This window comes from Arvicanthis niloticus, chromosome 18, assembly GCF_011762505.2.
Source record: "Arvicanthis niloticus isolate mArvNil1 chromosome 18, mArvNil1.pat.X, whole genome shotgun sequence".
Taxonomy (NCBI): domain Eukaryota; kingdom Metazoa; phylum Chordata; class Mammalia; order Rodentia; family Muridae; genus Arvicanthis; species Arvicanthis niloticus.
In genome coordinates, this window is record NC_047675.1 from 8595192 (window position 1) to 8739370 (window position 144179).

Consider the following 144179-nt stretch of genomic DNA (forward strand, 5'->3'; position numbering starts at 1 on the left):
ATTTATATATATTTTATAAATTTATATTTATATTTATATTTATATATATTTATATTTATTTAATTTATATTTTAATTATATATTTTAATTATATTTATTTAATTTATTTATTTATATAATTTATATAAATATAATTTATATAAATATAATTTATATAAATTATATAATTATATAATTATATAAATTAATATATATTAAATTAAATTATATAATTAATAAATTAAATTATATAATTATATAAATTATATAATTATATAATTTATATAAATATAATTTATATAATTATATTTATTTAATTTATATTTATTATTTAATTTATATTTATATTTATATATATATTTTATAAATTTATATTTATATATATATTTTATAAATATATATATTTATATTTATATTTATATATATATTATATATATATATATATATATATATATATATATATATATAAAAATTATCTGGTTTGGAGCCCTCAATTCACTGTTTCTACCTGAAAACTACCTCGCAGGCAGTTGTGTTCTAGGATCACCAGTCCCTCCTTACAATTCGTTACTATAACCTTTCTATTTATCTGTTTGGCTCTCTTGACTCAGAGCAACCTGTAATTTACTCCTCGCAACCTTAAAACCTTTTAAATTTATTTATCTGTGTCTATTCACCTTTTTTAATTTAATTTTTTAATTTAAATGACCTACTGGTCTGGCTACAATAACTTTTGTCTCACTGTTGAATTTTCAGAAGACCCTTCTTTCAGTTTTCACAGGGCAGTGAGCAAGCCCAGCTGTAAGCTGAGTGCTGCTCCTGACCTTGGCCGTTGTGGAAGTTTTTGTACTTTGTAACCTTTCTTTTGTTCTTTCGTCTCAAGTTAGTTGAGTTCTAAATAATACGTTGGGCACCAATTTGTTGCGGTAAATCTTTTGCCCATGGGGAGTCCATAGAATAAAGACACAAGTCAATAAATATCAAATGAATGCTGCATGCCTAGATTGGGCAGATTTACCATTAAACTACACTATTTCCCCGGCTATGAGAGCTCTTAACAACTTGCGGTTTCCTAGGTCAAGGCCTTCTTCGTCTTCTCTCCCTCCACCAACTGCCCTCTGCTTCGACCAACTGCCAACTCTGTGGCTTCTCCCTCCTCTCCTCACGGCTCTCTGGTCTTCCTCTTATCTCCTCTGGCTCCTCCCACTCCTCTTCTACTGCCCAATCACTGGCTGTAGCCTTTATTTAACAAATTTGATTGGACAGAAGGTTTACAAGATTCACTCCTCCTTCGCAGCCCCTCCCAGGAGTGGAATTACCATGACAACAAGAGGCTAGGGCTATCCACCACAGGGGGCAACCTAGAAACTGGTGCAAGGTACTGGCCTGTTAGTTAACTTGAGGTCAACCTTAGGCCATGTTCTCTAAGATGGAGTCTGAACCCAGAAGATCTAGTCTCTCAGCCTTGGGTCACTCACTCAGAAAGTTTCTACTCCCAGGTGTGGAATAGCTCTGTAGAAGTTGGTCAGGGAGGTCCTGGAGGACCCTCCTGCTCACAGACAATGCAGGCTTTGTCAGCCCTCTTGGTTGTTTACCATAACCATAACGTGACACTCTGTTGCCACTTGTCTCTGTTGCAACAGACATCAAGCTGGAACTGAGCTGGACACTTCCTCTGGGCTGGGTAGCTTTCAAAGTGCTAGAATTTTCCATGCAGGATGATGGGGGATGGCCAGAAGGAATCCAGGAATCACCAAAGCAACTCCCCAGGAAAGATGTTGTAGTGGGTAACCAGCCTCCTTCTGATTGGATTAAGGGCACATTCCATGGGTGGGAACCTACAATCCTGGTTAACAACAACTGCTGAGGCAGGTCCAAGGAGGGGGGTGGAGATTATTATTGCTCTTTAAATCAACATAGTATCAAGCTGCCTTTAAAATATGTACATTTAGGCTCCCAAAGAAAAGCTACTCTTGACGTCAGTCAGACAGGCCTCCCTGTAGCAAATGGCTCTGGATGCAGAGACTGGGTGCCCAAGATGGAGAGAATAAGCCAGGGTTGAGGGCTCCACTCAGGGAGCGCTGGAAGAGGGAGTAGGAAGTTTGTGAGAGCCTGAAGACGGGGGTGAAGGCTGTGGAACGGCATCCAGCTGCTCAGTAAAACCTACGCAGATACAAAGTCACAACTTCGATTACACAAGACTGGGTCTGTCAACGATCGGTGTTGGAAAGAGGAGAGGCTTTCTCTTAGCAGCTGTCAGTGCTAAACTGTTGGGTTCTGAAAGATTCTGGGAGAGGACAAAGTCATTGTCTTCAGTGTGTACCCACTTCTGAGCCCACCAGGCCCCACTGGATACCCTCGGAAGGACAGACATCCCTGGGTAAACTAAAGGGACTAGGAGTAGATGATGGGTAGACGGGGGTAGTAGAGAAATGGGGGAGGGGGAGGAGAGAATGGTCAGTATGCATTATGTGCACAGGTGAAGTTGTCAAAGAGCAAATTTAATTAATAAAGAACATGTTGAACGAGAAACTCTCAAAATGTTGTACCTTAGTGTACAAATGGGCATAGTAAATGAGTGTATTCCAATTGTCAGAAGGTCCTGAAGATTCAGTTTTGTCCACAAGAGGGCGCAGTCAACCAGCTAACAATCAATCACAGTGGCAGACCAGCTGCCTTGTAATCCTGTAGCAGAGGCGTGAGCTCCTTCAGGTCAACCTAACTGAAGTCGCATCATCAATACTTGTGAATTTGTTCATGATAGCACAGACTCTCTTGGAAGGATCCATAACTTGGATATGGGGAGAACAAACTGTGTTCACGTTTGGAGCTTGTGACTATAATATTTATTCAAAACATCTTGTAAAAATACCTTATAGAGAACAACATTTTGTGACTGTCTTTAGACTTACGTATGCATTTTAAGAAAGGGCTGTGAGGAACACAACATAAAACAGTCATGACATTCTCAGGAAGCCTGCCACTTCATATTAGTAACTTTTTTGTTGCTCTGTTTTACATTGTTGTGTTTTGGATTGGCAGAGTTTGGGTTGTTTAGTTTGTTTTTGTATCGTTTGCATGCAGTATTGGGTTGTATTATAACCTTTTCAAACAAACGTTACTTCTGTTGATCTTCCCTCTGCCTCCTCTCTAACCCCTTTCTCCAACGTCCCTCCATGCCCAGCAGCCTCCTCTCAGCCTTCACTACACGTGCACCTTTGTCCTCCATCTCTTAGTATCTGTCCCCTTTATAGTTTCATAGCCTATACCCAGGCTCACACACACATATGTACATATATATACATGTACATACATACCTATGTACATATATAAGTGCATACATATGTTCATATATGCATATATACATACATGTAAACATACAAGTGCACATGAGTACTTACATACATGCATTCATATGTATGTGTATAAGTACATATGCAGTACATACATACATACATACATACATACATATGTGTATGCATGTGTGTACACCTGAGTTTAGGCTCCTTCTCTTATACAATACTTTCCAGATCCATTTTCCTGTGAATTTCATTTTTCCTTACAGCTGAGTAGAAATTCCATTGTGTGTCCATACCACATTTTTATTATCCATTCGTCAGTTGAGGGCATTTCGGTAGCTTCCATTCCCTTGCTAATTGTGCCTAGAGCAGCAATAAGCATAGATGAGCAGGTATCTCTGAGGTACAAGAATGAGTCCTTTGGGTATCTGCAGGTCACACAGGAGTTTTGTTTTCTAGATTTCAAGACACTTCCATATTGATTTCCATAACTGATTTCCCTCGAGTCCTCTGTTGTCAGCTGCTTTTCTCTCTCTCTCTCTCTCTCTCTCTCTCTCTCTCTCTCTCTCTCTCTCTCTCTCTCTCTTTCCTAAGAAAGAAGCTTGCTACATAGTTGTGTCTGTCTTGGAACTCACTACATAAACCAGATTGGCCTCAGTCTCACAGAGATCCACCTTCCTCCACCTCCTGGGTGCTGGCGTTAAAGGTGCGCACTATCCCGATCAGCTTCAATTGATTTCTTGATCATACACATTCATATAAAACATTATTGAGAAAACAGTGTGAAAGAAGTCTTTACAAGATTTCTAATTTGCAGGGAGGCACTGCGACCGAGATAGTGCAACGTCCTCCTAACAGAACTCCAGCTGTGTGGGTTCTTAACTAAGGCAGTGTAGCTTCTGTCAATAAATGCTGGTGGACAGAAATGAAAGAAGAAATGTATCAGTGTTCAGTCGGCTATAGGTGCACTTGTGAAGGGCAAGACCATAATGATGTCACCAGGTGTGGAAATGTACACTTTTAATCCCAGCACTCAGGAGGCAGAGGCAAGCAGATCTTCCTGAGTTCATGAATAGTCTGGTCTATGTAATAAGTTGCAGGCCAATAAGGGCCACACAGTAAGACCACATTTCAAAACAACAACAACACCCATCACCACCATCAACAACAAAAGCCCAGCAACAATGCGTTATAGGAAAACTCAGGGGTTTGGAATAAAAGGACAAAAATGACTACCCCGAAATGAAACCTTGATCAACTGGAGTCTCTCAAGAATTAAGCTTATCAATATATACCATTAAAAAAAAAAAATCTAAGGGAAACACACTACAGGGCATGTTCGTAAGCTATTTAGTTGTCAGAACAGTCATAACCTGAATGTTATGCATGGGGACAATTAGGTATCTGGGTTGGGGAACCATTGCACCATTGGTTGGTCTCTCATTAAGATGCAGGGAGCCACCAAAGCAGCTGTTGGCTGCAGCTGTGCACACTATCTTCCCTCCAAAGCAGCTGTTGGCTGCAGCTGTGCACACTATCTTCCCTCCAAAGCAGCTGTTGGCTGCAGCTGTGCACCAGCTTATCTCCAGAGCAGCTGTTGGCTGCAGCTGTGCACCAGCTTATCTCCAGAGCAGCTGTTGGCTGCATCACCTTACGTTGGTTGGCAGTGATTGCTCTATCTATGGAACAGACTGTTGGAAACAAATCTAACTTGTGGAAAGACAGCGCATGACCTTGTTGCAAAGAAAGCTAGCTAGAAACGCGGTTTGTCTAATCTTTTCATATTTGGGGTGTGTGTGTGTGTGTGTGTGTGTGTGTGTGTTTATTGCTTAAATGCCACAGCACACCTGTGGTGGTCAGAGGACAGCTTTGTTGGGGTTAGGTCCCGGATCAAACTTGGGTAGTCAGGCACACATTTATCCACCTGGCCATTTTGTTGTTGTTGTTGTTGTTGTTGTTGGGTTTTTTGTTGTTGTTGTTGGGTTTTGTTTTTTTAATCTATGCAGTTTCTGAAGTCTACAAGAAAATATTCAAGAAAGAGGCTAGATTAGCAGTTAAGCAAAGAGATATCAAGTCTCCTTATTTTCTTCATGGTGGTTGATAGATGTTTGTTAGTTACAGGTTTGTTATAGTGATGAGGATGTTGACTGTTAAGGCTTTTGTTTTTCCTGCCTGATCTATCCTCCCTCTTGGTCTCTTCAAATGTCCCAAAGGGGACTACTGGAATATTTTTATTGGAGGTTTTCTGCCCCACTCTTTCCCATTTAGCTCCCAAGTCAACAACACAGAAACACCAGGCTTTATTAATAAGCTAAAAGCCGAGACGGCACAGGTTCTGAGACTTTTATAACCGGGCCAAGCTATTAATGACCAGATAAATGCCCCACGACTTGCCAGCTGAGTCTGGCTCTGCTGCATGTGTGTCCTCAGTGTGGGCTTCTTTTGACCTCATGGTCCATTCTGTCTCATGGCGACCTTCTCCTCTCTCCTCTTGATCTTTATGAGACTCCTCACTTGATCACAAGTCCCTCCTTCCTAGCCTCTCTGTTCAGTCATAGGCTTCAGTTTTTTTTATTAACCAATCAGGGATTGTTGGGGAGCATTTTTACAGCACACTGCTTAATACAGTGCCCCCAAATCAGCACTGCAACCTGATTTGGTAAGTGGTAAGAAACCATTATCACTTTTTAAACCAAGGGGCTAGTCAGAAGAGCTGACACTGAAACTCAGCAGGGCAAGAAGAAGAGCCACCAACAAGCCCTTTAGTCTTAGGTAGGTAGCATAACCACATCCACTCAGACCTCTCACTCAAACTCAGGTAGGGTTTAGTCAATGGAAACTCACCAGTGAGATACACTGGTTTAGAGTCCCTCAAAACTGAGAACCATTCAGGTGGAGCATGTGTTAGTGGCTAGCCTGGGTGACATAGTGTAGCCTGCTTCAAGAAGTTCCTCAAAACAAAAAAACAACAAAGAAAAGCAAACACTTGCTGGACATGGTGGCAGGCACCTTTAATCTCAGCACGAGAGGCAGAGACAGGTGGATCTCTGTGAGTTTGAGGCCAATCTGGCCTGTATAGAGTGAGCCCAGATCAGCCAGGGCTTCATAGAAAGACACTGCCTCAAAAAATAAAAATTCGGACTTCAATGTGCAATTATAGCAGTATTTCTGTATCAAATTACTCCGTGGTCGAATACAATGCTATACACACATATTTATGAATATATGTGTATATATATGTGCACATACTTGTATACATGTGTATATGTAACAGAGACCCACTCATAATAATCTTTATAGAGAATTCTATTAACATTCTTATAGTAGATATGTATAGAATGCAGATAAAAATGGTTTTGGCAACTTATTGACTGATGCCTTCTGTGGATTAAACAGCTTCATATCTGCTTGTTCAGTTTTGAAAGCAGAACGATGCTTTGACATTCAAACCTTTGTAAGATCTTACAGCTTTGTAAAATAAGGGATAAAAGCAAGACAGCATTAAATGAGAGAAAAACAATTCTCTTATTGTAGCTTATCTTTGACTAGGCTTTGCTACGTAATCTTAGCTACCTCTAAAAAGTCTCAGGAAATTTTTAGGGGATATATATGTGTGTGTATGTGTGTGTATATGTGTGTACTATATGTGTGTATGAATATGTATATATGTGTATGTATATATGTATATATGTGTATATATATTGTGTATATATATATTGTGTATATATGTATATATATGTATACACAAACACACATATATACATATATACATACACACAATATATATACATATAGACATATATATATATATATACATACATACATATATATATACATATTCATACACACAGTCACACACATTTAGTTCTTTGGTTTTTAAAAAGATTTATTTATGCATGTATTTGTTTTGCCTACATGTATGTGCATATGCCACCTGCATGCCTGGTGCCTGCGGTCAGGCCTCAGGTTCCCTGGAACCAGAGCTATGGATGGTTATGAGACACCATGTGGGTGCTGGGATCCCAACCCAGTGCCTCTCTCTACAAGATCAAGTGCTTAACCACTGAAATAGCCATGAACTACTGAGTCTCCTGCATCTATCTTCTAGTGCTGAGACTGCAGACGAGTGCCACCCGGTCTATCTCAAGATACTCATGTTTTAACTTATATTTGCAATTATATTTGTAGAAACAAAACATTCCTTAATGGTACAAAAAAAAAAAAAAAAGCCCTAAGCTTGGAAATAAACTAGTTCTTGAGTTTTTGTCAAAACTTAAACATTCTTGTTCTCCAGAAATAATTTAGATGATACTCTAGTGAAAAAAGATGAATTTTTTCTGGCTCTAAGTATTTGAGTAACATAAATATTTTAAAGAGTCTGGTGTTGAAGAGGCTTGGGAAAGTCTGCTCTACAGGTAGCTGTCTCATAAGTTAAATTATTAATACAATGTTTAATATGTCTTATCTGTGTACAGCAAGTGGCCTTCCTAATACAATTTTTTTTTTCATGTTTTAAAGCTGCGGATTGGACCCAGCTTGCTAAATTTATGGTCTGCCACTAAGCCCTTCAAGTCTTAGATAATTCAGCGTAATAATATTTCTGCAAATTAGAGCTCTATCTATCTACAAAAGCAGTCGTTTATGAAAGGTTATGGAGAAATACAAAAATATTCTTAACTGCTTTGAGGCCTGACAGGAAGATTTAAACCCCATCTTTATATATGTGGGTGTTTTGTTTGCATGTCTGTCTGTGCTACCATGCAGTGCCTTTGGAAGGTCACAAGCTCTTGGATTCCCCCAGGACTGAAGTTACAGATGGCTGTGTGTCGATATGTAGGTGCTGGGACTTGAATCCCAATCTTCTGGATTCAAGCCATCTCTGTCTGCAGCCCCGGGAAAAACGGTTTTGAGACAGGGTTTCCATGTAGTGTGAGCTGGCCTTGAATGATGCTCCTGCCTCCACCTCGGGTGCTGAGCTAACATTTGTACTACTAAAGCCCATTTGCCCTATTTATGCAGAGCTGGTGAGCAAACCCAAGGGTTGCACATGCTCAGCAAGCACTCTACTGGGTATGGCGGTTTGAACATGCTTGGCCCAGGGAGTGGCACTATTAGGAGGTGTGGCCTTGTTGGAAGAAGTGAGTCACAGTGGTGGCTGGCCTTGATGTCCTATGCTTAAGCTCCACCTAGGGCAGAAGAGTCTTCTTCTGAGGCTGCCTTCTGATCAAGAGGCAGAACTCTCAGCTCTCCCAGCACCATGTCTGCCTGGATGCTGCCACACCTCCGGCCATGATGATAATAGACTGAACCTCTGAACTGTAAGCTAACCCCAACTAAATGTTGTTCCTTATAAGAGTTGCTATGGAAATGGTGTTTCTTTGCAGCAATGAAACTGTCTCATAAGTTACATTGTAAAGACACCCTAAGAAGCAGCTTTAAAGAAAGATTTTATGCTTCTGGACTAATCATGTGCCACTGTGTCTGAAATCTAAAATGACATTCATTTCTCACCTAAGACCCTCTATATTTTACGTGTCACATGTTTTGAGAGTTCAGGTACATGTCAAGGATTTTGGCTTTCATTTGGTAGTTTTGTTGCAAAACATGCAAAAATTTAAAGTTGTGAGCATCTCTGGGCTACCAGTAATGTGTGTGATTATATTCAGATACTCAGGGATAGAGCCTCATGTCTCCTTATTTATTTATTTATTATTTATTTTGTATCACCATGCATGCCTAGTGCCAAAGGAAGTCAAAAGAGGGCATTTGGGTCCCTTAGAATTTGAGATATGGACAGCTATAATCTACCACGTAGTTTCTTGGTATTAGAACCTGGTCTCTAACCACTGGGCAATCTCCCTTGCTCTCTACATGTCATGTTCAAAAAGAATACATATGTAATGACATTTTTTAAAACTTACTTTTTGAAATGTATATGGGTGTTTCAATAGCATGTATGTTTGTATATTGAATGCAGGCATGCATTGTCACCTGCATGCATGTCTGTGCATGTGTGTGCAGTGAGTTTATGGAGGCTGGAAGAGGGGTCAGATTCCTGGAACTAGAATTATGGATGGTCGAAGCTGCTATGTTGATGCTCAAATTGAAACTCTGTCTTTTTTACAAGCAGCGGTGTTTTTAATCACTGACCCATTTCTCCAGCCCCAGTACGTATTTTCTTGACACTTGTTGCTTGCTTAAAAAAGTAAGTACATTAAAAGAAAAAAAAAGTAACAAAGCCCACACACCAAACTCAAACAGTTTTTTTTTATTTAAAAATCCACCTCAAAATTCAGTTCTGGGTTTTAGTTTTTGTTTAAAAAGAAGCAAACATTTAAAAGCATCTAATGTTACTATTCTACATTTCATCGAGTTATGAGCACAGCTTGTGGACTGACTGGAAAAGCAAGCAGAGAACATGGATTAGGCACAGTACAGTGGCCAGTGGGCCAGAAAGCAGGGTGCATTGTGTACTCAGGCAACAGGTGAGAGGTCTGAACGGAGAGAGACAAGCCTCAGCTGAAGATACTCTGTTCTGGTTGTCCCCTCCTCAAGCCACCAGTGAGTCTCAGATCAATGCAGAGACACTGTCCTTACTTGGGTGAACAATGGAAAGTGCTAGCTGCTTCTCAAGTGACGTGGCAAAGCTAGACGGACACGTGTAATTGCAGTGACACTGATTCAAAGCCTGAATGTCCACACCAGATGATGTCACGCTTCAGGTAAGAGACGGACACGTGTAATTGCAGTGACACTGATTCAAAGCCTGAATGTCCACACCAGATGATGTCACGCTGCAGGTAAGAGACTCCATTCCTCTGTGACTCAGAGATCTGGCTGGAATGGTGGTCACCACTACAATGGTTCACAGCATGGCAAGGCTCTAACAGTCGGGGAATTGGGGCAGTGAGTACAAATCACAGTACAAAATTCTTAATTCATTTACTCACAAAAGCAATAGGTACTCGCTACATACAAGAATCACTTAAAATGACATTTCTTTTTTAAAATGCAGATATAAAACATTAATTGCATAGGGATTTAAATATAAGGCCAAGAAGAATATTAAGAAAGAAAACCATAGGAAGGGCACTACGGTGTCAGGAGTCATTTCTAAGAATAGTAATCTTGAACTCCTGTCTAATTCATTCATAATCACAGTATATTGCTGCAACTGACAGTGAATGCCAACTGTCTCATTAATTCTAAACCAAATTAGGATTAACAAACACCTAACTGAATCGCTTTGTCTGATCCAACCACTGTATTAGCACATCAGTGCCCTGAACGTACCTGATTAGTCAGTCATATAATCTGCCTTTTGCAAATAATGTTTAATACACATGAACAGGAATAAGAACAGATCATCAATCCCTGGTGTGGATGATATGTGGGCTTAATTAGTGTAACTAAGAGGCAGTCTTCTAAAGGTGCAAGATCCTACCCAGCAGAACCTTCACACAATGAACCCAAAACACTGTAATTAACAAAAAATAACAAAGTCCTACTATTAAAACCTAGGTGTACATGAGTCAGAGAACTGGGCCTGACCCAGTATATACATTATCCCCAGAATTTATGGAAAACAAAGAAGGACAAGTCCAACTACATTCTACAGCTTAAGCTAATGGCTGCCACCTTCAAGGGAAAAGAGAATTTGTCAACCTACTTCTCGTTTTAATGGTGTTAGCCCTGTAGCTTTGACTGAAGTTTCCAGAATTAAAAGTAGCTCATTTTACTTAGTATTGTTATATAGAGTAGTGTGACGAGACAAAAAGACCTCCCAAGGAAAATCTGTTAAGGTAGATCGGGAAGACCCAAACCAAGGTTTTAAATGAAAAGTGCATCAGTATAGTAATACTACAGGTGTGTTAACTAGGGACAGACGATTCTCTGGGAGCTAAAACACTATTTCCCCAGGTTATTTACACGTTACCAATCCAATACCACACAGCACCATTCACAACCTAATTTGCTTGAACATGTGTGAGAGGTCCTTTTCTCTGCTCCACTGGCTTGAGGTTCAACTGAGAGAGCAGAAGCATCTTCACTTGATGTCTGTCTTTCCACCCAGGTCTCGTCTGTTGGCAGTGGCGACGCTGTGTCTTCACTTCACACTCTTGGTGGGCGTCTCTGACTCTGTGGACTGCCTTCCATCCGTCCAAGCTTCCCTGGTACTCTTCAGGGCCAGAGTCTTCTGTTGGTCCACCACGACGTAATCCACCCTCTCATCTGCCATGCTGCTGCCAGAACCACTGTTCTTTTGCTAAAAACACAAGGAAATACCCCAAGGGGGCCATCTGTGAGGGTGGTTTGAGTGAAACCCAAGATTTGAAATAGATACATATGTAGGTGTGGTGGTGCACATCTTTAATGTCAGCACTTGGGAGGCACAAGTAGGTAGGTAGATCTCTAAGTTAGAGTTCAAGGCCAGCCTGCTCTATGTAGAGGGTTCTCGACCAGCCAGGTTACATAATGAATCCCTGTCTCAAAAACAAACAAGCAACAGTAGATGAACAGACATGTAATCCTGGAATTACACATACACACAAATGGCATTACCTCAGATTAATGGTATTGTCTGTCCACTCCCTAACTTGACACTGATTTCTTTTACTTTTAAAACTATATAGAATCATTCAAACTAATCCTGCCATCACAGATGAATCCATAGGAAATCTAGTTCATCTAACACACTGAGCCCCACACTCTCTTTAGCTTATGCTTGATTTTTTTTTTTTTTTTTTTCCTGGCCTGGATCAGCACCAAACAGCTCTTTACTCTTTGTGCAAGGAAAAGTACTTTTGGGGTCTGGAGAGATGGTTCAGAGGTTAAGAGCATTGATTAATTGCTCTTCCAGATGTCCTGAGTTCAGTTCCCAGCAACCACATGGTCTCTCACAACTATCTATAATGGGATCTGATGCCCTCTTCTGGTGTGTCTGAAGAAAGTGACAATGTATGCACATATATAAAATAAAATCTTAAAAAAACAAAAACAAAAACATGCTTTTGGCAAAGTTATATTTGAGTGGAAAAAAAAAACAAAAAAACAAAAAAACAACTACAAAGCTTTCCCCTCTTTTTCGTAACCTGCAACTTGATACACAGTAACCAAAGCAGCATGGTGGGCAATGCTCTGTAGGACTCCTAGACAGCAAGGACGTTCCTAAGATGTGTGGGGGATGGGCCACGCTCTATATAGCAAAGGGCACCATAAATGTGGAGAGACGGTGCGGTGCGGTGCGGTGCGGTGCGGTGCGGTGGTGGGGGAGGAAGGGAAGGTAGGATGTGGAAACAAGGCTCCTGATAGGCTTGAAGGAAGCCAGTGTGAGCCTAGAGTAGTAATCTCAACAGGTCTTAAATTCAAGTCCTCCAAGTTCAACCATGAGTTTGTAATAAAAATGTATAAACACATAAGGGGACAAGCCATAAAGAGTATGGGCTAACAGAAACAGTACACACAAATTCTGAAATTACTGTGTCAGCATTATGAAGTGTGTGAACAGTGTTAAAGGGTAAGCCAGAAAAGGCTTTAAACACACAAGGAACACAAAGAGAGTAATGCCAGTTAAAGGAGTCAAACAGCATGTCATCCTAGAGATAAATATAAAATAACAACAACAAAACCAAAACAAACTTCAACAAAAAGAAAGGAGAATTAGTAAATTTGGTAAAAGAGCTGAAAACTATCCAAAATTAAACAGATACATAGAACATAGATACATAGCTCATAGAAAGAAAAACACAAAGATGTAGAAACAGTAGGAGTACTGTATGTGTAACTGGCGGGTAATTAAAAAGAAGCAGAGAAGGAATATGTATGCAGAGTGATAGCATGTGTGTTAATGTGTGCACATGTGCATGTGTGTGTATATGTGGCATGTGTGTTTAAGTCTGTGTGTATGTGTGTGAAAGCATGTATGTGTATATATCTGTGTGATGTGTCTGTGTGTGAGTATGCATACATGTGTGTGTATGTGTGTGCATGTGTGTGTAAGTCTGTGGTGGTCTCTGTGGGTGAGTATGTATGCATGTGTATGTAAATACGTGTATGTTTGTGAAAGCATGTATATGTATGTATCTGTGTGGTGTGTGAGTATGTATGTATGTGTGAATGTGTGTATGTGAATAGCACAACTTCCATTCAAATTAGTGAAAAGACATCTATGTCTACACACACTCTCATAAAAGTGTAAATTCAGCAGGAAACAGCAGAAAAGCAGCCAGAAAGCAGATAGGAAGTGTTCAAAGGGTACATGTGACAGAACAAGAGACTGGACAGTGACAGAGGGTCCCTATGTGGTAAAAAGGCTCAGTCAAGAACTGATCTCAGTTGCTCAACTACCCTGACAGTATGACTGCGGCCATTTTCAACCCGGGAAGAGCTTTTCTTATTCTGGTGGAGGACCATGTCACATTAACATGACTGCAGTGAACTTTTCTCTGTACAAATAATGACATCTTCTGTAAGCAAATCTTTCAATTTTTTTCAAACTTAATTTTCAAAATTCCTATTATATTGAAAATTATCTAATTATGTTATGAGGGGGGGGAAGAACTGTGATCTCAACAAAGCCTGTTTCTAAAATAAAGAGACTTCAGTTACACACAACCTGAAAAGAATTCACTACCAGGAGGCCTTCATTACAGGGACTCCAACATGATGTGCTGCAGAAAACCCGAGCTCCAAGAGGAAATGGTAAGTGAAGGATTAACACAGAAGAAAACATAAGAAAATAGGACTTAAATAATGTAAGTCTGGTGATCCAGAGCTGGGGGAGGCTCGGCGGTAAGGCTCAACACTGCTCTACAGAGGAACTGAATTGGTTCCTAGCACTCAAATTGCTCACAACCACCTGTCACACAAGGTCCTGGGAGCTAACACTCTCTTCTGGTCTCTGAGGGATGGTGAACTCATGAGCATATACCCACATATAGGTTAAACATTAAAAAATAAACACCAAAAACAAAGAATTATGATGAAACTGTATAACTGGTAGGTTTAATAGAAATTAAAATTCAAGACAAAACAGCCATGAATGGTATTTTCCTTTCCTTTATTTTTACAGAGAATTCCTCTGTAGCTCTGACTACTCTGGATTTCAATCTGTAGACCAGGCTGCCCTCAAACTCAGAGATCTGCCTCCCTCTGCCTCCCCAGTGCTGGGATTGAAGGTGGGGCTACTCCACGCAGCCAAGCCATATTTTCCTCATTCTAAAGACAGCAAAAGCACTGACCATGGTGAGTAGAAACTGTACAACCGACTCACCTCTACAGAGGGAGAAACAAATCTATCAGTCTTCACGATTCTGTTGCTTGTGACTTAGGAAACAACAGTCACTAAATTTAAATAATCAGGCCCCCAAAACTTCCCCAAAGAACACGGTCCCTCAAAGTGAGCTTGGCCTACCTACAGCCCATGGGCTCACTTACCTTCCGTGGCGGCGTGGACTTCCCAGAATCCAGGTCTAAATCCAGGTACTCCACTTGTTTATCTCCTTTGGGTTTGATCATAGGGCTGTTCCCTCCATCAAGGCTGCTGCCGCCAAAGAGATTCTGAAAACAGAACAGCAAACAGTGGGCAGACATTCAGGAGACACTCTCTTCTCCCACCCCCTCTTCTTTCCCCTGGGGGATGGGGAGGGCCACTATGTTGTCCAAAAATGGTCTTGAACTCCTGGGCTCTGACGTTGAATTCAGTTAAGCTAATCCTCAGCCTGAGGAGAGCCTGGCAGTTGACAGCTGCAGTGGGAGGCAGTCCTGCTTCTCAGTGGGGTAGTCAGCCACTGCTAAGTGTCCCTTGCTCAAGTAAATGACTCCTTACTCATGCTTATGCAGGCAACACTTCACAGACACAGACACAGACATAGACGGTGAAGGTCTGAAAAAAAAAAAATGGTCCCCATTGGCCCACATGGAGTAGCACCATTAGGAGGTGGCCTTGTTGGAATAGGTGTGCCACTCTGAGGTCTCTTTCACATCTCTGAAGCTCAAGTCTGCCTCTGGCTCAGACATTCACTTCTGCTGCCTGCCATTCAGAAGCAGAACGCTCATCTCCTTCTAGGCACCATGCCTGCCTGCCTGCATGCTGCCATGCTTCCCACCATGATGATAATGAACTAAATCTCTGAACTGTAAGCCAGCCCCAATTGAGTGTTTTCCTTTATAAGAGTTGCTATGCTCAGCCGGGCGGTGGTGGTGCACGCCTTTAATCCCAGCACTTGGGAGGCAGAGGCAGGTGAATTTCTGAGTTCGAGGCCAGCCTGGTCTACAGAGTGAGTTCCAGGACAGCCAGGACTACACAGAAAAACCCTGTCTTGAAAAAAAAAAAAAAAAAGAGTTGCTATGCTCATGGTGTCTCTTCACAGCAATGGAAACCCTAACCAAGACACACACACACACACACACACACACACACACACACAGAGAGAGAGAGAGAGAGAGAGAGAGAGAGAGAGAGAGAATTATGAAAAGAGTAATAATAAAAAGGCTTAGACATCGAGTCATGGACGGCTGTAAAAGCTCTGACATACATTCTTAAAACCACACAGGTCTGGGTGTGAAGGTACACTTGTAATTCTGGTACCCAGGAAGCTGATAAAGGAGAATTACAAGATCAAGACTGTCCTGGGCTACAACTGCAACATCCTATCTCAAAACAAAGCAAAACAAAAGAAAACCATGTATGTATGTACTCAGCTACATTTCTGTAGTGAGGGATCCTCATACTTCTTGCTTTCAAAGGGAAGTGGGAAGGGAAAGAATATGACCAAAATATATTGCATTAAAAATTTAATAAAGAATTAAAGATCCACATTTAATTTTTAGGTATTTAGAGAAGAATGAGTTCAGAGAACACTAACTAAAGGATGTGGACCATGACTCCGGTCTTTCCAGTAACTTCTCTGCTTTCTCTTAATCTGATCCCGTTCGTTCCCTCTACCAGGAAGACAGAGGGCAGCGCTAACAAGTAGGAACACACAAGCTTGACAAGGAGAAACAGAAACAGACTTTGGCAAGAACTTTCAGACCAATGGCAGAGCTCACAAGAATTCAGGAACATCTGGATGCCCAAGTAAAATGGCTGGCCCCCTTCCCCTTTCCTAGGTTATGAGAAAGGAACCCTGAAATATACAGTCACAATCTTTTTGTCCTTTGAAGGACACCATCTTTCACTCTCAGCTTGGGGTGAGGGTAACACTCTGTGTCTAAAGGTGACCAATGCAAACACACTCACAGCCTACCTTGCCCCTGCTGGGACAGTTTTTACAGTAGTATTAAGCCATAAAAGTGAGGCATAAATCCCTAGGACCTGCACAGTTAACTCCAGCCAGCTGTTCTTCTAGAGAATTTGTCTGCACTCCACACTGACCTCTGACTAAGTACCAGCAGAGCTGGGCTTCTTTTCCATCTTAACGTAGGGCTGAAACTCAGCTTCTAGAAGGAAGCCACCGGCTCTGGCTCCAGGTCAGCGAGGAGCAGCTTGTCTCTACGTCAGCCTTTCACCCAGTGTCCCCAGACAGTCTCTAGAGAAACTCTAGGATTCAGAGACTTGTTCTATATATTCTGTATATCAAGTAACAAAATAAAACAATAGTGCTGGGATGTCTAAATTCTTAAGAAATATAGAAAAGGGAGTGATGCCTTTGTTATTACCTAGGAACAGTATGGCAGTAGTACTGGATTCAAGGTGAGGCTACTGGTAAGAGTTTTCTTGATGACGTATGACTTGACCTTTATACACAAATCAGAAGTGGTATGAATCTGTCCTAACTTTCTAAGAGTATTGATTTTGATTACACTGATTTAATAAATCCAAAAGCATGTTAGGTCCTGTGAATTTCCATGGCATTCCATCCAAGAGTAAAGAGTTCTGATGAACCTTGTTTAACAATCACATCCTTTTCTAACGCAGGGCTGTGAGGGTCACTGAGTCTTGGCAGCTGGCAGCATGGGAAGCTGGAAAGGGGACAGCTGGCTTTTCAGTTGTGCCTGGCATACAGCTATTTTCCCCTTGGGTCATTAGAAACAATTAAGTATGTACGCATGTGTCTGTATGCGGATGTGCACGTGTGTGCAGGGACTTGCAGAAGTTACCAGATGCCCTGAGAGAAGAGGTGCTACCTCGAACCCTCTGAAGCAGGTGCTGGGAACCAGACTCCAGTGCTCTGTAAGAGTAGCAAGTACTCTCAACTCTGGGCCATCTCTCTAGCCCCAATATCAGCCAGTTTTGCTTATATGGAATTTTAAAAATTCATCACCTTATATTTCTTTGAGCATTATCAAGCAAGCCAAAGTACTTTCCTGCTTTAATGTCACAGGTATGTAAAATTCTTAATCTCATTTCCTCAGCTTGACCTCTGAATGTAATGTCTTTCTAGTCTTCCCTTTCGTTTAACTGGAAGATTATCAGAGTCCTGCATATGAAAATTCTTCCAGAAGCCTGTCAAAACCTGAGCCTGGAGGATTTTATTGTAACACACTGTCTGTGGATTTTCCTGACAGATACTATAATTAATGAAGCTTAGCTGGGAAATGACTGTGAACCCATGCATATGGGTGTGAAATGTCCTTCAGAGGTTATGATGGGAGGGCTTGATGGTCACAATGGCACACTGAGACACGATGAATTCTTCAAGAGGTGGGGTCTTCATTTATGTCACCAGAGTCCTGTCCTGAAGAGGGCGTGAGACTTGGGTTCCTTTTCTCATTTCACTACAGGTCACAAGGCCAGTAGCTTTGCAGTGCCACAGCCACAGCCATGTGTCACCACAGGCCCAGAGCGACACAACTGACAATCACAGACACTCCTAACACTCCAAGTCAAATAAACCTTCTCTCTTTATAAGTTGATTGTTTCAGGAATTTATTACAGCTATGGAAAGCTGTAATGAAAACCTTCATGTTTTTCCCTAGTTTACAACTGTACAGACAGAACAATTTGACCATAGCTGGTATTAGATTTTGACAGGATTTAAGAACGCATCCCTTTAAAACATGGTCTTTCATCATTTTTTCAAGTATAAGAAGAGAGATGTGAGGGTAAACATGCATAGACAATACGAACATGTTAAGCTAAACTGTTTTCTAAGGGCAGCTCAGGTACAGAAATGAACACGAGGCCTGCACGTACCGGATCTTCGTTGGACAGATTTGGGTTCATGGGAACGTAGTTCTCTTCGCTGTCATGAGAGTCACTGCTCGATGTTGTACTGTGCACAGAATCAGGCCGAGGAGACATGGGAAACCTAGAGGAGCTAGAGAAAGCGGCCATCGTGAACCTCTGGGAACAGGTGCCAAATCACCCCAGACCAAAAAAGTAAGTGAGAACACACTCTTTCTAGAATATTCATTAGTTTACAGTTACATATTGGACATTTTTATTATGACAAGTGAAGACACTCTTGACCCTGGGGCTTCTCTAGACTCTCTTTCAACCCATTTTCCTTGGAATCAACAACTTCCGTTGCCTCGTTACTCCACACTTACTCCCTGGCGAAGCTCCTGGTGATAGGAGATCTGACTGGGGCTTGCAGCTCTTCCCATTCTGACAGAGGTTTTATCTCTAAAGGTGCCGGCTTGGCTGAAAAGAAAGGGAAGGAAGGCGTGAGCACACAGATCTTTGCAAAATAAACAAGGCCCTCTCAATGTTGCAATTCACACTTGGTAGGCAGACATGGTCTTACCCGAGAACAAGGACTACAACAAGTGACAGAGTCCAACACTCAGCGACAAAAGGTGAGATAATGATGCTGCTTGACTCAGTTCAAGGTCTAACCTCTACTACTGCTCCTATCATACATGGCTTCAACACAGTGATGCTGACTGACTCAGCTCAAGGTCCAACCTCTACTTATAAACATAAATTAACTGAGAACGTAAAGGTATGGCTTCCTTTAAGACTCTGGGCACTGTTCTCATTAATGCATTGTTTCATGAACTTCATCTTCGGGGGAGATTTAAATTGTCTGTGTCAAACACAGTCCCTGCTACTGAAGCCTCAGCAACGTTTTTCACATGTAAAATGATGTGTAGAAAGCACTAGAAACTTTGCTACACCCCGAGCCAAAAGAATCATAAAAGAACAAACCAAACCAAACCCTCCCAAGTTTTCTTACTTTGGGTTCAAAAATATGTAATCTTAATCAACTATCTTATCAAAAGCACAAGAGTACAACGTGCTCGTTTCAAAGCTACAGATCACAGGCTCACAGCTCAAGCATCACGAAGACACAGCCGCTAACTCTGAGTTAAGAGCCTTCCCATCTATATCCTTAAAACAGACACATACAGCATCCTGGGCTGAATAAAGGTCATTTTCCTCATGTTCCTACTGTTTTTTCTTAAACTTAACAGACGTGAGCCAGAGTTCAGCTGTCATCTTCTAAGTCATGCCAGAGTGAAAACATTGACATTATTTTTTATTCTATTCACAACAGAAAACATATACATATACAAAGACAGGAGACAACCTGGGCTCACAGCAGCCCACAAGCAGAGGTGAAACAGTGGCTGCTGCCTAGGTAAGGGGAGATGCGGAGGAGACAAGCCTGCCTGCAGAGCTCATGCTCTCAGATGCTCCCTGCACTCGCAGTTACTGTGAGCACGCAGGCCCATAGTGCACCTCCAGACTCTCTTAGAATGACCACCTGGGGAGCAGCTGGCAACAGCAGCCCTACCTAAGCTCTCCTTTTCATTAAAAAAAAAAAAAAAAAAAAAAAACATAAAAATAAATAAAATCCCAGTGCCCCATACAGGTACATACCCTTTCTTCTTGTAGCAAAGTCACCTATGGTTTGTGAATCAGTTCGCTCTAAACCATGGGGTTTGGGTCTTAAAATTTTAGGACTCTGACCTAATTGGCAAAAAGAAGACTCTCTTATTAAAAATGTTATTTTTTAATTGGAAAATGGATTCTGTTATACAAACAAACAATAAAAGAAACAGAGCCATGTGCAGAAATGTGACATATTAAAAGCATAAACAAAAACTTGTTAGTGGAAAATACCTAGTCTCGTTAGACACGACTCATGCTCAGTGCAACAGAACAGAGGGAACGGCATGCTACGGCGGAACAGGCACAGGGACGAGAGAGGGGCGGCTAGCGGGACGAGCAGCTGCTTGGTTTTCCTTCCTTGAAGAAAGGCAGGAAGAACATGGGTCATGTTAGCTTTTCTTCTAACATGTCAGACAAAGAGACAAAGGAAGAGGCAGAATGGGCGGGGCTTCCAGCTCAGCTCTGCTTGGGGCTGCAGCCTTTACTTGGTTCTACAAGTAAAGGGGGCTCATCCTTTGGAACTCAGTCCCGAGTTCTCCAGGTCAGCCTTTGACTTTAGACCTCTGTGGTCACACACTGGGTCAGTCAACTCAGGTCAAGCACGCCTGTTCTTAGATGTGGCACTGCTGTTGCTGCTGCTGCCACCGCTGCGAGGCCATGGATGTGGCTTGAACACGGCCCATGTGAACACCACACCCCACAGGCACACGGAGTGTCCAGTATGTAACATCACAAATGGTTCCTGAGGTTATCTTCAGTTTGTTGTACTGAGTATCTGTCCTACACACTTTTTCAGAAGGGCCCACGATGACTTTACATTCCTCCTGACTTTTTCTCCTTAGTATTCTCCAAATCTTTGTTTGTTTGTTGAGACAGGGTCTCCGTACACAGGCTTCCCTGGAGCTCAAAGATCCGCCTGCCTCTGCCTTCCCAGTGCTAGGATTAAAGTCATGAGCCGCTATACCAGGCTATTGTCCTCAAATCTTTTCTGTGTTTGTGGTTAAGTAATGGCTGCTGCCTTGCTGTAGTTTCTCACATTTCTTTAGCTTCATACTCCAACTGCCTGAACTGCTGTCCAGTGCTTAATGTACCACATGTCTCCACCAGCTGCACTAGCAGTGCCGGCACAGGGGCCGAGGTTCAGTCCTCAGGGTAGCATGGGAAGAGCCTGGCACCTCTGAGCAGCTGCATCTAGAGTTAACATGTCAGGCATTAAGATAGAAGGAACAGGGCACGTAGGGGATGAGAACCTTTGTGAGCACAACCCCGAGAGCTCCTGTGCAGAATGACCTCATCTATGAAAAACAGTGAGGCTCACTGGGCAGTGGTGGCGCACGCCTTTGATCCCAGCACTTGGGAGGCAGGGGCAGGTGGGTCTCTGAGTTTAAAGCCAACCTGGTCTACAGATAGAGTATCCAGGACAGCCAGGGGCTACATCGAGGAACCTGGTCTCAAAGAACAAACAGAAAATAGTGAGGTTCTTAAAAACAGAAAGCTGTTTTAGAAACCCATGTTTTAAAGGGGCTGGGGTGTCCGCAGACAAATCGGAACCATCCAGGATCGGATAACAGAGTCACAATCCTGACTCCCTTGGGTCTCATTGTACTGGACTTGTTAAATGCTTAGCTATCTAGGAAATGATTTTGTTTTGCTGTATTGGTGGAGGGTGGGGGGAGGGGGGAGTTTCAAATCAGTAAAGTAGAAAGTTCCTATCTATGTTTCCTTAAGTTTCCTCTATTAAAATCTTGATGTGGTGAAACAACAATAAAATCTATGCTTAGAGGAAGAAAAATAAGAACGAATTTACTATTATTTGTGAAGGAAGCTTTCTCTCTCCGTGTGTGTGTGTGTGATGGGAGTGTGTTTGTTTGTGTAAAGGTGCAAGCGTGTGTAAGTGTGGGGGTCAGAAGAAAGCCTTTGGGTGTCAGTCCTTGCCTGAGGAAGTAATCTTGGGGAGACTGGTGGGAACTCAAGGGCCAATGCTGCTTTAGTTTTCTCTAACTAGAAGAAGAAACTTCAAACTGAAAGACAGAAGAACCCCAAGGGGTGTCAGTATCAGTGGCCCTGCCATGTAAGACACCACAACGGAGCATTCAGTTACTTTCAGTGACTTACACCAGACACGAGCTGGTTTTGGCAGACAACATGGGGGATGCTGGAGGAGCGGCTGGTGTTGTGAGAGGCGCTGCAGATGCCCTTCTCCTTATATTGGTGTCAGGACGTACACATGCTCTGCACTGGCCAGACGCTCCGTGCTCTTTCTCAGATACAAACACCTCAGTCCTCCCTACTCTGTCACCATTATCAACCCACCATGGCTTTCTGAATCTAAGTCCATTCTCTCTACACAAAGCTCGATAAGTTATGTTTTGTAAGACTGGCTTGATATACACCATGGCCCTTAAGCATGCAGAGGACTTCTGACGGTCAGGTACTGTCTGAACTTGTCCAACCCTCTAAGATCTTGAATGAAAGTACAACCAGAACAAATATTCAAGTGGTCACTGAGAAGTGAGTCTGCGAGAGTCCCAGGGACGGTGATGGTACTAACAGAATTGGAGCCCTTTGCATCCAGGTAGAGGTTTCACTTTCTTATATCCATGTGTTTACTCCTGCCTGGAATCCCTATCAAGGTCATGCTACCTGCATATCGAGTCTTCCTAAGTGCACTTAAAGTGTTCCATGGATATTGCCTTCACAACTGGGATAACTCTTGTTTGTCTTATTCTAATTCCTCATGTGTCCTGAAGAAAACCACCTCAACAATGATCTTTAGGCAAAAAAAAAAAAAAAAAAAAAAAGCCACCTCAGGACAGCTCCACTATCCCAACCAAGGACCAAGAAGACCTGGGTTTGGGAAACTGGGAAAAGTTTCCCACTAGGGGAGATGATAAACAAATATGATTTTTATACCATTTTATAGTAAAATATAATTATTTTATTTTAGATCAGAAATATCTAGTGCCAACTGATTGTCATTGTCTGCATAAAATTCTTCAGCCGAGTGCTCAGAATAGGTCCTAACCTCATTAGCCTGGATGAGGGTGTCCCCTTGGGATGTGAGACTCTTCCTTTCCTGTGTTCTCCTACTGTCTTGGCTGTGCCCACCCACCCATGATTCTGAGCAATCCCCTGCTGGAAAGGTCTGCCTGCCATTTACTGTAGCGAGCTCCCACCCCAGCTCTGCCCCTTCTTCCCTTGCCCCAGCCCTCACTGCCATCCCCTTTATCAGGCCCAGCTCAGGAGAGATGCCCTTGAAGTGCCCAAAGCTAACTGGCTGTATTCCCGGGTGCTCACGCATGTGTGTTTACCTTTCCACCTCCTCTGCCAAACCTAGACGGTGAGCTTCCCAGGGAAGCGACCTCGTCTTTCCTTGGGTTTATAGATTCCATGTCTAGCAAAGGGGATTTACTGAGGGTAAGCCTTTAGCTCTCTGATAAATAAACTTCATTTATACTGACGTAATTTCACAAGTGTTCAGCTTGAATACAGTCAAGGTCATCACACGAGAATCCTATTTCAAATACACAGGTGCAAGCCTTCTTGAAAAGCCTTGCATTGCATGCTAATGGTCTTCTGATAGGTCATGCCAACATAGACTCAGTGCTACACAGAACTTTCTGAACTGGCAGAATAATGCAGGTGTACTCTTCTAAAGTTACGGGACCATTTCCAACGGGCACCCCAAAACCAAGGTAAAAGAAAAGTTAGCTCACAAGGTTACTACCTTGGCTAATTTCAGCAGGTGACTTGAGGCAGGGTTGTGAAAGAAAAACATCTGTACTTGTTTTAATCATGTTACTACAATACTGTAGTAACAGTAAGTACTACACAGGGGAAACTGTCCCTGGCCCGAAACATATCATATACTTCCTTCCTGTAAGTGTTATCCACTTAGGAATTAAAGATTAGCTCCTGTTTATGAAAACTAAGTGAAGGGAGGTAGAGCGATGGGTCAGTGGGTCAGTGGGTCAGTAGGTCAAATCACAGGCTGCTCTTGTGGAGGATTGGGGGTGATTCCCAGCACTGACATGGTGGCTTACAACTCTCTGTTAACTGCAGTTTCAGTGGATCCGATACCCTCTTTGGGTTCCCTCAGTCACTAGGCATTTACTTGGTAAATATAAAATTAAAAAAAAAAAAGTCTTAAAAATTAGTTAAGGTACTAGTATCTGATAATAAGAATTTATTATCTTATGAGCATAATTTTAAAGAAAGCATGGTTATTTTTAATGATATACAAGAGCTTCAAGGACTTGCTTTTTAAAAAATTAGAATGATAAAATATCTATACAAATAGACTCAGCAGAGCAAAACACCATCTTTGGTGGCTGTTGCCTCTAGAATGACCCAGAAAATGGAAACAGCAGAATCCAGATAAGCCCAGTGGTTAAAGCCCTTTGTGTCATGGCATACTTTTACTGAAACCCAATAGATATTTTATAAAAAAGTTTCCAAACTTCACAAAATTTCTTTTCCATTAGAAATACAAAGGTGTCACAGCTACTCCAACTGTTCTGCTCTGTCACTAGAGTGTGAATCTCTCCTCTTCTGGTATCTCTTATGATATGCTTAAATTAAAGCTTTCCTTATTAAGTGCATACACAATCTGGTTCAAAACAAACACTATAGCATCGTGACCTCTCGGCTAGCAAGCAAGCTGTGACAGCAGGCAGCCGGGTCACACACCAGACGTCCGCACGCACAGACCCTCTGCACTTCTGCAGCTTCAGTTTGTAGGAAGCATTTGAAAACTGGCTAGCACTATGTGGACACTGTGGCAGGGCAAATAAAACTGAGGCAGAAACAAGAGGAGGCTGCCGATTGTCTGTCATGAACTCTTCCAAAGAGAACAATTCAAACAATCACCCAGCTGACTGAGGCGCTGAGAGGAATCAGGCACACCTGATGCAATCATTTTCTTATGAATTAGTTAATAAGACACTGAAATGACGGCTCAAGTAATTTATCTGGACATACTAATTTGCAGCTAAAATACCCATCTCTTGCTATGCACAGTGAAAAGACTCTCGTGGTCCAAATGGGACACATGCTCCCTGCTCACACATACTCAAGGATAAGTTTAGTTGTGAGATTATACTTTCAGCTTTTCCTTTGTTCTGAGATGAGGTCTCACTGCAAAGCCCTAGCTGGCTCAGAAGTCACAGAGATCTGCCTGACTCTGCCTCTGGAGTGCTGGCCCCATCTAGCCGGAACCTGGGTTTTAAACTATGCTTTTTGAATACTTTCCGGGTTGACCAGGCAAAGTACTCCAGATGCAGCAAACACCTTCACAAGCTACCTCCTAGGAATCCTACTGATTGAAATTAAAGGTATGAAATAAAAGTAAAACCTCTTTTACTTAATTTCAATAGCCTCTTTAACCTTTGGCTAAAACTGTCCCTGGATGCAGTACCCTGGGTGCTCTTTATCAGCTCATCATGTATCTAAGCAGATGTCCAAATAAATTATCTGGCCAATGAAATCACAGTGTGGTGCTGGGAATGGGGCTTGTAGCCTTGGACAGACTAGCTGTACACCTGGCTCCTGCCCTTTTCAAGTTTGCCTAGTTTTTAGAAGAATAACTATCTCCAAAGGTGATCCAAGCTTACTTTGTTCTGTTCTATGAAAATAAGGTGCTGGTTTAACTTTTAAAAAAGGGATCTCAAAGCCAGGCAGTGGTCCCAGCACTTGGGAGGTAGAGGCAGGTGGATCTCTGAGATCAAGGCCAGCCTGGTCTGCCTGACAAGTTCCAGAACAGCCAGAGATACACAGAGAAATAAATAAAATTTTTCAATACTTTGTGTCTACAAGGTGTGTATTGACTTTCCAGGGACCTGTGGACCAACTGCAGATCTCTTCATGTTCACTTACATTTTATGCCAAGAAGTAAACTTAGTGAGATTTCTAAGTGGGTTAGAGACAAAGGGACAAAAAGCCTATGGCACTCACACCCTTTCGAAGACGACTCCAGATGGTGGCTATGAAGCATGGATGTCTGGGAGTTTACAGCCACCACCCGGGACCGTCCTTAAATGTGTGAGACTCACAGTGGGCATCCGCCTCAACAGCAGCCAGGCAGCTGTGTGAGGGGTAACCTGGGCCACCAGGCAACTGTGTGAGGGGGTAACCTGGGCCACTCAAATGATCTCTAAGAATCCGAAGCCTGAACATGATGGAGGAGGCATTAGAGGCAGATGTTGATAGGGCAAGGGCCAAGGAGGGACTGAGGCAGGAGGACTGAGGTCACAGAGAAGTGCTGCAGGACAAGGGGTGCAGAAAGCAGAACCCAGTCAAGGGAGAGAACACAAGGAGAAAAGGAGAATATGGGAACAGGCGGAGAAGACACAGAGACTCCTCACAAGACAAGTGCACAGGGCAAAGATCATATATTTTCACAGAGTACAGGGGAAATACATCCTTTCTTATGTAAGAATAAAACCAAACCCTTTAGTTTGAAGAAGTCCGAGTCTCCCACAACTACAACCAACATAATTAGTGTTAATGATTTAAGCCCAGGTTAATAAGAAGTTTGCATAAACATTACATGTCCTGAAAAAGCTAAAAACGACACATGGCTTTTCAAATGACCTTAAATCCTCTGCAAAAGGCCAGAAACCTATCAGTCTATCACATAACTCTAACTTAGTTGGTTATCAAGGTTAAGCCACACTAATGGTGTGTGGAGCACAGTGGGTTCTGTTTAAAAGACTTAAACCCAAATTTGTTTTGTTTTGAAGACAGGTGCAGCTCTGGCTGACCCAGAACTATGTAGACCAGGCTGGCTTTGCATCACAAGAAATTTACCTGCCTCTGCATCCCACACACCAGAATAAAAAGCTTGGGCCACAATGCCTGGCTTGAACCTGTGTAAGTTTTTAAAAACTGAGGAGACATTACCCAAAGAGGCTGAAAGCCTGACAAAGAAGACCAGGCCTCACAAGCTCCCCTGCTTTGGAGACCAACCTTCCTTACGAGTCCAGAATAAGAGCCATAGAGGCTTTCACTTAGTCCAGAGCCAAGGCAGGTTTTTGATTGTTTGTTTTATTTTGTTTTTTAAAGTCATGATGTGGGGAAAGAGAAAGGATGCATAGACATCCTCACTATTCTTAAATAACCACATCAAATGCATTATAATCTGGAATCTAATTTGATAGTATACAAAATAGCAAAGCAAGGTCATATCTAGTGTTAGGCTTGGTTTGCTATGCTTTACAAAAGCAAAATGGCTGGCAGAAATTAACAATAACAAAACAATCAAGACACTGACACACATACAACCTGAGATTTCAGGTCTCTCTTGAAATGTGTGAGTGTCATACATCAGTGGAGGGGACAGTCAGGCAAGGGTCAGGAACTCCACCTTTATATTCTGGGAAGAACGTTCCAGATTCTCCTGGTGCTTGCCTGCTGCTGCCATTGCTCTGGGCATTCTTGGTTTTTAGCTCTATTGTAGGTCTGAGGAGACCTGGGACTCCCACCTGGACATCAACATACTCGTTTATGAACAGCAGCATTTCTGGACTATATAAAGTGCTTCAGCTTAGTCCCACAAAGTTTCCTGTTTAGGTTCAGTTAAATGCAGCGCTAACTGCTTGTTCCCACCCCCTTACCTTTTCTGTCTGGCTTGAGGTTCCTATCCACTGGGGGTGGTTCACAGTCAGCAACAGGAACTGGCCTCCTGGGAGGGGTCTTTGGGCTGGACCTAAAGCCCATATGAGCAGGGGGAGGGACTTGCATTCCAAATGATGAGAAATCAAAGGTCCCAGGGGTCATTGGCACATAGTTTGGCTCCTGAATTGGCTCCGTAAAGCTGCTGGAATGTTGTCGCGGTGGCGAGTTGGGGTTCATGGGAACGTAGTTCTCCTCCAGTTCTTCCCCAGAGACACCTCCCGCTGTCAACATGGTTTTGATTTTCTAAAACACACATACATTTCTCTTAATAAGCAAAGCCACTGTCATACACTATCACACACAAGTATCACGCCTGTTCCTACAGGACCTGTAGTTACTTTCATTTCATGATCGCATTTACAGTCTGGGGTACTAACTCTAAAGAGTCAGAAAATGCCAAGGCCAGTGGTCAGTCATACTTACAAACTGGTTATGGAAGCCTTCCAGGGAACTAGATCTATCGCTTGGAAAGGTTCGTGGAATATCATAGCAATCTTGAGAACTAGCATCTGGAATTAAGAAAAAACTGTGAGCTTTTGTTTCCGTGTTGCCAGCTTGCAGGCGCTCTTTCTCTTCACACTCGTCCATGCACACACATTTATCAACCCTGAAAGGACATTCATCAAGCAGGGTCTCTAACTGGCATGTCAAGCACACACCTATATGTTTACCAATGTCATGATCTGACTATGACAGCAACCAAATGTCCAAGCCTGGCAGGAGAAGGGTTATCTAAAGATGGAGAAAAGAAATGATATCCATTTTGAGCGACTAACTTATAACTAGGTTATTTAGCCTCTTTGAAATCCCATCAACAGAGGAGACTGGGGTAGTGTGTGTGTGTGTGTGTGTGTGTGTGTGTGTGTGTGTGTGTGTGTGTGTGTCAAATTTAAGGTCATCCTCAGGTACTCAGTGAGCTAGGATTACTTGAGATCCTATGGCAGGGTGAAAGGAAGGGGGAGGAGAGGGGAGAAGGACATGGAGGGAGGAAGAAGGACAGGGAGGAAAGAAGGAAGGAGTAGACCATTTTAAATAGGTATTGGAAGGCTGAACATATACTGATAAAATATTTTTATCGTATATTAACTCTTTGCTAATAGGAAACCATAAGGCCATACTTTTTCAGGCATGAGATGATCCAGCTCTTTTTCTGCTAACAGAGCAGGCACACAGACATGCATGCACACAGACATGCAGGCACACAGACATGCATGCACACAGGCAGGTAGGCGGCGGTCAGGCAGACAGACAGACAGACATGGACACAGGCAGACACACACAGACACACAGATACCTATACAAAGACATACAGATACATAGACACTCCCCACACACAGACTCAGATATATAAACACACACACACAGTCACCCTCCCCACCCCCCTGAACACACATTCTACAGGGATGTACTAACTCTGGTATCATGGCTACATGTGTGGGAGCTGCAGAGGTGCAGAAAGAAAGGGATTAAATACCCTTTACCACCACACTATGCTACAGAGAGCAATTACTGAGAAAAATGCAATTTCTGGCGTGTGTACATATGTGTGTGAATAAATGTGATGTATGTGCACACATGCATGTGGGTTCAGTTGTTTGTGTGCCTTCACAATGAGTGGACACCAGAGGAGGAGGATGCTGGGTATCCTCCTGTGTCACACATTGCCTTAGTCTCCTGAGACAGGATCTTTCTCTGAATCTGGAGTGACGCTGGCAGCCACAAGAGGCAGTAATCCCCGTCTCTGTCCCATACACATTGCTAGGACCGCAAACATGAGAGGGCACTAGGATCTAAGTGTAGGTCCTATGCTTGCGCAGAAAGGCTCTTACCCATTAAACCATGTAGAAACAGGCTTTCTACCACTGACCCCTGAAGAGGAGAACCTGCCAGGGCTTTACCTTTCCGCAACTTGTTCAAATCCACGGTGGAAACGGTGTTGCTCCGGGAGGGCGGCATGCCTGTTGCAGGGATACAGTAGCTGCTGTCAGTGTCTGAGGCCATTCGTGGGACTCCACACGTTTCCACAGGAGACCGGTCATGAGTTGAATGTGGCTTTGGTGGCCGAGGTGGGGGGATATCAGGAATGGTGTCCAGCTTTGATGACTGTCCCAATGTGCCTTCTGGAAATGTCCGTGGAATCTGGTAAGTGTTACCAGGTGTTGGTGGAATGTCGTAACTAATAGATACATGTCTCATCTGAGTTTCTACACTTGAAGTCCCAGATGGGGTATTAAAAATGTAAAGCTCTCCATCTGCCTCAGTACTTGACGGAGATTCCTTTGGCAACACATCATGGGAATAGCTCCTAGGCAGGTTATAGAGGCTGGACTCTCCAGAGAGCGATGTAACCCGGGATGGTGGGCAGTCATACATCATCTGCTGCTGGAAAAAGCCATTCATTCCGTGTTTGTTCTGGGAGGAAGCTGGAGTCTTATGGGAAGGGACGTTGTCATTGCAGTCTGTCTCAGAAGAAGTGGGCTTGGCAGAATCAAAATGGGCTCTGAATAGAATTGTGAATGACAAAAACAAAACCACAGTCAAGTCAGACAGATACAGTTTTGACATACACACTATAGCTCAGCAATCAAAACATGTTTTGTTTGTTAGATTGTTTTTTATAGTCCCTAAGATTTAAAAAGCACAAATGTTCTTTAGTTGTTTATAATTATAAACCAACAGAACTACCACCACCAAACTGCCAAAGCATTCTCAGTAATTCCTGTCCTGTATTTGCCCATGTCCTCAGTTCCACCAAGGAAATACACACACACACACACACACACACACACACACACACACACACATTAAAACACAAAACCAAACCCTCACCAACCCAGAGGGACATTTCAATCTAAGAGCCTGTAGACAGACTTCTGGGAGGGGCCGGTGTATGAGTCCTGACGGTAAGAGTGCGAGCAATCTCCCCCTATGCTCCACAGTGTATGCATGCTTTCTGCTTATTTTATCTGGCTTCTTGAGAGGGTTTACTCTGAGAGCTCCCAGGGTGACTGAATCTCAGGGAACTGTGTTCTGTGTATTCCATTTGTATCTTCACAGCACCTAGCATACTAGTGGGCATGTGGTGGGGAATTCATACTTATTTAACTGTCACTTCGGCCAAGTATCTATGCAGTAATTTGGAGACCAATGTCTCTCCTGTGGCAGTAATGGTATTGTACCAGTGAAATCAATGAAAAGCATGGTCATAAAAAGAAAATACACCAAACACTGTCACTGATCAGTTGGATTTTTAAAAAACAAAACAAAACAAAAAACCCACACCAGCAAGTAACAATAAGTCTCCATAAGGGGGCGCCTCAGTTAGCTGCCCAGGGCACGAGCTCACAAGTCGGACGGACGCTTCAATGCTCACAGCAAACAAGCACAGTCCAGTTAGAATTCGACAGTATTAACTAGTGTTGACTTACACAACTTTCTTGCTCTTACAGGTAAAATACCATTATAACAGACAGACAAAACCATCCACAGAATGTTCCCGAGCTCCTTCCACTACCCTTGGAATGGTTCATAGAAACCATTTCTGGAAGTTTTAAGTTTTACATAATTTTTTTTAAACAACTACTCTGTAATCTTATACTAACTAATAATCATTTTTTTAACCAAAGAAAAGAAACATTTTTGTTATAAAGACAATAAAGCTTAATTCCTTAATACCAAATTTTATAAACCTCCCTTATGTGTAGCATGCAGGTTGTTGCCATTTTTACACTGTGAAAAATATTCTAGTTGGTGATGCTGTTACCAATGGGGTCATGGGTTGTAACCAGCAGACACCAGCTTGTTCACTGACCTTCATTTTCCTGTTGCGTCTTCAAATAATAAAGCAACTGTCATTTGATCTCCTCTGTCACTTTATGCCTTTTAACTTTTCAATATCAAGTGCCAAAGATGACATAGTTAAAATATCTTCAGGCTTAGCACAGGAAAGGTGTGTGTGTGCGTGCGTACAGGGGGGTAATAACCCTCTACCAAGCATCTGGAAAAGACTTTTTGGACCCTCTGGGTCAGGCATACATTCCACGTATTGCTATTTTAAAAGTGGTAAGTCACGGCTTGGATTCAGCACTGCTCCGTGGCTGAAGAGGAAGGTTTAAAAGACTCACAGCTTGGAGCAGTATGTTTGATTTCATGAAATGGCATTGCCTCCCAGTCCACCTAGCTTCTAGGATAATGGGATTTTACCTGTATGGTTAGTTTCTCACATAGATTCAAGCCTACAGCACACTCACGGCAATGGGATTGCTTTGCTCTCAAAATCTTCTAGTAGCAGGTACTCCTGTCTGTCTTCAGAAACAAAAGATGACCCTTGGCTGGTTTACAATCACATAAGAAATGAAGCAAGGTCACCATTTACAAATCAGTGACATTTGTCAAGCAAGTAACACTGTGAGTCCCTAACAAAGACTGCAAGACTCTTTCCAAGACAGCCTTGTAGGCACAACTGTGATCTGCCACGATGGGACAAAGTGTCAACAACCGAAGACCTCCCACACAACAGAAATCATTAACAGAGGATTCGAAACCTGCAACACAAATCTGAAATATACCTATAAAGATAGTGCTATGTAAGCTTCAAGGCCTAAAAAAACTAAAGGCCTTAAATGTACACACACACACACACACACACACACACACACACACACACACGATAGCATGTAACATGTACCTGGTGGGTTCAGGCTTCTTGCTTTGACAGTTGATCAGCAAGAGGTAGTCTTGTGGGTCTTCCTGGAAGCCGAGGTCTGGGTGTGGTGGGAGGCTGATGAGCTGGTAAGAAGGAGGTAGGGTGACTGAAGATGCTTCCATCTGGGTGGAGGTTGGTGCTGTATTTATAGCAAAAGGTGAATCAACAGGTGCTTGTGAGGAGCTGGCCGGCGGCTTCACAGGATCTGTAATCAAGTGTAAGTTTTAGTCCATCACAGTTGAAGATTCTGTTCTTAACAAACAAAGCTACTTTGAAAGACTGGAGATAGATTGTTTTAATGCATATAACCAGAATCAATGATGGCAGTGTTAGTTAAAAAAAAAGCACTACCTGAGGCCATGAGCAGTGGTGCACACATGCTATGCCAGCTATTCTGAAGGCTAAGGTGGCAATTGCTCACCTTAGCAGTTCAAGGCCAATCTGGGCAAAAGGGTGAGATGGTATCTCTGAACCAAACAAGAAATATTACCTAAGTCATACAATAATTAAGTCTTGTCAAAGACATCTGAAGAAGGACAGCCTTTCCTTTAGTCCAGGGGCCTAAGGAGACTCTCAGTTGGTAAACAGCCTGTCATACGAGCATGAAGACTCAAGCTGAGATGCTCCGAACGCACATGGAAGCCAGGCAGACCTCTCAAGCTCACTGGTCACCTAATCTAACCCTCGTGATAAGCTCCAGACACAGTGTGACTTTGACTCAAGTGGAAAAGAGAGAGAAAGACACCTGATACCAATATCTGGCCTCCACATGCATGCACATATGTGCATACACACGTGCACATACACACATATCTATACCTACACCCAGTGAGGCCACACTAATGAATCCCTAAAAAATCTTAGTTTTGAAACTACTTAAATTAAAATAAAAATGTTCTATGAAAACATTTTTAATGTTCATGTAATTTAATGTGCATAGGTATTTCACCTGCATATAAGTCTGTTTACTATATGTGTGCTTGGTGCCCTAGGAGGCCCAGAGGAGGGCATTAGACCCCCCTGGAACTGGAGTTATAGATGGTGATGAGTTACTATGTAGGGGCTAGGAATGGAACTGGATCATGGAACCTGGGTCTTCTGCAAAGACAGCCAGTAAGTACGCTTAACCACTACACCATCTCTCCAGCCCCAAGAGACAGCTTTTTTGTTGTTTTAGATTTTCCCCCATGATGAGGAACCCTTTCCTAGGTCACACCAACCTTTCAAGGAGACACATTCATTCTGACAGACTTGATGGTCTCAATGTTGCAGACAATTCCTGGGTCTGCCTTCAGGTTGTGCCTGGGTTGTTGGGAAAATCTCTCTAATTCTGAGTGAAGGTGAACTTATCTTCAGCATCAGAATCCCATCCCTGAACTTAGAACTACACCTGTCACTTTGTAGATTTTTTAGGAAGAGCTGGCCACTGAGTGAAAAAGCATTTCACAAATCCCTTAAGTGTGTTCCAAAAAGATAAAAGAAAATAGATAAACTGTGTAGAAGGTTATAATGAGAAAATAAGTTGTACATCTAGAAATAAAATCCCTCTGCAGTATCTGACATGACAAAGTATAATTTTAATGGCCCCGACAAACTACGATCTGTTATTCTGGTTAGACATATAAGGCCATAAATAACCAAGGAAAAGGCCAATATTCAGATGTGAAAGAGCAGAACAGAGAAGGCTGGTGAAATACAGATTTTAAACAATAAAATATGTAAAACACACTAAAAGCTGTGAAGGTAGATGGTCCATCAACTCTGACTGAGTGCCTGTCATTTGGCCTGCTAACTTCCCTTTCTCTGGAGTCTTAGAGCAACGTGCACACTTCGATGGTTTTGTGTGTTTACTTCATTAATATTTGCACTACAGCAAAGTTTACAATGCTTCCTCTTAGAAGGAATGTCCAGGACATATCATAACTGTGAACCCTGAGGAGAAGAGTATCTTGCTACCCGAGGGTCTCAGTGGTGATCAGAATTGCTGTGTCCACTACCGTCTCTCTTACATGCAGCTGAGGTTGCTGGGGGCAGGAGGTGTAGGGGGCAGGGAGACATTTGAACCACAGGGCAGCACATCCAGACTCACTTTCTGTCAGACGGGGATATCCTAGAATCCTGCTCTAGGCTAATGAGGTCTGAGGATCTCCTTGATTTAGAGAATTTGGTCTGATTAAACCGAGAAAAGTTTTAACTTTTAATTTATGAATTTCCACGAAATGGTTACTAAAAATTGATTTATCTAATATGATCTAACATCCTTTGCCAGGAGTTAGTTCTTATTTATGGAAGGTGGAAGCAGAAAATACATCTGGGACCATTTCTACTACATAATGTCCAAATTTCAGTGGTTACTCTTTTTTTTTTTTTTTTTTAAGATTTTTTTTTTTTTAATTTATATGAGTACACTGCAGTTGTCTTCAGACACACACTAGAAGAGGGCATTGGATCCCATTACAGATGGCTGTGAGCCACCATGTGGTTCCTGGGAATTGAACTCAGGACCTCTGGAAGAGCAGTCAGTGCTCTTAACCACTGAGCCATCTCTCCAGCCCTAGTTCTTGTTGCTGTGTCTAAGAGACGTTGATTATAAAGTGAGGTAAGCAGAGACTTAGCTTCAGAGGATTTCAAATGCTACAGATTAAATAATGATCAAACTGAATCCTTCTGGACTTAAGAGAACCATGACAAGATATTTACTATTCAAAGATGAGCTGAAGAGAGCTACAGCCAACAGTAACCGGGGCAACGGGGAGGCAGTTAGTACTTCCTCAAGCTCTCTCCCAAGTGTGTGACACTTGCTTCTTGTTAGCTCTCCAGCTACAGTCAATCCACCTCAGTGTTCAGTTCTGATAGAAAGAAAACCAAACTCTGTAACTACACAGTTCACTCAGGAAAGCCCATGAATTGTCGCTCACCCTGGACCTCCTCCTGACACTCTGAGTGATGACGGTTTTCATAGATACACTTTTCCTTTTGTGGTGGGTTTTATGTTTTTATTTGTTTGTTTTGTTAAATGTGACAGCCATAAAATAAATAAATTGAGGAACTCTTATGGGAAAAAGAAAATTACCCTGGCAGAGAACCACACTCCCTCAGTTTTGCTCTACTGTCGCCGATGGACCAGCTTCATCCCTGTGCTTTCAGTCTTCCTACCCATGAATGAGAAAGACGGTGGAATCTCTTGAAAATAGGTCCAGGACTCAGAAGGGTCTGTTTCCAAAAAAAATTCTGTGCTTAACAGCATGTCAGGACTCACCTGTGTCTTCAAGAGGCAAGAGCTGAAGTAAAAATTCCACTACAACCCCAAGCAAGTTCATGAAGGGGAAGACGTAAGTGGTACCCCAGACATCCCAATGACAGTGGCATATGGTAGCTTTAGATCATGCACCGTATCAGTCTGGAAAATGCACCATCTTCAGCATTTTGTCTTCTGGGACATTTTACTTGTCTTGAACCGACCATCTACCTGATACTGAGTATGTGGATATAAAAATTGTACTGTGCAGATCTAGTGAGATGGCTCTGCAAGTAATGCTACACGCCTTAGCGCCCGATGACCCGACTTCACTCTCCAGAACTACATGGTGGAGAGAAGTACACATTGTTCTCTGACCTGCACAGTAGCATACATGAACACACACACACACACACACACACACACACACACACAAATAAAAGATGTAAATTCAAAAATTTTTTAAATTGTGCCTAGTCTCTAATTTAAGATTTCTGCTAGAGTCAATACTGGTCCAAAACAGAGTTCTGTTTGGCCTCACAGGCATAGGACTCCAGCCTATTCTGGGCGACAAGCCCAGTGGTATAGATCATTCTGTTCTCTGCCTTGTTTTGATTTCTGACTTACTGCTCTAAGTATCTTCTAAGAAACAAACACTGGTTCAAGGTTTGCTTACACATGTAAAATCATTTCCCAATTCTTAACTCAGAATGCACCAAGAGTATAATTAGCATCCATTAAAGGCCTAATAAGCCACTGGAGCAAACTCCTAATTGAAATGTACTTAGAAAGCATTAGCTTATTAAAGCTAATGTGAGGCCTTCCAGCAGGCAAGCCTTCAGTGCAGAGGGGGAGATTATGAGCAGATCCACAAATGAACTGGCTCACAGGACCTCTTGCCCGGTGTATTAGTTTATCCTATTTCGGTATTTTATGCTTCCTGTTGAAAGGTAAATATAAGGGATCAACAAGAATAGGAGGCAAGAGAGAAGAGGTGTCTTGTGTGGTGGTAGATATGATCAAATACATTATGCATGTGAACGGAAGTGTCATGTCAAACCTATTATATAAATGAGCCAGTGAGATGGCTCAGCAGGGAAAGGTGCTTGCTCCTCTCTTGGCTATCTGAGATCAGTGCCCAGGACCCACATGGTGGAAGGAGGGAAATCACTTTGTAGAGTATCCTATGATCATTTTGAAATGTCAATCAATCTAATGAATGGATACAGGGGTCACTGCAGTAGTAACCACTATCGGTGACACACACTGCTGCCTCCACAGTTCATCAACCAGGCGAGACCCCAATGCACGCACTGCTCAACTTGTTTACTGTGTTTCAAGTACAAAACATCTCAACTTTCCACGCTTCTATCCCTCACACACTTCAAAAACCTTCATGGTTTTAAAACACATTTTAATCCTTCGGGAATGCTGACAAACACCACTGTTTTTATCCAGAGCTCTGGGGACATGGGAGTCACAGGATTGTTTAAAACTCTGTGAGATTGGGTCCTACCACAGGAGACCGAACAGAATCACGACTAAAACTCTGCAAGAAAGCCAAACAAAAGACATACACTTTCTGGTTGAACTGCTTTTCATAAAAACACAAAATAAATCATGAACTTGTCACCACACAGCCACTAAGAAGGCCAAGATGAGCCACTGACTAACACCAAATGTCACCAACAATATGGGCTAACTGAATTTGTCACGCACTGCTGGCACAATGGCTTTGAAGACATTTACATTTTACAAATGCTACACTGCATATATCCTGTGATGTGGCAGTTCTACTCACAGGCATGTATCCAAAAAAACTAAAAGCTAATGTCTATCAAAAGACATAGACCATGTAACAAACTGGAGAGACAGCTCTTACAAGGAGCTGAGTTCGATTCCTGACATTCACACTAGGCAGCTCCCAACTACCTAGCAGGAATCCTAGATCCAAGGCTTCCCTAGCACCTGTGTATAAACACACACACAACATACCACACTAAAAGAAGGATCTTTTTGTTGTTGTTGTTTTAAAAAGACACAAAAGAATGGTCGCACCTTTGTAGAACAATTGAAATGTCCATTGACTGATATGCAAATAGACTCCTATTGAATGAGAGTAACAGGGGGGAGTAGTGCTGTATGGGACAAAACATAGCCACACACTTCAACAAGGTAATCTTTATGGAGGAGTTAAGCCAGACTCAATGGTTCTGCTTATATGGAATTTAAAACAGGCAAAATTCATGAATGGGGACAGAAGTTACAACTATCCTGCTGATGAAATGGCTCAGTGGTTAAGAGCACTGACTGCTCTTCCAGAGGTCATGAGTTCAATTCCCAGCAACTACATGGTGGCTCACAACCATCTGTAATGGGATCCAATGCTCTCTTCTGGTATGCATGAAAATAGTGACAGTGTACTCATATACATAAAATAAATAAAGAAATCTTAAAAAAAAAAACCCAAAACTATCTCAAATCTACTTTGAGGTGGGGATTTCTCTAGGAAAAGGATTCTTTGCTGGAATGTGAATCCTGAAATTCTTAATCTGAGCTAGGACTTTAAAGCACATTTATGTATATCTGTGTACAAAGGTGGACACAGAGAGCCCCTAAGCAATGCACTGACAATCAGTGCCTATACAATGGTAATCACAAATGTTTTAACAAAATAGCAATAATGAATGTTTTTTTAACAAAAACAGTAGAAAGAGCTGGGTGTGGTGGCGGACAAATTCCAGCACCCAGGAGGCAGAGGCAAGACAGTCTATTTGAAACCTGTCTCATAAAAAAAAAAAAAAAAAAGTAAACAGAAAAAAACTTAAAGTAATTTTATTAGTTTTTGTTTGTTTGTTTTGTCCTTTTCCTTGTTTGTGTGTATGTCTGTGCACCACTCGGCTGCCTGGTGCCTGCAGAAGTCAGAAGAGGGTACTGAGTCCCCAGAACTGGAGTTACAGATAGTTTTAAGTTGCTATATGGGTGCTGGGAATTGAACCTGGGGTCCTCTGGAAGAGCAGCCAGTGATCTTAACCTCTGAGCCATCTCTCTAGATCCAGTAAAAGGAAATTTAGAAGTCCTTGGTTAATACTGCTTTATAGAAAATGTGACATCCTCATACCACCCAACCCCTACACTTTCTTTCCACCTCTGAGAAACGGTCTTCTGTGCTCGTATGACCTTGAATTTCTGATCCTCCTGCCTCCACCTCTCAAGTGCTGACATTCACAGGCATGTACCATCATGTCATGTTTATGCTGTTCTGAGGATCAACCCAGAGCCTTGGACTGGCTAGACAAGCACACTACTAAGACATATCTTCAGCCTGTATATCTTTTTCTGAAGTATTAGTTTATCTCACTAAAGGCAAGAATATCAAATGGAGCATTGCATTTTTTTAAATTAAACTACTATGATCTGGACACTTTGAGAAAAGCAGTTCAGGTAGCTTGCTAAGTTCATACTCTAAAATTAGCCCAGAGGCTTTGCTAGATGTCAGTGGGCGGCCTGCAGCCTTGCCTGGGCTTCCTAGTGCTTGTTTAGCAAATGTAACAGCTTCCACCTTGGTGAGCCCAAACCAAAATAAAAAGTCAATCTGCACATTTCCAAGAAAAACAAAAGAACCTCGTTTCTATCCCCAAATCCACTAAAGAAAAACCTTAGTAGGAACCACACACAGCTCAGTGAGCTAGAAGGTAAAAGCAGGACGCCTGCCAGCATTCAAAGTATTCAATAATAGCAGTGGTCACCTGGGGCAGCGGAAATAACATGGTAATGATATTTTGAGAGGTTCCTGGAATCAAAACACAGGTCAGATTTTTCCCCTTTCCTTTTGTTTTGAGGGGAAAATTAGTTATTCTCAGAGGGACCAGGAGACTTATTTTCTCAGACGGTGCTGTCCAAGCGGAGTCTATTTCTTCCCACATCTGGCTTGAAACTCAAACAGTAAAAAAATGTCTCAAGGTATCAGCCAACTGTTGAGACAAGAACAGTGCATATCCGCCTTTAAAATGGAGAGCACAGGCCTGAGGGACAGGCCTAAGAAAGGCCAAGGTACCTACTGCTCTTCAGGGACTACTTAGGCGGGATGGTCAGAAACAAGATTATACACAATTGGTGACAGAGGGGCTGCAGAGATGGCCCAGTGGTTAAGAGAACTGGCTCTTCTTCCAGAGGACCCTAGCTCACAACTGTCTGTAACTCTAGTCTTAGTGATCCCAGCATCCTCTTCTGGTCTCCTCAGACACCAAGCATGCATGTGACACACAGTAATACATGTAGGCAAAATACCCATACACATTAAAAACCAACAAAAACCGTGTCTGTAATTCCAGTTCCATGGGATCTAATGCCCTCTTCTGACCTCTACTGGTACTGCACCCACACAGTGCATAAACAAGCAGGTTTTTACTCTAGTACATGAAACAGTGAGGATGTCTGCTACAAAGCTCTGCTCTGCTGTTTAGAGTCCACATCTTGAGATACAGAGAAGTTACACATTACAAATGCATGAGGAATGGCTGATTTTTAAAGCTATTACTTAGATGTAGTTCTTAGATACATAGTTACTAGACTGTAGGAATCATGGGGAGACTGAAATTACAAGGGGCTGGCTGTTTAGGGGCCAAATACAAAGGATTTGTGATTAGCCAAGCTGTTCCGGTATCCACCGCACAAACCACACATTCCACATTTGAATAACGATTTATGAATTAGCTCACCGTCTTCTGCACTTCATTCATGGTTATGAAGACATAAAGTACCCAAATATATTGTTAACCCAGTTTTAAGGACTTTGGAGTTCTGTCACTAAAAATGTCCCTGCCACTTTCAAGTTTTATGTTGTTTGTAAAGCAAAAACTGACACCATGACCAACAGATCCTGATACCTCAAAATCAAGGAAAACGTTTAATTAACTATTGAAAGAAAAAAGCACTCAGTACATTTATCTCACGCGCAGCCATTTAAAATGTGTTCTTTTCATGAAAGTAGTGGGGAAGTAGTCAAAAGGGAGGAGAGCAAATGAGGTGATGGAGAAGTGACAGGAAAGTTCAAGGAGACAGCTGTGGAGAGGGGGAGGGGGGCTGTGGGGAGCAGTGAGAACAAAGCCTGTGTATGTCACAACCTGTGACATGAGGTGGCTCAGCAGGTTAAAGCACTAGCCACCCAGACTGACTGCCTGAATTCAATCTCTGGGACTCACTCACTCACATGATGGAAAGAGAAAACAGGCTTCTACAAATTGACAACAGCACTGTGGGCATGCACATGCCCTCCCCTCCCCAGATTCTTCACGAAGACAGTTATTTAGACTGGTCTATACCAGTTAAGTCTCTCAAAACCTGTAGAACCTCTCTCAAAACTGCCTGAAGTATTCAGTGCCTGCTCTGAGTGTCAAACTCCTATTGTAAAAACAAAATGTTAGAGCATGTAACTGAAATAACAATTTTGTAACATTTCTAAAACTACATCCCCTCCTCACACAAAACAAAGGGAATAAGAGATTGCACTAACTGAGTAACAAAACCTTAAACTCTGGGTCTGGAGAGACAGATTAGTCCTGAAAAGCACCATCCATTCTCCTAAGACACTGGTTCAATTCCCATCTCCCACATGACCACTGAAAACCATCTGTAACTCCAGTTCCAGGGATCCACCCCTTCTTCTAATCTCCACAGGCACTGCATGTGTGTGATACACAGACATACACACAGGCAAAACATCCATACATATATAATAAAAAAATAACCAAACGAAAGCTTAGACCTACCTTCTTCTGTGGGATTGAACCCACAGATGTCACAGATACAACGGACCCACTTGTTCATGTCCTCCTCACTGTCTGCCACCAAGTAGAAAGTCCGGTCAATAGTGTTGATATCAAAGATATAGCTGTTTTCAAACTCCTTTTTGTTGAATGTCAACCCAGCATCAACTTGCTGACATAAATTTAAATCAATAATCCGGATAGGCTTCTTGGCGTGATCATTTTTGTAATACTCCAGGACATCAGGGTCTCCGGTCAAACGGCCACTGCGCAACACAAACCACCTTCTCTTCCACGCCTAGAAACAAGCAAAACACCCATCTGCTGTCAGGTTCAAACATTTTGTGGTGAAACACGTTTAAGCTAATTTCATGAGTGCATTGTCTGAAAAAAAGTTATAGTATCTTGGTTTAGTTTTCCTACGACACAACAAATGAAGCCAAATATAAAATCATTTCAATGAGTAACATAGGGAAAATGGTACCAGCCAAAGAACAAGGACAGATATCAAGCTAAGCAAAAGACACCATTCACGAAGGACAGATACTGTGGTCTTCTTATATGAATCATTTACAGTAGTTAAACCCAGAGCCAGATTGTGGACTAGTTGTGAGGCTGGGGTGGAAAAGGAGAAAGTTCTAGAGAAGGGGTCAAAGTGTGTAACAATGGGAATGTATTTAGTAACACTGAACTGGCTACTGAAAATTAGTTTAAAATGCTAAATTGCAGGTTATTTCAACACTTAAAAAAAAAAAAACAATGGTTTTCCATATCTTAATATGTCAAAGAAGGGCTGGAGACATGGCTGAGTAGGGAAGAGGCCGCCATGCAAGCATGAAGACTTGAATCCTGGTCCCCAACACCCATATTAAAAGCTGAACATGGCTGTCTCCTCTGCTACACAGAGCAGAGACAAGGAGGGTTGCTGGGGCTTTCTGGTCACCAGCCTAGCTCTGTGTTCAAGTGAGAGACCTTGTATTAAAGGGATAAGGTAGAGACAAGCCGTGCAGGTCACCCGATGTCCTCTATGAGCCTCCATGAGCCAACACACACACACACACTGTCCCCCACCCCTACGCACAAAAGAATACACTTATGGTGCTTCTTCATGAGTCTTCACAAGACAGATGTTGAAAATGTAGAAATGTTTTCTCAGGAGTGAGACAGTGGGGAAGGGAGAAACAGGCTTGGATGTTTTCCCGGTTGCTTCCCTGACATGCTAGCAATGAGCTGTCACAGTGATGGCCAGTTTGTTCTAAAACTACAGAGATTTGTATTCCTGAAGTGTCGCGCTTCTGTTTCTAGCATGTGCACGCACATGTGCACGTGTGCACGCAATCTGGATCTGCACTCAACAGTTCCTTCTTCTGTATCATTAGTACCATTCCTAAAGACAGCTGGGAGCTGAGTTATCCCAAAGATGACTTAGTAGTTAACAGCACTGGCAGCTCTTACAGAGGACCCAGGTTCAGTTCCCAGCACACACGACAGCTCACAACCACCTGTAACTCCGGTTCCAGGTGATCCAACCTCTCTTATGTCCTCCAAGGCCACAGTGTATAGATATATGCTGCACATACAAACATGCAGGCAAAACACTCAACACAGAAACTTAAATACCTAAACATGAAAAGAATGTTTTAGAGGAGGCTGTAACGCTGCTTACTACCCGCTTCCCTAAAGCCTATATTCATTCAGTAAAGCAGGACTTGGTGGATGACAATCTAGTTACCTTTGACCCCTCGAATCTGGCCCTAGACCTACCAAAAAGCCTCATTGCTCTTTGAGGTTTTTCTTTGGCATAGACAGCTAAATAGTAAGGCAGTAAGTCTCGGGCACCTTCTAAGATGCATCTACACTCCAGAATGAACATGGGAGATGAGGTCACCCAAAGAAGAAGCCCCGTGAGCTGGAAGGACAGAGACACGAGTTCCTGCAGCTCTAGGGGCATTATGTGTGGCCACTGTTATTTGATCAGCATCATACTAAAACAGTGTCAATGTTTTGGTTTAGAAAACTATATCTATACAAAGTGCACATCCCTTCAGTATCGAGTGGGGATAAAGTCACCTCGGGCTCACAGTGTTTTAAGAGTCCATCCATCTTCCAAATAGGAGTCTGGTTTTCTATGGTCTCATCAGACCAAGAGTGGGCTTCATGCTTGTGCTGCAGACCTAAGCCGACCCCCAACTCAAGACTCTGGTGCCTTCATTAACACCTACAGATGTGCTCATCACAAAGTATCTACTGTTTAAAGCCAGAAGAAGCAACGCGACAAGTGCTCCAGAGCTTCTGTGTATCACAAATTTGCCACATTTAATTAAAAGGCACTGTAGAAGCAACTCAAAACCAGCTCCATTTTATTCAGAAAATATATAACAAAAAGGTTTAACAACTAATAAAATCTGTTTCTCTAGCACATATTTTGGGCTTAGCCTCCACACTAACCAAATTTTATGCTTAGATTTGAATGGAGGTGCTAGGAAATCAGCAAAGGGTCTGGGTAGCAATGGAGGGCCTAGTACCCTCCCCGTCCCAAAGTTACAATGTTATAGATACACATGAATGTAGCACTGCATTACAAAAATCCATTTATTTAATTCAAATAAACAACAGCCATCATAGAAAAATTACCACCTTTTGCAAGGTGTGGTAGCACACATAAGACTCTGCCCTCAGACCTATAAAGGAATCCATAAATATTAAGCCTATATAGCAACAGAGAAGCATAAAGTCAGAAAACAGTATTATTTATGCAAGGCCATCAGAGGAGTCTCTCTCTGGTTAGTGTCCCCCCACCCCCATTGAAGAGGTTCTGTCTTTAAATACAGAAATGACTTTTAAAACTTTAATGGCTCGCAAGAAAATCTTTCTGAAATGCCTTACTACATAATTCATTGACCATAATTCATCCATTTCCCCAGTGGCTCAGGCTCAGTAGTACAGGTGTCAATTTCCAGACTGCATGTCAGTGCGGGCCTCGGAGGCTGCAGTCCTGTGAAGGGTCATCAGCCCCGCACCAAAACAACCCACTGCTGGGTCTGCCCAGTTCACCTAACCATTTTAGATATCTGTGTGTGTGTGTGCATGCATGTAGAGAGTAGAGCTCAACCTTGATCTTGGTTTGTTTTTTAGTTTGGTCTCTCTCTGGTCTGGAGCTAGCTAAGGAGGGTAGGCTACCTGGTCTTTGAATCCCAATGATCTGCCTTTGCTAACTTTTCCAGGGCTGGGCTTACAAGCATATGCCCTCATGGCCAGCTTTTTTGCATGGGTTCTGGGGAATGTAACTCAGGTCCAACACTTGCCTGGTAAGTACTTTAAGTGAACATCTCTCCCACCTGCCTGCAATCCTTTAAACAGACTTCTACCCTTCCTCCCTCACATTTGATCAACTATCACTTCTGTCTTCTGTCTTTGGGAGGCCAAACTCTTCATATGTTCTCTTTCCAAAAGCCCATCGTGTTTTCTTTCCCAACCTTTTAGGCCTTTCCTTCCTTGGCCACCTTCTGAGTTCCCAAAGGAAGTAATGTTGTACAGTTTGGGGAATATTAAATGCACTCTATGGTCTCATTACAATCTCATCAGGGCTTTCCACACATCTTCTATGAGGAAAAAAGCCCCTAAATGGAGCACACGTGTGAAAAAGACATGTAAAATAACTGCTCCAAAACACTGCTGTGTGGTGGGGAAACTACAGAGCCAGAAGAGACTGCCTTGTAGTCTTCCTGCGTGCCTTTGAAACACCGTAAGTATCACTTTCTACTTCCCATTTAACCAGCTCTCCTCATTTGGACCTGCCTGTCACCAACATCCAAAAGGCCTTTAGAAACTGCCCAGGGCACAGTGGATCAGTGATCAAGGGAGCCGAGTAGCCACTACCTAAGACCTGAACTTTTGAGACAAGAAACAGCAGCACTGAGACACAGAACGGAGGAAGGCAGGCAGCACCTGCCACTTGTTTGTTTATTTTTAACATGGTCCAAATGTGAATGTTTGTCTCGGTCACAAAATGAGTCACTCTCATTGAATCTGGCACCAGTGAAATGGAGAAAAACAAAAGCAATTACATAAACTCACACTTTAACAAGGCAGATACAAAGGTTCTCTGGACGGTGGGACAAAGCACAATTTAGTCACAGAATAAAGCCCGATGCCTGACAGGAGGTCTGTCATCAGCACCCTTGCTAAGCACAGCACAAAGGCTTCTCTGTTTTGTCTGAGCACAAAACAGGCCAGAATAAATCAGTCTTTGTTATCCGAGAATATCTGGGATTCTTAAAGTTTGTCCTATTTTTACCCTGCTGTCTCCGGAGCCCCAGAGACAGCTGTATACTGCCTTCCAGTCCTGCTTGAGTAACAGACAAAGCAGATGAGTTTTCTTGAAATCTTCAAAAGCAAATGCTCAGATAAATTTTAAATAAAAAATCTCATGAAAAACCATTTTAACTATTAGACTTCCATGATGTATGAATAATGAAACGATATCCATAAGGTTAGCTGAGAAAAATTACATAGCAGCCTACGGTGTGGTCATCATGTCTTACATACAACAATGACTTGAGTTTTAAGCCGAATAATCAATGTACTACCAACTTTAGTGAATCTGCATATTAATGAAGCTTTAGATGTACCATCCTCTGATACCAGCTTCCTCTGCTTACTGGCTGGCTGTCTGCTTTCTACATGGGAAAAAGCTCAAATTCTATGAGAGGGCATAATAACCCAACCCGTATCTCCTCAAAGGCTTGCCATCCTCTTGGGTCTGTCTCCTTTTCTGCCTCTGGCCCTACAGCAACACATGCTGTTCCTGAGCACAGGAGCCAGCCTAGACTCAGCTCAGCCCTTCTCTGAGAACCATCCTGGGCTAGCTTGGGACCCTCCATCCTCATGTCCTTCCCAGTCACACACTGTTCGGTACTCTTACATCCGAATTACTTGAGGGCTTGAGGAAGCCTTGTCTCTGTACCTTTCCTCCTTTCCCATTGCACCGCTCCAAAGGAAGAAGCTAAAGAAGCACGTAAACCCTCTGAGGTAAGGACAATACGGACATTCTCATATGACCTACACATCACAGGGACACTGGTCTGAGTACAACCTGCCTGGCCTATCCAAGAACTGTCAGGAGAGGATAGCACTCCATAAATTTTTAACTAATTTGCTTTCAACCTCTCCGGAGACACATGGGAGGTATCTATGAACTTCAGTTGACAAGAACTCCATAGAAGCAAATTAGACTATGGCAGACCTGACACACTTTGGCAAGATCTGAAAATAGGCTTCTCAGCTACTAGTAACAGTCCAGAACACACTGGCCCAAAGGGCAGATGGAGTCCTGTGATAAGAACCCCACCTGGACTAGCCCCTCACCATCCCTGCTGCACTATTGGCAAGTTTACAGGACGTGCCCAGTTACCCTAAGTGATGCTTACATTCAGCTTTAAAGAAAACCGCTGTCTCTCCCATACACTTGTTCTAAGAGCCTTCTGTGGCTACAAATAACCAGAGGACTCTGCTTTACGGGAGGGAAGTGATGCCTTCAGAACCTACCCCACCATGGTGTTTACATGTGCTGTGCTTGGTGTGTGTCAGGTAGCTAACCTCCAAACTCTCTGCACTGTGTGCGAATGCCTCTGAGCTATTTCCCCAACTCAACGTGGAACCACTCTTTCTTTTTAAATTTTTTTTTTTGGATCAGCAACAATAATTAACAAATTATTAAGGTCTTGAAAGCCTTGATATAGACAATCTACTGTTTTATGCCCACAAAAATCATCACAGAGAGCCAGTCAACTTGATGAGAAGATCTCCGGGAAAGAAACCACAAGTGGGAAGTTAGTGCAGTGCAAGCGTCTGTCCCAGGAGGACACATGAGCCTGCATCTTCCAAAGCAGGTGGAGCTCGCCTGAGCTCTCCTGAGCTCGCCTGAGCTCTCCTGAGCACTCCTGAGCTCTCCTGAGCACTCCTGAGCTCTCCTGAGCTCTCCTGAGCACTCCTGAGCTCTCCTGAGCTCTCCTGAGCACTCCTGAGCTCTCCTGAGCACTCCTGAGCTCTCCTGAGCTCTCCTGAGCTCTCCTGAGCACTCCTGAGCTCTCCTGAGCACTCCTGAGCTCTCCTGAGCACTCCTGAGCTCTCCTGAGCTCTCCTGAGCACTCCTGAGCTCTCCTGAGCATTGCTGAGCTCTCCTGAGCTCTCCCATTCACACCCTTACATTTCATTCCTCACCCAATGATCAATCTCCTTCAAATCCCATGTCAAGACATTAACTTAAGCCCCCGACTCAGCTCTAAGGTGACAGCACACACTTTTAATTGCAGTGCTCAGGGGGCAGAGACAGGTGAATCTCTGTGAATTCAAGGCTAGCTTGGTCCACAGAGTGAGTTCCAGGACAGCCAAGGGTACAGAGAGAAACCCTGTCTCAAAACAAAAGAAAACAAGCTCCCAACTCCGTTCCTTGTAAAGGCACTTTGCTGTTCCCTGCTCCCCCGAGCTCTTGGTAGACAGCACCTACAGAACTCATCCAAGGCCCAACTCGCTTTCGGAAGCTAGGGAGGATTCTCCTGGACCCTCACTGGATGCCAAAGCCTGACAGCTTCTGGGGACAGAGTGCAGCGGGACTTGTCTTGAAGTCTACTGAAAGGTACCACACACCTGATATTCTGTGGAAAAACAATAAACTGAAAGTTCTCTGATGGATTCAATGCAAACTTTACATATCATCTCAGAAATCGGTAAATTGTCATGAAGATGCTAGAGTTTTTGTTGTTTGGATTTAGACTTTGAGACAGAGTTTCACGTAGCGCAGGCTGGCCCCTAACTTGCTATGTAGTAGAGGACAGCTCCTGTGTCTGCCTCCCAAGTAATAGGATTGCAGTGTTGGCCACCAAGACTAGTGAGAACACTGAATTATCTTTGTTTATTTGTTTTTCAAGAGTGTCTCCCTATGTTATCCTGCCTGCCTCTGCCTACTGAGTGCTGTGATTAATATGCATGCATGTCTGTCTGAGAACACTGGAGTTTTTAATGACAAGAGTTAGACTACAGTTCAAGGGCAGGAAAATGGTTAAATTATGCAATACCTGTATAGTAAATCTATGCAAAGCATTTTAAAATATAGAAAATATATATGAAAAACGCTCACAAGATAACTGTTTAACAGAAAGAAAAAAAAAAGGTTGCACAGGTCTTGTCTATCTGTAATCCCAGCACTTGAGACGCTGAGGCAGGAGGATTGCAGGAATTCAGTCAGATTGGGTTGTTATCAAGTGAATTATAGGCCAGTCTAGACTGCTGAGATCTTGTTTCCACCACAGAACAACAAAACCAAAGTTGCCAAGTTGTATAGAAGGTACAGCTCCATTTGTCTGAAATAATCGTGTCTGCGAGCATGTCAACAAGTTCAGAGAAAAAAACTGAACGCATGTATATCCCAACGTTAACTGTGATGAGTCTGTAACAGGGATTAGAGCTTCAGACAAGGTACACATGCCTTTCTTTCAATAGTCTTCTGTTTATTGCATTTATAGCGAAAATGTTATGTATTTTGAGCTTATACCTAAAAAGGCTTTGAAAAAGAAAATATTTAAAAAAAAAAAAAAACCTAGGCATGGTGACCATAAAGCGAAAAGTTTGTGTCGCCTGAAAATGCCATTTTGTTCCTCTGCAATCAGTGAATGAATTTGACGTTTCTCTCAGATATAGAATTCCAGGATGCATCTGGAAGCAGTGTACTCAGGAAATGGCTTAGACAGAGACTTGGTTCTGAAGACTGGATACAGGGGTTAAAAACAAACAAGCCAGCAAAGCTGAGGACACTTAAAATAGACAAGCCCATCGCCCCCCTCCCCCGTCTAACATCCATAATGCTCTCTTGTCTTCAAAGGCCATGCCAGTTATAGGGCATACACTCAGATGTCTAAATATCTGAAAACATAAAGTACGTGCCTAGGGATTTGTTTTCTCCATTAAAACTACTAAATTTCCAAAATACTGCTCCAAGTGCAAATGAAATGGAGAAAAACAAATTATCCACAAACAAGGACAAAAGCAAGCTGTGTGCTTTAAAAAGCTCGGTTGTTTTCCAGGAAGCATTATTATCTTCTCTCCTCGAGCAAAGTCAGGAAAAGGCAGGCTTCGTGGGAATTTCCACGCTGCCAGCTCTGTCATTACAGCCTCTGCTCTACACACACAGAAGCCGAAAATTTCCTGTTTTCAAACCAAGGTCTCCATTTTCTAGCCTTGTCCCATTTGTGCTAACTTTAGCTTAGTAATATAAACAGAAGAATACGCTGGAGAAAACTGCAGACCAGTGCCTGGCTCCAGGTTCCCGGCTCCCAACTGTCCAGTAAACTTCTGAAATATCAGAGTTTACATGCTTGTCCTGGATGGAAACAGGTTAGCGAAGTGTGGAGAGGGTGAAGGATTCTAACAACTACCACCAACTACCACAACAAAGCCAAAACCGCTTCGAAGGCAGAGGTGGATTGAATGCCCAGGTAGAGAGCTAAGCAATCTAGCTGAACAGAGCCAAAGGGTACAAGCACCATTATGAGCCCCAAACGTGCCAGGGGAGCACAGTGGTGACAGTACCAGCACATTAATGACTGTCGCAAACAGAGAGCTGATTTTCTGACGTCACTAAGATTTGGCTGCTGTGGCCTGCAGCTGTCGTGCGGACATTACAGCTTGAAATGACAATTCTGTAACTCATGTGTGAGACAGCATCTTGCTACAAAGCACAGCTCCAAAGGATGAGACCCACAATAGTTTAAACTGCGCAATACTGTAAGCTGGGGTGCTTACTCTGCACATGAATGCACGCCACCTGGGTTACTGCCATTGGTATTTGGAAAACAATGGCCTTGTCTATATAAATTGGTATTTTTAAAAAATGGTGCTGATGTGGTAGCACACATATGTGACACACATATGACACATGTGTGTCGATACTCAGAGACAGAGGCAGACAGGCCTCTGAATTCAAGGTCAGCCTGGTCTACATGGTAAGTTGCGGACCAGCAGGAATATAGCACAACGCCTGTCCTGGCGGGGATGTGACTCAGTTGGCAGGGTGGTTGCCTAGAAAGCATGAACCCAGCACCTGGCATGTTGGCTCTCGAATGCTATCTCAGCATTTGGGATATGCAAACAGAAGCATCTCCCATTCAAGGTCAAACTCTACACTGTAGAATGTTGTCTCCTAGTCATGACATGGTTGTTACCCTCTAGAATTCTCGGCAGCTGTGATTGTCTATAGGATTCTACACAGGCCTGGGACTGTATCACTGAGCCACTGAGGAAAACAAGGGCTTATGAGGCCCAATCCTCATCAAAGATTGACTGACAGCTAACACTGCTGGAAGGAAGAGAGACGTTTTCTTCAGTGGTATAGTCGCTTGGCTGCTTGCAGACTGCCTGTGCGCCTTTAAGTAACCCTAATTAAGCACACTGGTTCACCCTGCTAGACTTGGGTGGATCACATCTTCAGTCCATGGTTGGTACCTTTCTGGGGTGAATAAGTATTTTCTCCCCCGAAAAGTTCGCACAAAGCTACAGAGTAAATCTAAGGCCAGTCTGGGCTATATATAAGATCCTGTCTCAAAACCAAAGCCCAAAATAAACAACAACAACAACAACAAAAAGCTCATCAAAACATTAACAGCAATCTTGGTTCTTTTCTTTTTGTTTTGTTTTAGTTTTATCTTCTGGCTGCAGAGATGCTGAAGAGTCAAGAGTGAGTATGGATCTTCCAGGGGACCAGAGCTGAGTTCCCATCACGTACATCAGACAGCTCACAACAACATGTAATTCCTGCTTCCAGGGACTCAACATTCTCTTCCAGCCTCCACAGGTACCTGCATACACATGCACAAGTCTCCACACAAAAACACAGATACACATAATTACACATAATAAAACATACACACACAAAAAAACCCTATCTTTTGTTAAAAGCCTCAGATTTCTCAATTCCATTTCCTGTTCACCTACCCAATCCAAAATATTTATTTCTGGGGTAAGATGTGTGTTTGTTTGTTTCTGAGTTTTCAGCAAAATATAAAAAGCATGCTTACTCTAAGGTGTTTTGTTTTGCTTTGTTTGTTTTTGTGGTACATTCACAATGTATACTAAAGCAGAGCAGACTACAGTAAGAACCAGATCATGGCTGGCCGGACAGGTGGGTCGTCAGTCAAGTGCACATGCTGTTCCTGCAGAGGACCTGGGGTCAGCTCCTAGCACCTAGACGGCAGCTCATTATTGCTTGTAACTCCAGTTCCAGGGGAATGCCGACTTCTAAACTCTGAGGGGTCCTGTACATGCTGTGGGCATGCATACAATAGGCACACAAACATACCCATAAAACAAACAAACAAATAAATAAATAAATAAATAAATAGTTTTTTAAATTGGGACGCAGTTCAAAAACATCACTTTCATATGAATCACTCAAAGCATTAGCAAAACAAATTTCAAAACAAATCGCCATTAATGGTATTAACATGAACTAAGCCTGGGTGATGCGCACAACCACTTTCTTCTGAACATACAACTCAGTTTAAGGCTTCCAGGCAAGAGGTATAAGGCAATTATGAATTTCCTTGGGGAAAATCCTTCCAAAGGGCTAAGTCTCTCTCTCTCTCTCTCTCTCTCTCTCTCTCTCTCTCTCTCTCTCTCTCTCTCTCTCTCTCTCTCTCTCGTTGCCCGCTCAGGTACTGTTTCCTGCAACATGCAGAGTAATTGACCTTATCCAAAGACAAGCACCAGGCACAAAGCAGAGCTCAAGACAGTGACTCCTTCACCAAGAAGGAAGTGAATTCTCTAATGCAAACATGGAAGGCCCAGCTCAAGTGACTAAGCAATGTCAGGGATCCAGGCATGGCCCTTGGAGGAAAGTGTTCCACCCATGTGAGCAGTAGAGACAGCATGATCTGGTCATCAAGAAAAGCTGTTGACGACTCGCTCACATCTTTTTGTACTTGCTGGTCCATTCTACACTGTGGATCCAAACTGAGCCCCTGCCTTCCTATTTCCTGTCGGCTTCCCATTGCCCCCTTTCCCACACTGCCGCCTCATAACCTTTGCCCTGCAGGAACAGAATATAGCGGGCTGAAGGTAAAGGCTACAGCAAAGATCTGTGTACATGACAACGTCGGCAGGTCAGGGCGGGCGCACGCCGGTGTAAGGGTCAGGGCATGGCCGGTGTAATGAGAACCAGTTACAGTCTTTATGGTCTTCTGCCAAGTGGCAGACTTGATATATCTTCAACTGGAATCAAAACCATGGCCAAAGTCACACAGCTCATAGAAACAACCCCCACCAGAAGGCAGTATAGTCACCTACATGCAGCCACACTGGGCAGTTAAAGTTAGACAGCCTACACACCGACAAGCTCTGAATGCACTGGTAACCCTGGGAGACAATCAGAGCCATTGACAGAGGGGTGTATCTGAGGTGCAGGCAACAGCCACAACTGCCCCTGTCTACTGGCCAACTTAAGTTCACTAAGGTCTGTGAAAGCTAAAAATAACCACATCAACATGTTTACAGCATTTAAAAAATACAGGCTCCACACAGGCATCTAAATATAGCCCCTGGGTTCAGACTGCAGGGGCTGGCTTTGGGTTTGTGGACATGTCTCCCGACATCCCACAGGACACCACAGATATTCACATTCTGCTGCTTTACTTTAAATATGCCATCATTGATGTTTAACTAGAATGAAGGAGTGGACTGGGGACAAGGGAAGGGGGCAGCAAAGACGAAGATGGCCACTTGCCCCCCTTTAACTAACATTAACCCTGGTCCTAGCACTTGATGAAGGACCTGACCTCTGTGGGTGTCCTGCTTGCATCTTTCCACTCAGTGTGTCCACTCTGCATCCCAATGCTCCCTGCCCCTTCCCTGTCTTCATTCCTCACACAGAAGATTCCGAGAGTCACACAGATAAGCAGAGGAGAACGGACACATGCAAGTCCTCACACACCATCTGACAGTGCGTGTGGGCATATGAAAGACAGCAATGTGAACTCTAATCCTGTAATTTTGTTTGTTTGCTTTTGTTTTTCTAGACAGGTTCTCACTGTGTAGCCCTGATTGGCCTAGAATTCCCTATGTAGACCAGGCTGGCCTCAAACCCAGAGATCCGCCTGCCTCTGCCTCCTGAGTGCTGGGATTAAAGGCGTGCGCCACCATGGCAAGCTTGTAGTTCTGTTCTTGAGAAGCAGGATGTTCTCAATTGAATCTGGAAACTATTTCCAATAAAAGCCCTGTTCTCAACAGTATCTCAAGGGGAAGCTCACTAAGGCAGACCCGACTGGGCATCTCATCACTGAGCCGCTGTGAGATGCACGTTCAGACACTGCTGACTTAAGTTGTATCCCTCTGTAATTTTAAGAAACCTTAAAAATTTAGCAATTGTTGGGGGGGGGGGAGGAGAGAGAGAAGGAAAATCTTTTGTCACAGGTCAACTCTATACTTCCAAATGATAAATTGCAAATGTCTGCATCTCTTAAATGATTGAGGTGGAATTTTCATTTCTGAAAGTTGCCCAATGTTTCAGGAAAACATTCTGAGTTACTATTATGCAGGTAGTATTGTTTTCTTTATCAAGTTTTCTTTGAAGAATAATAGTAAAACCTGATAAGTTACGAGGCGAATATAAAATAATATTACAATAAATAATATTTTCCATATTCTGATCCAATTTTTATTCATGCACACATACATGCTTTCAAGTACCTAACTGCTAGAGTTTTCTGCTGCAGATGGAGCTTTGTAGATGCTAGGTTAATATTCTACACTGAACTACACCCTCAGCCCTCAGTCTCTGGAGATAGGGCTTTTCTAAGTAAACCGGCATTGAACCCCCAACCCTCCAGTCTTAGCTTCCTGGGACTGTAGGTACACTAGCAAGACCTGTTCTTCTAAGCAGTTTGTAAAGAATAATGAGAACTAGAAAGTTCACAGCACTGTCCTTACCATAACTTCCCCTTCTTGTCCTTTCATAGCTTGGTCCTCTCAGCAAATGGCCTCCAGAGACACCGTACCTACCATGTGAGCGACGCAGGCTCTTGCCCTCACTCACAGCTCTCCTCCCAGATTATTTTTATTCACACCAACACACAATAACTCAACAAAATGGAGTATGAATGAGAGAGTTTAATATCCTCATGCACAGAAGAACGCTAAGCACCAAGATAGTCACCAATAAATGATCTTTAGCATGATGCATATACCAAGAAAAGCAAGAGACACTGTGTCATCAAATGGAGGAATTCCCACTGAACATGTATAGATAGGAATATACCTCAAATACAGGAAAAGCAAACTGAAAACCATTATATGAAGCATAACTATGCAGGGAGACTTGCCCCAAGTGTCTGGGGCACAGTGAATGAGGACATGTCTGCCCCCTAGTGGAGTGCCCATAAGCAGGGACCACTTACAACAGGCTTGCACTGCAAAACTAAAAATAAATAAAAATAATAAATAAATAAATAAATAAATAAACAAATAAAACAAATCTAACAAAAATGAAAGTGGTAGAAAACCAGACATAGAGCCAGAGGGAGCTTCCTCCTTCTACAGATCTGCCACTCGAGGAAAGGAAGGTGACTATGGAAAGTACCTTTGACCCAGAGACTTAACATGTCTACACCTTGGGCAAGCCGCTTCCTCAAGTACCTTTGGACAGTGATCATTACCTTGTAAGGAAAGCCCCTCATCTCTAGATTGTATCTAGTTACTATGTGGATTTCTCCACAGATAAGGCAACAAGTCACTGGCATGCTAGCACCTAGGCCAACAGAGGCTGGCCCCTCTATTTTTGTTTTCCATATGTCCTAAACATGAATAATTAAAATAAAAACATTTGCATAGAGGGCTCTGGAGGTCTCGAGCTTGCTTTCCACAGGTGCAGGCAAAGTGAAGGGATGGCAGCAGGCAAGGTGGTGCAGCTCCACCAGAAGCACATTTATCTCTGTGGGGATCTTTCTGTGGAGAAGGGGGTGCATGGTTTGTCTATGACCTCATCCTTAACCACAGCTGCCTTTTGAAACCAGCAGCTCCTTTTATATTAGAGTTCCTCACTAATACACACACAGTTACTGACAGACAGGATGACAGACAGGGCTGTTGGCCGGTGTACAGAGCCCATCTGGAGACTCCTTCCCTGGGGACTTGTGACATGGTTTCCAAGACAGACAGCCACAGCTATATAAGAGGCATGTACAGAACAAAACACACAGCTATGCAAGAGGCATGTGTAGAATAAAACACAGAAGAATGATGCCTAAGATAAGATACAAGCACAGGATATAGTTTCTGGCCTGAAATGATGGGTGGTTCAATTTCTTCGTTCCTAAGCAACCAATCTCCAGAGGTGATTCTAAATTTCTTTCCATATTTAAGGGCACATAAAACTCCTTCTGCATCAGTAGGAATTCCACTTCTCAGAACTGTAGAGCAGTCAAGTGAGAAAAGGCGTACAACAACTTTCTAATCAGAGCACACAACAGTGCTTACTTAATTAACCACTGCTTCACCTTCTACCAAAGTATACTGGACCAATCACTGCAGCAGGTTCTAGAGGCAGTCAGCCTTGCTGCTCTGTGGCCGCACCTTATACGGATGCAGTGTTAGATAGAGTACACAAAGCGTATGTGGTGTGTGTGTGTGTGTGTGTGTGTGTGTGTGTGTGTGTATCTCAAGCAAATGCCCAGGATATAGGAAGATGAAGGCGGGATTTTCTTGCTTCTCAACTGTTGCACATGCCATGAGAGACAAACAGGAGTCAAGAAGCTCTGACTCCATCTTCCTCTCTGTTCCACTGGAGCCTAAGCCGTTCAGCAATGGGACACACTATGGAAGTGTCCACACTACGGACTCACCAGGGAAGACAGGGGGGATGCCCCTGTCCTCACTTGAGAGCTCTACCAGAAAAGCAGAGCTCAGCTGAGACGCCCCTAAAAAAAAAGATTTATTTCAGTAAAAGAGGTTCATGTGTCAGGAGGAAGAAGGTGGGAGAGTTTCCCCAGCTCTCTGTTCTTAGATATAGCTCCCTGAGTTGATTTTTATCCCTTGTCTCTCTGTCTTCCTGCCAAATTATCTGGGGGGAAGGGTGGGGATGGGGGAACAGCTCAAATAATTCGCTTTCTTAAAATTCACTATATTTAGAGAATGATGTCATCACACAGTTCGAAACACATGATTTAAGACTTAAAGCATGCTTCTATGTCTAACTTCATGTTCTGGAGTCAGTTCAAATGATTCATTAAAATGAGTAACAAAGAACAAAACACAGAAGTAGCAGCTGCTGCATTTGGACGTCTGGTTTGGCGCAAGTGGTGTATTTATAGTTAAACAGCAAACTGGGCTATGCAGGAAAGCTGCTGTTACTCCTAGGTAGTTATACTGAAACAATCATGCAAAACATTTATTCAAGAATTAACTTTTATAAATGTGTTTGTGCACATGTATGGAGGTCAGAGGTCAGCTTTGGGAGTCTCTTCTCCCTTCATCTTTGTTTTGAGACAGGGTCTCTCTTGCTTCTGCCAAGATGCTGTAGTCCAGGCTAGCTAGCTCCAGAGCCTGTAGAGTCTCCTGTCTCTTCTATCTCACACTAGGAGGGCTCGGATTATAAATATTCACTAACACATCCAGCTTTTTTATGTGAGTTCCAGAATCAAACCCAGGTCATCATATCTCTGACCCCCAAGAATTATTTTTCTTTTACAGAGTGTTAGTGTTTTTATAGGTTCTGAATTAAATTCCTTTCATCAATCATAATTTGCAAACAAACTGAGGGCACAGACTTTGTATCGTCTTACAAGTTCTCTCTGCTGTTCCTCATGCACTTGGACTGTCCCTAGAACCATTTACTGTGCCTAGACTTTTAACCATCAAAACCAGTGTACCACCAGCTGGACATTTTCCCTTTTAATTCTAAAGTTCACAATCAGTTTTAAATCAACAGAGCAGTCACAGGGTGTACTTTCCCCAGGCCCCAAGAAGGTCTAGGATTATATTTGCTTGTCTGCTAGCCTAGTGTCCTTGCCACATTCCCCATTCAATCAAGAGCAAATGCTCTCAGAGTCAGGCTTCTGGGGTTTGAATATGAAAGGTCCTCCACAGGCTCTTTGGTCACCTGGTCCCCAGCTGGTGGTGCTGTCTGGTGAGGTGATGGAACCTTAGAAGGCCAAGCCTTGCTGGAGGAAGTGGGTCACTGGAGCCAAGCTTAGCAACGTTATACTCTGACTGCACTGACATTATCTCTGACGTCACTCCCTGCTCTCTGCGAGCTTTCTAAGTGCAGATGCTGTGTGATCACCAGTTTCTTGTTGTTGACCCCAGGAACTACCTCTTCTTCACCATGATGAACTCCATCCCTTTAGAAGTATAAGCTGAAATAAACGTGTTTTCCTGTAAGTTGTTTCATTGGTCGGGGTATTTTATGACAGCAACAGGAACTACTATGCACCCTCTCCAACGCATGTATACACTTAGCAATCTGTTCAGGTAGGTGCTGCTGGAATCTACCCTTTGGCCCCTTCTCCACTCAGAAAGGGACGCTCAGAAGCCTGACCCATGAGCCAGCAGATCCCTACAGCATGCCTTCCGCCTTGTATGTTCATTCATCTGGTTCTATCCAGGGCCTATGAAGGGTTAGGAAGTCAGGCCTTAAAGGACATATGACATATGGTTAATTGTGCTTTATAATTCACTCTGTCTGAAAGAGAAGTTGTTTGAGTTCTTGCTGCATTGTTGTCTTAGAACAAAGAGAACAGCAAGCTTTTCCGGGTGCCCTCACATAGTCTTAGAGGTTAAGAGTTCTGACCAAAGCCCTCTGAACAAAAAGATGTGTTCTAACCATCTCGTCAAGTCACCATTTGCCCTGAGAAAACAGGAACATCTGAGCTGAGCTACCCTCTGCCATACTAACTGCTTATTTGCTCATGGGAGATCGTTCAAAATGCTCACCACTCTTCTCAGCAAAAATGGATCTAAAATAAGGCCAACTGGCAACAACTTACTTCCATGTGGGAGAGGTGTTTCACTGGAAATAATGGGCTATATTTATTTACTCCATTCATTTGCTCCCTCATTCCAGAAATCTCTATTGAGTACTGCTGAGAGGTGCTGTTGTCACGCTGAAGCAGTGTGTATCTGCGTCAGCACCCAACTCCAGCAGAGGAGCACACTAAGTAACAAAAACAACTCATCTTTTAAGTTAAGTCTATAATTGCCACAAAAGAAAACCCAAGCTGCTCTGTAAGTCCCAACCTTCCCTAACTCATTCTAAGGACAGACAGGGAGAAAGGCCCTAACAGGGTCCCTGAGTGGACTTCAGCAGACTCAACCCTTGACTTGCTCCCTCTGGAGATGCCAATTAGCAAGCTCTTCGGCTCAGACCCTGGGAGCTGCATAGGCTTAAAAGCCCTGCAGCCTCCTCCTCGTGAGCTCTTGAGCTCTGTCTCCATCAGCTAACAAGATGAGGTAATCAATGTGCAGCTTCACTGTGTAATCCTCACGCAGGGCCACGACTCCAGTCCCCTGACATCATCAAACACCCATCCCTGGCCACCCATCACTCTGCTCCAATATCCATTAACAGAGTGAAAAGAAAGAGGGAGGGGAAGGGAGGGGCAGGGAGGGAGGAAAGGTGAGTGGGGGAGAGGGAGAGAATATTACTTTATTAAATTTAAAAAAATTCTAAATAACTATTTGTCCTTTCCCTACTAGAAAGCCCAGGTGAGGAAATGATACCAGAGGACAAAGGCTTCAGATGTTTATTAAATGTTTGATGACAACAGCAACTGTGAGTTAAAAACTAAATATGCAAAATACAATGATTATGTATGCATGGGGATCTGAGGTGACCTTTACAACCTATGGGAGCCTGAATGGCCTTGTGGACGCTGACACTAGACACCCTTGAGAAGCCTCCAGCTTCCCCTGAGATACTCCCTCTCTCTCCCACTGTCTCCTCTCCATCTCTCATGACCACGTGAGGTGGGGTCTTTACTACATACACAAGGTAGGCCTGGAATGCATTACTCTCTCACCTCAACCTCCAGAGTGCTGAGATGACAAGCCATGCGTGTGTCAACATGCCCAGCACAAGCGACCTTCGACTTCCCTTAACTCAGAAATCATCTCTACTTTCTGCTTATGTCTCTCTCTTTTTTTTTTCAAGCTTATTTTTTATATTTGAGTGCAGATTCAACTTGATTTTGTTTTTCAGGAAAGCATTCGCTATTTAAAAACAAAAACAAAACAACAAAACAGCCTTCCCTTCTCGATGCAGGAACCACAAGATGAAGGTTGGATAATTTGGATATGTACCAGCTGAAACCAAGAATGGATTCAGAAGCTCTCAGGGCTCCCTCCAGCACAGGACACTGATTAACATTCACTGAGTCCTCATTAATCCTAGACATTGTTCTGAGCACTTTATACATTAAGTTAATCCTCACCACAACCCAATGAGGCAGGTTGTAATTATTCCCAATTACAGATGCGAAAACGAGTCACAGAGAGATTAAGTAATTTGCCCAAGTCAAACTGGAAATGGTAAAACCAAGATCCATACCAGCGTTGGCCCGAAAGTCTATGCCTCTAACCAAAAGCATCTTGTCTTTGAGGGGTAGCAAACATTTTGTAAAGGCTAACTTCTCCAAATATCTGCCCCATGTTCTCTTTTTAATACAATCCTTTCAAAATAAAAAACTTTCCTAGACAAAACCAGCCCAGCAGTCCACTTTGCTGATCTCTGGTCTACAATTTGTATATGTGTTTGTGTGTATACATGTACATGTGTGGTGGTGGTATATGTAGATATTCTAGGGTAAGCACTTGTTAATATGAATGTATGCACATGTTGGTGCATGTGCATACACATGCCAGTGCATTCAGAGGCCAGAAGTCAGGGGCTTTCCTCCAGTGCTCTCCTTTGTTTTTGAGACAGGGTATATCAATCGCTAGACCTGAGGCCCATGCAGCTGGAAAGGCAAGAGCCGGCCAACTAGGTATAGGGATCTGACTTAACTCCATATCCTACCCCCTCCCCCAGGTCCCTGGCTCCCTCAGCAAAGCCTGGCCTTTTTACAAGCACTCTGGGGATCCAAATTCAGGTTCTGATACTTGTGCATCCGACACTTTACAGACAGAGCCATCTCTTCTTCAGCCCCAGTTTTATTATTTCCTATGAGCCAGTCTATTCCTTTCACAGAGACAAGTTCAGACGGAAACAAGTTTACAAGTGAGATTCCGGGCAGTCTTACAGTCCACAACCCAGGACCCAACAGTAACAACTGCGCAGGTGCAGACCAGGTGAGGAAATGCAAACATCCAAATCCAAGCACGTCTGTGGTCCACGGATGCACACCGGACAGACAGCACCCCTCCCCCATAAAAACCAGGTGTAATAATCACAAATGAACAGAAAGAGCCATAATAAAAACCAACGGCCTCAAGTTTCACAACAAAATTTAGCTTCCCCACCTGTTGGACTTAATATTGTATTGGCATCATTCGCTGACATAGACCAGTGTCTGCATACTTAAGAATTAAGTCTTTAGTCAAAGTCTCTTATAAATGCTGGCTCATTGTTTCTTATCAAAATATTATCTATAATGTCAGAAATGAAGTAAAGTAGTATATTAACTAATATCTCCACACTCTTGGATTTGAACGCCATCCATCAGCTTGTGGTTTCTTTGGCTGTCAGAGAGGAACTGCTTACATAAAACAATAACCTTCGCATGCTCTCCCACACTCTCAGTGCATTACGATTTCTGACATTAATTTTCTTAGGTTACATATATTTTACAACAACTTAAATGTCTTTTAAAAATCAAAAGTCCTAGACCAGGGAGAGGGTAAAGACACACACTTGTCACAAGGCTGGTGACCCCATCTTGATCCCAGGGACCCATGTGAGAATGTCCTCTGATCTCCACATGTGTGCACCCACCTCAAAATAATTGTTTTAAACCCAAGGATCCAATGTCCATTCTGTTTTGAAGTAAGTCATTTATCCTGGCTTTCAATCTACCAAGACACACAGCTCCATCTACAAACCCTACCCTCAGAAGTTGCTCCCATAAAGAAGTATTTATATAAAATTTGGCTAATTTTAGCCAGTGTGTGTGTGTGGGGGGGGTGCTCTTAAACACTAAGAAGCCATCTCACTTTTACTTTCTTTCCTATTAAATTGGGGTCCTCTGTTTAAAGTAACAGCAGTTATTTTTAGCAGTTAGACAAGCAGTTAGACTTATAAAAACCAGAAACAGTCACCTCTTCTCTTCTTCAGCATCGCCCCCTTATCCAGTGCAGTGCTTCACATTCACACAGAGCTCACAGGATGGCAGTGCCACACACACTATTGCAGATGGCTCTCCAATACCCATGCAGCAGGTCAAGAATCATCTTTTCTAGACCCTTTGTTTTCAGCAGTTTCTAAGCATGGAAGAGGAAGGAACCTGAGGTCTTTACTGGCATGTGACAGTATCTGCTGACAGGGCTCACAGCACTTGCCTGCTTTTGTGTCTCTGATGAAGCAAGCTGTTTACTTCCCATTTAATGTCTAACCTGAATTCCTTCCTTCTGTGCTTTCAACCCCTTGTCTCCTGGAGGACAGTGACATGAGAAAGAAAATCACAGTAAATACATGTGTGGTTGTCTCCTTTTCATACAACAGCTGTGATCTGAACAAGAAAAGTCAACACCACGGCCTGTGCCTTGCTGAGCCCTGCCTTCCCTCTGGTAATTTGAAGTGACTACATTGCTTCTATAAAGTTTCTTTCAGAAGCCAATGTTCTTTGCCCTTGCCAGGTCAGGTACCAGGTTAGGCTTACTCCAGAGCGGCCTTCCTAAGTGTTTTCATTCTCCTAGTTATTTCGTTAACTGTCCATTCTCTGAGCTACAATTTCATAGCTGGAGACAGCACACAATGATCAAATCACAGTAGTAAACATATGTACTCAGTCAGCATTACATCTCTTTCAATTAATGTAATGATCACATGCGTTTGTAGGGCACAGTGCAATGTTTCAACACATGCATACAATATATACTGACACAATCAGGGTCGTCAATGTTTCCATCCTTCTTGTTACTTTGTGTTTGTGGCAGCACAATTCACAAGATGTGGAATCCATCTAGATGACCATCGGTGTGATGGATAAGAAAAAAATGACATATCAATTTCATGGATTACTCAATGGAATATTATTCAGTTATTAAAATGATATCCTATGACAGGCACTGAAATTGATGGAGCTGGAAGTTAGTTAATTAATTAGTTAGTCAGGAATGGGAAGGTCACATGTCCTCTCTTACATGGGGATGCCAAAAAGTCCATGTACAGCACTGATCATAAGAAGCCAAGGATGCTGGCGAACACCTGCAGCCAATCACAGAGAGAATCAGAACATTCTAGAACTCTAGCTCAGTGGAGGAGATACGGGCCATAGCAGCTAAGAAATATTTTAGACACAACTTTAGGAGAGGATCTGGAAGGCTCTGAACACAATACAATGAGAAGCCTTTCTGTCAGTGCAGCTGGGAGAGAGGGAGGAGGGGCCTGGCTAATCGATGCTTGCCAGTGTGCTCACATAGCCATCCTTAGTCCTTTTGGGTTTTATCCTTTCGGAAGCAGGGTCTCATGTAACCCAGGCTAGCCTTGTATTCCCTATGCAGTTGAGGCTGCCCTCAAATTTTGCATCTTACCTCCAACTCCCAGGAATATAGGCATGCTGAGTCACTGTAATCCAAGATTTTCCCCAAACAGGGCCTGTGGTACAGCTCTGAGATTCCCTGCCTTGACATCTAAAGCCTTATCTGAAATGCTGTTCTAATAAATATTTCCTCCACTGTAAATGAGCAGTAACTGGATATACAGAAACCCAGGTAGAAGGGACATTTCCCAGCCTCTTCTGGCAGTCAGTTGTGAACAGATATCTTGACTCTCTCAACAGACACAGCATGGCAAAAGTGTACCTGCTGTCACCGGGCAGTCTGACTTCCTGGGCCTCCCTCCGCCCTCCAGCTGAGACACAGGCACAGCACACCCAGTTCCTACCATGAAGATGGCTCTACCAGAGGCTGGGAGATGGAGCAATAGGTGGAAGGACCGTGAATCACTGAATTCAGTTCTGCCAGCGGCACACTACAGTGCATGCCTGCAATATCCTTCCCATCAGGGCAGCAGGCATGCACCGTAGTGTTAGCTGCTTTGGGTCCAATCTTGAGGTCTCTGTGAGGAAGCACAGGCGTCAGCCGTTATGGCTGGTAGCAGCACTTACTACACGTCAGACTGTCCCAGGTGTGTCCCATAGACTATCTCATGTGTGAGTTTGGGGCACAAGCCCTGCTACCATTGCTTGTTTTGAAATAAAGAAACAGACATGGCAGGCAGGATGTCTATTGTCTCCTCAAAAGTAGTGTGGACTGTATAATGATCAACTGAAGGCCTGTGTAGTGCAGAGTGCAAACAGCTAACAACTACAGATGCTGTGTCCTCAAGGAAAGCTCCTTGTCACACAGTTTCTCTCTGAGATTTCTCCTTTGGGGATTCTCTCATAACTATCTGGGCCAGAAACATTACCTCAGAATTAAGGAATTCATATTTGACTTGGTCACATATACACTTAATGTACTGTGTACTTTTTATTACATTATAAGAATATGTGTGTTCCGGTATCTACATGTATGTGTGTCTGCTCACGAACATGTGCCTTGCTGCACACAATGACAAGCACCTTTACCTGCTAAGCCATTTTACCACTTCCATAATCTAACTATTATGGTTCAGATTTATGTAAAACTCTAAACTTTGAAGGAAGCAGCCCAACCGGAAACAGCTTCAGGAGGAAACTTTTCTACTGTCCATAAATTCTACGGGGGTTGCTGAGTGGTGGCAGTGCATGCCTTTAATCCCAGCACTCAGGAGGTGGAGGCAGGTGGATCTCTGAGTTCAAGGCCAGCCTGGTCTACAGCAAGAGTTCCAGGACAGCCAGGGCTACACAAAGAAACCCTGTCTCAAAAAAAAAAAAAAAAAAAAAAAAAAAAAAAAAAAGATAGACAGACAGACAGACAGTAAAACTCTACTACGTCTCATGTAAGCCAAGCTCTGCACCACAGTTCATCCCTGTAAAACCTAGATTATTAAAAATGAACTCATCCGGCCATCTGTATTGACTACAAAAGGGCAGTGAAGTGCGCTTACACAACAGGGCTCTCCTAATAAAAGGCGGCCACAGGCTATTACTCTCCCAAATTCCTGAAAGCAGGAGAGATGTCAGAGAGGAAGATGACTGAGTGAAGGAGGGGGCTGCCTGGAGGTTAACTGCCTTTTGTCTTTTCCTCTTTAAAAAAAAAAAATCATTCTCCTTGGGAATCCCTTCATCTTCTAGAAAGCTCTGATAATTAAGTGCCAAAATCCACCTAATTTATTCACTCAACAAACATGTACTGAGCACTGACTGCAGACTGTTCTGCCAGGCGCTGGATGCATATTAGCAAGTGGACTGAGAAAACAGGGCAGAAACTTTTCTCTGTCCATCTTGGTTGTTATCCTAACTTAAGCTTGAGAAAAATTCTACATTAATTTGCTTTTGTTCTTCAATAACTTGAGTCACAGAAGCATGAGGAACAAGACCCTTTTGCTTTCCTTCTTTAACAGACGGGTGTCCCTCTGTCATCAGGGGCCTGGAAGCCCCATTGCATTTATGCTTCAAGCAGCACAGTGGACTTGGCAGAAGCCCCACCCCCCCACCCCAGGGACTATCTTTCCTGCTGCTTCTTTTAGAAGTTCCTGGTTATCCACCTGCTTTTCCAGTGCTGTGGCCAAAGCTCACCAGGTTTTAATTACTGGTGGGTGAAGGACATGTCTTCACCACGGGAGCAAGTCTTTCAGTGTCTATCAGTATCCTTGTTGTGTGCTTGCTGATACAGACTAAGGAAGGAAGAGGCACCCACAGGGTCAATCATTTCCATCCAAATAAAAGCTCCCCTTACCCTTGACTAGTGGCTGTCGAAAACGTGAAGGAACACACAAGACACCAGCTGTGGGTAAGGTCCCGTCCTTCCAAGTGGCCAGGGCAGGCAGCACCCTGCCACTCACAGGGAACTCTGTGCTCCTCCTTATGTCTCTCCCTGGCACACCCTGAAGGTGCAGAGTGGAATCCCTTCTATGGATCCATTTACACGCCATCAGCACCCTCTTCTGCCCCGGTCATGAAAAAGCAAGAGAAAAACACAGAACAATCTGTAGGGATGGGGGACACCCCTGAAATGTCACCTTGAAAGCAGAAATTCACATGAGAACTTTAAAATAAATCGTGTGTGTGTGTGTGTGTGTGTGTGTGTGTGTGTGTGTGTGTGTTTACTCACAGAGGCTAGAGAAAGGCATTGGATCCCTAGAAGACAAGACTCAATCAATTGTAAACTGCCTGGTGTGGGTGCTGGGAACTGAACTCAGGTCCTCTGGAGAGAAGCAAGAGCTCACCTCTCTAGCTCTCCTAAACAACTTTTACACTCTCTTCCCCTCACTGAGTTCCTGCCTTGCTCAAAAAAATCTATCTCTGAACGCTGCTTCTTCAACAATTACTTGCACATCAACCGTCCTTTCTGTTGGTTCCCAGTCTTCAGAAGCACAAGGTCCCAGCTATGCCTTTTCAAGGCAATGGCTCACAGTTTACCAAGCTGCAAACTGTGGCACAAACTATTGGTGACTCCTATAATTTCATTTCTCCATTTCCCTAGCAGATGTCAGCAAGCTTCTGAGAAGGGCAAGGTAGTAAATGTGTTGTGCTTTGAAGTCCATACGGTCTCAGGGAACTCAGGTCTTCCACTGTGCTATGAAAGGAGACACAGACCCTCCACAGGCCACGGGCATGGCTACGTCTCAACATAATTTATTTGCAAGTACAGGTGACACCATTGACACCACTGATCCCTCATCCCTAGTCTATTCTAACAGAACATGGGTGCTAATACGTGTATTTCACAGCCTCCCTTGCAGCTCGCTATGGCCAAATGACTGTTCTGTATAAATACATCTGAATGAAGATTGCCACACAAATTGAGACCATCCCTCTTTTCTTGAGCTGAAATTAGAAGAAACTATGTTTGACTGCGAAGGTTGGAGCAGCTTTCAAAATGACAGAGAAACAAGCTGGAAGGAATCACCTGGGCTGGAGGAAGGAGGGGGAGGGACAGAGAGAGAGAGAGGAAGGGAAGAAGGAAGGAGGGAAGGAGGGAGGAAGGGAGAGAGGGAAGGAGGGAGGGAGGGAAGGAGGGAGGGAAGGAGGGAGGGAAGGAGGGAGGGAAGGAGGGAGGGAAGGAGGGTGAGGGTGAGAAAACAAACCAAAGTGGGTTTTGTTTTTTAGTTGAATGGGCTTTGGAGAGCTTTCATAAAGGTTTGCATTTCTGTGCTTAGTTCTGGGCACAAGACTATAACTGATTCAGAAATGAACGAGTCACTTGATTTAAAAAAAAAAAAAAAAACAACAATGATCCAAGCACACTTCTACACCATGGAATTCAGTGATTCGCCACAATCTACTAATACCAAAGTATCTGATAGCTTGCAGAAGCTAAGTCAGTCAGTGCTATGCTTTTATAAGCAACCTTCCTCTTATCTTTAAAACAACTGTTATTATTGTCACTTTTGGAAATGAAGTTCGGGAGCTGCTGCACAGATGTCTTGTGGACACAGAGTTCTTGACCACATTTTTTCTCCCAAATCAACTCCCTTGGGGGGAAAAACAACCACAGTAACATTTAGTTGATTGTAGGGCGATACTTAAGAGATGGCTTTGTGACTCTGGGCTTCAATTTTCAAACTGAAAAGCACCACTAAGATCCACGGGTAGATGGCTCTGGTTTGATTCTGACTCTCCTTTAAGAGCCAACTGAACCAGTAATGCAAGGTTAAATGCCTTACCCACATTCCTCTGAAAAACTATGAGAATACCAAGTGAATTTCATCAGAGAGCCCCAAGGACTGCCAACCCCCAGCCCTGGCTGGTGCTCTTACCTCCCCCTCGCTTGCCCAGTGGACCTTACCAATCTAGATGCTCACTCGCTGCACCCAGCAACACCCACTAGTAGAAGTGACTTTCCTGCCCTGTCTGTCTGTCTGTCTGTCTGGTGTGGTGTCCATCCCTGCCCTGTCTGTCTGTCTGGTGTGGCGTCCATCCCTGCTGGAGGTTTGGCACCCTTGATGGGGGCCATCTGGCTCCCTCTCCTTCACTGCAACAGCCTTTCTTGTCCTATGCAGCCTGGGGGATCAAGGACAATCAAGGACTCCCTCAATCTATATCACAAGTAGATAAACTCAAGTTAGTTGCAAAAATAGTTGATCTCACTTCAAAGAAAAATGGAAGACTGCTTTCAGAGGTTGTTTTTTTAAAGTGGGGATAAAAGTTGATTATTTGAAAATTGTACTGATTCAACAGCTATGAAAATAGCCAATTAAAATTAATTCTTATAATTGTTGCTAATCAAAAGACTTCTATTATATATTATATATGTAAGCATATAATAATATATATGTATATAATATATTATATGTAAACATATACATATAATATGTATATATTATATATATGTAAATATATATATATGTTCATTTTGTTACTTTTGCAAAGGGTAAGTCTTTTGCATATAAACATAAAGTTTGCATTGTCTCAATTGAACTTTGAAACTAATTAATTTTTAAATTAAAACAGAACTACCAGGTGAGTGTGGTTTTCCAAAGGTGAGGAATTCCAGTGTCTTAGGGGTTCTATACCTGTGCTCAAACACCACAACTAAAAGCAACTTGGGGAGGAAAGAGTTTACTTCGCATACACTTCCACATCATAGCTCACTGTTGAAGGAAGTCAGGACAGGAATCAAACAGGGCAGGAACCTGGAGGTAGGAGAGGATGTAGAGACCATAAGGGGATGCTGCTCACTGGCTTGCTCCTCATGGCTTGCTCAGTTTGCTTTCTTTTATAGCACACAGGATCATTAGCCCAGGCTGGCACCATCCACAGTGAGCTGAACCCTCCCACAATTATCAGTCAAAAACCTCCAATGGCCAATGTAGTGAGGACATTTACTCCATTGAGGTTCCCTCTTACAACCACTATAGCTTGTGTCAAGGTGACAAAACCAGCCGCATAACCATCATTAGGGAGGCCCAGACAGGGAGATCAGTTCAGAGCCAGCCTGTATTCCATGATAATATGTCTTACATTTTTTTTTATTTAAAAGGGTACAGGGGTGTTTGGGAAATGGTACAGTCAGTAAAATGTTTGCCATACAAGTATGAAGATCTGGGTTTAATTCCCAGTACCATGTAATACCTGTAATCGTACCTCTGAGGAGGCAGAGACAAGCCCTGGGGATCCTTGCCCAGCCGTTTTAATGAACTCTGAGCTCCAGGTTCAATGAGAGAGTCTCTCAGAGAGTAAGGTGGGGAGCAACAAGGAAGGTACCCATGTCAGCGTCTGACATATAAATGCATGTACATGAGCACACCTACGAACAAAATAGTCTTTAAAAAGGAAGAAACGCGATGTCTTCAAAATCTGCCTTTTAATTTGAGTGTGTATTTTTCTATAACTCTTTATAAGAAAAAAATAACAGATACAAAACTATGCAGCTATTTAAATAATGTTTGCCAAGAATAATCTGGGATGTGGGAAATATGCTCACATATTTGCTTTATAAACCCAGGTCTCCAAACTGTTTAAAGTATTTTTCCAAAGTGAATGAATGATCAGGGCTGTTGCAGTGGTGCCCACAGAGAGACAGAGACAGGAGGATAGGAAACTCAAGGCTAGCCTGAGATTCTATCTCAAGAAGCCAGGAAAAAAATATGCATATGAAAGCAACTATCTCAATATTTTAACAGGTTTTCTATGATTGGTCTCATAATTGTTTTCTTCTTTATAACTTAAGAATTTAATTTTTTCTATAAAACATTGTAACCATATGGTTTTATTATTTATTTAGTATGTCTGGGGTTTAACTCAGGGTCTTACATATGCTAGGCAAGTGTTTACCTAGTCACACACCCAGCCTACACACGCACACATGGACACACTCACACACATGTACATACATGTATGTGCATATGCGCGCGCACACACACACATACACACACACAATTTTTTTAAGACAAAGTCTCACTGTGTATTTAATTTTTACCTGAACTCTAGACTCTCCTGCCTCAGCCTTCCAATCGCTGGAATTAAAGATGGATGACTATGCCTGGCCCATCATTCATCCATATATACATCTTAAGAGAATTAAATATAAAAAAAAAACCAAAAACATAGCACTAAAAGAATATACTTCTCTTTTCGTTGTATTAAGAGGATTTTTTAAAAAGTAGTCTAAGGGATAGAACAAGCTCATCTCTCTGAATCATTGAAATCTGAAAAGCTCACAAATTAAACATCAAGTGAAGGCGCAGGGATGCAACCGTGATACTCTCAGGGATGCAACCGTGGTACTCTCAGGGATACAACAGCGATACTATCAGGGATGCAACAGTGGTACTCTCAGGGATATAACCGTGGTACTCTCAGGGATGCAACCATGGTACTCTCAGGGATGCAACCGTGGTACTCTCAGGGATACAACAGCGATACTATCAGGGATGCAACAGTGGTACTCTCAGGGATGCAACAGTGGTACTCTCAGGGATGCAACAGTGGTACTCTCAGGGATGCAACAGTGGTACTCTCAGGGATGCAACAGTGGTACTCTCAGGGATGCAACTGTGGTACTCTCAGGGATACAACAACGATACTATCAGGGATGCAACAGTGGTACTCTCAGGGATGCAACAGTGGTACTCTCAGGGAGTTGTGTCCAAATTTTATTAAATTGACAGCAAAAACAGAGGGGTGGGTGTAGCTCTCATGTGTCTGTGGTCACTATGACGTAGAATTTTCCTAGGAACTATGATTCACAATTACTGTTTTTGAATTGATACAGTAGAAAAAAAGCCCCACCAAAACTATTGAAATAATAATGAAGTGAATGCATATTACAATTTAGCAGTGGCTAATGTCAAGTAGAAATCAGTTTTTTCTTCACAGTGGGAAACTACCCACAATCATTTAGGAATATACATTAAAAGAAAGTTTAAGTCTGGACAATGTTACCTTTCCTATTCCTAGAAAAACCAAAAACAGAATCTGAGGCTACATAGTTATATTCAGTTGTTAATAATTAAAAACAAATTTTTAAAAGCTCAACTCCACAGGAGAACACCGCTGTCCTGTCTCACTCTGAGGGTCACACAATCCTCAAGCACTCTTTCCCAGACTGTATCTTCCCTGGCAAACAATATCTCCTTTCATGATGCCAACAGATCATCAAAACACCCTCCATTCCCCTAGCGTTGGTGCTCTTCACAGCATGGAACTTTTCCAGAGCCAAACAAGGAGTATTCCAGGAAAGAGCAGATAGAAAGTTCAGGAAAGTGCCTAATAAAATCCCACTGCCTTTTCCCAAAACAGTTTCCCAAGTCCCACAGCAGAACAGAAAAACAAGTGTGTTCTTCAATCACACTCCTGAGACAAAGACTTTCACTGACTCTTTCAGTAAGAACTCTGTCCCAGCATTATTTCATTACCACAGGAAAAACAAAAGCCAACACCAAAAACACAGACCCAATAACCCCACCCGACCTAGCATATTATAAAGTGCCTACAGAAACAGCCAGTCTCACGGAACAATTCTACCTGCATTAAGTAGACAGGAGTTTGTGCAATGACGTCACAAAGAACAAAGAAAGATACAACACATGGCAGTAGGCAGCCTAAGCAGAGAAGCGCAGCCCAGTGGGGGAAAGCTGGAGACAGTGAATGGGATTCAGACCTACTTATACAAATAAGACGAAGAAAACAAACACACCTTTCATGTGGGCTGCCTAGAGAGGCAGCTTCCCTGGCCCCCGACTTCCATCATTCTGCTCATGACCAGTCCAGGAAAGTAATATATGACTTCAGTAATGCTGCCTGGCCTTCATCCAAGTTAATGACTTCAACTGCTCCACATTAATAACAAAAGCCAGCCAGAGTGGATGCAGGGAGCAAGATAGAGATGAAAGACCAGGGCAGCTCCTAAGAGGACAGCTACCTTTTGTTAAAGAGGCAGCCAAGGCCTGAGTGTTCGGAAGCAAGTTTCCTTCAATGAGCTATTTAGCTGCTAAAAAGCCTGCTATCAGTCCATGAGATTTTAAAGCCTGGTCCACACTGAGCTTGAACAACACAAAGATCTTCACCTCACAACACTGTAGGCGTGTTCTCTGCACTCCACACAACTTAGACGCTGCTAGACTGCCAACAGCCCATCAGGTAGATGCCATTAGCCTCCGTCTGCAGACCAGGAAAGTGAAGCGCTAACAGATCTCTCCAAGAGCACAGAGTTAGCTGATGCAAACGTAGGCTGTCTGGCTCCAGAGGCTATGGGAAGAGCCACTGTATCCCTTTCTCACAGAGTGAGTGCTCAAGGCTCACAGCTTAACCCTTATGGGGCTAAAGACATCGCAGGTGAGCTGCCCACACAGAAACAGGGCAAGAGGGTGACCTTTGCTGAGTGCCCACTTTGTGTCAGATCCTGTTCTATTTTGCTTTCTATTGCTGTTATAAAGACCATGACCCAAAACAATTTTGGGAAGGAAAGCATTTAATTGGCTTATACCTCTAATCGCAGTCCATCCTAAGGAGAAGTCAAGGCAAGACTTCATAGAGGAACTCTGCTTACTGGTTTGACCAGCTCATTTACACAACCCTTGACCACCTGCTCACGGGTGGCCCCTCCCACAGGGAGCTGGACTCTTCCACATCAGTCATTCATCAAGAAAAATGCCTCATAGACAAGCCGATAGGTGAACCTGATGGAGGCATTTTCTCAGTTGAGATTCCTTCTTCCCAAATAACCCTAGCTTGTGTCAAGTTGACAAAAACAAACAAAGCCCATGGCACAGCCCCCCTTAAGGCTGGGGGCTGGGTGATGGTGGTGGCTACACAGCTCAGCAGTTAAGAGTACTTCCTGCTCTCTCAGTGGACACAAATTTACTCTCTGGTACCCAAGCACAACCACCTGAGAACTCTAACTCCTGGGGATACAGCACTCCCCTCTGGCTTCCTAACGCATGCATGCGTGCGTACACATACACCCGTGCACGCACACACACGCGCACACACGCGCGCACACACGCGCGCACACACACACACACACACACACACGAACAATAGAAGCAGAAGAATTGATACATGCTGATGTCTATAACAGAACACAAGTACTCTGACGAAGATGCCATCACATAAATAAGACTCTGGAGGGGCTGGGTACCTTGTTTAAAATCACTGAGAGGTGGAGCAGTGTTCCTATCTCCACAGAAAGGTTAACCCTACAAAGGGGTAGCGCCCTCAGTCAACAGCTGAGTCAATCTCCATATTTTAATGGATACTTCTTTGGTTGTGGGCAGGGGCACAGGAGAGGGGAAATGTCTGCCCACAAACTCCACTACAACACAAATAAATTCTCTAGCCCTATAGCCTGCCTCCAAAGGGCTTCATGCTAAGCAGAGCTGTTCAGAGACTGTATTTCTGTCATAGGGGAGCCAAACCTCTATAAGTCATGGTGCATTTTACAGTAGACCTTTGTCAAAACGCTAAGAAGTGATTCATTTTTACAGTTTAGCGGAATTGAAGGATTCTGAGGTTAAATTCTTTTGTAAAGGCTACAGTTCTTTTATAATAATCTAACTTTCTCACTCATTGAACTCTCAGAAGCAGTGACAGTCTACTTTACACAGATCTCTTAAGATATAATATATAATCACCCAAATTCCTTTCCATGAGTTTGCAAGGTGGGTTTCCCTTAAACTGAAGAATGGGCCACTCCACAGTCCCTCACTGCTTCTGTCTGCGTCTCTATGGATTGCTAAATCGCCTATTGTGACAGCATATAAATTAATCTGCATTTAACAGCTTGGCTAAAACTATCTTGAATTCAAAAGCGTAGGCATCAAAAGCCTGATGATTATAATTATAAAAGCATAGTGAGACTGTGACTCACGGGTGAGAAGGCTTCACGATTTAATCTTCTTATATTGTGGAGAGGAAGGCCAGGGACTGACAGCAAGAATGAGGGGTGAGAAAAGAGGCAGAGGGGGTTAAGAGGAGAAGTATGTTCAAGATAGGTAGATGACAGACAGATGGTGATAGACAGACAGACAGATGATTGATGATAGAGTATGATACATTAACACATAGGGATCAAGAAAGATGGGGAGTTGAGAATTGAAGTCCAGGAGTTAAGTAAATGATGTTTCTTAAGTCTTAAGTAGAGTCAGTGAAAGAAACACTAGACCCATTATAATGCTGTCCACACAGGGTTCTGAATACAAGCCCTACAATGTTAACACTAATATAAACTATGAAGGAGAAGGAACCTGTCCTCCTTGACACCTTATTTTTTATTAAAGTAAATACCCAGTGGTCAGAAGAGCAGGTGAGAGGAGACCACGTCTGGCTTCAATCTAGTTTAGGATCTTAACACCTAGACTTAACACCTTTTTGTGTAAAGTCGGTGATCATCTTACAGTGCTAGAAGGTGTGACAAGACCCTGATGTCCTCTGAAATGACTCAGGGTTGGCAGGTGGGAGACTCTTTTACTCCAAAATGAAAAGAAGGTACCTTCTAGTCACTAAACACTGCTATTCTGTCTGCTCCTCGAAAGGTAAAGTCTTGACACAAACATCAATACTTTAACAACTTCTAGGTAGCTCGGTGGTCTGCTCTTGCAGAAAACCCAGGTTCTGTTCCCAGAAACCACATGGTGGCTCAGAGTTGTCTCTAACTCCTCTTCTCACTTCCACCTTCTCACTTTCACCAGGGTCTAGAGGTGTGATACTCTCTGAGGCCAAAGGCATCAGGTCAGAATGGCCAGAGCTGAGCCTGTGAGACGTGTGCAGCACCTGAAACTGGAGGTGATGGAGAAAGGCACTCGGGGTCTGGGGATGCTGATCCTTAAAAGCCACCTTTTCCAAGAAACAGACTTCATTTGTATTGTCTGTATTTTCAATTTTGACTCCTGAATGTAAAGTTGATGGCAAGTTACCACTGACCCTGTTTGGATGAACCGCTGGCCTGCACAACAACATATATTAAGAGATAATGGGTTAAATATACTCTGAGGGCACAGCTTCACCACCACACAAGATGTCCTGTTTCTACGGAGCGCTCTACTTCACATTCTAACTGACGGGCTGCAAAGTTAGGGATCTCTTGATTATATGAGCTAAAAATAAGCGCACTGACACCTTTTTCCGCCATTCCTTCACATTTTCTTTTAAACATCTGCAGACATACACAGAGCCTGTGTTCAGAGGGTCGAATGTACAGCACGAGAAGCTGAGCATTTCAGTGTAACACAAGAACCTTCACAAAACTCCCACATACTAAGATGGGAGATTACAATAAGAAGTGGGAAAGTCCCCTCTGCCCTGAGGCTGTGCCAAGGCATCTGACATGGTCCTGTCTGCCAGGACTCCGCAGTTATTCAACCCAGAAACCAACCCCCTCCCCTTTTTGGTTAAATCAGCATAGATATTGCAATGTTTCAAAAAGTTCCAAGTAGCATTTCTTGAAGAAATAATTAACTTCTTAATGTTTGCCAAAAGATTTGTTCTGAGAAAAATGTTTCCCTGCTAAGAGATTTCAAATACAAAGTACAGAGAGACAGCCTGTGCAGTTATTAATTTTGAACAAGTAAATCGCCAACATACATAGTCGAAAGTTTTTTCCAGAGAGATTATATTAAGCTTAATATTTAAAAGGAAAAGCAAGAACAGAGAAAACTTGAAGCTTGATCGCGCCAATGAAGCAATGAGAACATGAGGAGAAATTCAGCTTGCAGAGCCTCCTTCTTAGGTATATAGAAACATGTATACACAACTTTTTAGAGGCATTTTTGTGACATCTAGGTGTGACATTCTAGGGTCTACATGGAACCAAACCAAAGAAGAAAGAACCATCTAACTAGAGCATGGGCACCGAAGGCCATGAAAGGGCGTGTCGGTGAGATGTTAACCTACCTCAGGAACAGGTGGCTGACTCCAGGGCCCAGCGCCCTGCCATTTTCTTCTGTGATCTCGCTAAAGAAAGGTTCTCCAAACAGAATCTTTGAAAAGACAGAGTAAGAATACTAGATAGAGATCAAAGCAGAGAGAGCTGACACGCAAGAGAGACTCTGAACTGCCTCATGTTATTTCCAAAGCGTCCCCCACTGCCCACCCTCTGTAAGTTCTGATGGAAAAACAACATAAACCCATTTAAAAGCTGTTTGTAATCAGAAAGTACAAAGTGTGAGAACCAAATTCTCTAGGTTATTGAGATGAGTCTTAAAATAACCACAAGCAGCTAATATTTAATTTGGTGTTCTTCCCTTCATGTGAGGAAACCTAGTAAGACACAAAACGCCCCTTATAAAAACCATAACAACCTACGGCGGGAGTCACACACAGCAGCTTCTACAGTGAGCCTCACTGCAGTTTTCAAGAGAGAAAAATCAAGTTGGTCTTTTGGCAGAGGGGAAGGGGAGGCACATCATTGTGTCTTTCTTGACATGAGTACTTAAGTATCTCCCGAGAAGAGGGCACAGCTCTACAGGGCTGCACCAGAAGTGAGGCTCCAGTGAGTCCACTGAGTTGTTGCCCAGTTCATTTGAACTTGGGAAATGCTTACTCTGTATCCTGCATTTAAAGAATAATAGGTCTAGACACTAGTTTTCCTGGGATGTTAATAAGTCCATATAAGCTTCTTCAGGCTGGTGAGACAGCTCAGCAGGTAACAGTGCTTTACCAACAAGCCTGCTGACCTGAGTCGATCTTTGGGACCCACACGGTGGAAGATGAGAATCAGCTCCTCCAAGCTGTCTGCCCTCTGACCTCTATACATATGCCATGATTCCCATGCGTCCGCTCATGCTGCAATCAATCAATCAATCAATCAATCAATCAATCGATGAATGAATGAATGAATGTAAAAATGTTTAAAATAAAACAAGTTCATCTTTTGAAAATAAACTTGAACCAAATAATCATACAATTCCAACCCAGTTTTAACACACATACACACTCCCCTCCCTGCCCCCCTTTTTTTTCTAATATTCACTAATTCAGAGCTGGGGCAGGGAGGAGTGCCCCAGAGGCAATAGGTTGTATAGTTAGCTTTAGTCCCTTGCAAAGCTAAACTTCTATCATTTGCTGGTGGCCCTGCTCAGCATTTACCAGAGAGCTTATGGCTATTTTGCCCCCCAAGGGACATTTGGCAATGGCTGGAGACATTTTTGGATGTTACAGATTTTTTTGAGGGGTGGGGAGCACAGCATCCAATGATTAGAGACCAAATTCACAATTAACTGCACATCCTCCAGCACAGGCATCCCCACCACAGTCTCACAGGCCAAAATGGCAGCCATGCCAAGGCCAACACCCACTGCAGAGCAAAGGAAGGGAAACTAATAGTCGAGAGCTGGAGGCCATTCCCCGCATCTCCTCTTCTGAGACATACGCAGCAAAGGGAAACAGAAAGCAAGAAGGCTCAGCGTCAGATCCTCCTCTCAGCCCCCCATCACTCGGTAATCAGTGCTGGGGGCCATGACAATGAATGGTGATTCTTGCCTTGCAGGGGACACCAACTGGCAAAGGACACAAAGCCACCTTCAGGCCACCAGAACAGTAAGGATGTGAAGTAGGCAGGAGCCTTACAGAAACTCATGGGCTCTTTAAAGGGACTCTGAATGGAATTTAATCTTCAGCTAAGGTGTTTGCTTGCTTTCATTGGTGGAGTTTTTTTTTTTTTTTTTTAAATTTATTTCTTTTATACGCATGAGTTTTGTCTGCATGTAGATCTGTGTTCCATTTGTGTCTGGTGCCCACAGAGGCCAGAAGTCACAGACAACTATGCACTGCCATGTAGGTGCTGGGAACTGAACCCAGGTCCTTTGAAAGAGCAGCCAGCGGTGATCACCTCTAAGCCATCTCTCCAGCCCTCATCAATGAATTGTAAATAGATACATTCAACCAAAAAGCTTGGTCATATTCAAATGTTTTCAGTCTAACAAAATCATGCCAGTTGTTCCCAAGCCACCTTCTAAGGCTATATGACCCAAATCCCATGGATAGAAATAACAGTATTGTAATGGCCACTGACTGTTGTTAGTTCAAGGAAATCACTGGAAGCAGGAGTCTCACTTAAAGGTAGAGGAGAGGGAGGAGCATCTGCCTGCTTCCTAGGACATTCTGTATGTAAGGAGTGACACCTCTGAAAATGAGTCTATCCAGGTGGAGCAAAACCAGAGTCCACCAGAGCCACCGCCCCAATGGTGGCATTTTACAATAAACCATTTGGACAACGGTGCCCACATGTACTCTTGTCGGCCATGCTCAACAACTGTGAGCATGAGTGCTGCATCTTCTTGTCAGCTGAAAATCATTTACAGCTAAGAGACAGACACAGGACACCTGGTGTAAAGTCCACAGACTTCACACACTGCTGATGAACCTCTGCCTTTTCTTTAGGACACACAAGAATCATTAATTAGCTTCTTTACTTTAAATGTAGCAAAACAATAACAACAACAAAACAACAAAAAAACAAAAAAGCACTGACCCTCTGCTCAGTATAAGAACCACCCTCAATGGACTTTTGTATTAGGCAAGAGATGGCTTTAATAACTCTCCTTTGAAAGTCACACTGTCACACTTCAGTTACAAATGTGCTTCACCATCACTTCAGTTACAGATGTGCTTCACGCATGGTGAAGCACATCTGTAACTGAAGCAGTTCAAAGCCAGCCTCAGCGACATAGTGAGCTTAAGGTTAGCCTGAGCTATATGGGCCTCCCTCTCAAACAAATGAAAGAAAAGTCACAATTAGCCACAGTCATTTAAGCAGAGTTAATATGTGATTAAGCCAGGCAGTGGTGGCACATGCCTTTAATGCCATTACTTAGGAGACAGAGGCAGGTGGATCTCTGTGAATTCCAGGTCAGCCTGGTCTACAGAGAGAGTTTCAGGATTGACAGGGATACAGAGAGAAACCCTGTCTTGAAAAACATAAACAAAACAAAAATTTCAATCACATTTACTTCTTTGTGTGTGTGCGGGCACAGATGCTGTGGCACGTGTGCAGAGGTTCAAGGACTGCTCTCGGAAATCAGTTATCTTTTCCTATCACGTAGGTCCCAGGGATTGAACTGATTGAACTAACGTAGACTTCTACAGAGCTTAAGTTAAGAACGAAACCAAATACGTTCCCTAGTGCTTTGGCAGATAACTAAACTGAACACAAGCAGGAGTGTGGTTCCCGATCGGAGACAAGATGAGCTGGACAGAGTCCAGCACAACCAACACAGCAGCAGGGCCCACAGGGCAGAAGCTCGTCTTCCATTTTCTTTTAAGGTTTATCAGAAGCAAGAGGAAAGAAAATAACAGAAGAAAGGGTGGCGTGCCTTCACCAAGTCCGAAGACAAGTGACTAGGCTTCCATTTCTACCTAACTATCCCAGATAATGATGGACTTAGAGAAGAGTTAAAACTACTTTAACTTGTGGCCATGTCCCATCTTTAAGGACCAAGTCCATGCTTGGATAAAATGAGACTGTGGATGATGGAGTCAAGAGTGTTCACGGTTAACTGCCATGCCATCTTGGAAAGGATTTTTTTTCAGTTGTTGTTTGTGGTTTTTAAAACCAATTTACTTATTTGTGTTTTATACATGTGCTTGCCTGCATGTATGTCTGTGCGTCACATGCATGCTTGCTGCCCACGTTAGAGGGTGTCAGATCCCCTGGAGCACGAGTTACAATTGTTTCTGTGTGCCACCGTGTGGCAAGGCAGCAAATGCTCTTAGCCACAGAGCTACCTCTCCAGCTCCCTGCAATGCCATCTTAAAAGAAAAATCATTTAGAGACTGGGAACAACTTGGTACTATTTCACCATTTAATGAAACAATTGAATTAATCACCTAGTTTGAGAATGTGCTTATCAGTTCTGCAGATGACAAAGTTAGATGAGAGACAATATTCAAAAGGATCTCAGGCTGAAAATAAGGCTCAGCAGTAAAGAGCACTGACTGCTCTTCCTAAGGACTCCAGTTCAATCCCCAGCACCCACTCAGCAGTTCACTAAGTTTGTTAACTGCCATAACCATGTGTAACTCCAGTTCCAAGAGATATGACACACTCTTCTGGTACCAAGCACATACATAAAGCACATACATACATGAAAGCTAAACACACACACTAAACAAACAAATTTAAAAAAAAAAATAGGAACCTGACAGAAAATCAAGCGTGGATAGCAATGAACTCATACTTTAAGGGAGAGAGATAGGTGACTAGGTTGCATACATGAATAAACTGTACAGACAGAAAACACCAGGGAAGCGGCCTAGCAATGCTTTGACACTGAGAATCAACCAGAGCATTCTTTTATTTTTAATCTTTTATAGATACTTCAATCTTCAACTGCCTTACTAAACAAAAGAAACAAAAACCTAGCTCAAGGAAAGAAAGTCAAAAGGCATTACCCAAGAAGAAACCACACTTGGAGACACCAGGTATATTCTGGGAACAGCAATTTAAGAGAGGATATTAATTATCCACAAAAGATTTGCACAGTTGAGGGAAATCATGCTGTGTGAGCAACTTTATCTAAATGGAAAGGCTGAGCCCAGAACCAGGGACACAGTGGCTTTCTTCACTGATTTAAAGGCTGCAATGGAGGGGCCTTCAAAACACATGCTAGTCTGTTGCTGTCTGTCCCAAACCTACAGCACTCCCAGGCTTGCTTGACAGGAAGAAAGCAAGCACAACCTCTTGGCGCTCATCCCCAGGGTGATGATGCAGCCCAGGCTGGGCTTCTTGGCAACTGTGTCATCTGGTTGAGCCATAAGGAATTGAAACCTAATTTAAACCACAGTTTTCTCGTGACCAGGGTTAACTGCTCTTTGTCTCTGCCGTGAGCACCAACAGACAGCATGTTTTATATTCATTGGCTCCATGTCAGTCATTACCCTCAGAGATGCCTCTGTCTGACACTGGGCACCAAGAACAAATCATGCCCATACTAGCTGTTCAGTAAGTGTGAGCTGAGTCAATGGATGACTGTTAAAGAAATAACAATGAAGCTGTATGGATAGAAAAGACAAAGGCAAGAAGGTAGCTTTGTCTTGTAGACTTCCAAAAATGGGAGAGAGAGACCAGGTGGCCAGATGAGATGGCTCCAGGACCAAGGTGCTTGCTGACAAGGATGACAACCTGAATTGGAAGAAAGGACTGACTCCCACACATTTTCTGACCTCCATAGGAGTGCGGTGGACTGCACACTGTAGCAATGGCACCCTCCCCTGCACCAAAAACAAACAACATGTTTAAGAAAACAAGAAGTTATAGCAAACAGATGTCGATGCAGAGAAAACTTTCTATAGGGATTATTCAGCAGTGCAGGTAGACATGCCCTTCGGAGCACAAACTTGTACCCCTCAGCTGAATATACTACGCTGGATGTTGAGCATATACAATTTTAGGATACTTGACAGAGTAACTTCACACATCTTTGAGTCAACGAATCCTCACACAGAATTCTGTGATGTCAACATGGCTTTAAAGAGGTCCTGCAAAGCAGCCCTTTCTACGGCCACCTTCATTGTCCAAGCTTTAAACAACCACAACCAATATCTGCTCCAAGAACAACAGAGTTCAAGAAACTTGGCATCAGCTCTAGGGAAAACAAAAACTACGAGAACCCCAAGAGTCAAGTTTCTCTTCTCTTCCCAAATGAGCTGTGTCCTGCCTATGCGTTCCTCTTCTGGAAACCAATTTCTCTTCTCAGAAAGCAATTTAGCACTAAAACACAAGATGCTTTGCATGCTGACAGGAGTCCATATCTTTCTTGGTCTCTTCAAAACTAGAGCAAATCATCTTATTTTCCTACAAAAACCAAAAAACCCCCCAAAAAACAAAAAGCCTTGTGAATACAACTACAAAATGCTAGCTAGCATACAAGCAGGTTCTCCTCCACTGCACTTGAAAACTATGAGTAAAGACTACACCGTGCACAGAGTGTAGAATGCGAAAGTGAGAAACCTTTAAGAGTTTAACACTGATTGTGCCCACCCCAACCTGGCCAAGGGGCAAAGAGACACCTTGGTGGTGGTGTCATTCTTATATCAGTGGGGCAGAGCAGACGGCAGTCCTTTGTTAATCCTAGCTTGGTGCCTGGCTTAGTTGCCAAATCTGCTTCATAAAAATAAAATAAATGAAATAAAATGAAATAAAATAAAATCCAGGCAACACAGCTCGGGAAGAGGAAGACAGAGACCTGTGGACTGCCATGCCACCCACCCATAGACCTGAGCTCCAGAACACAGCACAGGAAGGCCATAGACATGTGCCTGCCATCATACCCATGCAACTCGGACGGAGGACTCACCCAAGGGCCTATCAGCTGTGTGCTCAGCCTGCATGGGGAGCCACCACAGTGTGTGAGTGTGTGGTGTCAGGTGGGAGAGGAAGAGAAGTGGAGCAGCTTGAGCACTGTGAAGAGAGATGGAACTGGAGACTCGAGGATTGAGGAGGAGCCTGTCGTGACTGGCCAGCTCTGTTACCTGGGGCCATGGTGAGGTCCCAGCCTGAACTGCCACTGAGGGCCATGTCTAAGTCCATGCCTATGCAGCAGCAGGGGTCTGTGTCAATGTCCACAGCTCATATTACCACTAGAGAACTTGGAGATGTCCCTGATCAAGGCAGTCACTGTCCCTGCCCCTCGCCAGTTGCAGCACTCAGGAGAGCAGGCCCTACACTCTGCCTGGGCAGTGCAGTAGGGCTGGATGTGGTTAAGGGGACCACATGGATATCCAGGGGATGTGAATAACTGGCCCTGACCTCACTGGGTGCACTACTCTGGAGAGTAGGCCCTGTGCCTCGACTAGACAGCACAGTAGAGCTGGTCCTGGCTGTGTGTGTGTGTGTGTGTGTGTGTGTGTGCGCGCGCGCGTGCAGAAATATGAGAAAGCTGACCCCGTCACTCATCTGCCTTGGAATGGCCCTGGTGTAGAGGTGATGCCCCCTGCTCCCTGCCACCTCTAGCAATCAAGAAAGTTGACCAGACCAATGACTCATTGTAATGAACAATTGCAAGTGAAGATGCGGACAGAGGGATACACTATGGGACACATTGTGACACACTACAGCTTCAATGAGATGTGTGTGTGTGTGTGTGTGTGTGTGTGTGTGTGTGTGTGTGTGTGAGTGTGCTGCAGAGATTAAGGGCTGATATGATGGGGAACAAAGATTAGTGGAACTGGGACACATGATATGAAACTCACAGAGAATCAATAAAAGTTTAAAAAAAAAAATTGACTGCCCTAAAAAAAACCACCCAGAGCTAGAGAGATAGCTCAGTGGTTAAGAGCACTGACTGCTCTTCCAGAGGTCCTGAGATCAATTCCCAGCACCCACATGGTGGCTCACAACCATCTGTAATGGGATCTAGTGCCCTCTTCTGGCTTGCAGGTGTACATGCAAAAGAAAGATAATTTAATGATTTTCAAAAGTTGTTAGGAGATAGTAAACTGGCTAAGACCTCATCCTACACTTACCATAGGAGAGCTTGAACCTCTGTTTGATACCCTCAAGGGGGATGCAAATCCTAATTCCCCTTGACAATTAACTGATGAGGGACAGACAGCTTTGCAGGAGGTGAAGGAAGCTATTAACCAACAACAGATACATTATAGCCCGACAGTGCTGGTGCACGCCTTTGATCCCAGCACTTGGGAGGCAGAGGCAGGTGGACTTCTGAGTTTGAGGCCAGGCTGGTCTACAGAGTGAGTTCCAGGACAGCCAGGGCTACACACAAAGAAACCCTGCCTGGGGGAGGGGGGACCCACCCAAAAAGAAAAATGAATTTGCTGTCTTTTAAGATCCTAGATCAGGGACTAACACCCTCCCCATCAGGCTGACAGCACCAGGGTGGTACCCCACCGTGGTACATGTCTCTGCTGCCATAAGAAGAAGACTAGCAATTTTCAGATGTCATTGTCGGTTAAATAATCTTAATTTTCTAAATCCAGTTGTTGATTTTCTTTCCCATCAATGAAACTATTACTTAGCTGTTATGTGCCAGTAATGAAACAAAATGCATTTATAGCCGTGAAGGTGGCTCAGCCAATGAAGTGCTTGCAACACAAGCATGTGGGCCTGAGTTCCATCTCCAGCACCTTCGTGACAGACAAGTGTCTGCCTTTAACCCCAGTGATTCAGGAACTTTCAGCCTCACCAAAGCAGGTTACTGCATACAACTGATGGATTGTTCTCTCCCTCCAACAGAACTAATCTCTCAGGAGTCACGTTTCAAACTCTCATAATTATGGGAACTAGATTCAAAGTTTTACATTAAAAGAAGGTGCTCTGATGTTGGTTGAGAAATCCACATGGCAGCGAATTTTATCAGTAGTTTATCAGTTTATCAGTAGTTGTTGTAGAGAAGTAAAATTGCTCTAATACGGAGCTGCGTGCATGAGTGAGCACAAGAACACAGCGGTGTAAATAAGAACACACTACTGCTGCAAAAGCAGGCAGGCACAGGAAATCACAGAAAGCAAACACATATGTAGGCCCAACACTCACAGCCGCTGGCCACTGAATGAGGGAAATCTAACTTGGAAACAGTGGCTGCTTCTCTGCAGGTCCTGGGAAGAAGCAGGCAATCTACCTGTCAGAAACAATCATGCTATTTGAGTTACAGGCTTTATTTAACATAAAAGATGTCTACCAGTAAGGGGTCTGTTGTTCAGAGATATGATCCTCAACACTAGGAGGAGGCAGTTGTGTGGGGAGACCAGAAGGAATAAAATAAAGTTACAATTCATAAACTAAAAATAAAAAAGTAAATTTGCTTCAGGGGATCATAAGTATATTTTGCAAATACCAGTAGAGCTTTCTCCATACAAACACAGATGCCCACATCCCAGCTCCAGAGATGCCCAGGGATGAAGGATTCACGGGTAATTAGCCTTGAGAAGCCCGAGCCACTGAGATGCTGAGGAGATACTCTGCTGTGTGCATGAGTGTGTGCATGGATGGTGGACACAGAAAGAACACAATTGTTGCAAAAAGTAGACAGATGAAAAGAAAACATTAAGGACATTTTTTTCTTTTTCATTTGGTGGGGGTGGCAGACACCTTCAATCCCAGCTCTCAGAAGGCAGTGGCAGGGAATCTTTGTGAGTTAGAGGTCAGCCTGGTCTACAAGGAGAGTTCCAGGACAGTTAAGGCTGTTATACAGAGAAGCCCTGTCTTAAAAATCCAAACAGACACCAGCCAAAAGTAAATATTCATACCACACATATATTACCCTTATGGAATATCACAGAGACTTTTCTTCCTTTCCTTATATTATTATTATTATTATTATTTTTGGTTTTTGAGACATGGTTTGTCTGTGTAGCCCTGGCTCTCCTGGAACTCACTTTGTAGACCAGGATGGTCTCAGACTCAAAGATCCAACTGCCTCTGCTTCCCCAGTGCTGGGATTAAAGGTGTGCACCACAATCGCCTGGCATCACATACACTTTTAAAGTGAAAAGCATCTGGACTTTAGGTCTTTATCATGTTACTTTTATATTATTTTCTTGATGTGCCATTATTCTTTTTATGATTAAAAAAAAAAAAAAAAAGATAGCTAGAATTAACAAAACCTACGGTGTGGGTCAACAAGATGGCTCAGTGAGCAAAAGCACCCGAGCCTCACAACCGCGTTTGTTACCAGCACCCACAGGGTGGACAGACAGAACTGACTCTAAAAACTGACTTCTGACCTGTGTATCTGCAAGCATACACATGTACACACACACAAACTCACATGCATGCACATACATTCACACACTCATGCACATTCACACTCATGTACATACACACAATATACATACATGTACACACACACACAAGTAAGTAAAATACAACAAAATAAACTAGGAAGGCTAAACCACTTTAAAGTTAATCATTGGTTACACCCCAAAATACAGTGAAAAGAAATAAAACTGTTTGCTTCTAGGTTTTTGCGTTGTGACAGCAGGAACATTTTCAGGTCTTAAAAGGGTGACACTGCCATTGGCTACTTGAGAATGTCATTGTGCTTTCATCCACTGTGACTAAAAATAGATTTGGTAAGAGAACCACATAAGTCAAGGAAGACAGGCAAATGGATAAAGCAGTTCCAAAGCCACAGAATCACCGCGTCACATCTGAGAACGGCCTTCTACGCTGAGTTCAAGTCGTCTTTAAGTGAAAGCTGATTCTGACCTCTGTGGGGTACGGTCTTTCTTATTCGTGTGTGAACTCCCCATACACCATCATCCAGCATGTGCTAGGCACATTACAGATACACTTGACATCAACTACCCATGTTTGCTGGATGAAGGAGATTCATTTTAATATAATAATTTATATTCTAAGACAAGACTTCTTTTGCTCTGGTTCTTCAGCAAAGAAACAGTCCATTGTTCATTTATACAAAAAGTGGTTAAAAAGCTGAGCAGGAGATATGAGATAGAAGTCCCCACTGACTGAGAAGTTCTCACACAGGGCATGGATGCAATGGATTCATAAGAACTCAGAATACATGTTCCCATCGAAACAATGTCTGCTAAGGCTTGCTGCTTCGACCAGCAGCTAAGAGACACTAGACACAACACACACATAAATGTTCCATGCAGAAACTACTCAGAGCCCCAGAGTAGGAACCACCTCAAATGTTCTCCAGAAGACTCCTTCAAGTCAAGAGTCTAGGGGATGCATGCGCAAGGACAGAGAGAAACAGCAACAGCTGGCTCCATCTCCCCTTCTGATCCTTGCTCACTCAAGAGAGATACATAGATAGATGATAGATAGACAGACAGGCAGATTTACTTGTTTACTTATTTGTTTATTGGTGGTGTTGGGGAGGAAGGAGCCCAGGGCCTCACATGGTCTACAGAGGCTCTATCACAGAACTAACTCCTTAGCCCTACATTTTGAGTGCCTCCTATATGTCCCACCCCTTGCTAGACATGGTTTCTTTTTTTCTTTTTTCTCTTTCTAAAGATTTGTTTATTTGTTTATTTATTTATTTATTTATTTATTTAATGTGTATGAGTACACTATCTGCATGTACACCTGCATGCCAGAAGAGGGCATCAGAACACCATGAGCTACCATGTGGTTGTGAGCTACCATGTGGTTGCTGGGAATTGAACTCAGGACCTCTGGAAGAGAGAGAACATCTAGTGCTCTTAACTGCTGAGCCATTTCTCCAGACCTAGGCATGGTTTCTAATAGGGGGAATACAAACAAAACAACCAACCCTGAAGGGTTAGAAACGAGAGGTATGCAGAGTAGAAAGAAAAAGGTAATCAGAGAAGCCAGTTATCCAGTCCCTCTTCTCCATTTGTGTCCATCCCCACCGGGGTGAAGGGAGATGGAAAACAGAAACAGATCAGCAGAAGTAGACACAGGGAGATTTTATTTTGAGTCCCATCCCCTCTTCCATCTCTTTGAACAGATCTTCCTGACAAGGAGCATGGGAAAGTACTCATGCAGAGATGTGGGGCGGGGTGGAGGACAAGCAAACACTTAAGTTGCTTGCTGGATTGGAGGAAGGGCTCCTCTGACCCTAGAACAATGGAAAGAAGCTGGAATCACAGGGTGAGGCTGTCCGAAAAGCAAGAAGAAAGTAGCACACCTACTCAGCCCAGCTGAGAGAGACGCCACTCTGGACACTTAACCTTGCGGTTACCGAGTATACTCCATCGTAGATGCAACTGCACCCATGGTTTTCAAGAATATGCTCCTTCTTTTCTGCACTTTGATGGTACGTTGGTATTTTCCTGGGTGTGTGTATGTGTGGGTTGGGAGCTGGTTCTAGGTTCAGGTCCCTTCCACAGATGCCAGAGTATTTGCACAAAACCTACCCACATTCTCTCAAACTGCTCAAAGCATCTACATGTTCATTCTAGTAACTAATACATGTAAATATTCTATAAAGTACTAGAGCCTGTGCTTATATACCACATGTTTTCCAAGTATTTTTTATCTATGATTATTCGAATCTAAGAAACACAGAAGCCATGGGACAAGTATTTTTATCCCATGCCCAAGTAGTGTACAGTTCTCTCCACAAGGATGATTAGAATACTCTAGTTAGCCACATTTGTATTCTTTTTTTTTAACTAATTATTTTAGTTTTCTATTTATGTGTGTTTCACCTTCATGTCTATATGTATACCAAGTGCATGGCTGGTGGCCCTAAAAGCCTGCAGAGGGCTGGGGTTACAGATGATTGTGAGCTGCTATGTGGATGCTGGGAACCAAACCAGCTCCTCTGGGAGAGCCATCCATGGCCCTAGCCCAGAAGCCACATTTAAATCCTCACCCTTTGGAAAGTGAATTGCAATGATCTTGCAGAGTAACATTGGGAAAAGAGATAAAGCAGAGGTTGGTCAGACTGGATGGAAGTTGTCATGAGACCTGGCCAGTCAGAAGGAAGGTGGCAGAGTAGCCTTAGAGCATAAGAGACCAGTTATTCTTTTCTTTTTTTTCTTTTTTTTTTTTTTTTAATAGAATAGTTTATTCAGGGCATGAAGATGAGAGCCAAGAGGGTAGTGTAGGCAGAGAGAAAGAGAGAGAGGGAAAGTGTGTGTGTGTGTGTGTGTGTGTGTGTGTGTGTGAGAGAGAGAGAGAGAGAGAGAGAGAGAGAGAGAGAGAGAGAGAGAGGTAGAGAAGTAGAGGCTGACCATGAGCACGTGGAGAGAGGGGGAAGGGAAGGGGGAAGGGGCGAGGGGACAGAGAGAAGCAAGAGGGGGGAGAGAGAGAGAGAGAGAGAGAGAGAGAGAGAGAGAGAGAGAGAGAGAGAGAGAGAGAGAGAGAGAGACCTCTTATAGGAGGACTGCCTGCAGCAACAGGTGCAGCCCCAGCCTGGGGCTTGGGAAAACACGGAAGAGTAGTCAAGAGATTCAGCCCCAAGGCCAAAGGGGAGGAAAATTGGCCACAACTAAAAACCAGAAGCACAAAACTGCACCTGTCCCAGAACAGGGTAGGCTTCTTCTTTCTTTCTCTCTTTAAGATCACTGTACCTCTAGGCTGATTTAGACAGAGAAGGTAAGCAGAGAATACAACTGCAAATTATACAACATCAGCGTAACTTCCTGCTCGGCCAGTTCACCCGCCCCCCTTCTCTGGAGCACCTGGCCGGGATCCATCTTCCTTTTAAAAGTGTGCTCTGGCCCCTGCACAGGTTCCCATTCTGGCTCTTCTGGCTTGCCTCCTGCCAAGTCAGAAACAACCTTTTGATAGTCCCTCCTTCTCTAAGGTGCTCCTGAGCCTGCTGGGTTCTCTCCTCTCCTGGGAACAGATGGATTCCTCCTATGAAATCTCCTCTAGATCCAAAGCATAGGGACTCTTTGGCCCTATGACTCCAGAGCCTAGAGTGCTGGTCCCTGTCACTTTCTGGGGACATCTTTCAACTGAGGAAATAAAAAGATAAATCAATTAATTATAATAATAAATTAATTATAATAATAAATTAAGGGACATCATTTCAACTGAGGAAATAAAAAGATAAATCAATTAATTATAATAATAAATTAATTATAATAATAAATTAAGGGACATCATGCAGAAGGCACCCTGGAAACTATCTGTAAGTCAGAGAGATTCTCTGTTCTCCTCTAAAAGATTTCTGTGAGGAGAAAACTGGTTCAAAGGCCAGAATAAGGGTTATGAGTAGTCACAGTCTTTGAATCCGTCACCACATTCCAGCTGCGTAGTGGGCTGGGGAGCCGTTCTGAGCATCAGTTTCCTTCTGTGTGAAGAAGGGAGCAAGGGGGCCTAACAACAGCCGCCACCTAGCCTCTCTGGAGGGCTTGCCAGTGGGGAGTCACTGGGCCACTTTGCACTGCCCTAGAGCTACAGGTCTCAAGAACGGTCACATGCTCAGTGACTGAGAAAGTGAACAGGCCAAGGGGCAGCTGGTGCTGAAAGTATCCATTCAGGCCCATCACTGGACCTGCAGAGTTCTAGCAGGTACAGTCTGGAGCGATACAGCTTGCACCCTCAAATAGAGGACCGCTGGAGCTCAAGGACTGCACAAGAGTGTGAGGACAAACATTCTACCAAGAGAAAGTGGGAGGGGCTGAGAGGCACAGGAAAGCCACCACAGAAGACCATTAGGCCCACTGTATTTCCACCCCCACCTGAAATAAACCTTTGTCCCGAGTCCTGCAACCGCCAAGCACATAATAGTTCTTCACTAAACCCAAGATCTACATTAGTGTTTGTGGACGCTACTGTGGGAATACTGAAAACTATTGGTTTTAGTACATTTTTCTCAACAGACATTTTATAGTTTTCCTGTTAACTGTGTGTGTGGGGGGGGAGGGTGTATGAGTGGGTAAAGGTCAGAGACAACTTGCTGGAGGTAGTTCTCTCCTTCCGCCGTGAGTTCAAGGGTCTGAACTCAGCCCCTTGGCTTCAAAAGCTCCTTCACTTCCTGGTCGGTCTCCCTGGCCCCAGACAGTCCTGTTTGGTTAAGGCATTTGCACAAGTGGCGTTCATCTTTATTTTTTCTACTTGCCACTACATGTCACATGTAATGGAGACATGATTTCCAACACATGCTGCCAACATGGCACATGTGATAATTGATTCTTTTATGTCACCCAATGTCTGAACTCTCCTTCCTGTGTCAGAAAATCCTTAACACCACAAAACTGAAAATCACAGATATTCATTTTCTCATGGACCCTGTAAGCCAGTGGGTCTCAACCTTCCTAATACTGTGGCTCTTAATTACGGTTCCTCATGTTGTGGTGACACCCCCCACACCCCCACACACACCAAATTATTTGCATTGCTACTTCATAACTATAAATTTGCTACTGTTATGAGTCATAAGGTAAATATTTTTAGAGATAGAGGTTTGCCAAAAGGGTCGCAACCCACAGGCTGTGAACCGCTGTTCTAGCCTAAATCTAACCTGGGCACAAGAGCCACTACACTGGCTTCACTCAGCAAACCTATCCCAGCTTCTGAATCATCTCAAGGAGCAAGAATGAGCCCCCAGACATGGGTTGCTGAGTCCCAGAAAGTCTATGAGCTACCTAATACCTGCCCTCCCCAAAGGAAGGACTCGAGGGAAGGGGGGGGGAAGAGAGACAGAGAGAGAGTTTGAGAGAGGGAGAGGGTGAGCACACCTCCCTTTCTGGTTAAAGCAGAGATTTCTGTTGCTTACAACTGCAACTCTTAACTGATAATGGCACATCAAGTAACAGTTTACTGTTTTGGTCAAAGCCACTGTTAAGTTTTTAGAGCAAACACACGTAATGAATCATCTTAGACTATGTAAGCTGCTGAGCAAGCACATACTGGCGTTTCTGAATCATTTCTTCAAATTAATGAAAAGATAAATATAGTACCATAGTGTTCTGTTGTTGTCGTTTTGGGTTTGTTTTTGAAGACAGGGTGTCTCCATGTAGCCCTTGAACTCAGAGATTCACCTGCCTCTGCCTCTTGAGTGTTGGGATTAAAAGCTTGCACTACCACTGCCCAGCCTTACTGCAGTGTTTTAATGGTGATAATCTATGACATGGGTCAGTCTGAGACAGGAGGATGCATGCAGAGTTGAAAGCTCGTCAGGACTAAACTGCAAATTCATAGCTCTAGCCTGGGCTACAAAGACAAGAAAGACCCTGTAGCAAAAAGAAACAAAAACTTTAAAAAAAAATTACTTTTTACCAGTCGGGTAGAGAGATGCAATATCACTCTTTCCTTAAAAATAAGAGGTGGCTGAGTGTGAGTGCTTGCTATTCTTGCTGAGTTCGGTTCCCAGCACCTACATTTACCTGCAACCTGAGTTCTGGGAAGATCAATGCCCTCTCCTGACCCCAGCACGCATGTGGCACACAGTCACATGAATACACACATACGAATTAAATTTTTTTAAAAAAAGCAGCATTCTTGTGTTTGACAGTCTCTCTCTCTCTCTCTCTCTCTCTCTCTCTCTCTCTCTCTCTCTGTCTCTCTCTCTCTCTCACATACACACACACACACACACACACACACACACACAAACAGATCTCAAAAAAAACAAAAAACCAGACTTGATCCAGGGGTTTGCACATGGCAGTGTACTGTAGAGCTACACGTCCAGTCCGGAAGCTGAAGCTTCTTTTCCTGGTTAACACCATGATGCTATTCCACTAAGCTGGGTCCCTGAGGAGCAGAAGTTTGTGGTGACCTGGTGGAAAATAGGAGCAACAGCCAGAAGCTTCGCTGGAGCTCAGGCTAGCTCCGGGTTGCAGAAGCTTCACTGGAGCTCAGGCTAGCTCCAAGTTGGAAAGTCTGCCTTAGCTACAGCTGACAGACACTCTCGGTTTAGTCACTATGGATAGTTTTTGTCTCCTAAGTGACATTAACTAAACTGTATAAAAGGTCTACAGTAAATTTTCCTTTGGGTTTATTTCCAGTACATTTACCAGTGCACTTTTAAAAGTCTTTTCAGGAAGACCCAAGTTGCTACAAAAGTCACATGAAAAACAAAACTTTGGCACATGGAAAAAAAAAATTCCTCTGAAAGCAAGCACCAGGATTCTGAGAAGCAGCAACTTGCAAGCAAACTTTTTTAGCACGAGGGAGGGAGAGGGTTTGGGGAAGGGACTTACAGGAAAAGGAGTGTCCACTGCCAGCTATCCCTCATGCTCTTGATGCCGAAGCTACTTTATAAATGTCCAAGGAGGACGCCTTATGACGACCCTCATCTTATCTTCCACTCTGTCCTCTCTCTGTTACCCACCAACAAGCGACCACTGTATGAATGGAGGCTCTCCAATCCTCAGGTCATGAACACAAAAAGACCACAATGGGGCCAGGAAGGATGCCTCAGTGGGTAAAGGCACTTGCCACTAGGCCTCAACTGAGTTCAATCTTTGGAACCCACATGTGGAAGGAAAAGACTGACTCCCACAAATTATCCTGACCTCCATATGCATGTCAGTCAACGCGCACACACACACACACACACACACACACACACGCACGCACGCACGCGCATGAACAAATAGGTGTAAAAATTACATACATAGGAAACTTTCAAAGAGTAATAAAAAGTAGCCATGTGTGGTGGTTCATGCCTTAATCCGAGGCAGATCTCTCCAGCCTGGTCTATAGAGAGAGTTCCAGAAGCCAGGACTACACAGAGAAACCCTGTCTCAAGAAGGAAAAAAGAAAAAGAAAAGAAAGTAGCTTCTCAATCTCAAATAATAAAACCAAATTTAAAACAGAAAAATGTTTTTTTTTAAAAAAAAAAAAAAAAACAGAATCAGAAAAAATGCAAACGGTTTGCAAAACATTCTAGTTCCAGAGCTATTTTTTTTTAAAAAAGATAAAGTATTCATAGAGTTATCATGTTCTCGGTATTAAGAGTCGGATAGAGTGGGAAACCAAGGAGTTGTACAAAGGACGGCTCTGTCTGCAAGCCAGACCTACAGTTAGATCATCAGTACAAAGCCACACAGTTTTGGCATCTTCCTCTTCTCTCCAATCATCCACCACCAATGCTGCTAAGCAGTCAGGCAGGTTACAACCTGTCTGACCTACAGAAATGAGATACTCTTTTAGGGTATTTCAAACTAACAGTGACTCATTGGAAGTGGGGGTGGGGATACAGGTTGTTGCTAAATGGAGATCTTCTGAGAGTTCCCTTGTCTCTGACCAGAAAGTGAACCAGAGGGGATGCCAGCGTCCGACTTCCACTCTGCATCCTAGAGAGGTGATCTTATGGAGGAGACTGGAAAACACTGGCAAGGCACAAAGCCCTACAGAGAGCTTAGAGGCTCACCCATCAGTCAAGACAAGTCCCTCATGAAGTTAACAGGGAGACAGTGTTGTTCGGAGAAACCCGGAAGTAACCCTACCACTGAGGGAACACAGTGCCACATGGAAGTAGTCATCACCAAATCTTCTCCCACACAGCAGGTCCCATCCAGCCTTCCCAGTTTTCTCAGTGGGTACCGGCTGTTGCTCATGAGGTGGCAGTCAGGTCTCTGTTATTAGCTGCTGGCATCTGTAGTATCAGATATGATACACTGCATGACTCATGTGGAAGGCGCTGTCATCGGCCCAGGCCTTTACTACGGGTTCTTCCTGTAACTCAGGTAAAAAGGGAAACTGACCCAAGAGGTAGCCCCTGGGTCCCGGGGCCACAGTGTCCCTCAGTGCGTAAGTCAGTCTTCAAGCACTGTTTAACTTCTAATACCATTCCAAATGTTATCGCATATTTACTTAACTCTTCAGTTTATAACAAACCCACCAAACAGGACGAGCTAGTCTGAATTATACAATCTACCATGGAACCAGCTCCTCGTGGGGCAGACAAGTCAGAACAAGGGCTGGGAGAGTTTAAAGCTCAAGGCACCTGAAGGCAGCCTCTGCAGATTCACCGTTGTTGTGGAAGTGCTTTTACCTCCAAAACAGGGAGAGCTCAAACACCAGTAAAAAGGCCACATGTGTCCCCACAAACATCAACGAAGCCGTTGTGGACAGACAACACGCACGCACGCACGCACGCACGCACGCACGCACGTAAGAAACCAACAACAGGAAGCATTAGCTTCGCCTGTGATATCTGACGCATCCCTAAATAAGTCTTACTGGGGTCTGTAAAGGTAACGAATTCTATAGAGATTTTCAGTAATTAGTCATCATCCTGTCTCCCCCTATCCCACCCCACCCCACCCTCCACCTCCACCTCCAGCCCCCTGCCTCCCAGAGCATGCATGCTATCAGCTTGAACTCGGGCAGCGAGCCAACGCTGCTTTATGACCTGAATAAACTGTTTTAGTTTCATGCATGTACTTGTTGAAGAGAAGACTTTACATCTACCACCTTCATGGGTGTTGGCGAGGGCAGCAAAGCAGTGGACTCTCTGCTTCATTAACATCCCTGTACAAGCCAAGTGAAGAAGCTCGGCAAACACAGTAACATTCTACACCAAGAGGTATTTGGTGTTCTGAAATACTGAAAGGTGTTCACCAACAACACGCATTGCTTCATGCAGACTCACAATGGTTTTTGGTTGCTTTTTTCTTTTGTTGTTGTTGTTTTTTTTTTAACAGTCTAGTTATAAATGAATTGGGAAAAAGTTAGGAAAAACCAAACTTACGTTTCCCCTCTTAAATTGTAAATGGTGGCCATATAAACATGCGAATTACAGGCAGTATTGACAAAACTACAAGTCAGACACTGAGCTTAGACAAGAGCTCAACACACAATAATCCCAACCTAGACACTTGAAAGCACACTGGATAAAAGAGGACAGCAATATGAGTACATGTGGCTCATTAAAATATCCATTAAAAATGGTGGGCTTCCGGCACAGTGGCTGACATCTGTAACCCCAGCATCTGGGAAAGTGTGGAAGGAGGAATGCCAGAGTTTGAGGCTAGCCTGGGCTACTAGGAGTATTGTCAGCCTTGGACACATAGTTTTCCAACTTCAAATACCACAGTTTCATTTATAGGGCCAGAATTCTTCTCTAGATGCTCAATTCTAAATGGAATTTGGGGGAGGGGCAGGTGATAGGGTTTCATGTAGCCAAGGCTAACTTTAAACTCTCTATATAGCTGAGGATAACCCCAAACTTGGGTCTTTATAACACACACACACACAAATACATACAACCTCCCAGAAGAAGATCTTCCTCCCAGAAAAAGCTTCAAACTCAATGGACAAAGGTCTGCTTACCAAATATCTCCTATGATACTTTTTAAAAATTAAATAAAAAATCTGGGTGTGGTAGTTCACATCTGTAGTCTCAACACTTGGGAGGAGGCAGAACAGGTGGATCACTCAAAAGTTCAAGTCTGGCCTGGTCTACATAATGAATTCCAAGCCATTCCCAGCTAGAGAGTGACACCCCATCAAAAAAGAAAAAAAAAAAAAAAAAGTGGTAGAAACAGAAGATCCAAATTTACACAAAATTACAACAAAACAAAACCAGAAAGAGGTTGTTGGGAAAGTGAGGGCAACAGTCTAACAGCGGTGTGTTCTAAAATCTTTCTCTTCCATGACCGAAAAGAAAAAGGATTGCAGGCTCACATCTCCACGGTCCTCTCAGAAACACCCACTGCTGCCTGGCAGGTTTCCAAATGCCTGGCAAAGCTGGCACACATTCCAATACAGTTATTCAAAATATGTTAATAAGGCTAGCCCAGGACCTGCAGCACACAGGGCCCCCTCCTCCACTCTGTGGGAAGTGAACCTGTGCAGGTTAAAACAAGGCGTGCCCAGCACTGGCTAAGAGAGAAGGCTGAGGCTGGCTGGAGAATGGCCAGTTTAAGACAAGCACAGGAGGGGACAGCGCAGGGCTTTCTGGGAATAAGTCACTGGCCCTCATACTTCACTCTACTTGAATAAAAAGGATCATTAATAATTTACAGTCTTTGAAAGTATCCTAAAGATTTCAAGGCCTCTGACAAGGACTATAAGCTTTTAAAATAACTTCCAGTGGTGTGGGTTGCACTGTACAAATTAAGAAATAGAAGTAGAGGTTACCCACCGTATCAGGTAACAGTGATGCGTGCCTTCTACACTATCCCCTGAACCCTGAAAGCCTGTCTTTTGGGGACACAGTGATATCACAAAACAACTAGTCACTCAGCTCAATTAGTCTGAATTCGAAAACTCAGACTACCCTAAAATTGCCAATCCCCCTTTTCCCTGCCTCCCCAGAAAAACATTTGCTTTCTTGTCTGAACAGACATTCCAGTCATAGTCCACATTTCAGAGATGAAGTTATGCAGTTTCGTTTGCAGCTAAACTAAAAAACACTGGTGGGAGGAAGGAAGGAAGGAAGGAAGGAAGGAAGGAAGGAAGGAAGGAAGGAAGGAAGGAAGGAAGGGAGGGAGGGAGGGAGGGAGGGAAGGAGGAGAAAGCACAGAGACAGAGATGAAGGAGGGAGAGGGAAGGGGAAGAAGGAGAGAGAGGGAGAGAAGAAAGTTTCACTTCTGTTCTCAGGTTTGAAAGCAGTCTCCATGTCAGACTTTATTCATGAGCCAAGGTCTTCAGTTTCAGAAGCTGCCGTGAAGGTGGTGGAAGGTATGAGCGGGATTGCTCGCCACACCAAGGTGACTCACTCTCACATGATATGCTCAGGATTAAATACAGCTCTGAAGTCAGGAAGAAGTTGTTCCTCAGGGCCAGGAAAGGTGTGTGGGATTTCCACAAGTATACAACAGTAAGATCATCTGAATAGGTCAGCTGTGCAAATCGCAAATAAAATCACCTTCTTCCTGCTGTAAGAGTGGAAGTACCACAGAAGTACTTCGCGAGGCGTCGAGCCCCTTGGGTTTGCAGTACACTGCCACTGGAGGCTGGCTGGAGATGCCAGGGATGAGCTGAGAACAAGGAGGAACACTAACTCTATGAACTACCAAATGGCCGAAGAGCCGTGGTGACTCATGCGTGCGAGCCCAGCCTGGGAGTGGGGGTAGGGAGAAAGTGCAACGTCCCTTAGTTGAGACCAAGGCTATCTCAACTGCTGAGATTTGAGGCCTGGGCTACAAGAAGCCCTGTATCAAAATAAAACATAAAATGGTTTTCAACCACATTTAACAAATTAAAGAAGCAACTTGGATGGATGGATGATATTGCCGCTGCTTTGGGGGCCCCTAAAAGGCTGGCTCTTTTGTTGTGTGAAGATTAGCAATGTCTACTTTCCTAGGAGGAAGACTCGGCAGGCTGGGAGGGGCCTCCGGCTGTCCAAGAAGCAGTCTGTCTGGAAGCTGAATTCGAATTCTAGTCTAACTCTGCTGGAGTAAGTAAGTGGTTTTGTTTTTAAAGTATTTCTTGGGCTTCCATTTTCAATAAGCTTCATTTTTTCTCATTAACAGGAAGAAGATTGGAATTGGGCGGGGGGAAGGCTCAGTAGGAAGGCGCTTGTCCTGAAATGCTAGGCCCAAGAAAAAAAGTATGGGGAGAAACTGGCCATGGTGATCCAGTTACAACCCTAGCATTTTTGAGGGTCTACCTGGAGTCAATGGGACTCCGCAGGAAGTTGGGAGGCCAATCTCACAACAGTTTAAACTTCCGCCTCAGAAAGAAGTTGCTATAGCGATACATGCCTACCACCCCGCCAAGAAACATCTACCAAAGGACTGGTACAAGTCTGAGTGTATTGGTTTGGTGGTTCTGACCCCAGCCCCATGCTCCCAGGAATAAGACTCAGACTCAAAATACATTTACAATATTACAAATTACAAATACCTTGGACATATAGCTGGGCTCTTCTCTAATTAGCTCATAACTTAACCCATTTATTTTAACCTACATTCTGCCATGTGGCTGGTTACCTGTGCTCAGGTACCACGCGTCTGTCTCCTCTATCTTCCTGGAGATTCTCCCGCGCCTGTCGTTATCCCAGAATCCTTTCTGCCTCCCAGACGTCCCACCTCCTATTTCCTTCCTGCCTAAGCTATAGGTCATCAGATGTCTTACTGACAGCTGTCACATCCATACAGACACAAGACATTCACTATCTTAGGTCTATTTGATCTACATAGAGCCTTCCGTGCCAGCCAGGACTACCCAATGAGACCCTGTCTCAAAGAAAAACAAAAAATGGTAAGAACAATATAATTTTTCTCCGTTAAAATAAGAAAAACGGCCGTTATCGGTGCGTGTGGTGTGTGCACATGTGCACGCATGCGCACAGGTGTCATTCCGCGGTCATCCTCCATTTTGTTTTCAAGACAGCAATTCACCATGTCCAGCAAGCCCTCAGGAACCATCAGCCTCTACTACCTGCGTATTGGGATTACAAGATGCACCACCATAGGCAGCCTTTATACACGGGTCCTGAAGAGGTCTTCTTGCCCGTAAGATCCTTTGCCGACAACATGTTTACCAGGTCTGTGCACTTCTTACTTTTTTCCAATCTCTTTTTTTTTTTTTTTTAACTTGTTTCAATAAACCCCTCAGAGTTAGAAAACATGTGGTTTTTTTTTTTTTTTTTAAAAAAAAAAATCAGTTCATGTACACTGAATTTAAGGTTTAGGAATGGACCAGCAACACGACAAACTCTGATTTCAGTTAAACTCTGATGCAAATGGGCAGATGGATAAACAAACAAAAAAAGTAATAACTATGAAGCAAAATAAAAAGTTCCTCAGCTATAGATTTTTTTAAAGATTTAAATATACTGGGAACATTAAGATTAATGACTTAAGCCAGGCACAATGGAGCACACCTTTAATCCCAGCACCAGGGAGACAAAAAACAGATCTTTGTTGACTTCAAGGCCAGCCTGGTCTACAGAGTCCCAGGCCAGCCAAGGCTGCACAGTGACATCATAGCTCTGTCTCAAAATTAAGAATATTATTACCTAAAATCAAATACCAACATAGTATATCAGTCTATGTACATATTCTATTTAAATAGGTAGTTATAAAAACATAAATATATAATAAATACAGAATAGTTAAACAATAAGTCTAATTAAAAAAACATTTCCCCATGGGCTACATAAAATCCTTTCTGAAGGGGGGATGGGGGAGTTAGGAGGGGAACTTAGGGGGACAGGATAGGGTAGGCCTGGGGGTGGGGGTATTTCCCTTTAGTAGCTTATAACGCCATTGTCAATAAATCTACTAATGTAATGTCTTTTAACTTTTTTTAACGTGCTACACCCCCAAAGGAAGACTGTGAGTGGCGGCACTTTCAGTTTATAGGCATTTTTAAGTTATACTTGGGTGATTTCCTGATTAGCACCCCCCACACCCCCAACAGAAACACTAAGACTCATTTCCTGTCAACATAAGGGGATCACTGGAAACCCCACCTCTTGGTTAAAATATATATGGAATGGAATAGGGTCCAGAAACTAAACCAGGAATATTAAGGCCAGTAAGAGGCATCCAACAAAGAGGAGGAAGAGGAGGAAGAGGAGGAGGAGGAAGAGGAGGAAGAGGAGGGAGGAGGAGGAGAAGCAGCATCTAACAAGCATATGAGCACCTCAGCGCCAAACAGCAAGGGTATCATGTCACCTGGAAAAAGAAACACTCCTCTACTTGGTCTTCAGTGCCTAGAGCAGAGTGGCAGCCATGAAGAGCACCTTCCTGGGTTGCCAGCATCAGTGGGAGAAGCCAGCTCTATGTCACCACCAGCATGTCGCCATAACCCTCCTGTTTGCTTCAGCAGCTCCGGATCTACTAACCCAACTCACTTGGGCTCAGAGCAGTGCACGGGCGTGGCCTCCACTTCCTCTAATGACAGTAATGATCATCAACACTTACAAAGCAGACACAAAGATGCTCAGAGATGTTGCAGGCAGATGGGCAGGGTCCTTAGGAAGATGGAGCACTCCTGAGCAAGTAAGCCACAGAGAGAGCGGGGAGGGGTGGAAGGTAGAAAAAAGAGGGAAGATGGACGGGCAATGTAGTCAGCACAACTCTAAGGCCTAAGCGCTCTAAGGAACATACTTAGTGGAAAAGCAAAGGTGTTGGTGCCAAGATGGACGGTTTAATAAAGGTGGGTGGCACCCATCGCATTATACATTATCTCCCAAACCAGTATTAATATTTGTAGCCAATATCTCTCTGTGAGGTAACTGAACAGAACATTAAAATTCTCTGAAGGAAATCCTGTAACAGCAACAACAAAAACCAGCTTTCCACATGAAAAAGGAGTTCATTAGGACACGGGAGTAAATGGCTTCATTCCTCTGCAAGGGTTAAACAGTCACTCTTGCCTGGTCCACTTCTCCAGGGTGACTTCCTATAATAGACTGTGTCTCTTGCCTCTCATTCTTGAGTGTGGACTTTGGATTATATATATATATATATTTGAAAAATAGGAGGTTTGACTTCTGTCGTTAGGTACAGCCAGTTTGGTGCTGCTAACTGAACCAATCAATCTGAAAAGGAAAAAGAAGTACTAGGCAGTTGTCCTGTCTTCAACAGGCAGGGGAAAAGGTATTTGAATTTTGAACTATTCCAGGAAATCTGACTTTAATAATACGCTTTCAGATCCTATAACCAGAATAACCAGAACTGATGAAGAAGAACTAATCCTTCTTCATCTCTCCTCTTCAACTCTAAGCCATTCACAAAGTCTGCATCCTCTTTGGAATGGATTCACATTCTTGTCTAATGAGTGTCAACTTAATTCCTTCTTTGACTCAGCATCTTTTGAGGTCTTAGCAGTGCTTAGGACTTTTTAATTCTAACCATTCTGAATATTCTCTTTTATTTTTGCCATCTAAGCACATCCTTTAGGAGGGATCAGCTGATGTCAATCACAATGAGAAAACAGCAAAACAAAATGAACTGAAACAAAAGAGGCGAAGTGAAGTAAGCACCAGTATTTCCCAGGATCCTCTATCCCCCACCCCATCCCCAGCTCAAAGGAACAAAAAGAAACGAAAAGCGAAGTGGAGTGTTCTGGGCATTGATTCAGTTTTCCCATTCCAATGTGAATAATATTTGCCTTTATTAGATTTTTCTTTCTTCTTTTTCCCTTTTTCACCAAGATCAGTATTTCCACAACTATTATCTGAGGTCCACCTACATCAAACAATCAGGGTTGTTCGGATTTTTAATGTGGGATTCTAGGGCTGGGGCGGGGGCTTAGTTGTAAGATGATCTCTATGGAGTAGCTGAGTCCAGAACCCCAGTAGTCACATTAAAAAAAAAAAAAAAAAAAAAAAAAAAAAAAAAAAGCCAGGTATGGCAGTGTACATCAGTAACTTTAATACAGGAAAATCAGAGGCAGTGGGAATTCCTGGGACCTATAGACCAGTCAGTCTAGACAATTAGTGTGTTTCAGGTTAGTGAGAGATCCTGCCTCAAACAAACAAACAAACAAATGAAGTGGAGAGTAACTGAAGACATTGGCATAGACCATTCTCCTCCATGGTACACATATATGCACATACGCAAATATGTATATCCACAAACCCCACAGAGATACACAAAATGTATAAGTATTTGCTTTTTAAAATTATTCTTTATGTACATGTGTTATTTGTCTGTGTATATATATGCCACATGTGTGATTAGCAGATGCCCTGAAGCTGAGCTACAGGTGGCCAGAAACCACTGATGTGGGTGCTGGAAACAAACCTGTCTTCTGGAAGAGCAGCAAGTACTCCTTACTGCCCAGCCATTGGCTCTTTTGTTTTTAAAAGTTTCTGGACTTTTACCTATACTTGCTAAGTCGTCAGATAGGAAAAGGGAATGAAGCAAGTCTTCACTTTAGAAGTAACCCAGGTGATGTCATGAACCTGGACGTCTGAGGACCACTCTCTCCAACCCTTCATTTATCTTAAACTAAAGAACAATAAGCTTTCCACCCAGTTCTAGAGAGGTGTCCCATCACACCTGGGAGCGACAGGAGCAGTCTCTCTCCGTTCTTCCGTTTGCAATACAGGTGGAGGAGGTGAGTGAGCCTGGCGATCAGAACACGTACCCAGCATGGGAGTCAGCACAAATGTAGACTGGTCAGCCCGGCTCGATGGGGACTGCCAATTACAGCAGCCAGACCTGCAAGAGGGCTTGATTACATGTAATTTATAAAAAGTAAACAAGCTGGGCAGCTTATGAACAATGAATGGTGATCTGCCAGCCACGAGGTAATAAAAAGCACGGATAAACTCATGGATAAAAGCATGACTCAGCACCCCCACCCCCAAACAATAGGCTGTGCTCTAGCTGGGAGAGAAAGGCAAAACGAGTATTTGGGTTATGATTCTTCTTTGGAGAGGGGTTATGCCTATCACATAAAGCCCTTCACAGCCTGCAGTATTCAAAACTCAGCCTCTTAAGTGACTGTTCTTCTCAACTTGACCAGAGTAAAGAAATGCTTTGACTCCAGGCATACAACAGGACTCAGCATCTGAGAGGCAGCTTCCAGCTGAATCACAGGGAGATAAAGCCAACAGAGAGCAGGAGTGTAAGAACAAGACCTAATGAGGGCTTCTCTACACAGGGCAGCTCACCGCCACTCACACTGAGGGTGGGGATGGGGGTGGGGCAAGCAATGGTTTGTGACAGCAGGACTGGACTATGCAACCCAGGAGCTTCAGTCCTGATTCTACTCAATGCTGCAAGAGAAATCTGTCTTCAGACACAGCCAAATGTCCCCTGTGGTGGGCAAAACAGGCATCCCAGCCCAACACAAACATATGTCAAATTGTCTCAAGAAATGTGCCTGTTAGTAAGCCAGCTCAGGCAATCATTTTGAAATCATAAACTTCTCAATGATTCTATATAAGGTAGTAAATATATGTGTTTTAAGTATATCAGTCTAATTTTCTGAGACTTGTTCTATTCCTGGGGACTACACAATGACATTTTAGGATTATTCTCTGAGCCACCTGGGTGATTACAAGTGTCACATAACTGAGAGCTGAGTGGTCTTCTTGCCTTTGTCCTGATCCATCAGCTGACATATGCTGTCGACTTTATCAGCAAAGTATTTTTGTTCATTCAATATCGATGTACCTACCATACACAAAAGAAACAGTGTTTGGTGACTATGATACTTTAACAAGTTGAGCTCAGATTATATTTATATTGCAAAATATGATTCTGCTTTCCCCTTTACATCTGTATATGTGTGTATATGTTCACACAATTTTCCAATTTGCAACAGTCAGTTCTCCCTACCTATCACACTGACGTCTTCAGCCTTTACCTAATTTTTCACTTTCTATTTCTTTTTGGTTTGTTGGCAGAGGCTTTCACTATGCATCCCTGGCCAGTCTAGAACTTGTTCTGTAGTTCCCCACTGCTCTGGAACGTGAAATCATCCTGCCTCAGCTTCCCAGGAGTTTTAGATTAGGGACATGTGCCACCATAGTTCTTACATTTTATATCCAAGGGGATCCCACTAGAGAAGAAGTATCTGGAGCACAGCATGCTACCCACCCATACCACACAGTCCTAAATGAACAGCTGCATAGAAGTAAATACAACCAAGAGCCGTCAGTTTTACACTAACGACACAACAGTCTTGCACACTGTGTCTTTGCTGGTGATGGATGGCTGGCAGAGAGAAGAATAAGCAAAAATTAGTCTCGTTGTAGAAATAGAAAAATAAGGCCAAGACTTCCAGGAGGGGGCTACAACCCAGAATGACAAGTCTTGGGGACAACTGGGAACACAAAAGTCCAGCAAAGCTGAGGCAGATGCTGGCTGAGGAATGTGACAACATGTCTCGTGGACAGATGTGCTAGTGCCACATGACAACTAAGCCTGCTGAGCCAAGGGGAAGGCCTAGGCATCACCAAGAGCAAAGGAGAGCAGAACCAACGTCCGTCCATGGGGGAATGACACCATTAGATTTCCCATTTCAGAAGAGCTGCCTGGCTCCCTTCACGAAGAGATCTTTGCAAGGCTGTACTGAGAGACCAGTGGGTAGCTCAGTGCTGTCCACTTGAGGGCGCAACAGGGAGACCAAGTCTGAAGGATGAATGCTGGCACAGGCCCTTGACATTTCTGTAGAGCATCTAAGTAGCTAAACTCATAAGACTGGGTGGAGAGAAGCCTCAGATTATCAGTATAAAACTGGAAGGCATTTAATTATGCATCAAGACTCACAGACAAGTTTTACAGGTCAGAAATCAAGTTATAACACTTGTAAGTTTCTAAAAGTTCTTATGAAACTGAGAGCTCGGAGCCTTTTGTTTTGTTTTGTTTTGTTTTGTTTTGTTTTAACATTATTATATCTTATGCCTGTGAGCAGGAGAAGGTGGCCAGAGTCCATTCTCTTCTTCAGCTATGTGGGTTCTGGCGATCAAATCTGGATCATCACGCTTGGTGGCAGAAGTCTTTCTTTAAAGCTGATCCAGCAGGCCCACCTGAGCACAGGACTTTTATTAAACTTTCAAGGAGTATACAATCTCACAATGGATGAAAAGCCAGACTGAAGCACTTACGGATTCCAGGAATTAAGCAGACTACAAACCTGTGTCCCTCAAAATACCCAAGAATTTCATGGAAGAACTATATAGTACATCCCCAAATGTGGTAACAAGGGGCTCCATGGTAGAAGTTAGTGGAAATGGTATTGACTGGTGAGAGCGCCAGCAGCCACACCTCCGTTACCAACTCAAGAGTAGCTGGAAAAGGGAGTAATTTGCCAAGGTTCTGTAGTTCTGCTCCCACTTCTGAAAGTGTCCCTAATTAAACTCTGAAGAAATGTTCCCCTTACAAAGCCTTCCTGAATTCCTGAATCACTTCCTTTTTGCTGAATTCTGTGAGTGCATCTCATACTCATCTCAGGATGAGTCACCACAGGATTGTGAGTGTGAGCACATGCGTGTCCTCTACTAACACACAACCTCTTGGAAGTGACAGCAATGTCCCCTTGGCCTCTTCTTTTGAGTTTTTCACTGTGCCTTGCTTACACTCAGATCTCACCGGGTGAGTAAAGGATTTGCCCTGAGCCATGACACATCTGACCCTGGTGGGACAGCTGGTTACGTTGTATGACCTTGGACAAATTGATTAGTCTCCCTGTGGCTCATTTTCATTCCCTGTAAAATGAGGAGGTTGGACTCTTCTCCACCAGTGGGGAAGAGATGTGACAATTGAAAAAAAAAAAAAGAATATGCAATAGTAAATGTTTTTGCTGTGCAAATCAAAGGCAGAGTAAATGAGAAGCCAGAGGGCACTAAACACACTGAGAGGAAAGAACCAGAAAGCTAAGGAGGCACTGGACAAGGTGATTTAGAATTCTGGGCCCAAAAGCTGTTCAAAAGATTGCACAAAGTCCTATTCTATGTTTTAGACAAAGCGTAGATACCTTCTGAGACATAATATCCTGCCACAAATACAGAAGAATAATAAATGAAGCAATGAGTGAAATAAATACACACTCTCTTTTTACTGTGCATTCTGTGGGTCATTATGAAAACCATCTTGAAAACTACACTGGAGCACAAGGCTTGCTGCTCTTGTTTGGAGCACTGTACACTGATAAGTTTGACCCCTGACAAGCTTGTTACGGAACAAGAAACAAGGATACTACTCCCTAAAATCTGTTTGATTCTGGCCCTTTTCTAGGGGCAAATGACCTCCATATCCCATGAGGAGGCTTTAGGTAACGGTAGCACTAGATCGAACTGCCTCCGCCAGTACTTAGTACTCCCTCTATCACTTTCTCTCAACGCTTCAAACCATTTAAACCAGAAATTATCGGGGAGAACTTGTCAGATCCATTATAACTTCTGAGGGTGGAGGTTCTAATAATACCTCCCTAACTGAACAAGGCCGTCGTTCCTCACTAAGCCCCACACCACAATCAGAACTCAAATTATGGAAGGTGGCACACTTCCCAAGTGTTTCTCATCCCAAACTGAAATGCTAAAGTGCTTGTGGACTATGAATCGAGTGGCATTTTGCCAACCAGCAGAAGTTAAATCTTGGCTACTAGACTCTGGCCAGAGAACCAACAGGGAGGCTGAGCTATGGACTAGAGTTGCTAATTCTTTAATCTGGTAGTCACCTCTGGGCGGAGTCCTGCTAGTCAGAAGTAGCCCAGCCACATTTCCCAGTGCACCAGTAACTAAAGGCTGTGTAGCAGGAGGGATGAAGCAAGCTGCCTACTGAGTAGACTTACCACTACTGCTCCAGTCTTAGCCACCTAACAGTAGTAACACAAGTTAAGAGCTGAGGCCTGAGGACTCCAGCAACAGGGACAGACTTACTTTTCTCTGACAAGAAGAATTTTACAGCAACAGGCAAGCCAAAGCATTAAATACAACAGAAACCACAACAAAAATAAGCCAAGCTATCAAAAATCCCTAGTGTCACAGTATGTATCAGAGAAAACAGGCCTCCTAACTAAAATTACAGTTACCTGGAGAGGTGGGTCAACACCTAAGAACACTTACTGCTCTTCAGGGTCCCAGGTTCCGTTCCCAGCACCTACATGGCAGGTGACTCACAGCTATGAGAACTCCAGTACCAGGCGATCTGATTGCTTTTTCTGGACTCCACCAATGTGCACTAGGCATACGTGGTACAGACAAGCAATTCTAGCAAACACCCATCCATGTAAAACTAAATAAATCTAAAGAATTCTTAAAGAAACAAAATTCCATTTATCTGCTTATTTCATGTAGTGATCTAATGCTAAGATAAATTCAATTTAATCTAGTGTCATGAGAGTAAGTACTAAAGCCTTATTTGCTTTTCGGTATTTCCCCCCCCCCCCTTCTCCTCAGGGGTCAGGCCTCTCTCCTGACAGACAATGGAGCTGCCAGGTTTCCATGTGCTCTATACTCTTGAGAAGACCAGAGACCGCATCAAGCTGGATTTAAACTATGAGTCAAAGCAAAAAAAATAAATAAAAAGGGAGGAAGGAAACACAATAGTATAGTTAAAGCAAAGTTTAGTATTTTTCTTCCTTTAAAAAAATGATGGGGGATTTTTAAATGGAAAAGAAATGTTTAGACTTTAGTATATTGTTTAAATTCAAAAAACAATGTGGTAATTTGGTCCTTACCTCCCTTTTAGGATGTTGGGGTTTTTTTTTGTTTTGTTTTGTTTTTGTTTTAAGAATAGGTACATATCTAGGGCAAGGAGAAATTCAAAGCAAGAAGCTAAGACACAGAGAGAGTGAGAGAAAAGAGGAAAAGAACGTGAGGAAAAACCGTTAGTAAATGCGGCATTCTTTCCAGAGCAGAAAAGTGAAAGATAACTCGGTTTAGAAGAATGACAAACATTTCTGGAAAACAGGCCAAGGCAAGGAAAGGACAACTTAAACCGTAGGAAAACAGTAAATAACTCACGTGACCCCTTCTTGCGGCTCTGTCCCTTACAAACTTCTACCTCCACCACCTCCACCGTGTGCTGCGCCCACGGTGGCAGAGCCACATGGAAAGTTTCTGTTCCAGATAAAGGTGCAGGACGGGACTTGGCGGCTACAAGTTGTAATCAGCAAGCTTCAAGAGCTAAGTAAGAGAGATAAGGCCCAAATATGCACTACAGGGCCCTGCCTCTCCTCTCCGAGAGGCTGCAGGACAGCCAAAGCCCAGGTTACCACGTTGCTATGATTTTGGAAAGAACTTTTCAAATAGGGAGATTTTTTTTTTTCTGCCTCTCTAGATGGATAAAAGAATTGTCTAAAATAAAAAGATTCTTCCAGTTCATGAATCCTTGTATTATTTACATACAGTGCCATGTGAACGAATCTGCAATGATCTATCAAAAAAAAACCATGGCTCCTGAAATGACTTTTCCCAGCAACTGTATAGGCTTAATCATTGCCTACAACCCCTGAAAGTTCCTAAACCACCCCCGCAGCATGTTAGAAGGCAGAGAGTCTACAAATGTAACAAATGTGGAAATGCACATCACAATGGACGGCTTTCCCCTCAGTGATCTAAAGAATACTCATTTTATCTGTGCTCTAATCCAGGGCAGAGGAGAAAGAGCCTTGAGAGCCCAAGCTTTCTGTACTTAGTGAACACAAGGGCTGAGATAAAGAGAGTCACAGAAATGTGACTTCAAGTTCAAATGGCAGATTCAGAGGGAGCTCAGGATGGATGGAAACGGGCCACCATGTTAATGCCAGGAATGTGAATGAGAGAACCCCCAACACCCCATCGACAGTCAGAAGGGCTTTCAAGCAAGCCAATGGCGTTATTCTCATCCTCCAACACTGGCTGGCCCTCACACAGCTGGGCTAAGATGGCCTCCAAAGTCCAAGTTCAGGCGCTAGCAGCTCAGAAGCTAATGAATCAAAGGCTCCTTTATTCACCATCCCACACGAACATGCTCCCTCTCTGTTGTAAACTGAAGGCTTGCCAGAACGAATTACTTAGCTCAAAACAGACATAAAGAAATCTTAACTAACGCAGGTCCCTTGGAATTTTAATAAGCCCAGGTGACTGCACAGGTTGCTGGGTTTCTGTCTTCTTAGTGCAGAAAACACACTGTGGCTAGGTGCCCATGAGAACCTTATTAAGTCATAGCAGAGACAAAAACTTCTCCAGTGAGAAGTTACAGCTGACATCCAAACTCCAGCACGAAGCTCGAGCATTCTGAGGCACTTCTTGTCATGCCTAAGAACTCCTTGTTCATCTAAAATCTTCCTTCCCCTGGGATTTTGCTACCTCAGAGGGCTGCGCCTCAGTCCTTCCTGGAACAGCTTGAAATTCTGGTGGGAAGTTTTCTGGGGTCATCCTCTTCCCTCCCTGCTCAGTCTGAACTCTTAGGCAGCTACAACCTGTAACCCTCATTTGGCAACTAATCTCAGAGAGCTCCACAGCCGACCTCTGAGTAAAGCTATCTAAATGTTCGCGCAGATACAGCCGGTTTCCACAGATCAGAAGCTCCTCACAGGCAGGGAGTGGACAGGTGCCTCCACTGCATTCCACACAAGGCCCAGCACCAAAGCTCCAGAAATACCTGTTTATTTACTCAGCCAGCAGATAAGCCGTGGAACCTTCCATCCTGAGCCAGGTACTGCTTGTGGGTGCACACAGCACCTGAACACTGAAGCCAACTGTGAGTCTGTGTTCTCCTGTGCTGAGAGAAACACTGGGGAGCCCAGAGAATTCCTACCTCGTTGACACAACTACCAGAAAAGAACAATAAGGCCTAGCAAGTAAGTAGTTCTCCCTCTGCCCTCTGGTGCTCTCCCCCCCTTCCCCACCCCCCACTGGAGCTACTGGCCTCCCCTCCCCTTCAGATAAGGAAACAGGATCAGACAGGTCAAGGATCAGGTGGGAGGCCAGAGGCTCAGCCCAACCCTTAGCCTGAGTTTCCCCCACAGCTGGGAGAATGCACTCTGAAGCCCTTAGCTGTTTCATCCTTCACTATCCTGAGACAGGGTCTTGCTCAGTCTCAAATGTAGTCCTCCTTCCTCTACCTCCCAGCTGCTGAGACTGCAAGTCTGAGCCATAATACCCCGCTCATAAGTAATTTTTAAAAAGTATGTAGCTATGGTGACCCTTGAATTTCTGATCCTTCTGCCTCCACCTCCCACAGGCAGCGATTCCTGGTGTACTCCACCATGCCCAGTGTACGCAGTGCTGAGGACTGACCCTGGCCTTCATCTGTCCTGCCAGGCAATCACTCAACTAAACCTCATCCCCAGACAAAAGCGATGTCCTTTTTTTTTTTTTTTTTTTTTTTTTTTTTATTAAACCAGCAGAATTCTAATCTTTAGTCCTGACAGATGCCAAGGAGAGTGAGTAGAACTGCTACCCCTACTCTTGTCTACCTTTGAGAACATGGTGTCTAAATGCCAGCAGCTCCTCTTCAGGGGGCTGGCCAAGCTGGAAAGTGACTGGATCTCAGTTGGCTAAGAAGGAGACCACCAGATGGCCTCCAGCTTTACTATAATCCCATCTGCGCGGCAAATGACACAGCTCCCAATGTCAGGACCATTTATAGTTGCCACGCTGATACTGGAAAGAACCATAAAATGAACAAAGAAAAGTGGCACCTGAATTCTCTGAGCAATCTCTTGTTCCCAGAAAGGCATGAGAGCCACTTCACCGGACTATCCCTCCTCTCATTTATTGTTCATTCATTCATTCATTCATTCATTTATTTTGCCTGTATCCATAACTTTCCCAACTAAGAGTTGAAAAGTTGAAAAGCTTCTAAATTACCTTCCCACTTCCGTTCTCGGCAAAGGTGAATGAGTACCTGTTTAGTGTTGTACAAGTTTAGAAAGAAGGACTCAGTTTGGGGGGGTTAAAAAGTGGTAACGAAACTACCATCCAAAAGGGAATTGTGAATCCCCCAAAGGTAATGATGGTATTTAGGGATTCAGCAAGCTTAATGGGAGAGTGTTACACATCTTACCATTCTGCCCAGGCACCACAAAAGAATTAACTCTCATTAACTAAGTAGGAAAGCATAATGTAATTGCTAGTTAAAGACCTGTGTTAACAGACAATGGTCATGCCGCACTTCGGAAGGTGGGATGGAGCTGGCAGGAATCTGAAGTGAATGATCACTAACACAAAGGCAACCAGGAAAAATGTCCTTCAATAGGACAGCTGGAGGGTCGCAACGTGAAAGAGTCCAGGAGAGCCACAACATGGGATTCCAGATTAGCACGCACCGTAGGTTATCCTTGAGCCAAGGAGATGCTGCCCAGACTCTCCACCATGTCAGATGGCAGGTGCCCACTCAGTGAGAGAAACTCCTCTCCTGAACTAGAGGCCTGCTCCCCAAGTCCAGACAAAAGCTGCCCTGTTGATTGACAGCTGCAGCAGACAGAGCTCAAGCTGGGTGACAGATTATCCGCCCAAGAACTGGCTGAGGCCTTGCTCAGGGGCTGTCTGCTATCAGGCCACCTTGCTCCCTCCCGGCTTCCCAGGCAGGTTCTCCTACTGAGAAGAAACACCTGCTCCTCACTGACACCTGCCCAGAGCTGCTGGCTGGGCCAGCCACTGTGTGTGTAGGAGCAAGCTCCCCCTGCAGAGCAATAGTGAGGGCCAGCTGGACTTATTTATCCATTTACATTTATTTCTGAAAATTTCATTTATTCTGAAAATTTCAAATCCTGACAGGAAGTCCACCATTGCTCTAAAAACAAAACAACAACAAAAAACCTTTCATTGGATTTGTTCGTTGATGTTTCATGTATGTGTCATGTGCATCCTGGATATTATAACCCTCACCATCACTTTCTAAAATAAGTCCTTAGGAAAATATGCCAAAATGTGTATTTTATAAATCATCAAGAGAGATGTTCAATGGCTGCCAATACAGTGTTTAAGGAGAGAAGTCTAACTGCCCTGACCTGACCATTACATTTTGCATACATGTACCAAATCACCACACGGTAGCCCCAAATGCTTAGACAGCGGTGAAGACAATATTTTTTAGATGTTGCCTTGGCAAGCCTCAAGGCTACTAGTAAAACTGATCTTAGTGTGTGTGTGTGTGTGTGTGTGTGTGTATGTGTGTGTGTGTGTGTGTGTATGTGTGTGTGTGTGTGTGTGTGTGTATGTGTGTGTATGTGTGTGTGTGTGTGTATGTGTGTGTGTGTGTATGTGTGTGTGTGTATGTGTGTGTATGTGTGTGTGTGTGTATGTGTGTGTGTGTATGTGTGTGTGTATGTGTGTGTGTGTATGTGTGTGTGTGTGTGTGTGTGTGTATGTGTGTGTGTGTGTATGTGTGTGTGTGTGTGTGTATGTGTGTGTGTGTGTGTGTGTGTGTGTATGTGTGTGTGTATGTGTGTGTGTGTATGTGTGTGTGTGTGTGTGTGTGTGTATGTGTGTGTGTGTGTATGTGTGTGTGTGTGTGTGTATGTGTGTGTATGTGTGTGTGTGTGTGTGTGTGTGTTTGTGCTACGGAGCTTGGGTTGAGGTCAGAGGACAACTTTGAAGAGGCAGTTGTGTCCTTGCAAGGCTCACACTGCAGTCATCAGGTGTGCTCTCCCCACAGTGCCCCCCCCCCCAGCCAAAACTCAGCTTGAACGTTGGATCCTCCTGCTGCCTCCCAAGTTCCGGTTACAGGTCTGAGGGGGCGACAGGTTCAGAAGGGCTGGATCGCAACCACAGGACTTCTGTGCACTGAGCTCCATCCCCGCCTCTGCAGGTTTACATTTTAATAAGAAATCTGAGCTGAGCTGAGCTGGGTACAGAATAGCAGGAGTTCCCTCCACTCTATGACCATGGTGACTAAGCTCTGGAGGTCACTCAGCAAAACTGAAAGAAAGCATGAGGACGTTCATCCCACTGTGGATAAACCACAGCCAGCTGCCGGAGGATGGCGCACGTAAAAAGCTCTTACTTTTCTTCCCCCCCCCACCCCACCCCCGACAAAAGGAAAGAAGTGACTCTGAGACTCCGGAGTCTCTTCCTTTACCTCCTGTTACTTTCTCTGAGAGAAAGTTCCTCTATCAGATGAGCACAAGGGCAAGGAAGAAAACATGGCTGTGACAGTGACTGGACAGCAGACAGAGTGGACACGGAAGTTGGAGCTGTACAGAACTCATCAGGGGCCACAACTCTGAGAAGGTTTTAATGATGAAATCAATACTTTTTTTTGCACGTGCATGTGGTGTGTGCATGTCTGTAGGTGTATGGACACACACATGTGCAGGAGCAGGTGTATTATGTGCACAGGCCCACCGATGGCATTGAATGTCTTTCTCAATGGCAATCTCATTTAATGGAGGAGCTCTCTTCAGTGTAGGAGTTTGCTAATTCCAGCTAATCTAACGGCCAGGTGACCTGACCCCAAGGATGCATAGTTCCCTACTGCTGGCATTCTAGGCTGCCACCATGCTTGCTTGCCCTGGTTCTCACATGAGTTCTGGGGGACAGAACTCTCAAGTTCTCACCTTCTCACGCATGAGACAAAACGATTTATCCATTAAGCCATCTCCCTGACCCGAAAACTTGTTTTTTGTTTGTTTGTTTGTTTGTTTGTTTGTTTTGTCACTTACAAACCTTCACAGTCATTTGGACCACTCTACCAATACTTTTGTTTGCAAACAAATACCGAGACAAAAGTCACAGTCCCACGGGCAATACTTCCCAGCAGAGCCTTGATACTTAAACTCCCTTAAGTCTCATTTAATAATTACAGTCCAAGCGTCCAAGATAAGCTTTTCATGGTGAATATACTCATTAAAAACCATTATCAGGCCAGAAAGATGGCCCAGAGGGTTAAGGCATTTGCCCCTACACTTGGCAATCATAGCGTGAGACTCACTCTTCACATGGGGGAAGGAAAGAACAGACTCCAGAGCACAAGTGTCCACTGACCTTCATGGCATGGAAGTGAGTGTGCACGGGGGCTCGCACACGAGCCCTCAGACACACACACTCACTCGATTGTACACACACACACACACAAAAAAAAAAAAAAAAAAAAAAAAAAAAACCACGCGCATACGAAAGAAAAGGAAAGAAGGGAAAAAAAGCAGACATTTAAAAATATTGCCAGGGCTGGAGAGATGGCTCCGTGGTTAAGAGCACTGACTGCTCTTCCTGAGGTCCTAAGTTCAATTCCCAGGAACCACATGATTGTGCACAACCATCTGTAATGAGATCCAGTGCCCTCTTCTGGTGTGTGTCTGAAGACAGCTACAGTGTACTCATATAAATAAAAATATGCCGGGCAGTGGTGGCGCACGCCTTTAGTCCCAGCACTTGGGAGGCAGAGGCAGGCAGATTACTGAGTTCCAGGCCAGCCTGGTCTACAGAGTGAGTTCCAGGACAGTCAGGGCTACACAGAGAAACCCTGTCTCAAGAAAACCAACAAATAAATAAATAAATAAACAAATCTTTTAAAAATATAAAAATATTGCCAGGCATACTGACACATGTCTTTTATCCCAGCACTTGGCAGGCAGAAGCAGACAGATTTCTGTGAGTTCCAGACCAACCATGACTACGCAGTGAGATCATATCAGAAAAAAAAAAAAGGAGGAAAAAAAAAAAAGCCCGTGACGGTGTGAAAGATGAGCAGCTCAGCTGCAGATCATCTGGAACTCTGTGTAAGGCCCTGGACTCAAGGCCTTGGGCTCTACCCCCATAGCTACACACATAAAAAATTTGAAAAATAAAAACCAGTATCAATCATTCTTTGGCCTATTTTGCTGGATTCCTTTCACCAAAAAGGAAAAGAAAAGAAAAAAAAAAGGAAAAGAATAGGAAAATGCATGTATTCATGCCTTTAACAAAAACAAAACCTGATGGACACCAAGTCAAAGGTTCAGTAATCTGAGGATGTCAGATCTGGGGACTAACCCTGACAGAAAAACGTCACTTAGCAGCCCTTCGTCATCCTCTTGGCAGTCACCTGTCTACTACCATCCTGGGTCATCCTCACCTACTCCACTAAGGTATAAAAAACACTAGTCAGCTGGAGACGTGGCTCAAATGATAAAACGCCTCCCACAGATGCACAAGAGACTCAGCCCAGCCCCAGCTCCCTGGTAACAAGCCAAGCTGCTGCTCTTTGTAATCCCAACACTGGTGAGTCGGAGACAGGAGGATGCCCCATCTCACTAACCAGCCCAGTGAGACCCTTTGAGAAAAGCAAGGTGGAGAGCCCACTGGAATAACACGCCTGAGGTTGACCACTGGTCATCACAAACACATATGTGTATACATACCTACATGCATACTCACACGCAACACACACACACACTCATACACACTCACACATTCAAAGAAACCACTTGTTTTCCACCAAGCAAGAAAACCCTTGGCTTCCCTCCACATTCTGCTTACTGAAACACAATTTAGGGACTGAGTTTTCTCCTGAGAGGCATCTATAAAAATCGACACCACTCAACTCAGACACACACGGATAAAAACCACTCTTCTTTCTGACTGACTTCCTCTGCACTTACTTTAAGACTTTGTTGTTCCCCAAACTTTAAAAGCTACTTAGCAAAGGCTGAGGCACTGTGTGTCTGACTGGCTCTTCTTCCTTGAGTTCTCAGCTAATTCACAGAAAGTATAGACTGAAAAGACTTTATGACTTAATCTGAGACACCCCCCACCACCCCTGCCTCCGAATTCGCCCACTCTTCCCTGATTCAGAAACTAACAGGGTTTGGCATGACTGGGACTTGAATGGGACAAAATTGCTGTGGTCATGTAATGATACATGTAAATATACATAATCATACACATATATACCCACAGTTTATTTCTACATATATTTATTATTAATATGTTTATTAATAATCAACTGTACTTTGTTTTTGTGTTTGTGGTTTTTGTTTTTGAGACATAGTCCTGGCTAGTCTGACCACAGGGCTTACCATTTCTGACTCTGGAATGCTGGGTGGTATAAGCATGTATATACCACCTGTCCAGTTTTATTTTATTTGTCCCTTATTAAGACCATTTTTAGTTGTCAATTTTCCTTCCTGCAAGGCTTTTCTGCTTACCGAGTGGCTGGTGCCTAATACAGAACTCAGCATCTCTGGTGTGGCAATAACTATCGTGAAAGAATGCACTGAACTGCTTTACCAGTAACTATATTGTACTATAGTTTCCTCAAGAATCCTAAAAACATCTTTCCTAAATAGTGCCTTATCTCTATTTTCTCCCCCCTCATCTCCTCCCACACAATCGTCTCTTTAGAACTAATTCTGAAGACACCACTGCCACTCTCAAATTTTTGGAATCAAGTTGCCATCTTTACCAAGAAATTCAGGCAAACCGTGACAGATGGGGAGACATCTTTGGGGACCCTCTGACAATTTATCAAATCACATCTTTCAATGAAATTACTTGACTGTAATAAATTGTACCAGAAGGTAAGCCAGAAACTCGCTGGAGAGCTCCGTGAAAATAAATATTGCCCGGTTTCACACAAGCAAGCAAGCAAGCAAGCGAGTAATCAGATGGTACTCGGTGTAGGCTCCCCTCCACCAGAAACAGGTTTCATCAAAACAGGTGGTAAACTCTACTTAAGTGAGTACACTTTTTGCTTTTGGAAAACTCATTTTACCCTAAAAATATTTGCTTCAAATACCAGGACAAAGTGTCATTTCTTTCCTGGCAGGAGACATCGTAAAATTAGCCGATCTGAAGAAAGACTTAGGATCCCAGACTCCTGATGAGGATACAGATTTCCACTCTATAGGTTCCTTCAAGATACAGTTTTCCTAACAGTGAACACAGTCAACTCACAATCAGCATCTTGAATCAATTACGCAAATACCAGTTAAGCCGTTCTGGTGCCCGGGAAAAGAATCGCCAACACTAAGAAATCCCTGTTGGCTTCAGCAGTCCCCTTCTGCGGGGCTTGACAGCGCGTCTAAGACGCCCAAACACCAGCCACTGGGCTCCCCCCAGCGCCCTCCTGTCGCATCAAACCGCCAGGGTTCTCGGGCCAAAATCCAGTGTCCCTCAAAGCAAAACCACGAAAATGTGAACCCTGCTAAGCAGACGGTAGGGCTCCTAAGAACTTTATTTCCCCTTTCCCTTGAGCGAATATTTTGAGAAGTTTGCCTATATTAAACACTTCTCGCGTCCACGCTTCACTTCCCTCCACCTCCTGGAGGCGCAAAGGAGAACGGGTGCAGACCCAATCGAGAGCCCGAGAGTACTATTACCTCCGCGGTTTCTCGGTGAGGGGAGATTTAACAGCTCCAAGAGAATCTGATACAAATAATAAAAGAATGCTCTTTCTCCCCCCGTTTCACCCCACCCTTGCTAGATGGAATTAATAAAAAGTATGCAGCCAGCTTTGAGCTGGAAATCTACGCTCCTCTTAACAGGCGACGAGGCCTGCAAGGGAGGCGGTCTGCAATATGGAGGGAGAAAGTTTGGCCGCCGAGTGGACGTCAGGGTGGGAGTGGACCGCACCCGGTCCGGAGCCCGCCGGCTGAGAAAGGGATCGAGGAAGAGGAGGGCGTGATTCGTGGAAGAGCCAGCCCGGCGCGCAGGCTGCTGCAGCCGCGGCCGACGGTGCCCAGACTTGTACTTACATAACGCTTCAACTTCTTCTCCGGGGGGGACTTGCGGAGCCATCCCGAGCAAACCACTTCGCCGCCGCTCATGGTGCACGCCGTGAGGGCTCGAGGACCAGGAACCGAAGGGGTCGGTGGATACGGTGGACGCGCTCCGGGCACGACGGGCACACGCAGCCCAGAGGACGTCTCAGATTCCCCCGACGGGGCGGCCCGGCTCCTCGCGCCCTGTGTCGGCGATCGAACCTCTCTCCCACAGACCCGCGGACCGAAGAGGAACCCGATCGGGTAACCGCGGTGACCAGGGCTCGCCGGCCTTCTTTCAGTGCACCCTCCTGGCCGCCAGGCGCGCCGTCCCGCCGCCTAGGCAGCGGTCGGGCTCGGCTGGGACTCTGCCCGGACAGGGAGCCGGGAGCTGGAAGCCCTGCGCTCCGCCCCTTGGGGACAGGACCTCCCGCGGGCGCTCCCCGCTGCGGACCCCACGCTGCACGCGCACACACAATGCCCGCGCGCGGTGTCCGCTCCGCTCCGCCCGCTGGCCCTTTCACACCGAGAGGGGCTCGATCTTCTCCTTCCCTCTGCTCGGAAAAGGGCGCCTGGGAAGGCGTCCGGCGTCCCGGTAGCAGCCGCGGCAGGAACAGGTCCTGATCCGCCTAGGGAGTTCGCGGACCAGCGGCGAGGCTAGGGGCGTCGCCGGGCGTCGGGGAGGTCGCGGGTCCGTGGCGGGAGGGTGGGTCTGCGCTCCAGCCTCCGATGAGGGCGGGGATCAGTGCAGGGACGAGGCGCAGGGCGGCTCTGCTCCGGGGAGGGACCCCTCTGTCCGGTCCCCTCCGCTCCTCCCCCACCCCGGGGGCGCGCGGCGGGTTCGGGGAGGCGCGGCCCGGGCCCCGGCCCTCCTCCTTCTAGTCTTTCTGCCTCCCCTTCCCACGATCGGTTGCCTCTAGCTTCTGCCCAGACTTTCTCTGAAACTCCTCCGGAGCGCTTCCAGCCAAAACAACAAGGGTTGGGGAGGCGGGGCCGGCGCTGGGAGGGAGCGAGATGGCAGAGGCACCCTGGGATCTGTAGTCAGCCAGCGCGCTGGGGTCCTCGCCGCCCCGCCGCCCCGGGCCCGCGCGCTGGGGAAGGCGGTTGTCTCCGGGAACGCAGCGCCACCCCAGTGTGAGCGCGGGAGTGCGGGGCACGCTCGCCTGCTCCGACTGAGTTTGCCATCTTGACAACACCCGGTGTCAGGAGTTTGTACTCCGCTGTGTCCTCGCAATCCAGAGTTTCAGAAGGTTTTCCCTATTTGACAGCCTGAAAAGATAACCCAGCCAGGAAGGAGAACTAACTCGAGCGGGTCCTGGTTGCTCGAGACTGAAGGACTGTGTACCCCGGACCAGGAGCGAGCCAGGACCCTCACTGTGCACTCGGGGACCAAGGGGAACCTCCTGGATGCCTAGGGCCTGACCCAGGAGCGGTTCTGCCGAGTGATGCGACCGCTTAGCCTCCACAAAGCGTTCAGCTGCATGTATCTCTAAGAAAGGATAAAGTCTCACACTACCTACACTCCTGGGCTGTTTCTCCCAGTTGGCTTTATGTTTACTTAAAACCTGCGCTGGGATGTTGAATAGGAAACAAAATCGTACTGGATACCCTAATTCTATTTGTCCACTTGTGTGTTTTACAGTTATACCTGGGCCGAGCTTGACACAGTCTTGTAATAGAGCTCTTCTTTACGGGTGTGCTTGAAACAAAGCTTTGGGTCAAGTGTTAGAAGGCAGTATAGTCAGATAAATATGATGAAGAGTTGGGCGTGGTGATGTGTGTCTTTAATTCCAGCACTTGGGAGGCAGAGGCGGGCAAGATCTCTGTGAGTTTAAGGCCAGTTTTGTCTACAAAGTGAGTTCTAGGACAGCCAGGACTACGTAGAGAGATCCTATCTCAAAAAGGGGGGTTATGTGAAAATACAAATAGATAAACAAGCATTTCCGAGAAGTATGATTTGGGAGCTCTCCTAATACATGTGTGTTCTGAGTCTGAAACATTGTAGGTTGTAGAGAGGAAAGAGGACTGGGAGCCTGGCCTGGTGGAACCCCAGCACTCCCAGACACCGCGGAGGTAAATAGGGCAGGGGAGAAGAAAGAGAATAGAGGGAGAAATGGAGCTAGGAGTGAAGAAATGAATGAATGAATGAATGAAAGCAAGAAAAGAAAATTAGGTGCTAAGTTAATGAGAAGACAAAAGCCCTTGCATATAAGAAGAGACAATCAATGCCCTTTATTTCTGCCTCAAAGTGCTTTTGAAATAGAAAAGTGCAATCTAGCTTGTATTATCTAACTGTGGAATTTCAAATAGAGCTTTTTCCAAATAAGTTTCAGCTATTCCATTTCTATATACAAAAATCTATACCTACATTTGGCAGCTTACACCTGTAACCCCAGCACGTGGGAAACTGAGGCAGGAGGATTGCTGTGAGTTCTAGGTTAGCCTAGGCTAGATAGAGTATAAGAACCAATCTCAAAAAAGATGAATTTAAAGTGTTGTATTAAGACCTGGAAAATGACTCTGGGGTTCTTCCAGAGGATCTGGATTTGATTCTTAGTACCCACATGATCCCAGAGGATCAAACATCCTTTTTCCAGTCTCCGTAGGTACCAAGTATGCACATGTTTCACAGACATACATATAGGCAAGACACATGTACATATAAAATCAATAACTTTTAAAAGTATTGCCTTAGATTTATGCTTGGGCCCATGAGATATGCCTCCACAAATTACACGTTACATATTACACAGGCAGCAGGAGACTGTCTGCCACACCAGGCATAGCTTGAACTATGACCTCCACACACACACACACACACACTTCCTCCAACAAGGCCACACCTCCTAATAGTGCCACTCCTTGTGGGCTAAGCATTCAAACACATGAGTTTATAGGGACCATACATATTCAAATCAACCCACATTATTATAGAAAAAAATTACATTTTTACCTACATACCACTTTCACATCTTCTATTGAATCGTATTTTGTTTATGTGCATTGAAAGATTTGCTAGTGGGATGGCTCATGCTTCCAATCTCAGCATTTAGGAGGCTAAGGTAGTGTGAGAACCTGTCTCCAAACAAACAAACAAACTAGATAAATAGATAAGTAAATAATTGGCAAGTTGAGAAATGCTATTACATATAAATAGGCTGGGTTTTATTCACACAGCAAATGTTTACAGAATGTCTGATACTGGAATACCATAGAGAGGAAGGACAAACATGTTCTGTCCTCAACTATTTTGGAAAAAAAAATTACAGGTTATTAACCTCCAAATGTCTATAACTTAGTTAATAAATGCTATGCAAGAAAATACATAAATACTTGGGCATATATTGGAGAATTCATCCTTCAAGAGGGGAGAGGAGTAGCTCCTTTGAGTTAAAGTTCACACAGAACTCTCAGGACCCGCAGATGCAGCCAGCAGCCAGAAGACACAGTCACTGTAGATCCACAGGTGCTGGGGCTGCTGGGAACTCTGAAAGAACTGGATACATTCAGCAACAAAGTGAAGGAGTGCAGCATTAACACTGGGTGAGGTTACAGAGGCAGCCAGAGAGGGAAAGAATGTAGGTGCTTGCTTGGAGGGTGTTTTGTTTTGTTTGTTTGTTTTGTTTTGTTTTGTTTTGTTTTGTCTTGAGTTCTCTTGAATCCCCGGCTAGCCTCACCATGGATGGCCTTGCACTTCTGATCCTCCTGCCTCAGCCTCATCGGAGCTGGGATTACTAGTGAGCACCACCAAGCTGGATTTAAGAATCTTTTGGAATCTAGACCTCTTCCTTAAAGTGTATGACCCTCAGCATCACCTCAATCAACTTTGTGGAGTTAGTGTTACTCCAGCCCCCAACTTTAGCTGCACATCTCCTGCCTGGTTTTCCCCTTCACCCTGTGACAGCATTCTTGTTTCTAGATGGCTTTTCCAGTCTATAGAGATGTCTGACTTTTTTTTGTAGAACATCAGACGTCCCCTTTATTCTTTATGCTCACTTCTCTAAGCTGTGGTCTGTGGCTTTGATAACATGCTCATACCTCACAAGAGTCCAATTCCAGTAGAACCTAGCTGTGCCATTATCTGCACACAAGCAACCCAGTCATAGCCAGATGAGTGACAGGCAGCACTCTAGAATGTTCAGTGAGTGATTTAGATCATCCCCCAGCTCTTAGATCTTTCTATAATGGAATCTAAAGTTTATACAGCACAGAGAGTCCTTGGGAAAAAAAAAAAGTGTAGTAAGGGATGCAGCTCTGTTGGTAGGCTGTTTGACTGTCATGCATGAAACCCTGGGTGTGATCCCAGCATCACAGGAAACCCAGCATAGTAGTAGTACACACCTGTTATCTGGCATTGAGAGGTAAATGCAGAAGATCAGAAGTTCAAGGTCAGGGGGTGGGGGTGGGGTGGGGGTTTCAATGCCGGCCTGGATTACATGAGACCCTGCCTCAAAAAGAAAGGAAAAAAGGTATCCAAATACAATTAGTATGAGTATGCATTCACAGTGAGGAAGTAAGTCACCAAGAAGTTACTGTAGCCTTCTTTCTAAGATTTCCAGATGATATCTAGACTCTCTTTATGCATAAACTTCCTGCTTATACCTTGGCATCCTCTCTCCACCAGTACACTCTACCCTTTCCTCAGGGGTCTGTGCCGTAATAGGCTTTGTGCAAAAGCCTCCTAAGTTTTGTCCTGTCTCCTGGTGTTCCAGTCCATTAAGGCTGTTACAAAGAAACACAGCAGATTGGACAATTTGGAAGCACTAGAACTTCACATTTTAGACACCAGGAAACCCAAGCTCATGGAGCCAGCAGGCTTGGTCTCTAGTGAGGGCTGATCCTCATAGGATGTTCCTTAGTCACTTCGTGAGATAGCAAAGATAGCTCCCTCAGGTCCCTTTTTATAAAGCATTAATTGGTAGCCTCATGAAGGCTGGGCCGATTGTCCTGGTGGACATGGTTCATGTCTACTGGTACAATACAGACAAATATCAATGGCAAAATACAAAAATACAACAGAAGACTGTAGGTTTGAGAACTAACATTGAGGCCAGGGCCGTGGAGCTCCATGGTAGTGTTTACTTAACATCTACAAGACTCCTCTTGATCATCAGTGCGGCAACGAAGTAAAAAGAAGGGCTAATGAGAGGGCTCGATGGGTAAGGGTGTCTGCTACCGAGCCTGGTGGGCTGAGCTCCATCCCAGAGGCCTCTATGGTGCGGGGAGAGTGCCGGCTCCCTCCACTGTCCTCTGATAGTCACATACACACCATGACACTTGTGGACACATAAACACAGACAGACAGACAGACAGACAGACAGACACACACACACAACACACAAGTGTAACAAAAATACATTTCAAAAAATGAGGAAAAATGAAAATAATCTAAAAGATTTTTTAAAGACTCTCAAACTTTGAGAAAGATAAACAGATACAGAAAAAAAAATCAACCCCTGATATTTTAAAGTGATATGTTAGATATGTTAAAATTGAAAACGTCTCTTGGCCAAAAAAAATCTTTTAAAAATTTTTAGTTATTATTTGTTTTTGGTTTTTTGGGGTTTTTTTTTTGGGGGGGGGGGTTTCGAGACAGGGTTTCTCTGTGTAGCCCTGGCTGTCCTGGAACTCACTCTGTAGACCAGGCTGGTCCTCGAACTCAGAAATCCGCCTGCCTCTGCCTCCCAAGTGCTGGGATTAAAGGCGTGCGCCACCACCGCCCGGCTATTTTTATTTTCTGAGACAGAATTTTCCACTGCACCCCTGGCAAGTCTGGAATTTGCTGTGTAGACCAGACTAACCTGGAACTTTCAGAAATCCTGACACTTCTGCTTCCCAAGGGCTAGGATTGCAGGCATCCATCTTTAAGAGGGTGCAGAATCAGGGCTGGGGAAGGCCTCAGTGGTTGAAGGTGCTTGCTACTGGGTGCACGCACACACTCTACACACAAATACCCAAATACATAATGTAATTTAAAGAGAGATAGAGAGAAGAAAACAGGACTGTGAAAACTGGGCTGTAAAGGTGGATACATTTGGAAAAGTAATTGGTATGTAAGCCTGACAAATGAAGTTGAACCTCCTGAACTGACGTGAAAAGCCAGACCCCGGGCAGATCTGAGCTCCAGCGCTCCTATAGTGGTGCATATACACATGGAGACAGAACAGAAGGACTGCTCAGATGCTATTGGCCTCAGTAAGAAACACAAAAGATCCTGCTCAGCATTGAGAAAAAACAAGAACTGACTCCCCCAAATTGTCATTTGACCTCCACATGCACACTGTGGTGCACTCACACATACACACACACCCCACATATGCATACACACACATACACACACATACTACATGCATACATATATACACACACATACACACACATACACACACAAAAAGCACATGCATACATGTATACACACATACACACACACCACATGCATACATACATATACACACATACACACTTCCACATGTATGTATATACATGCAAACACACCCCACATACACACATACACATACACACACATATACATACACACACACACCCCACATATGCATACACACACATACACACACATACACACACACAAAGCACATGCATACATATATACACACACATACCACATGCATACATACATATACACACATACTTCCACATGTATGTATATACATGCAAACACACACCCACACACACACACATACACATACACACGTATACAGACACACACATATACACACACACATATGTACACACATACACATCAATTTTAAGAGTGTAAACATCACATATTAGATATTTTAATAAATGTATTTGTCAAAGAGCTTGCAATTTTTTACAGACTTATTTTTAATTACATATATGTATGTGGGTACGTGCATGTAACTGTATGAGGCCAGAAGAGGATATCAGCTCCCCTGGAACTGGACTTACAGTCACCTGTGACCTCTCTGGATGTAGGTACTGGAAACTGAATTCAGGTTCTTAGAAAGATCAGTGTGTGCTTTTAACCACTGAACCACGTCTCCAGAAACATTTGTTTAGGTGTTTTGTTTTGTTTATCTCTTTTCTTTCTTTCTTTCTTTCTTTCTTTCTTTCTTTCTTTCTTTCTTTCTTTCTCTTTCTTTCTTCCTTTCTTTCTTTCTTTCTTTCTTTCTTTCTTTCTTTCTTTCTTCCTCTCTTTCTTTCGAGACTGGGTCTTATGTAGTTCAGGTCTTATGTAGTCTCAAACTCAATCGAAAATGACCTTGAACTCACGATCCTTTTGTCGTTCCTCCCAAGCGGTGAGGTCACAGATGTGCTCCACCACACCTGGCCCACTGCATCTGGAATATACAAAGTTCTTCTAGAATAAAGATACATAGGCCACCCAAAACCTCTGCTTCCAACAGAGATGGAGGAAGAACAACACACCTGACTGAAACAGCGTTTGAAGGGCCACATACATGAACAAAGATGTATTATGACAATGGATATGAAGCCATGAAGGACAGCCACAGAAACCGGGAAGTGCCCGGTGAAGCTACTCAGCTTCCTGCTTCCAGTGACATTCTAGGCCACAACACAAGAAGCTCAGAGGGCCGAGGAAATGGAATTTTAGGTTCAGGGAGGTTAATGCCCTTCAAGGCTGCAGGACAGATTGTCTGACAGGAAATAGCCACAGAGACGGCTCTGAAGAGCCTCACTTCAGTAGCCTCTCTCTTTGTCAACTGAATAGTGGTCAGCAGAAGACATGGGCTGGAGGGGAGGGAGGGAAAACTCACTGTGCGAGGAACAAAACACCAGATAGGAAGAGAGGACTTAAGATCACCAGAGACCATGTACATTGGAAATGTGAATGGTTCTTCAGAATTTACAGGGAATTCTAAAGCTCTCTGAAGGGATGTTGTCTCAATAGTGATGTAAAAATAGCCATAGCTAGGTAAACTGTGGTCTTAGCTAAGAGAATTTAGTGATAGCATCCTAAGGGTTTAACTTATTTCTAAGTAAATATGTATGAATACATAGGTCCACATATTAATAGGAGGCAACCCTGAAACCTCCAACAAAATAAAATGTGTAGTGTCTAATACTGTGAGGGTTAATATTGTCAACTTGACAGATACAGAATCATGGAAAGACAAATCTCTTACATTGCTGTAAGAGAGTATATAAAATAGGTCAATTGAGGTGGAAAGACACCCCCCCCCCACTAAAATGTAGGTGGAAGCATCTCATTGAGGTCCTGAGGTGCCAGAAAACACCGTGAGCATCTCTCCCCTTCCTGACTGTGCACACAATGTGACCAGCTGTTGTCTGTTCCTGCTGCAGTGCCTTCCCTGGCCTCATGGACTGTGTCCCCTGCAACATGAACCAAAAGAAACCCTTCCAATCCTTAAGTAGGTTTTGTCAGGTACTTTATTACAGCAACAAGACAAGTAGCTAATACAAATATGCATTCAGGCCTGGCGGTGGTGGTGCACGCCTTTAATCCCAGCACTTGGGAGGCAGAGGCAGGGGCAGGTGGATTTCTGAGTTCGAGGCCATCCTGGTCTATAGAGTGAGTTCCAGGACAGCCAGAGCTACACAGAGAAACCCTGTCTCAAAAAAAACAAAACAAAACAAACAAACAAACAAACAAAAAACCCAAATACTCATTCAGAAATAACAAGCAGGTAAATATGACCCAAAATGAAGAGAAAACCCATTTGGGACCAACTAAGAAAGCTGAATATGGTGGATTATGCCTATAATGTCAGCACTCAGGAAACTCAGTGCAGGAGGACTATGACTTTGAGGCCAACCTAGACTAAATAGTGAGTTCGAGGCTGACCTGAGCTATCTGATAATGCCCGGTATACAAAATTCAATAGAAGTTACACATATGATAAAAATTAGTAGACAAAAACATTAGAAGGGTTGTTATGGTCTGGGGTTGTTGCTTAATGCCACAACACTTGCCTAACATGTGTGAGGCCCTAGGTTCCCTCCTTAGCATTGCAGAAACGTATGCTACATCTCATGTTCAGGAAGGTCTAGGAATGATATCATGTTGAATAGAAAATAAGGGAAAATTATGTTACAAAGACCAAAATCAAACCTCTAGATATAAAAACTGATGGTAGAAAAAAAACCTCATTAACAGCAGACTGAATATCAGATTAGTGAATTTGATACATGAACTATGAAAAAAGATTGAACATAGCATTACTGGAAATGGGACCACCCCAACAGCTAGTACATGTGTAATTGGAATCTCCTGAGGCAGGGGAAGTATACACCAAATATATATTTGAGAAGATAATGCCCAAGATCTTTCCCAATTCTTTTGTTTGTTTGTTTGTTTGTTTTTTTGTTGTTGTTGTTTTTTTGTTTTTCGAGACAGGGTTTCTCTGTAGTAGCCCTGGCTGTCCTGGAACTCACTCTGTAGACCAGGCTGGCCTCGAACTCAGAAATCTGCCTGCCTCTGCCTCCCAAGTTCTGGGATTAAAGGCCGTGCGCCACCACCGCCCGGCTCTCCCAACTCATTGACAGGCTGTCTCAGTTAGGGTTTCTATTACTGCAGTGGAACACCATGACAAAAAGGCAAAGTTTATTCAGCTTATACTTCCAGATACTTCCAGATCATAGCCCATCATTGGAGGAAGTCAGGACAGGAAGTCACACAGGACTGCAACTGGGAGGTAGGAACGGATGAAGAGGCCATGGAGGGTACTACTTACTGGCTTGCTTCCCATGGCTTGCTCAGCCTGTTTTCTTATAGGACCCAGGACCACCAGCCCAGGGATGGAACCACCATCATGGGCTGGGCCCTCTCCCATTGATCACTACCTGAGAAAATGCCCTACAGCTAGATCTCATGGAAGCATTTCTTCAACTGAGACTCCTTCCCCTCTGATGACTAGCTTTTGTCAAGTTGACACACACACACACACACACACACACACACATACACACATACAAACCTGACCAATACGCAGCTATAAATTCATATATTTAAGAGAGGCATTGCTTAGATAAATTTAAAGAAGAATCTAGTAAGAAATATAGAGTTTGTGAATCAAAATGTATTCTCAAGTTACCAATCTCTTCCCAGATCGATCCATAAGTTTAAGACATCTTCAATCATTACGCCAGCCATCTCAAACATAGCCCTCAAAAAATGTACAGACTGATTCTGAGTAGAAAGGACCTCAAGAGGCTAAAACATCTTTGGTAAGGAATAAGATAACTGAGGCAGGAGAGAATACAGGGATGTTGTAGGGACTTGAAAAAAGAAGAGACTCACCTGAGTCTGAAGGAAGCGTCCAGCATGCAATCAAGAATCTGCCAGCACAGTTAACATTGTTTACTTCAAAACTGCCTATATGCAGACAATATGCTTTTTAGCAAAGGTATTTTATTTTCTTTCTTTCCTTTTTTTTTTGGGGGGTATTTTTATTTACATTTCAGATGTTATCCCCTTTCCCTATTCCCCTACTTCCCCCCAGCAAAGGTATTTTCAAATAAGAACATTACAACAGCAATGAACGAAGCTGGAGGCAGGAGTCTGTATAACCCTGAGTGTGGCCGGCCTTACTCCTTCCCAGATACTTTCTGAAACTTCAAGAACAAGACTATCAGGTTTTGTTTACAGTGAAAATATCTCCCTTCCCTAGAACTCCAGGGATCTGGGGTGCTGACCTTATCAGCTGTAATTCTATCTGGTGCACCCCAGGAACCGTGTTTGTAATCCTGTCTGGTGCACCCCAGGAACCACGGGGTGGTCTTATTTAAATTTCTCAACAATCCTTTAAGATAATAATTCCAGGGCTGGGAAGGGCTAAGTGGATGAAGGGCTCCCTACTCAAGCCTGACATCTTGAATTCAGAACCCTAGAACTCATGTAAAAGACAGAGGAAGAGAAAAAACTCAGCTGGTATGTGTTAGTAAGTTTCTACAAGATGGCAGGTACAGATAGGAGAATGCTCCGGAAGTTTGGAAGCCTGCAGACCACCTAACCTGAGTACCTATCACAGTAACAGACAGATGAGACCCTGCATCAAATTATGTGGAAGGCAAGAACTGATGCCTGAGGTTGTTCTCTCTAACCATTGTGGTACACACACACACACACACACACAGAGAGAGAGAGAGAGAGAGAGAGAGAGAGAGAGAGAGAGAGAGAGAGAGAGAGAGAGAAAACTAACCAAATAACACATTTTAAAAACTAGATAATTTTAAAGTCCTATCTATGGTTATTGAAAGGACAAAATATGTGTGACTTTCCTTGAGAAGGAAAACTATTAAGTATCTTATTCCCTCCCTGAAGACCTCCCTTGCTTTCATCTCCTCACATAGGATCTCTGTTCAGAATTCCTTTTGATAAGCCACAGTCCTGTTTCATCTTGTTCATTCCTGAACTCCTTTTTCATTCAGCTTTACCTGAGTCTCTAGAAAGCACTCTGAAAGCTGTTGCAGGAAGCTGTGTGTGCCTCCCCCTGACTGCCACTGATGAGTAGAATGCACAGCACTGAGGACATGTCTTGCTGACATGAGGACAGACAGACTGCTGAAAAAGAATAGAGCCAAGAAACAGACACACACAGATAGGATCCATTGATTTTGACAAAAGTGTATAGCCGATTCAAACGATTCAAACGGAAGAATGGAGAATCTTTTCAAGAATTGATCCTGAAACAATTAGTCATAAAATGCAAACTTTGAACTGTGCCTTGAAGCACATGCTCTCAGTCAATTACAGATCTAAGTATAAAACTCCGTTGAAAAACCAACCTTTGAGAGGAAGATGTAAATTTAAATCTCTACCATGTGGAATGAGGCAAAGATATCCTGTATTAGAGATCTAAGTTACACACACACATACACACACACACACACACACACACGCAGAGAGAGAGACAGAGACAGACAGAGACAGACAGAGAGAGAGAGACAGAGAGAGAGACAGGGAGGGAGGGAAAGACAGGGAGGGAGGGAGGGAGAGGAGGGAGGGAGGGAGGGAGAGACAGAGAGAGACTGAGACAGAGAGTGACAAAGAGACATACAGACACACACACACAGATAATGAGTCAGAGAGAGGAATTGGTATGTCTAAAAATTAAGAATCTTTGTCTTTCATCAAACTGTTGAGGGAATGGAAAAGTTAGACCATAAACTAAAAATAAATCTACAAATCCATCTAATAAAAAGATTGTACCTGCCGGGCGGTGGTGGCGCACGCCTTTAATCCCAGCACTTGGGAGGCAGAGGCAGGCAGATTTCTGAGTTCGAGGTCAGCCTGGTCTACAGAGTGAGTTCCAGGACAGCCAGGGCTACACAGAGAAACCCTGTCTCGAAAAACCAAAAAAAAAAAAAAAAAAAAAAAAAAAAAAAAAAAAAAAGAAGAAGAAGAAGAAGAAGATTGTACCTAGAAAATAGAAAGACCAACAAGACCTCAATAACAGGAACACAAACCATTTTCAAATTGTCAGATCTGTACAGACCACCAAAATTAGACTACAAACACATTAAGAGATATACCCCAGACCTCTCGTCACTAGGAAGATTTGAGCTAACGTCTCGAGGAGACATTATTGGGCACATATTAGAATGTCCAGAAAGACTGACCATGATAAGTGTTCATGAGAAGACTGAACAATGAAAACTCTGTACACTACTTGTGACAACGTGAAATGGGAAGTGTTTTGTCAGTCTTCTAAAGCTACATATCCCCCGCCATTCCACTCCCAACTACAACCAAAGCTAAGCTTACACAAAGACTTGTACATAGAACTCTGTTGTCTTCATCTTTTAAAAATCTTTTTAAATTTTTTTTAAAATCTAAAAAATTACATATATAACATCTATTAGATACAAACATTTATTTAGTGTGAGTGTGCGTACAAGCATGTGCACTCCTGCCATACATTCATGTGTGTGTGCACATGCACTCACGCCATGTCATGTGCAGGTTGAAGAATAACTTGAAGATGCTGGCTCTCTCTGTCTTCTTATGGGTCCCAGGAATCAAACTCAAGTCATCAGGCTTGGTGGCAAGTACTGAGAAATCTCACTAGCCTTGTGGCTTTTACCTTAAGAAGGTTCAACAAAGATACTATCTAAATATCTGCCAAGAGATTAAGAAATACGATTTGAGGGTTTGGGGAGTTATCTCAGTTAATAGTGTGTTTGTCTCACACATATTAAACCTAGCTTTGATACCCATCAGTAAATACAAAGGTGGCCATGTAGTAAGAACCCACTCAGAGAGGAGAATCCAAGTTCAAGGTCTTCCTCAGCTATATAGCAAGAAGCCAGCCCGAGTTACACAAGACTGTCTCAAGAAAAAACAAAAGCAAAAAACAAAAAAAACCCCCAAAACAAACAAACAAACAAACAAACAAAAACCAGGAGGATGGTAAGTAAGATGGGCGGAAAGGAAAGAGAAGGTAGGTAAGTTGCTTCTTTAGTGCATGTACAAAACAAACTCTGCTCAATGATGAAACAGAATAACCTAGTGGTATAAGGAACAGAATCAGCGAACCTTCAAACCTTTACACTTGATGAAGAAGCCAAAGATAAAGACATGCCACACAGTCCCATTCATTCGTATCTTCTTTCTGACAGGTACATCAGTAGTTGCCCGGGTTGGGGGTAATCGATATGCTCACTTCTCTGCCTTTATCTGAGACAGAGGCTCACCACATGAGCTAGGGGCCTTGAACACCCCATCCTCCTGTCTCTATCCCCTAGTTGCTGGGATTACTCAGGTGTTACCACAGCTGCCATGTTCTCTATCTTGACTGTGGTAATGGTTTCATGTTGTGTACATGTGACAAAATATATCAAAGTATATATCTTTTTCCACATCAGGTGAAACTCAACAAAATTCTTTAAACAAACAAATGAAAACAAAACAACCCAAAGCTATGGACAAGTAAGATGGCTCCGCTGGTTAAGTTGACACTAGGACCAGGAGTTCCTCCCTGACCCCATTCGGTAGAACCCACTGGACACAAGTTGTCCTCTGACCTCCACGTTTATGTGGTGGCATGTACCCCTGCCAAGCAAGCAAGCAAACAAACAAACAATGGCCAACTGGATGAAAAAACAGCAGAGGATTTCAACAGGAATTTTAGGCAAGCTTTTCTGTGGAGTGGAGACTGGGCACTTTCAGGAGCCTGGGGAGCGGGCGGGAGTCCGAAGCTGAAAGCTGACTCTGGGGTTTGTTTTCTTTTGGAAACACGCACAGCTTCTTATTTGCGAACATTTTTGTTTTTGTGTTACATTTTCTACCAAAATGCTTATTTCTACCGAAAACAACACTCTTGCAGCTGCCCTCCTGGTGTGGAATTTTGCAAGGGTGGCCTCAGCTCAGGCTCAGGGTAGGTCTCGCCTGTTCTGGGAGATGAAGCCCGCCCAGTGCTTTTCCAGGTGGTAGAAATTTTTTCCTCAGAAGTTTCTCAGAAAGCTGTTTATTGTTTTTATAAGTGAGGGCCGTGTCTATTTTAGCTTCAAAGAAATCAGCAACCTCTTCCAGACAGGAAATTGCTTGGGAGATGCAATTAGATTGTTCAGAACGCTAATGCAGTTAGATTCCAGTGGGCGGTGCTTTGGCACTAGCCAGTTCAGACCTCCTCGTGCCTCTTTCCCTGGGAACTGTCTCTCTTCCCAAGCCCACGGGGTGGACTCTTTGGTCATGATTTTCCTCCCTCACGCTGCTGTGAGCTGTGGAGAACAATTGATAATCGGAGCTGGGAAAATCAGATTTGTTCTGGAAGGGTTTGGAATTGGAGTAGAGGTTTCAATTAGTTCCTGATGGGTCTCAGAGCTGGGAGATAGATCTTAGGCCCCAGTTAGATCCTGATGCCCTCAGAGTTGCGAGATCTTATAACTCTCCAGAAAGGAGCTATGAGGTGTTTGGTGAGAGACTAAGGTGTCATGAAGCACGAGAAAGACGTATTTTCAGGCTCCTCAGGGACCCCAGTAGAGGCTGTGCAGTCCCTGAGATGGCCCGTGTTGAAAAGTGCATTTTGGTGTGATGAACACCGAGTGGTTTTTCTTCCGTACACCCAGATGCTTTCTAAGATCCCTGGTGGGTGCGAATGGAAGTGAAGTCCACAGTGGTACATGTTTCCAGTCCCTGCTACCCAGCAGGATAAGGCTGGAGAGCCTGAGCTCAGGGTTCGAGGTCAGCCTGGGCAACTTAGGGTAGGCCCTGCCTCAGAAGTAATAAATAAATAAAATAGTTCAAAATAAGTCAAAATCTGGCTTCTGGTAGAAGGCAGGAGTCCCTACTGGTACCAATGTGAGATTTGCTGTAAAACTTCAAGCTATCCAAGCCGGGCTCCACCCTCATTTTAGAAATCCCTTGCTGTCCAAGTTTTTTTTTTTTTTCCCTTCCCTATCCCTTTCCTTTCTTCAGTTTTGCATTCTTTGCTCTTTCTTCTGTCTGTTCTCCAGTAAATATCCACTGAGTATTTTCTATTAGCCAGGCATTATTCCGAGTGCTTGGCATTAAGCAAATCAGGCAAAAACATATTTATTTATGTATTATTTTGGACACAGGATCTCATGTAGCCTCTGCTGTCCTTGAACTCATTCTTACCTGAGGATGACGTCAAACTTCTGATACTCCTGCCTTTATTTCCCATATAAGGACTGGTTGTTGCCTTAAGTGATGGTGTTATACCCCCAGCTTATGCAGTGCTGGGGACCCCCTGGAGCTGGAGTTACAGGCAGTTGTGAGCTTCCTGCTTTGGGTGCTGGGAACTGAACTCAGGCAGTCTGCAAAAACACCAAGTGCTTTTAACCAGTAAGCCATCTCTCCAGGCCCATTACTGCTTTTGCTTAAAAACAAACAAAAAACACTTTTTAAATTACATTTTTAAATGTGTGTGTGTGTGTGTGTGTGTGTGTGTGTGTGTGTGTGTGTGTAACTTCTCAAAGGGGCCTTGATGGCCAAAAATGTTGAGGTCTAGGGACTTTGCTTGGTTTGGTGTGGTTTCATTAGCCTCTTTGCTCAATTGCCGAGGAGAACTTCAAGTAGCCATGCTATTCTGGGATACTCCGGGCACTTGGCTCTCACTGTGTGAGGCAGGATCCAGTTTGTTGGCATGTAAAGCTGGAACTAAAGGATCAGCCATTTCTGGAAGGCAGACTAAGGTCTGGAGGAAGCCGAGTCACACCGATGATGGAACCCCACTGTCGGTTTTCCTGATGCTGGTCCAATTTCTGACTTTAGCCCTTACAAAACTCACTCCACCGTGTTTCTGACTTGGATCCTATACAACATTCTGGTTTCCTGGGGTGATAGTCAGAATATTAAAGTCAGTTCCCTGTGGGAACCAAAGAGTCAAAGTGGATGCCAAAGACCAACAGGTCACTTACCTGTGCATCTCACCTCACTGGCAGCCTGGAGAGGCGCCCCACGCCCCACCCTTGCCTAAGCTTCCTGGACTGTCTGTACAGACAGAAGAGGTTTAATCAGTTAAATGCTCTGACTGAACCATTGTCCTGGAAATTCAGATCTCTCCGTCTTGGTCCGACACTCTTGTGTTCCTGTGACTATCGGCGATTACATTATTGGTTTGTGGTGGTTAATGTTAACTATCAAATTCACAGAATCTAGAATCATCTGGAAGCTGGGCTTCGGCGAATACCTGTGCAAAGCTTATCTTGTGTTGATTAATGTGGTAAGACCTGCCCATTGTAGGTGGAGACCTTCCCTGGTGGTGAGGAAGGGAGCTGAGCTGCAGCAGTATTTGTCACCCTTTGTCACCTGGTTAGAGATGTGATGTGTTTGGCTGCCTCAGGCGCCTGCTGCTCTGACTTCCCCCCACCATGATGGACTATACTCTTGAATCAGGAGTCAAGATAAACCTGTGCTTGCTTTTGTCAGAGTATTTTATCCTAGCAACTGAAATGTAACCAGGACACAAATGTGACAGTTGAATCTGACATCTCTCCCACGTGCTCGTGTGTTGTACACTTGTTCCCTGGCCAGTGGTACTGTTTTGGAAGCTGTGGAATGTTTGAGCACTGGGCCTCACTGGAAGTAGGAGGTTACTAGGGGTAGGTAACCTCTGAGTGGTTGCCTGTTGCCCTGCCAGGTGAAGGTGAATGCCTTAGAATGCCTTAACTGTTTTATGTAAAAAGAAGTGGCTGCATTTTTTTTTTTTTTTTTTTTTTTGGAAAAAAAAAAAAAGCCAACAAACGAACACACACACATACACACAGAGTTTGGAGTAATGTAACTGTCTTACTCTAAAAGCTGATTCTTTTACGGTATTCATCAGTTAGTAGGATTGGGTCCAAATCAACCATCCAAGAATGCCGGTGAGAACCCTGCTGTTTGGCACAGGCTCCAGAGCTCTTGAGAGCTTTAAAAATCTCCATCATGTTAGCCATGTCTTCTGGCTTCGCTGAAGTTGCGCGCTTCGCTCTGTCACCTGCTTGCATGCTTACTTAGGTTTGTTGGAACCATCTGGTCTTACACTTCATGAGTTAGTAGAGTCTTGTTGGATATCAGATCTTGCCCAACATCTGGATTCCAGTCAGACAGCTGAGTTGGTATCAGGTGTTCTTCTGAGGGGCCTGGAGATGGGTCTTAGGAGGTGAAAGGATTCTGTAGACAGGGCCACAGTTTGCCTGCAGGGCAAGTGAAATGCCCAGTGTTAGAGGGGATACTGGGTCATTTTAGGAACCAGGAAATAGCGATGGCAATGTAGTTTCAGAAGCCTCAGCCCAGAACTGCTCTTGTCTGCTTGAAAGGTGAACTCAGCTATTCCATTGGCTTCATGAACTGGTTTCCTGTGGAGTGGCCCCTCTTGCCACTATTTTTACATTCATTCGTTCGTTTGTTTGTTTGAGACAAGATCTTACCATGTGTATTTGTGGCTGGCCTGGAACTCATGGAGATGTGCCTGTCTCTTCCTCCTGACTCTGGGATTAAAGATGTACACCACTACTCCTGGCATGTGTATTTATATTTTATTTTAGTGTGTGTGTGTGTGTGTGTGTGAATTTGTGTATGTAAATGTGGGCACGTGTGTGCTACCATATGTATGTGGAGGTCAGAGGCCTTGAGTGTGAATCCTCACTATGCCCCTTGTTTGAGACAAGTCTCTTGGTTGGTTTTCTGATATGTAACCAGGCTTGCTCGACCATAGCTTCTGGGGTGTCTGCTACCATAGGAGCACTGGGATTGTGTGTTAGTTCTACTATGTCAGGCTTTACATTGACCCCGAGGAGTCAAATGCAGTTCCTCACGAATGTGCAGCAAGCCTTTATACCCTCAGAGCCACCACCCCCCCAGAACCCTGTCTGTTTGTTTTGAGGTAGGGTCTTACTCTGTAGGCCAGGCTGGCCTCGAACTCACAGCAGTCATCTGGTCTGAGCCTCCTGAGATCTGAATTACAGCTTTGAGCCACTTCATGAGACTCTCAAGCTTCCTCCCCGAGATGGAGAATGCCTGTGTTATTAATGCGCTTACCTGCTCAGACACATCTTCTAGTTTCTCTTGGATCTGAGTGTCTCCTTGGAGACCTGTCAAGTAAGCAGATACCATTGCCTTTCATCTCCATATCTTAGAAGGTTGGGCCTTCTTTATGGTTCTATCCTGGAAATGGTTGACAAACCCTTGGGGGAGCAATGAGCTTCCTCAGCCCTTCACCTCTCTTCTTGCTGCCTTCTCTCTCTCTCTCTCTCTCTCTCTCTCAAAATACTTTACAAAATTTCAAGCTGATGATATAGCTCAGTGTGTAAAAAATATTTGTCACTTAAGTTCTATCCCTGGGGCCACATGGTGGAAGGAGAGATCTGACTCCCATAAGCTGTCTTCTGACTGCCACATCAGTATCATGGCACACACACACACACACACACACACACACACACACACACTGAATGAATCAGTCAATTAATGTGATAATATATTTTTTAAAATTCTGTTGTTACTGAGACACCTCAGAAGGTGAAAGTACTTGTGTAACCCTGGCAACCTGAGTTCAGGTTGGTGAACCCTGGAAAGGTGGACAGAGAGAACTGAGTCCACCACCTTGTCCTCTACCATCCATATGCATGCCCTGGCATGCTCTCAACCCCTGCCTCCATACGTCAGGCATACAAACAGTAACAGTAATCCTAGCACTCAGGAGGCAGAGGCAGGTGGATCTCTATGAGCTTGAGGACAGTCTGGCATACAGAGAGATCCAGAACAGCCATTTTTTTTTCAGATTTACAGAAAAAGCCTGTCTTAAAAACTCAAAATAAAAATAAATAAATAAATAAATTAAAAGCAACCATTTGTAAGGCCTGGCCAGATGGTTCAGTGGGTAAGGGTACTTTGTGCTCCTCCTGACAACCTGCACTCTTCTGGAACCAAATGGTGGGAGAAGAGACCCAACTCATAAAACTTGTCTTCTGACTGCCACACAAATGCCATGACATGTGCATACCCCCACACACATGAAGTAAATAAATAAATAAATAAACAAGCATAACCCAAGAAAGCAGGAAAGGATTACAGGGTCAGTGAGATGACTTTGGAGAAAATCATTTCCAGCATGATTGATGACCTAAGTTTGAGCCTTAGAAGTCACATGATAGACAGAGAACACCAGCTCCTATATGTTGTCCTCCGACCTTCAACATGTGGCATGGGTGTGTGCACACACATGCACACACTAAACTAATGTGCTTTTTTTTTTTTTTTAAAGAAAAAAAAAGAAAGGATGCCAATTCTGGGCACCACCATCATCACCACCACCACCATCATCATCATCATTATTTTGTTTTGAGACAGGGTCCCTTGTAGCCCAGGCTGGCCTCAAACTCACTATGTGACCAAGAATGACCTTGAACTTTCAGTGCTCCTGCCCCCTACCTCATAAATGCTGAGTTACAGGCATGAATCCCATGTTCAGTTTATGGGGTGATAGAGCTTGCCACGTCCATGCTAGGCAAGTGTTCCACCAACTAAGCTAACCTACCAGCCCCCAGGACTGCAGTCCTTATACGTGTGAGAGTGAGGTGCTGTCACAGCGACAGGTTCTTTTGGGCTGGTCACCCTAAAACCCGAGAGAAGCTCTGAGGATGTACCACGGGAGGATGTACCACAGAAGCTCTGGCCTATTGTCAACAGTGCCTACGGCTTCACCAGGAAACACCACAACTACACTTCATCAAAAAAGCCCAGCTATTGGTTAACACAGTGGGACAAAGATTAGATGACATTAGATATGAAAGATTAGATCTTTTTTTTTTTTTTTTTTGGTTTTTCAAGACAGGGTTTCTCTATGTAGCCTTGGCTGTCCTGGAACTCACTCTGTAGACCAGGCTGGCCTCGAACTCAGAGATCCACCTGCCTCTGCCTCCCAAGTGCTGGGATTAAAGGCGTGCGCCACCACCGCCCGGTGAAAGATTAGATCTTTTATCTGCTGTACCTTTGTCATTCTTTTTCATTACAGTAGTCAACTGGCCCTGTAAACCATAGTAATGGTTCTAGACATTCATTTTATTTTATTTACAGGTTACTTTGTGTATGTATGATGTATGGGGCATGCATATGGAGGGTAGAGGACAAGGCGGTGGACTCTGTTCTCTCCGTCCACCTTCCCATGGTTCCCTGTACTCAGGTTGCCAGGGTTACACAAGTACCTTCTTCACCTGCTGAGCTGCTTCAATGACAATAGAATTTTTTTAAAACTATATTATCACATTAATTGACTGATTCATTCAATGTGGTGTGTGTGTGTGTGTGTGTGTGTGTGTGTGTGTCTGTCGTGTGTGCCACAACACAGATGTGGAGGTCAGAAGACAAATTATGAGAATCATCTCTCCTTTTCACCATGTGGCCCCCAGGGATAAAACTCAGGTAAAGTCTAGCTATGATTCATCGAGAAAAAATTACATTTTCGTGTGCAGGCACATGGCTGTGGAAAACAGCTTTCAGGACCTGGATGTTTCCTTCTATCACGTTGTCCCCAGGGCAGGGGAAAAACAGGAGTCATTCTCAGATCATCAATCTTAGTGGCAAGTGCCTTTACCCACTGAGTCATCTTACTGGCCTACAAATGGTTGTTAAAATCGAAGATATACTGAGTTTCTTAATTCATTTGTTTTGTTATTGTTGGGGCTGGGAGTCTTCAGCAGCAAAGAAGATCCAATTCTTCTGGGGAAGGCAGCTCTCATTAAACCAGAGTTCAGTAAAGACCCACAGCTCCTATAGATTTCATTCTCATCAGCCAGCGTTGTGACATGAGGAGTGGAACAGGGTATGTAAGAGCCAGTCACCGTAGTCTCCTTTTCAGTGTAGATGGGAGGAGATGTTCATCATGGCAGATGAAGAAGAGGAAGTGTGCCAGGCAGGACCAATGCTGTCCACCATCAAAAGACAGAATCACCACAGACTTAAAGATCTCAGTTAGCTTCCTTTTCTTTCATCACTGGAGTTCTAGAATCGGCAACACTGTAACTAACAGAAACGACCGTGTGTGAGCTAAGCAGATAGCGCTGGTTTCAATCAAGACAACTGGAGAAAGCAGAAGCAGAGCAAGGAGCAGTTGACAGACTGGTCACTCCAAAGGTCCTTTGGGACAAAGCCTGGAGCGAAGGGACTTTCTTGTAAGAGTTTGCTTAGTCATGTGATTTTCACATGGGAAGATCACCTTTGTTATAGGAGAGGAGTGCAGGACAAAACCAATGCAGGCAAGGCCCATCAAGAGGTTGCTACAGAAGGGCACTGTCTTAGAGGCTTTTCTGTTGCTGTGATAAAATACCACGGCCAGGCAATTTATAGAAGAAAGGGAATATTTGGGCTTGCAGTTACAGAGGGATACGGGTCCACCACCATTACAGTGAGGAGGTGTGGAAGCAGGCAAGCATGGCGACTGGAGTCAGGAGCTGAGAGCACACAACCTCAACTGGCAGCAGAGAGCAAACGAGAAGTGGTGTGGACTCTTCAGACCCTCAAAGCCTCCCTCCAGTGGTGTACTTCCACCAAGGCTTGTACCCCCTAAACTTCCCCCAATAGTGTTACTGATCAGAACCAACTTGTTCAAACATCTGAGCCAATATGGGCATTTTCATTTAAGCTCCTACATGCATCCAGACAGAAGAACTGGAAAGACTGAGTGAGTTCAGACCCCTGAAATCTCAGAGACTTGAGATCGGCAGGAGTCGTGGGCCGTTCCTTACCCATTCCTTACCCATTCCTGTACTTGTTCTGGAACATGTAACCATGACACCCCAGTGGGAGGACCATGGCAGTCAGTCACCTAGGGAAAACACCTGGAGTCCTTCCCCATGCAAATAGAGCATCAGTAACATCTCAAACTGAGCCAATAGGAAACACCTACTCCTGAATCTCACCCCATTCCTCAGTGTTTATATAGTCCCTGTCCACATGGAGTGAAGCACACAGGGATTGTTTGAGAGTAGTTGTTCTTCTGAGCAGTGTAACACTTGGGGAAGAGTTTGCTCTCCTGAATCATTCATGGATGTGCCGACCAGGCTGACACCACTGCCCTGCCGCCTCTGCTGTTGCTGCCCTCAGCTGCGGGCCCTGCATAGGCCACCTAACCCTCCTTGCTTCTCTTTTGAGAGCTGTAACACTTCCGGTACTCCAGGCTGGACCCAGTTGGATTGGGCTGGACTGGGCTGGACTGGGCTGGACTGGGCTGGACCGGGCTGGACCTGGCTGGACCTGGCTGGACCTGGCTGGACCTGGCTGGACCGGGCTGGACCTGGCTGGACCGGGCTGGGCTGGATCCTAGCCCCACAGAACCTATCCCTCCCAGCTCTGCTTTGCCCTCTTTCTTGGTGGATAGTGGAAGTCACACTGGCGGTGACTCAAGTTATGGTGGTAGCAACTAAAGATGCAGAATGATTAAAACCTCTGTGTAGAAGGAACAGGGGATGTGTGGGTGCTGTGTATGGGGTTTTACATGATGAGAAGTTAGCACAAAATATGTTGACTTGTTTTGAGACAGAATCATGCTATATAGCCCAGGTTGGCTTCTTTCGAGCAAATTAAATCAAATATTTACTGCAGGACTCTCTATACTCAGCATCAAGGAGGAAATGTAATGTGAACCATTAACTAGTTTTTATTTTCCCTTTCTTAAAAAAAAAAGGGTGTGTGTGTGTTTTCATGTGTATGGGGTTACACATACATGTGTATATATGGAAGGGAAAGGACAATTTCAGCCACTTTTCTCAGCCATGATCCACCTGATTTGGGGAGACAGAGTCTCTCACTGGCTTTGAACTCATCACGTACACATAGGTTTGCTGGTCAGCAAGGCCCAGGGAGCTGCCTGTCCTCACTGCTCCAGGGCCGGGATTGTAAGTATAAGCGTGTGCCATGACTCGCGGGTTTCATGTGGGCTGTGGGCACTGGACTTCGATCCTCTGGCTGATATGGCATTACTTCACTGACTAGCTAACTCTCAAGCCCTCCCCGACCCTTGTTGTCAAGAGACCAGGCACTGTATCCTTATAATTATTGGCAGCAGTTAAAACAGAATCTGAGACAACAGTGACATGGAAAAACAGAAGACTGGATGCGATGCAGAGTGACCACATGGAAAAGAAATTCCTGGGTTGTGGCCTAATCAGGTGACTCTGTAGGGCCTCCGTTTCTTCCAGTTTCAGTGAATCTGGGCTATTTTTGCCTTATCCTTGGGTCTTATAAATCAGGAGAGGAGCTAAAGCAGTAGGTATTATCAGAATCAGATTTCCCAGGCTGGGTGCTGAAGGCCTGTAATCTTAATGCAGGAGGATCAAAAGTTCAAGGCTAGCCTGGGCTACACAGTGATACAATTCTTTCATGTATTCCAGGATGATCTCAGACTTGCTATGTAGCAGAGGTTGGAGTTGACCTCTTGCTTCCTCAAGCTTGGAGACTCTGGGAGTATGCCACCACACCCAATTTCAAATTTTGGATTTAGTCTGCGGCCAGGCTAAGGATATGCACTAGATGCCAGCCATGCTGAAAAGAAGCAAGCCTTAGCTCCCAGCTAACCATGTGATCTGCAAGGAACCATCTCATATTCTATAGCACATGGTGCTGCCAAGTTTAGGTGTTCTGCTGCAGGTCAAGGTATTAAATTTTGAACTCATGATCTTTTTGATTCACAGTGGTGAATTTATCAGGATGCATACAGATCCATTTTAATCAGAGGAGCACCCCTACCTCAGAGGTATTTATAAAGAGATAGTGAAGGCTAGACAGGGATACTGAATTGTCCCCAATTCTAGTTTCTGAAATTAGGAGAACCCTTGTCATGTCAGAGCCCCCTTTTCTGCAGATACACTTCCACCCATGTATGATCACAGAGAGGCCTTGGTTACTTTCCTGGATCTGTTGTCTTGGGCTTTTCTCAGTGACCCTTTTTTTCCTTGGATCAGGGAGACCCCCAGGTCCTTTATAGCGGCGAGGAAGTGTTGGGAAAGGAAAAAGGCTTATTCCAGGCTTTAGAGCAGCTTCTCCAAACCCACTTTTCTGGTTTGAGTTTGTAGAGTGCTTGGCTCTGGGTTCATTTCCAAGAGCTCCATAATACTGAGCAAGGGGTATGTGTTTGTAATCCCAACTTCCTCCATCCAAAGAAGGAAGCAGGAGAATAAGGAGTTCAAAATCATCCTCAGCTACATAGGGACTTTGAAGGCAGACTCAGATATATAAAACTCTGTTTTCAAACAGCAGCAGCAGCAGCAGCAGCAGCAGCAGCAACAACAACAACAAAATACCACCCCTCTCTTGCTTCTCAGTATAAGAACTTGAAATTTCTTTGGATAAACCAAGTACCCTTCCAAAAAAAAACCCTGTTCTCCCAACTTCAGGGCAACTGGCTGCGGTGTGCTTTGTGCCCAATCAATCGGTTCTATCTGAGGAAACATGAAGGGAGGTGCCCCCTTTTGTTTCGTTGAAAGGTAGAGCAACTTTAAACCATATTTTAAATAACATTTATTTATTCTGTGTTTGGTTTATATGGAACTCTGTCCTCCACACAAAGGGACCCAAAAGAAGAAAGTGTTGTGTCTAGGACTCCAGAGCAAAGAGCAGTGACGATCAGAGTGAGGGCCTGAAGCTGGCTTAGCTCACGCTGTGCACCTGCAGTGACTGACCTGATATGTATGCTCACCCACTGCTTCACTGTCTGCCTTCTCTCATCGGAGGAGAAAAGATAAACACTTTTTCTTTAATGATGACTGGAGTATTCCTGTGTGTTTGGCAGTTGTACCTCGTGCTGTGAAGTAAACATCTGAGGCAACCCTTCATGTCAAGATTATGCTTACCTTGCTGGGCGGTGGTGGCGCACGCCTTTAATCCCAGCACTTGGGAGGCAGAGGCAGGCGGATTTCTGAGTTTGAGGCTAGCCTGGTCTACAGAGTGAGTTCCAGGACAGCCAGAGCTACACAGAGAAACCCTGTCTCGAAAAATCAAAAAAAAAAAAAAAAAAAAAAAAAAAGATTATAATTACCTCTTTGTGTGGTGTTCACTGTAGGAACAGCTCTGGTTCTGTTGTAGCCAAGAAGTCAGGGCCAGTGACTTTGAGAAAAGCAACTTAAGGGAGAAAGGGTCTATTTCACTTCCCAGTTCCATCATGGGAGGGAAGGAGAGGTGAAATACTAAGGAAATGCTGTCCTATTCTGACTCCATTTTGTCTTTGCTTTTCTCTGCCCTCTACCCCTTCCACACATGGGCATATCTGCCTTGGCAACACATTTGAGATTTTGACAGCCTTGACCATGGTCCAGATGTATTAACCCAAATAATTGGCATGCTATGTCTGAAATAATCACTGGGTTCTGTCAGGAATGAACAGTTTCAAGGATACTCCAACCCTCATCTAACTTTGATGCATCTTTGTGTTACCTGAACTTAGGCATCAGGAGATATTTTAAGGAGATATATCAGGAGATATTTATTTTAAGTCAGAAGGTCTTAAAATTTTTAAGTGGCTTTATCAACATGGATGTCAATAACTATCTCCCATGGATCATTAAAAATGTATCAGGAGCCTGAAACATCTGGTCATATTGTGTCAGCAGTCAGAAGAGTGTAATGAGTGTGGGCTAGTGCTCAGCTCACTTTCTTCATCTGTATAGTCCCAAGCTGCCAGCCTAGGGAGTGACTTCACCCACAGTTACAGTCCCAAGCTGCCAGCCTAGGGAGTGACTCCACCCACAGTTACAGCCCCAAGCTGCCAGCCTACGGAGTGAATCCACCCACAGTTACAGTCCCAAGCTGCCAGCCTAGGGAGTGACTCCACCCACAGTTACAGTCCCAAGCTGCCAGCCTAGGGAGTGACTTCACCCACAGTTACAGTCCCAAACTGCCAGCCTAGGGAGTGACTCCACCCACAGTTACAGTCCCAAACTGCCAGCCTAGGGAGTGACTCCACCCACAGTTACGTTGGATTTTTTCCTGTCTAGGAACATAATCAAGACATGCTGCTCTTGCTGAGTATATTAGCGCAGCATGACATGTCCAGAGGTTCATCTATCAGGTGATTTTAGATTCTGTCAAGTCAGCGGTTAACACTAGCCATCACGGGCTGAGAAAGAAGCCAGGCCATTGGGGATGTACCCCTGAGAGGAATGCTGGGACTCTAGTCTCTGCCTGTCTCTCTCTTTGCCTTCTGTCTGCCATGAGGTGAGCAGCTTTGTTTTACCACATCTTCCCTGCCACGATGTTTCACATCACCACAGGACCAAACTCACAAGGCCAGGCCACCGTGAAACACCTGAGCCCATAAAACGGTCTTCTTTCAGGTTGATTATCTCTGGGATTTTGTACCAGTAACAAAAAGATAATATACCCAATAATCGCAGATTTATTGGTTATACATAGGCAAGAGCAGAGCTTTAAGCGCAGACTAGCAGGGTGTGTGTATTGATTTCCTGGTATTGCTCTCACAAATTGTCAGCAACTAGATGGCTTAGAACAACAGAAATGTACTGTCTTGAGGCTAGAAGTCTGAGGTGTTGCAGTGGGGTCATTCCCTGTGTGAAGATTCTGCTAGCTGGCAGCCTTGAGCATTTTATCTTCAGATGTGGTCATCCTTCCCTGTGCCTCATCACTTTATCTCCTCACTGTGTGTCTGTCTCTGTGCCAAAAGTTCCCCCTTTTTATTCGATATTTTATTTATTTACATTTTAGATGTTATCCCCTTTCCCCATTTCCCCCCACCCCCACCCCATTAATCCCCTGTCCCATCCCTCC

The 144179-nt window shown here is 43.9% G+C and overlaps 1 protein-coding gene across 3 annotated transcripts; it reads right to left on the reverse strand.

Annotated features, from left to right (window-relative positions):
* Nucleotides 1–9531: 9531 nt before the first annotated feature.
* Gab1 (GRB2 associated binding protein 1) lies at nucleotides 9532–117965 on the reverse strand. Of its 3 annotated transcripts, XM_034522542.2 has the most exons (11): nucleotides 116987–117965; nucleotides 41447–41741; nucleotides 32420–32642; nucleotides 29631–30232; nucleotides 28156–28241; nucleotides 27672–27975; nucleotides 20047–20136; nucleotides 18771–18864; nucleotides 18415–18538; nucleotides 14715–14837; nucleotides 9532–11544 (listed from the first exon to the last, which is right to left on the reverse strand). In XM_034522542.2, exons 1-11 carry the CDS (start codon nucleotides 117056–117058, stop codon nucleotides 11386–11388), a joined length of 2172 nt encoding a protein of 723 aa, XP_034378433.1. In that variant the 5' UTR covers nucleotides 117059–117965; the 3' UTR covers nucleotides 9532–11385. The 3 variants fall into 3 exon arrangements, with proteins under 3 accessions (XP_034378433.1, XP_034378434.1, XP_076771563.1); XM_034522543.2 differs by lacking the exon at nucleotides 20047–20136 and having other exon boundaries at nucleotides 116987–117964; XM_076915448.1 differs by lacking the exons at nucleotides 20047–20136; nucleotides 116987–117965 and adding an exon at nucleotides 107349–107490.
* Nucleotides 117966–144179: the final 26214 nt, after the last annotated feature.

Excerpts from the sequence above, each read along its gene's own strand:
- Gab1 (XM_034522542.2), bottom strand. The coding sequence starts at position 117,058 with ATGAGCGGCGGCGAAGTGGTTTGCTCGGGATGGCTCCGCAAGTCCCCC. Across the intron at positions 27,976-28,155 it reads AAGGCTTCCATAACCAGTTT|AAAATCAAAACCATGTTGAC; the intron begins GTAAGTATGACT and ends TGTGTGTTTTAG. Across the intron at positions 14,838-18,414 it reads ATCTGTCCAACGAAGATCCG|AATCTCTTTGGCGGCAGCAG; the intron begins GTACGTGCAGGC and ends TTCTGTTTTCAG.